Below are 116,773 nucleotides of genomic sequence, written 5' to 3' on the forward strand. Positions count from 1 at the left end.
AGGATTAAAGAGAATGGATAGAAAGTACAGTCACAAAGTAGGTGCTTAATAAATGTTAGCTACTCTTATAATGATTGAAAGAACAGGGTCCAAAGTCAGATGGCCTGGGTTTGATTCCCCCTTACGTACTTACCAGTTATGTGATCTTGGATTGTTTACTTTTACCACTTCAAGCTTCAGTTTCCCCTCTGCTAAGTGGGGATATGGGATTGTTGTAAGAAATAAACGAATTCATACATGTATCAGAGGAAGAAATGTTCACTAACTATCTGCTAGGTGCCTGACATATACTGATGGCTCGAGAATACTAATTTTATTACTAATTAACATCACCTTATTATTATTATCACTGCGATTCATCACGCATCTGATTTATGGATTCAAGATCACCTCACTGCCTCTCCTAGATGATCGTATTTCTACTCACCATCTTTTTAAGTCATCAATTCACAACCTCAGAATCGTTTTTAATTTTTCTTTCCCCATCTACAATCATCCTGTCCTGTCTGGAATGTTTCTTCCATTAAAATCATCTTGTCGGGACGCCTGGGTGGCTCAGTTGGTTAAGCAGCTGCCTTCGGCTCAGGTCATGATCCCAGCGTCCTGGGATCGAGTCCCACATCGGGCTCCTTGCTCCGCAGGGAGCCTGCTTCTCCCTCTGACTCTGCCTGCCACTCTGTCTGCCTGTGCTCGCTCTCGCTCGCTCTCTCTCTGACAAATAAATAAATAAAATCTTTACAAAAAAAAAAAATCATCTTGTCCATCCCCACTGATGTGGTACCTTCTTAGTCTCTCATACCTGATGTGAATGAGTGCAGCAGCTTCTTTCCCATAGAGATCTCATCCCTTTCTGCCTTACAAAGCAATGATTATTTTTGTTACCATCATCGGAGAATGGGTTATCATTTGTACTGAACTCCACATCATCATGATGTCTCACTTATGTAATGTCACACACTTAAGTGATGTTTCCCTTATCACCACTCTCCCTTTAGGTATCCAGACACCACCTCTGATTCAGGGAACATAAGTGTTCTCGGTTGTTGTGAAGAAGTTTGTCAACACATTGGGATATATTCACCAACGATCTCATCTTCTTTGCGGTTGCACGAGAAAACTCCACTTCCTGGATGTCTTGCATTTAAGGGCTGCCATGTGACCATATCTTGCCAGTAGGATGCGGGTGTGATGATGGATGTCACTTCCAAGCCCGGCTCCTAAAACAGCCCGTGCAATTCTCCCTGTTCTCTCTAGGCTTGCTCTCTGGCTGAATGCAGAGCTCCGCTCCAGGGGAGACTCTGAGGAGGGCTTAGGACATAACAAATCCACCAGATGGAAGAAACTTGCATCCCTAGTTTGGATGAGATCTGCTCAAAAAAAAAAAAAAAAATCTGTATTGAACTTTATATTAAAAAAGAAATAAAGCTCTATTGTGTTAAGCCACTAAAATGTTAAGGGTTTTGTTTTGTTTTGTTTTTGTTTTGATTTTGCTGTTTAGCCATCTCTGCCTAAGATGGGTGGTGAAGAGAGGGCTCGGCAAAATCTCTGGGCCTAGGTAGAAGGCAGTATTACCAAGATGACCCGTAAATCACAAGAAAGAGACCTTTACCTGATGGCCAGGAGAAAGACACTGAGTAGAAGCTCTCACCACTCGGAAGGTTCAGTGTGCCGTCGACTGGCAAGGGGCCGTTTTCCCAGTTTCCTGATGTTGACTGCAGATGGTCCTCACTAGGCAGAGCTTAGGCAGCAGTCTGGAAGCTGACTCTGCTCCTCTTAGGGTCCTATTATACTCTGATCTTCCTGCAGGCCTCATGGACCTCCACCCTGACCTTCCATTGCGGTGGGTAATTCCAAACCACCATCCACAAAAAATAAACCCACTGAAAGTCCCACCGACTGTTTATAGGGTGTGGGTAAGTGCCTATTTCTCGATGTACTATCCAGCATTGTGTATTACCAAACTTTAATGTAAGAAATGCTTTATTGTGGTAAAAAAAAAAAATACACAACATAAAATTTTCCATCTCAACCATTTCTAAGTGTTCAGGCCAGTGCATTAAGTACATACACATTGTGGTATGGCCAATCTCTAGAACTTTCCTATCTTGTAAAACTTAAACTCTTCACCCACTGAATAATTCCTCATCCCCCCGCACCCCCGGCAACCATTACTTTTCTTCTGTTTCTATGAATTTGACTACTCCCTAGAGACCTCACAGGAGTGGAATCATACAGTATTTATCTTCCCGTGACTGGTTTATTTTGCTTCGCATGATGTCCCCCAGGTTCGTCCATGTTTTAGCCTGGGTCAACTTTCCTTTCTTTTAAGGCTGAATAATGCCCATTGTATGTATATTCCACATCTGGCATATTCATTTATTTGTCAATGAACATTTGCGTTGCTTCCACTTTTCAGCTCATGCTGCTATGAACATGGGTGTGCAAATATTTCTTCGAGATTCTGCTTTCACTTCTTGTGTCTATATACTTACAAGGAAAATGGCTAGAGCAGATGGTAATCCTATTTTGAATTTTTTAAGGAACCACCATACTGTTTTACATAATGGCCTCACCATTTTACCTTCCCACCAGTGGTGTCACAAGGGTTGCGGGAGTCCTCACAGCCTTGCCAGCAATTGTGATGGTAGCCATCCTAACAGCTGTGAGGTGACATTTCCCTGTAGCTTGAATTTGCATTTCCCTAACGATGAGTGAGTGGTACTGAACATCTTCTCAGGCTTGTTGGTTTAATCTCCTTAGGTTTGTATTTACATCGTTTCATTCTGTTTGGAGGTCAAAGAGGAGCTCTTAAGGCAGTGGTGAGATGTTTCCACTCTCTAGTCTTGTAAGGACTTCCCCAGCTTGGCAAACAACTAGTCAGTTCTGGAAGGAGTCACATCTCAAGGATGGCAGGAAAGGCTCACTTTCTGATGGTCATGCTCGTGGCAGGCCAGGTTTACCAGCGCTCTGTCGTCATGCACACTATCTCATCCAACATAGCAGCCTTGCCCCGTGCAGAAGGTAGAGGAGGTAGAAGTTCAGAGCTGAGAACCCAGAAATAGGAGACTGTGTCTTTAAAATCACAACCACTGAGGGGCGCCTGGGTGGCTCAGTGGGTTAAAGCCTTTGCCTTTGGCTCGGGTCATGATCCTGGGGTCCTGGGATCAAGCCCCACATCAGGCTCTCTGCTCAGTGGGGAGTCTGCTTCCTCCTATCTCTCTCTGCCTACCTTTCTGCCTACTTGTGATCTCTGTCAAATAAGTAAATAAATAATCTTTAAAAAATAAAATAAAAATAAATTGACAACCACTGATACAAATACCTAGTAATACGCACGAGACACGGCAGGCTGTCCACCCAATATCCATTCTCCCCTTTTCAGAGCCTTGGTTTTCTTGGAATGTCCACCCCATCTAGCTATTAGGTCAGAGACAATAATGGGGGCTCTATCCTCTTGCTTAGAGATTGGTTTGGTAATGACCAGCACAGCGTGGAGGGCATTTTCAGGAAGAGTTCCTCATTGAAAATTGTAAATCAGAGAAGGCATGGTCCCTTTACTTTTTCTGGATGAGGTAATTCGCAGAGGGGATGCCTGGAATGGCAGCACCTACCTTAGGATCCCAAGCAGGACCAGTGTTAGGATGAGGTCAACGGGAACTTGACAGAGCAGAAAAAGAGAAAGACCCTGAGTTCATGATCACTGAGTAATAGCGGTAATACCACCCTCTTGTCGTGTGAAATAATCAATCTCTAGTGCTTGAGCCTGTTTGAACAGGGAAATTTGGTTTTTGTTTGAGGATTCCTGTTGTTGTTGTGATTACTGATGTAATCTGACTGAGTAACAGATGGAATCACAAACGGACAGAAAACCAATGTGAAAACATGAGGCAAGAGCCGCGATGCCAGAGCTGCACCCCTAATCTTGGGGGTGCCAACTGTGGGCCCACACAGGCCCCCCGGGGCGGGGATTGTTCTGGGCGGGGGTTGTGTGTGGCCATGGGGAGGGTCAAGAGAGCAGGAGCGAGAGAGTGGGTCCAGCCATAGCTGCGAGACAGCAGTACAGGTCCAAACAGGGAGAATGAACCTGTTGTCACCACGCCCAGCAGGTCAGTATGGGATCAGATAGGGCGTCCAACCTGTTGTTCCCTGCCCTGACGGTCCCATGCCGAGGCGCCGGAGCTAAAACACTCTTGGCCTCTCTGAGCATCCTTTGTGTCCTCCTTTCAGACAGTGAGTTTGGAGAAAGACAGAAACGTTTGCCATGCGGCTCCTTCCCAGCTCCTCCTTCCCCTCTCTTCCGGAAGTGCCCACCCGCTGCGGCGTCCCCTCCAGGCTCCCATGCACTCCCCAGCAGGTGGGGAAAGGAAGCCTGAGGGTATTTGGGTGGGGGTGGGGGTGGGGGGAGAGCTGCAAGTTCATTCCCTGGGCAGTGTTGGAAAGTCCCTGTGGCTGCGAGGTGAAACCTTATTCTTTTCTTCCACTGCTCTTTTGAATAAAGCTGGTCCCTTCACTTCCATCTACCTGACTCCCGAGTATATCTCCAGTTTGGTTCTGAACTCAGGAAGAAAGGCGAAGGCACTCTTCATCGGACCCAAACCACACAATTAGTTAAGTAGTTAATTTTTTAAAAAGATCTGAATTAATTATTTGAGTGGGGGGGGGGCAGAGGGAAAAGGAAAGAGAGAGAGAATCTCCAGCAAATTCCCCACTGAGCACAGAACCCGATGTGGGGCTCAATCTCATGACCCATGGGATCATGACCTGCACTGAAACCAAGAGTCAGACACTTAACTGACTGAGCCACGCAGGTGCCCCAGTATGTACTTAATTTGATACAGAAGCTCACATTACATTCACTAGTCTCCTGTTCCATCTAATTATATGTCCAGCAAGATAGGGAAGGGGGTGTTTTAATATAGCTTTGGTCAGCTGGGGCCAGGGTCCCACAAAGGCCTTGAAAGAGATCAAGCAAAGACAGGTTTGAACAAGTCTCAGACTCAGGATGGACACATTTGTGACGGGAGCAAGTGGCACAGTGAGAGTTATCGGTGAAGCAAGAAGATCTAAAGTAATTTGACCTGCTCAATTATTGCAAACCAGGTTGAGTTTGCCTCTAGAAAACCTTTTCACTTTCAGCCCCATGGTCTTAAGTCAGCTTAGTCTAAAGGAACAGAAAAATAGTGTGAATACAAGGATAGTCACAGCAGCCATGGGGTACTTCCTTGTAATAGCCAAAATATATGGAATGCATGGTATTTTATTTAAGTCAGCCCTCCCTACAACCATATAGATTAGGGACTATGCTTGCCTTATTTTACATCTGAGAAAACTGAGGCAGAGAGATAGTTTGTCCAACATTACTCAGCTAGCAAGGACCAAACCTGGGTTTTTAACCCTATGGGGAAGCCTCTCTTAATACTAACTCCATATTGCAATCAAATCGTTCCAACCATTTTCATTCCTGATAACTTTTTAAAGAAATAATTCAATGGAAGCAAAAAGTTACACGCTTAAAAATGCCCATCAGAATGTTCTATATAATTGTGACCAGAGGAAGCAATTTAAACATACACTAGCAAAGAAATATATTTTTTAAAGATATTATTTATTTGACAGAGAGAGACACAGCGAGAGAGGGAACACAAGCAGAGGGAGTATGAGAGGGAGAAGCAGGCTTCCTGCTAAGCAGGGAGCTCAATGCGGGGCTCGATCCCAGGACCCTGGGATTTGACCTGAGCCGAAGGCAGACGTTCAATGACTGAGCCACTCACGCACCCAGCAAAGAAATATTTTAACACACTAAGCTGTATCCGATCAATGAAATGCTGGACATAATTTTGAAATCACAATTTTGGAGGTGCCTGGGTGGCACAGTCGGTTAAGTGTCTGACTCTTGGCTTGGGCTCAGGTTGTGAAATCCAGCCACAGTGGGGCCCAATGCTCTGTGTGGAGTCTGCTTGAGACTCTCTCTCTCTCCCTCTGCCTCTACCCCCCAACCAAATAAATAAATAAATCTTTAAAAAATAATAAAATGGTAATTCTGGAATGTGTGTTGAAAAATGGACACTACAGAATAAATGCTAGGGTAACAAAGCAGGAAGGAGAATGCTGTGTACACCACAATGGCAATAGGTAGGAAAAAACCTTAATGTGCCCATATGTGATCCAAAAACTGAAAAGAAAATACACAAGAGCAAAATAACTTTTAATAACAAGTGGAATCTGGGTGACTTTTTTTCTTCCAAAAGTATTTTCAACATTGCAGAGGCACTACCTTGTCAATAAAAGCAGAACAGATCTGCATGGGACACTGAAGTAGAATCACACTGGAGGGGAGAGGGGTCACTGGGCAAATCTCGGGGAGTTTAATGCAGCTCAGCCTCCATCCAGCCTGCACTTATTAGCCTGCCCTTGAGAAGGTCAGTTGCGTAGGATTCTCCTCTCCTGCCCCCAGTCTCCTTTACCTTGAAGCAGACCCCGAAGTCACCCGTGCAGGTTGCTGTAAGCATCCCACAAGGACAGGAAACTTTGGCCCTGACTCCAGACAGCTTGAATCCTGAAGCTCCACAAAGTAGAGAGGTTCTCTGGAATTGGCCCATGGGGCTGGTGACATCACAGAGACGTGGGCAGAGAAGCGGGTAGGGCAGGACAGGGGAGGAGGCAAAGACATAGACACCATAAACTTTTCTAGAGGAAATGAGATGCAAATCAGTAAAGGGCAGGAAAGAGAAAAACAAATGCTCAGGTGCTGGATGATGGTGAGAGACTTTCTCAGATGGTTCAGAGGGGAAAAAGCAGTCCGTCAGCAGGCTTCTACAGTCTGCGGCAGCCCTTAGTGTAGTAGACAAAACAAGGGCTTGACATGAGGCCACGTTTTTGTGCTAGCTCCACTGCTGAATGACTATGAGCAAGTCACTTAACCTCTCTGATTCTCAGATTTTCTAACTTTCCCTGACAACAGCCATTCCTACAGCATGGAGTTCAGAGAGATGCCCTGAAGAAACCCTTCTCCTGATAACTGGTACTTTCCTTGTTCTCACATCTCTCCTGTGGGGAGGGGGCTCTGTAATCACTGAGTCACCAATGCATTCCCCGTGCCCTCCATGCCCACCCCACGTGATAACTTCCTGCCATTCTGGCTTTCTCTCTAACAAAGGACTAGAGAAGCCTGTCACTGCTTCTTAGCGGAAGAGAGAGGTGTGAAGCGGAGCCGTCCTTTTGCTCTGAAGGTGAGTTTCCAGATTGCGTGTGATGAGAATGGAAACACGAGAGAAGTCTAAGCCAGGCCGCCAGGCACTAACACTCCGTGGGTGGGGAAGAGAGAAGGGACAAACCCTGGTTGAGGAGGTGGCAGGTGGGCTGATCAAGGTGAGGGGAGAGAGATCGAAGTTTTAAGGAAGAGAATGTATATGGCCGGTGGGGGGCGAAGCCAGTCAAGAGACAGGAATGAAGGGAGGCAGGGGAGAGAGGTCGAGCAGCAGGAAAAGGGAAGTTAAAAGGAGATGGAGAGAATGGGGGCTGAAAAACACGAAAAAAGGCATCGAGAAGCTGATAGGATTCCCAACAACCCCCTCTGCATTCTGCTCACATCCCCACCCCACGCACCATGCCCAGCGCTGGTGATTATGAACGCAGCTCTAAGAGGAGCGGGCATCGGCCGCTGGACATGGGGCTCTTTCCCCACGAGATGAGGCAGCGGAAGTGCCATTGCTGGTGGGTTTATCTGTGGAGATACAGGCCCCCTGTCCTGGGAGTCCCCCAGCCCCACGAGCCTGGGCCAGAATAAATAAATTTTTCCATCCTCGAACAAGTGTAAGCCAAGGCTTGAAAAGTGCCAACCGTCCTTGGCATTGCCCCCCTCTGGACTGGGAAAGGGGACAATGGTTGCTTCTGAGGCCAGATCAGGTACAATGAGCACCAAAGCCAAATACATCTTCGGTCCATCCTCTCTCTGGGGTTTCCTTCTGGCTTTTCCTGAATGCTCAGAGTTCCCGTGCTCCTGCCCACGCCGACTACCACTGGGCCAAACTCGCTCGTGAGGAATGGTCTTCAAAATGTATTGATGCAGAGGCTAAAGTGACCGAGAAGGCTGTAGAAGGGCAGATGGTAGACACTGGAGCATCAGCTGGCTGGCGGAAGAAAGACTGATAAAAACTTGTCTGAACAATGTCATATTGTGGCCCTGCCTCCAACTGCCCAGATTTGGTCACCCTCCCCCATGTCACTTGTCAGAGGCCACCTGACAGCACTTGTAAGAAGGGACCACATCCCCCTCACCCCCATTTCCCATAGGACTGGGGTCCGTGAGGATGGGCAGAACTCCCTTCCCGGCTCTACTGCCAGCAGAACGGGTCCACCCAGTGTGTGGTGGAGACTGCCCTCAGGACTAAGGTGTTTCCTTGGAGATGATGTCACAGCTACTCCGGGTGTGCATGTGTGTGACTGCGCATGTGCGTGTGCACACACGCCCATGCACCTCAATACGTCAGTTACGTAGATTGCATCTTAATGTATTTTTCAAACATTACATATAAAAACTTCTGGAGAAAATTTGAAATCACCAATGACATAATAGTATTTTACTTACTTTACATCAAAGAGCCCTTATCTTTTAGAGATACATATTGAAATATTTACATATAAATAAGATATGGTGTCTGGGATTTGTTTCAAAATAATCACGTAGTGGGGAAGGAAGTAGGAGGTGCAGATAGATAAAATGGGCCCTGAGTTGGTCATTGTTGAAACTGGGTGATGGGTGTATGGGAATTTATTATACGCTTTACTTTAAAAAAAAAAAAAGTGTCTGTGGTCAAATAATTTTGGGAAAAGCTGAATAACATGGCCCCCTCTTGGAGAACTATAGTGTGTATTAGTGTTAGGTTTTATGTTGCTAGAGGATAGGGATTACATGGGCGTGTTGACCATGGATCCGCAGTGCCTAGCACGGTGCCCAATGCTAGCAAGTGCTCAAAAAATGGGTGATGCAGGAATAAACAAGGAAAAACACTTACAGTGAGGAGACCTAGTCCCCTGTTTCAACCTAGTGTTTCCCAAACGTATTTGCTTATGAAAAGCCTTTTATTGAGGAGCACCCTTGAAATTAATATTTTGGGAAATGGTCTCAGAGCAGTTTATGAATAGTATTAAAACTAGTCTCACAATGTCCCAACGAGTTGGCAGAGGAAGCACAGGTTTATAGCCCAGGACTACATGCACCATTTGCTGCCTATAAACTGTGCTCAAGGTCCCAGATAGCTGGGTTTGGAATCAAGACAACCCATGTGGGCAGCCCATTCTCTTTCTTTTTGCCCCAAACCTTCTCCTGATGTCTGCAGTTGGACTTACCCAATGTTCGAGTGGAAGACGAGAAGAAAAGTGTGCAGGGCTCTTGGAAGATGGTGGCGTGTCCAGTGAGTGAGGTCAGCATGGTGTCTTCTTTCTCATGGCCGTGGCCTCGTGGGTGAAGTAAGCCTTGCGAAAAAGTGAAGAAGCAGATACAAACCTAGGCATCTACTTGAGGGCATCTACATCAGGAGAAGGAATGCAGGAAAGAGCTCACAGGAAGAGCCAGGGCAGAATTCAACTCCACTTTCTCCCCCTTCCCTGGACCCACAGGGGGACTCCATTTCCCAGCTTCCCTTGCGATTAGGCGTGGCTAGAACCCAGTTCAGTGAGTCCTGAATGAAAGTGATGGTCCCACACCCGGCCTGGCTCATAAAACCCCCACAAATAGTGCTCCTCCATTCTCTTTTTCCTTCCACTGAGTGAATGAGGAATGCCCCAGCAGATCTGGAACTCGTGTGTTGAGAATTACAGAGCCTCCATCACCCTGAATCCTCCATCCTCCCCACTATCCTATCTATCCAGAAACCCCTATCTTATGAGTATTAGATGATTCAAAAATAAGTTTCTGTGTATTTGAGCCATGATGTATTTCTGAGTTGATTTGTCAGTAGCTAAAATTAGACTACAAGGTACAAAAAGAGAAATCTGTCTGAAACATAGAACGAAAAATGGGCTAGGGCAGTATCTATAAAGCCAAGAAGGGATAGAATTTAAAGGAAGGGAGGGTGAAAATAATTGTTAACTACATCTGGGTTTGAAAACCCAGAACCTGAGACATGGAGAGGTTGGCTGGGGGATGATGAGATTTTGAGGATAATTTTTCTCTTTGAATAAAAGAGAAAACCTGTGATGAAAGATCTTTTTCTTCTTGCCTACCTTTTTTCTTCAGCCTTGGACATTGTCAAGTGAGGATATAATGCCTGGATCTGCAGCAACTATTTTGTGACATGAGGCAAAAAATCATTGAGAGAGGGAGCTGGTATGTTGAGAGTGGTACAGAAAAATGAACAGATTTTGTGTCTATAATACTATTATGCTATGACTGCGCTACTGAACAAACCCTTGAACTACTTTTTTTTCTGTGTTTTTTGTTAATAAAAATTAAAGGCTTTCTTTTTAAAAATAATAGTAACTACAATTTTTTGGACCCTGCCCTATTCCAAACCCTAAGTTAAGATAAACAAATACATCATTACATTATATACTTCAATTCTCACAATAATTATATAAGGCATTAAATGAGTAATGAACTCTAGGAACCTGAGTGAATTGTCCAAGGTTACATAGCAAATGAATAACACTCTTTAGCATCCTACGTTATTGCATCCAAAGTGATAAGTTTAAAGAGTCAGATAAGTGCAAAGACTCTCTTGTAGACTAGCGGATGGGGTTGGACCAAGAAAAGGGTGGGATCTAATGGGTTTCGAGCGGGTAAGATGGAGCCGGAGGGTGACCTTCTAACAAGACTATATATTTAGTTGAAAGATTCTCTATAGAAACTTTTGGAACAAGACCTGGTCACTCTCACTACTTTGTAAACTTTTTTATTGACGGTTCCTGAACCAGTTCGTGTCAAACTGCATCGGAGGGTTACTGGACTTTCTTTAAAGTTGACTTACGTGCTAGATTTTTACTCCTTGCTTATGCTCGGTTCTTCTGCACCTTTGGGCTCCTGGGTGAATTACCCTCCCTCAGCTCCCTTGCAGTTAGGTGGGGTCATGTCACTGGTTTTAGCCAATGGCATGTGAGCAGAAATGGCACGTATTATTTCTGTGCCAAAGTGTTTAATTGCTGGCGTCAGATCCTCTACTGTTCTCTTTCCCTGATGCAGCGATTCTGTTAATGTGGAGATGCCGTAAAATCAAACCACTCAGAATCACTGAGTTACTGCCTGGAAGACAGCTGCCTTGAAGAAGCGCCTGGACCCACAGGAGATTTCGCATGGCAAGAAGTCACTTGGAGGATTGCCTTGATTCACGGAGATTTTAGTGATGTTGTTCCTGCAGCATAACCTGGGACTAGCCTGACCGATACAACTTAATATTCCATCCGGATCCGAGATGGGGAATGTTGATCATTCAACCATTGAATGCCTCATCTCAAACATGTGACATATATTCTTAACCCATCACTGAACTCTTACCCACTGAGTTGTCAAACCTCAGAATCCTCGTCATCACAGTGACCTAAGCAGTCCCGGCTAGTTAATGAGAGCTGGAAAGTGAATCATACCACTGAAATCAGCACAGAATCTGACTTCTCCCTGTGGCTTGCAAAGCCACGCAAGAGCGACAGCTCAGCTTCCTTTACAGTCTTCTTTCTGACCCGTTGACTGGCTGGCTCGCTCTCTCACTCCAGCCCTACTGGTCCTCTCTCTCCTTCAAACACACCAAGAGTATTCTCATCTCAAACCTTTACATTTGCTGTGCCTTTTTCTTTGAAAGCATTTCTCTAATATTTTTATGTGGCTCAAATGTCCCACCCTCGGACAGACTATCCTGTCTACCATATTAAATGTACCCTTCCCCAGCTGCTCCCTCCCCCAGCTGCCTCAGTGACAATAAAACACTGGACTTTTTTTTTTTTTTTTTTTTCCTGTTGGATTCCTACCACTTAGAGTAGTATTTGGTGCAAAGAAGTGACTGGCCAGTCCCTATCTAGACCTTAATCATTCTGAGAAGAGAGGTCAAGTCCTGTTCCTCTTTGCTTTTTCCTTGGTTCTAGTCCATGTAATGTATACAGTAGAGGTCCATTAAATTCCTGGTGGATGGTTAGAAGACTTTTATTTCCCTTCATTTTTTTTTTGAATGTTTGTCATAACTTTATTATTATGCCCAAATTATAATTGCCCCAAAGCAGAAGTGACACAACAGTCCAGTAACAGATGAATGTATAAACAAACATGACACCCTCGAAATCCTACCCAGAAATAAAAATGTCATGAGATATTGATGCAGGTAGGAATATGGATGAATTTATTTTCTTTTAAGATTCTATTCATTTATTTGACAGAGAGAGAGAGAGCACAAGCAGGGGGAGCGGCAGAGGGAGAGGGAGATGCAGGCTTATTTCCCTTCATGTCATGGTGGGTTTATGTCTGTATCTTTTGTCCTTCCTCTACCACTCACAGACTCAAGATGTCTCTCCTTTCTCTTTTCCCTTCCCTTGCTGGTTCCTCCCCCAATTAAGTTCAAGTTTCTTTCTCACCCACGCCATGCCTTGCAAAGCCGCGGTCGACTGTGGCTGAGCAACAGTATCCACCAATCAAACGGGTTTTGGCCTGGCCTCACATCCAAGTTCAGTACCTATATCCTTTCCTGCAGGAGTTAACACTGAGCCCCATCCAGACTTGGCCAGCATGTTATGCCCTGACATCGGAGCCCAGAAGTTTTACCCTTTGGGTGTTTTGAAGAGAAGCAGCTGTTACCGTTTGCCAGCAGAAAGGTTTTGCTTTTGAAATCGTCTATGAGGCAAGTTCAGGCAGAAAGGGGCTTTTTGGAGAAAGCCTGAGGAGACCCACCACTCGTTGGAATTGCCATGCAACTGTGGGTAGATCATGAGGGATGCCTAGTTTCTGTAACAGTGAAGGAGAAACAGTGGCATTCTTTGGATATAAGTGGATGATAAAGGGGAGGGTTCGTAGGTGAGGTCAGGTACAGAAAAGAGCATGGAACTTAGAATCAGAAGACCTGAGATTTAGAGGCGGAGTCCTGAGTTCAAGACCCAGTGGTAGGCACAGTCCCCAGCCCTCTGAGCCTCTGCTTACTCTCTTGTAAAACAGAGTGATGCCCTCCTACATTCCTCAAGTCTCTTTGGTTGCAACAGAAACCAGCTTAAGTGAACACAAGGAAACAAAAGGGGCATATTATGAGGACATCAGAGTAGGTCAGAGAAGTTGCAGGCAAGAATGCAGTCAAGTGTTAAGAATGGACAAGGCTCTGGGGCGCCTGGGTGGCTCAGTGGGTTAAAGCCTCTGCCTTTGGCTCAGGTCATGGTCTCAGGGTCCTGGGATCGAGCCCTGCATCAAGCTCTCTGCTAAGCAGGGAACTTGCTTCCTCCTCTCTCTCTGCCTGCCTCTCTGACTACTTGTGATCTCTGTCTATCAAATACATTAATAAAATTAAAAAAAAAAAAGAATGGACGAGGCACCTATATAAAGTCTCACACTACTGGGCGCCTGGGTGGCTCAGTGGGTTAAGCCACTGCCTTCGGCTCAGGTCATGATCTCAGGGTCCTGGGATCGAGTCCCGCATCGGGCTCTCTGTTCGGCAGGGAGCCTGCTTCCCTCTCTCTCTCTCTCTCTGCCTGCCTCTCCGTCTACTTGTGATCTCTCTCTATCAAATAAATAAATAAATAAAATCTTTAAAAAAAAAAAAAAGTCTCACACTACTAATTCAAATTTCATCTTTAAAAATTCATGTTAGCTACCACCAAACTGTGGGACTTGACCTATTAGCATACTATCTTAGCTTCGAAAGTTCTGTAGAAGACCATTTTGTACCTGACATGGACCTTTCTAGAATCCAGAGGCACCTTGGCCTCCTTGGCGATTCTAGGGTACACCAGCCACATGGGCTCCCTTATTTGCCATAATTTGAAAGCCTTAGTTATGCAAAAGGCTCGGCTCTGTAATCACACCTGGTTAGCTCTAGACTAATGAGTCGTTCAATGTCATTTATGTGTCATGAAGATGGTTTCCCAAATTACCAGTTTATTTCGACTTCACTAATAATTATTTCACAGGAGCTTTTTAAACCACTGTTCATTTGCATGTGTAGAACTCACATGTTGAGAGTAAACTAAGAAGGGATTTTTTTTTTTCTTAAGTTAAAGTCAAACTGGAATGGCACTTCACTGTACCTTGGCGGCTCGCCCCTCCTGCAGTAAGCAGCCCCATGCAAGAATTGACTGTTGTCCCTTTAAAAGCGTCTGGTGGCCGGCTGTGTTTATAATCCTGGAATCCCATGATTTGGTCCCACCTCCCGGCCTTGCTCACACACTCCTGCTCACATTTGGTCTAGATTTGACTTTTCCTTGCTTAAGAAGAACAAGATTTATTGCCAGTCAGAAGCCAGCAGGCCCCCACATTTAGGAAAAATAAATAAATGAATCCTAGTCTGCCAGAGCGAACCACGCTCCGGTTCCCCTGGGTCTTCCGAAAACAGTCACGCAGATCAGATCCTGCTGCGTGTCTGCGTCTAGAAAGTGTCAAGTCGTCCCAATGCTTCTCTCTTTTGGCTCATGGGATTCCTGAAGTTACCCTCTGAGGTGTTTGGGGAGAAAAAGGAACAGGTCGTTCATACATTATTCAATGCTTTTTTATTGAGAAACGTGTACCTGCCAGAGACGGGGTATCCCCAGGAACTGAGGCGGTGCACACGGTGTCTAAGACAGGGAAGTCCCCGTCCTCAGGTAGCTTAGTGGTTGAGGGGTTGCTGAGCCCTCCCATGAGTCTCGATGCCTTCTTTCACTTACTAGTCATAGCAGGCTATGAGACAAGCCTTATTAACCTCACTTTGTAGATGAGATAAGTAAAACTCCCAGAGGTCAAGTGACCTGAGTAAGGTCACCCGGCTGATGAGAGGGTGAGCCACAGCTCAAATGTGGGCTTCCTCAACCCACGGGCTATGGATTGGGTCCTGGATTCTTACCTAATTGTGTGACCTCAGGTCAACTCAGATCAACTCAAGCTCTCTTTTCCAGTCTCCCACAGCCCTGGGTTGGGCTTAGAAAGGTAACCCATGCAACACACAACAGATACTGGGCATCTCAACTTAGTAACTTCAGGGATTTAACGTTTATAGAGGCTCCAAGGGGAGGAGGGAATGTCTTTGTGAGACTGGGGGCTTAGGGGTGGGGTGTCAGAGACGTCTGGGCTGCATAGAGGATGACAGGATTCTCTCAGAGAGGTGGTCCAGGAATCCCCAAAGGTTGGCCTTGACTCAGGCAATCGCTCTGTCAGTCTGAAATGAGTCACTTGTGGCATGGGGGCGAGCAACCTCAGTCCCTCGCTAAACTACCGGGAAGACGGCCCGAAATGTATTTCCTTCTGGGAGAGAAGAGTAAGTGAGAGAAGAGTCCTAATTACAACCCCTAGAATTTGCATGGCCCTCCAGAGTTTGTAAAGCACGTTCACACCAGTGACCTCATCGGCTGATTGTTAACAGTCCAGAGAGGCCGAGGGGACCAGGGTTCGAGAAGACTGAGTCAAGCGGTCTTCATATATTTTTTCCAAAATCAACTACTTTGTCAGAATGAAATATCACTCAGAAGTCTAGGGTCTACAGTTGATGAGACTGGATGTCACCATTGGGATGGGGATAGGATTGGAGGGGGGGCGGGGCACAGCCTATGCTGAAACCTTTGCTTGGGCCCCTAAGTCTATTCCTGAAGGGTCTCCCCAGAATCTGCAACTTCCGTGAAACCCAACGAGAAACATTATTGCAGTGAACACCCATTCCATTTTGTTTGCCTCTCCTGAGAAAAGAGAGCTGAAGGCCGGGGAGCTAACCAGAGAAGTCCAAGGTCACTCTTGAGCCAGTGCCCGCTCCTTGCAACTCACCAGGGCTGCTTCCTCAGGTGGTTAGAGTCTGAAGATCTTCCTGGGGGGTCACTGGGCACCCAGGTGTCTCAGAAAGGTGTCCTCTTGGTGACAGACATCTCTGCTATGACTGGGAACATGGTTCAAAGTGCCTGCTTTGCAGGTGGGGCTCAGAAGCATCGTCTTCTTTTCAGGAATCATGGGGCCGGCGGGATAGTGGTTGAAAGTAGGTCCAGTAATTTTTCAGTCCCCAACACTCTCCCTGGGAATGCAAGAGGCGCAGCCTGCTGTCAAGCAGCCTTTCCCCAGCTCTAAACCTTACGCAGAACTAGAGAGTGGTCGTTATTGGCTGAATGTTTTTCCCAAAATTATATTTTAGACTCTTAACCCCGAATGGAATGATACTTGGAGGTAGGGACTTTGAGAGATTATTAGGTCAGGAGGGTGGAGCCCTTATGAATGGGATTAGTGCCTTTTTGAGAAGGACCTGGGAGCAGGCTTGCCCCCTCCCCTGCCCCTGCTCAATCTCGGTCTCTGTCTCTTCCTCCCTCTCACCCTCTCCCTTCCTGTCTCTCACTCTATCCCCTCTGGGTCTCCCACCCTCTCGGTCTCTCCCCATCATCATGTGAGGATAGAAGACAGACATCTGCAATCCAGGAAGAGTGTTGTCAGCAGAATCCAGCCCCGCTGGCCCCCTGATCTGGGACTTCCCAGCTTCCCAAACCATGAGAAATAACTATCTGTTGTTTAAGCACCCCGTCTGTGGCATTCAACTGTAGCAGCCAGAACTGGTCAAGAATGTCCTGGAATGGTTGAAATGGGTACATTAGGTGTGTCTTAGCATAATAATAATAATAACAACAACAGCAGCAGCAGCAGCAGCAGCAACCACAATAATTAAACTTATATTGGCTCCCTATTTCCTAAGGGTCAAGTTCAAAGTCCCTGAAACAGTCTGTGACCTGAGCCGGGGCCTCCTGTTTGCTATCCTCTTCTCAACATCTTCATCTCACTGAATCTTCAAGGCACACTAAACTGCTCTCCATTGCCCGAACAAGTCATGTGCTTTCACTTTTCCGCACTCACTCACAAGTTTGCTTTTAGTCATAATAACAAACACTTCTACGGCGCTTACTGCATGCATATTTATGCATATATCTAGTGCTTAATATGTACAGGACATCTGAGTCATTTAATCTTCCCCAAGTCTATGAAGTAGATACCGTTATTAACCCCATGTTAGACGTGAGAAAATTGAGGCACAGAGAGGCTAATGTGCTTGCTTGCACTATGACCTTGTGGTCACCAAGGCAAGTAGGAAGCTAGGCATTCCGACTCCTGAATCCTTGCTTTTAGTCACTATGGAGTACTGCCGGTGGGTGGATGCCTTGTCCTGAAGAATTCCTCCTCCTTTAAGACCTGGCTCATATACCACCTCCACCAAGAAGTCCCCCTGGGGTTCCCCCAGGAAAAGGTGGGACTCTCTTCTCTAGGATGGATAGCACTCTGCCCACAGGGATTCTGCACTATAGTTCCTATTGTATGCTAATAGCCAGCTTGTAAGTCTGATTCTCTACCAAATTGTGGGGCCCCTGAAGGTAGGGCAGATCTTACTTATCTTGATATCCCTGAGCACTCACTACAGGTTTGGTGAATCAGGGACAGCTGCATATGCATTTTCCCAACTTTTCAATTTCTTCCCAAAAATAACAAAATCAAAGAGGAATTGCGTTGGTCAGAAATTCTGGCACGGCACCTTCAGGATCATGTCAAGGTCACGGACAGCATTATCTTTTTCTGTGTACCCCACTAGGCAAGAAGGCCATTCAGTTACACTTCTGGTGGTCCGCATCAACAATAAATACTGCTCTTGATTTTCAAATACAAAACCACTGTCATGTTATAGGTAGATATGAAATTATAATGCGAAGGGTGATTTTTTTTTTTTTTAACTCAAAATGCCTCTTTTGAAGAACAGGACAATCTTCCTTCTCTTCCTGAAATGTACAGGGTAGGACGGAGGAGGGAAAGTAGATGAATGTTTGCATTATTGAAGCCTAAACAGGAGCAAGAGAGGATGGGTGGATGTATGGATGTTTGTGTGGTGGCTGGATTTGTGGACGATGGGTGGATGGCAATGGATAGATACACTGATGAACAGATGTGGCTGGCTGGAGAAGAGGATAGTATACAGATGGATGGATGGAGGTTTATGAAGACACTTGGAAAAGGATGTATGGGAAGGTGGAGAAGCTGTATAAGAGGGTGATGGGAAGAATAAGTGGATGGATGGTTGGATGGATGGAAGGAAGAATGTGTGGTTGGATAAGTAGATGGAAGGGATGGATAATTGGGTAGACAGGTGGGTCGAAGGACGTTTGGGAAGATGAATGAGTATGGGTGACTGGATGGATGAGTGGCTGGATGGATCCACGTGCCAGTCTGAGGCTGGAAGATGACATGTGGGTTGGAAGAGGGAAGTAGCAGTCCCAAAACTGGTCCTCTTTTGTTTTCTCTGAGCAGCCCTGATAAAAAGCAAAACTCCACCTGAGCCAGGAGAACTTGGCTTCTCTTTCACTGGGAAGAAGAAGGAGCTCATCCTCTTCCCCTGGGAAGAATCACAAGCTCCCGACCCCTCCTGCCCAACATAAGCACCGGAACTCAGCTCTCCAAGCAGGACCTCCTTGCCATGAGGCCATCCCCCCTCCCAGAATATCCAGCTGGCTGCGAAATCCAGAGACACCACTACCCAGCCCGATTCCCAGAGAAACTCAGCGGAGAGGAGGGGTCGGAGGCTGAACCCAAGGCGGCTGGGTTTGGGGATCCAGTCAATCCCTTGCGGGTCCTGAGGCCGCCCTCCCGGCGGGCCCGGAGAAGACCCCGGTGCGTCCCGGGGCGCACAGGCACCCCGGCCCTCCCGGCGCCCGCCCAGGCCGCCCGGATTTACGGTCTCCCCAGAGCACGGGGCGGGGGCGGAAGGGCCAGCGCAGGGGAGGGCTGCTACGTCTTTAAACCTCTGTCGGCTGCTTAGTCACAGCCCCCTCGCTTGGGTGTGTCCTGCGCTCGCTCCCTCCTCCCTCTTAGGTCACTCTTTCAGCCCTTGAATAAAAACTGCACCCAACTTCCCAGGCGCCCTCATTGCCCAGCCGGACCCCAGCCCCTGATAGGTTCCGTCCGGCCCGCTCGCCCCGTGTTCCGCCGGCCCCTGCCCAGTGCCCCCGACCCTCCGGCGCCCCGCGCTCGCTCTCTCGGTTCGCTCACACCATGGACAAGTTTTGGGGGCGCTTTGCCTGGGGACTGTGCCTCCTGCAGCTGAGCCTGGCGCAGATCGGTGAGTGCCGCGGGGGGGCAGCGGTAGGGAGTGGCCTGGGCGGCCCGGAGGGACCCGGTAGCCACCTGGCTTAATTGGTCCGGGGGACAAGAGGCAAGTGGGAGGCGGGCCGCGTGGATTTGGTTCCGGAGAGTGGGGCTAGGATTTGCGCTAAGCCGTTGGAGAGTGTGCTGGAGGGAAGCACCGTTGGATTGAAAGGAAAAGAGAAAGAGCGAGGAAAGTTGGCCGGGCAGGCTGCCGGCGCGCGGTTTTGGGTGAGGTCGCTGGTGCCGGAGCACAAGGCAGAAAGTAACTGTACTCCTGGGTGCGCGCAACCGGTGTCTGGACCAACAGGCTCGTGTGCCCACGGGCGCTGGAAGCCTGGCTGGGCTGCGGCCGGGCAGGGCAGAGCTAGGCGGGGCCGGGGCTGTTGGCCAGGTGGCCATAGAGATGGTGGTGTGAGGACTGATGGCCAGGAGCTTTCCAGAAAGGGGTGCGGGCGCCCTGGAGCTCCCCACTGGGCCTGGGTTCCAACGCTCTTGGAGATGGCTCCAGTCACTGCCTATCTAGCGCTTGTGGGAACTTGAACCAGCTCTGTGAGGTTCTGGGTTTCCAGGAGGTGCCAGCCTGGGGCAGGGAGCGTGAGGAGGAAGGGCAGTGACTGAGCCAGCTACTGGATCCTTGCGAGCCTCCTGCTTCTGCCAATCAGTTAGGGAAAATCCAGACAGTACTGTGGCTCACATTCCCTGCCTGGCAGCCTCAGAGCAGGGAGGGGAGCCTGGGCATCGGGGTCGTGTTAGGGACCCTGGAGCTGGGGCTGCCGTGCCCCATCCAAACAGGGTCTGTATCTTCAGTGGCTTTGGAGTGCAAGATGGCTCATGGGCTATTCTGGTGAGACCGAACTCCAGGCGTTCTTTCCTTTTGTCTGTATATGTACAGATAATTACATGGCTGATTTGCTTATTGCTAGCAAAATTAATTTTTCTTTTAAGAAGTGCCAGCTGGGTCATTAAGACAGCTCAGCCTATGGTTCATTCTACTCAGCAAGTCTTTATTAAACCCAGCTCTGGCGGGGAACAAGAAAGTAAAGACACAGTCTTACCTGGGTATTTTGGGCTGGGGATGAGTGAGGATTGAAGAGTTAGATTGGTGAAACAGAAGTAGGAATAGCGATGATAATCATACTAATAGAAGAAATGCCAGCTCCGGCCGCTGTTTGCTACATGCTTTCAGGGGGCCAGATGCCGTGCTAAATCTTCATAAGCGTTAACTTTCTTTATGCTCACGGTGGCCCAGGGAGAAGTGTCCTGTTACTAGCCCTGTTTACAGGACGGAAATAAACCGAGGCTCAGAGAGGTTAAGTAACTTGTCAGTTTTCACACAGCCAGGAGGATTGGTGCACGTGTGAACCCAGGTTCACGAGCCTGTGCTTAGTGGGAACATGTTCAACTGTATGGATAGTCCAAACATCCTCGGAAGGAGTTTGGGGACAGAGGGCTCAGGTGGATCAGAGGCCATTGAGGAGGACTTTAAGGCGAACTGAGCTCCAGCAAGCCCTTGAAAGGCAAAAACGCTCCAGGTGCCAGAGAAGAGAAAAACTGGAGTGCAGGGAGAACCCCGGCCCGGCCTTCTCTGCGACCTCCCGGGACATCTCTCTGTGTATTACCTTCCAGCGTTTCTAATGCTTTTTTTCTGAAGATCCTGATTACTGACTCCTTCCAGCTGCTCTCCCTGATTCTTCTGAAGGGCCCTGACCCCAAATATTTGGGGCTGTCCTAACCCTTGAGGTTCTCCCAGAGACCAGAAGCCTCGCTCCCTGCCCCGCATTTTCATGGTCCTTATGGGCGGCATCATTTGGAGGAAGCACGAAAAAGTGCCCGTAGCAATAACTGTCAGAGCTTTGGCTTTCATGAGCTTGTAACGTTGTTTGGAAGGAACTGAGACCTGGAAGGGAGACGTGACTTAACAGCAGCTCGGCTGGGCAGGCAGAGAGGGGAAAGAGGAAGAGGAGCTGGGGTGGGGGTGTGGGCAGTACCTTTGCCCCAGTCCCCCCCCCCCCCCCCAGTGTGGGTGGATTAGTAAGGAGGGATGCCTCCAAAAGACAACGAGGAAACTTTGGAAAGGAACAAAGCTTTGGGGAGGAAGAAGGTCTCCATCCTCCGTGTCAGAAAGCAAAAAGTATAGAAACGGCCAACACGGGACCCAAAAATTAAGTTGGAGAATAGACACTTTGAACTCGGTGTCATAAGCAGGGGAAAGAAAGTGGCCCCAGGTAGAGGGCAAGGGGATCGAGCCCTCCCCTATCTCCTCTCCTCATGGCTTGGGAATTGCGCCCCTAGTGTTGAGAAGGAGGGGTGCATCTGAGGGCTCTGGAGCTTGGGGGCCCTTCTGCTCCCTTTGGACGTTAGAGACCCCTCTTCCTGGGAGTTAAGGCTTTGGCTGAGTTTTCCCAGGTGCAGAAGCAAGAAATCCATCGTTGCTGAGATTAGCATCAATCAGTTCGGTTGCTCCCCAGATACGCATTGGACATCTTATTTCTTGCAAAGGCGCAGGGCCAAGTAGGTGTGTCTGAGGCTGGCAGCCAGTAAGAAAAGGTTCCATTTTCTTCCAAATCACCCCACGCAGAAGCAGCACAGGCAGCATGAAATTCTTAACTTATGACAGATCCTCTTCCATTCATTCAAGAAGTATTTCTTGACTCATTGTCATAGACTCAGCAATGGGGACTCCAAGGACCATTTAGAAAAATCCTCTTTTTTCCCATGGAGGAAACAGATCCTGAAAAGGAGGGAGGAGTGACTTTTTCTCTTGCAGATGGACTGAGGGCTGGGCATTTTCCATCCACGGGTCTCTGAAACACCTGTACCATCCAGGACAGTGATGAGCCCCAGCCTCTTGTCCCTGCTGTGGGCACAACACTTGTTTTACACCTTAAATTCTATATTAAACATCCACTACATTTAAAAAATTTTACTCTACAATATATCCACTTTGAGCTTAATAGAAGAATAGTGATATATATTTCTTACCACAAAGCAGAGTTTCTTCTCGAAGCCTCATGCTGCTACTGCAAAGAAGAATGCTAAGTCCCAAGGAAGTGCCATTTACTGAGCACCAGCTCTGCACTAGGCACTCAGCGGGGGGATTTGAATAGGTTATTCCGTATAAGCCTCATGACAGTCCTGTATATGTTTAGCACTTTCTTAACCCCTTTTTGTAGATCAAGAAACTGAGGCTCAGGGAGGAGGCATGGCTTGCCCAAGGACACACAGCTGGTAAACGGTGGGGATGGGGTTTCACATTGTCTAACATTAGAGTGTTAGACTCCAATGCTTACGCTCCTTTGATTCATTACTTGGGAAATTGTGTGTGTATGTGATTCTCCTCCCTTCCCTGTCCCATGTGACCAACTAACGTGAAGCCTGGTGTGAATGGCTTCTACCCCTGGCAGGCTCTGTGGACTCTTGGCTGCCCTACCCTGGCCCTACCCTGGACTGTTTCTCCCCAGGGTTGGCCACAGCTGTCAAGAGATGCCAACCTAGTTATTTGTTACTAAAATAAGTCAATTGCCTTATCAGAGTTCAGCTGCCCTTCTAGACATGCTCTCATTTGCAGGCTTGGAAAAAAGGGAGAGGCTCTGCTTCTCGTCTAAGAGACAAGTTAGGGCAATTCCCTCCTGCCTAAAAATTAAAGAAGAGCCCCTGCAGAGTCCCTCACCCTAACCCTGTAAGCATTTTAGATGCATTAACCTAGCAAGGCCCTCATCACATGCCCCCGGTGTTTAGCAGGTTGTATGTGGCCCAGCGAGGGCAAGCCTTAAGGACTCAGGTGGTGGGCTGACATGGTCTTCTACGAAAGTCAAGGATCTTGAACTGAAAGCCGTATGGAACTCGAGGTAACAGGCAGCCACCCAAGTGAGATTTCAGATCTGTCTACGGCTTCTGGGCTGATGGTTCTAAGCTGGGGTTCCCTGACAGAGTACAGATGGTGGGAGGCAAGCTGGGCTTCCCCAGCAGGGGTCTTGCCTAGGGCTGGGGCAGGGCTGGGGCAGGGCTGGGTTGGGCTGGGCTGGGGGCTGTCCTGGGATTGGGGCTAGGTTGTGTTGGGCTGGGGCTGGGCCAGGGCTGGGGCTTAGTCTTGGTCTTGGCTAGGACTGAGACAGAGGCTGGCGAGTTATGTCTTTCTAGCACCTCGATTCAGCCAGCTCCACCCAGAGCCTGAAAAGGAAGTGGCTCTTGTGCAAGGGTGAGCAGAAGCAGGTGGCACATGCTGTTGGACAAAGCATGGTTCTCGGAGGGGATCTTTTCTGCTTCAGAAAGAAATTCTGGGGGATTGCACAGCAAGAGGCTGATGACTCAATTTCCTTTGTGTCTCTGCTTGACTAGGAAGTACATGAGTGTTCTTTAGAATGATCTGGGTAGCCTGATGCCTCCTACTTTAAATTCGAACCCCACTCTCCACTCACTTGGCAAGTTGAAATTTTTCTTAAAATATGTCCTCCCTCCTGGGCGCCTGGGTGGCTCAGTGGGTTAAGCCTCTGCCTTCAGCTCAGGTCATGATCTCAGGGTCCTGGGGTCGAGTCCCACATCAGGCTCTCTGCTCAGCGGAGAGCCTGCTTCCCCCTCTCTCTCTGCCTGCCTCTCTGCCTACTTGCGATTTCTCTCTCAGTGTGTCAAATAAATAAATAAAATCTTTAAAAAAAAAAAACAAAAAACAAAAAATCCATGTCCTCCCCCAAAGCTGGTCATCCAGGGTATAGGAAGCCAGACCAACCTGACAGAGTTAGGAAGGAGTGTTTTCTAGTCTGTGGTTGTGGAATCTGGCTTGGTATGGATAAAGTGATTGTGTATGCCAAATTTCCCAGGAGAGTCAGGATTTCAAATGTGCAAACACTCTACCACTTCACACATAGTATATATTTTGTCTAAGGGTCTCTATTTTTCTACCAATAAATGTATGGCTTCGTGTGATTAGGAGTCAAAACCTTTGCAAAGCGTTTTGCATAAATGAATTCACAGCTTGACAATGCCTTCTTCAGTTTAGGGTCTGATTAAATTGATATTTGGTTCTGAAAACATGGAGAAGTATAGGGGAGAAACATTTCATATGCCTCTGCTCTCCACGTCATGATCACCCCATATGTGAACTACCAAGACAAGCTACATATTTGATTCTTTCTGGCTGTGTGTGGGCACACATGTGGGTGTCGGTATGTGTCTGAGCCCATGCCTTTACCCCTCATGTGGGTATCGCTCGCCCCTCCTTAAGCATGTATCCGGTGTCTTCTATGGGCCCCACACTGTGCTGGGTACCACGGGGGAATTAGGTGTATGAGATCGGCACCTCTGGCCAAAAACCTTGTGGTTCTGTGTGTAGAATATGGTGCACCCAACTGACAGGCTAATGGCATTGTTGAGCTGACACACGATAAGCAGGCCTGGAGAGATCCACGGAGAGGAGGTGGCAGTAGGGACCAGATAGGATTTGAATCTACGAAAGAGCGGGACTGAAAGCAGGGCGTGTCTCTCTGTCACCCTGCTACTTATCTACCCACTGTCGAATACGTTAGTGAACCAGCCCACAGTGTCAACAAACATTTATCCCATCCCTGCTGGCTGTTGCTGCCAGTTAGGCACTGGGGGGGGGGGGGTCGTGGTCAGAAGATCACCGTCCTCACCCCTGAGTCGCCAGCGCGTGGTGTGGTACGGGGTTTCCTGGGTAATGGCTGGCTGTGTGTTTCTGGCTTCCACATACTAGATTCAGGTCTTGCACGGTCCCCCTCAAGTCATGAAAACCCATAATGCCTCCAGACATTGTCAAATTGGTGGTGGTGGTGATGGGTAAAGTCACCTCGCGTTGAGAAGCTGGGGTCGTAGGATGGCAGCCATTCCAGGAAGCTCACTTCTGACAAGGCAGGATCTGCTTCTCATAGGGCCCCACTGGGCTAAAATTAATTAGCCTTGAAGCTGCACAGTAAAATCATGCAGAGGGAGGCCTTTTTCCCTTTGTGGGCCAAGGGATGCTAATGACTTTCTCACTTCTCCGGCGGGGGGGAGACCCCAAACCGGACATGCTCTGTCTTATCTATCTTCTGCAGAATGGTGGGAGCCCCTTGACGTCAGGGATCATGTCACATTCATTGTATGCATGTGTGGCCCCAGATCCAGGCATTGGCCCTGGTTACCGGTAACTGTTGAACTCAAGTGAATATCCAGAATCCAGAGTTAACCTGGCCCTCTACACGGATGCACGCTGCTGGACAGCATACGTAACACAGCAGATACGTCTGTGCGTGTATATAACAGTCGATGATGGCTGTTTTGCTGAGGGCAGGGGTGAGAAGGGCGCTGGGCTGGTCAGCTGCCCAGCACAGGGCTCATGTTTGGTCTGCCCAAACAGGGAGGTCACCCGTCTATTTGTGGTTTTGGTGGCTGCTTGCTGTGGCTGGGGACGTCTGTCTCAGGACAGGGTTACTACCTTCTTGGGCCAAGAAGGGGGTGGGAGCCACGCAGGATGGTGACACCAACCCCCAAATTTAAGCCTCAAAATAAAACCCTCCCCAGCAGCAGCCCGCTTGGAGGTCTGGTTATTTGGGAGATGCTGATCTGAGGTTGGACTCCTTGAGCACCCTTCTGATTCTCCTCCTCCCACCATGCCTGCTTCTGGAAGGTGGTGGCAGCTGGGAGAGAAGCAGAAGAGCTTCACAGAAGCGTCTCACCTTCTCTACGGGTCTCCTGCAGCTCAGGAAAGAATAAGTCTCCAGGGAAGCCTGCTGTCTGCTGGAGAACCCCACGGGCAACAGCAAACTCTGTCTCCTCTCCCTAGAAGCTTGCCGAGTCTGGAGTTGCCCGTAACTGAGGCAGGTCCTGCCTCCCTAGCCCAGGGATCATCTGCCCGGTGACGCTTGGACACAGGGAGTCAAATGGGGAATGAAGGGACAGGTGTCACAGGGGAAAAGACCATCCCGAAGCCAGATCTTCCTGAGCGTGGTGTGCTCCGGCTGCCTGGGTGTGTCCACCTGAGGCAAGTGGCTCTTGTGAGTGCAAGTGTGGACCGACTGGCCTGGGGGTGGGAGAGGGCTGACTCACTGGGAAGGCGATTTGCAAAACTGAGGCCCCAGAAATCTTCCTCGAGGAAGAGTTTGGAATTTTGGAGTTGCGGAACTCCAGTGGGGAGATATTATCCACATTTGCTCTGGTGTCTCGGCCGGTGTCCTCTGGAGGTGCCTGTCGGTTCACTTTCCTTCCTCACAACCTTCCTTGACAGTTAGAGCGCCTGTACCTTGTGCACTTGTTTCTTTGCAGTTGGCTGGATATTTTTGAGGTGACAATCGCCACAGTCAGTAACAATAGTGAATACTTACACTAACTCTACACCAGCCTTCTAACGTACACCAGCCTTCTGAGTAGTGTGATTATTTGTCCTGTTTTACATATGAGAACGCTGAGCCATGGGGAATTTGAGTAACTTGTCCAAGGCCACAGAGCTGGTACATGATGGAGCTGGGATTCCAACCTAGGTGATCCGGCTACTGGGTCCAAGCTCTTAGGCACTGCCTTACTGTGCTTCTCCTAGTGTATCAAGCGGTCAGGGCCCCCAGAAACCCCAGTGGTGATGCCTGGTGGTACTCTGGTTGTTTCCATAAACTCCATCCGGGAATCAGGTGTGGGTTAGGTCATAAGGTCCACAGAGCTGGTCTTGCCCTCCCTTTCTCCATATGATGCCAAAGGAAGGGGATGGAATTGCAAATATGAAGGAGAAAGAAGTTGTCATGGAAACTTCTCCCCATTCAGACTCTGAGTGTCTTGTTCATTCCAATTCCTGGAGAGAAGTTCTGCTCTCTTCTATATGGTGGGAAGTTGGGGGCAGGGAGTAGAATTGAAAAGGATGGTGCATTGAGTTGTTTGTTCATCATCACTTCATTACTTGTCCCCTGGAGGAGAGGTGGAGGTTGCTGATGGGGGATTCTCCACCATCTAGGGCTTTGGCTGGTGAACGGACAAAGCTGGGAAAGGGGTCAGTCAAATAGCAAGAATGTGCTTGCCCTCAGTGCAAGGGTCCTTGGCTCCAGGGCCTTCTCTCTACCAGCTAGAATTGATGAGGGAAGAGGGAACTGAGAGATGAGGCCATGAGGAGTCAGGCTACACTCTCTGGCATAAGGACCTGAGCAAATACTACAAGTGGGCCCTTCTTCCTGAGCCTAGCCTACACCTAAAAGTGGCCTGGCTTCTGTGTGGCCCAGCAGGTGACTTGTGCAAGGGGAGGTGGGGGAGATGGGCAGTGTTTCCTCTGGGTGCTTTGCTTGAGAAACAAGCCACCAAGGAAGTGTAGAAACAGAGCCCCCTGGGGACATCTGCCTTGTCTGTGTGTGTTTGGCCTGGGCTCAGAGACTCATCACAGATTCCTTACCCATTTGAATTTCACTTGAGCAGGTCTGCAGGGCCTTCTAGGACCCACACATTAGTCATGGATCTAGGCAGCATCTTTTACTACTCCTCTCTCAAAGACAACCTGCCAGAGGTATTAAGGTGATGACAATAAAGCCTTGTAGGTGTTCGTCATTATGCAAATTGAGATGCCAAGGAGAAATTCACAATGCCTGGCAACCCATACCTGGTCTCCTGCCTCGGGTCTAGAGGGTGGTTTCTGTGCAAGTCCCTGGCCCCAGCCTTCACACAGTCCAGAAGTAATAAATGAGGATCTCTTATCTGCCCATCACAAAATGTGACGGAAGGAAGCAGAGTCTAGCAGAGCTGTGCACTGTCTTACAGCAGGTGGGACACCAGGTGAGGTCACTGAGCCAGCCTCCCGAGACCCCCCCAGCTGGTTGCACGGTCACGTTTTCCTGCAAGGAGAAGACAAGTATTCAGGTACTGACCAGAGCACTGGTCACACAGAGGTAGACCAGGGAAGTGATGCTGGCATAGAAATCTCTTACCTGAAGTTCATCTTCTCTGTGGATCTTCTGTGGTTGGACAAGTTGTCTTCCCAATGTCAGCCTTAGAGGTCAAGTACATCCCTCCAGTCTTGCCTGAGTGACTTTTATTCGCCTCTATTGTCTTGTTTCTCCCTGATAATTCGTAACCCCCCCCCAGGAGCATATCTCCATCTAAAAAAAATTTTAGATGAAGTTTAAGGGATGCTTCTGAGCTGTGTGTGGCCATCTGTTCTCTTTCATTGGCGAGCAGAGGAGCTCCTTAAGGAAAAGTTCATGCTTTATGTGCATTGTGTACATTTTTGTATTGCGGTAGCCCCCAATTTTCAGTTCCCCAATTATAGTAGATGCTCAATAAATTTTGGATGACTGAATGGGTGAAATTTCTAGATTTGGCAAAGCAATCTTTATCACTTACCTTTGGTGATTTTTTTTATAGATTCTGGCTAATTCTTTTTTATCCTTTTTTTTTTTTTACTCGTCTATAGAAACATTTTACTTTTATTTATTCTAGTGTCGCTTTTAGTGATCCTCAAACCTCCTTGAAATTGCTTTTCTCTGCATTCTCCCTAATGTGAGTATCTTTCTTGAAGTTTGACGTGTCAGGCAAGGCAGGGGAAGTTCAGAGCTCATTAGGTTTTGTCCAATAGAACAGGGATCTTGATTTCCTATAAATCTGTCTGCCTCTATGCCCTAGCACTTCCTTCCAAATCTGGTCTCCTGCACAAAAAACCCCAAGCCTCAAAATCATATTCCCGATGACACTTAGAGAAAAGATGTTGTCTTTTGGTCACTCTGTTAAAAGAAAAAAAGAGGAAGTTGTTTTTTTCAATGGTTTAAAAACCTCCTATTCCAAAGATCACTTGTGGGAAATCAGAGGTTTCTTGTGGTTCCCTGGGAACGAGGAGGTTTGGCTTTGGAGGAGGGCTGTGTAGAAGGAGCAGGGGCTGTGAAAAGAGCCAGACCTGAGGCTGATTTCCCTCTTTTCCACTTCGGAGATGCGTGAGCTCAGACAGTGCATACGTTAAATGTCTTGAACAATGTTTAGCATGTGGTATCTTGTGCTAAGTGTCTAGCACATAGAGGTGCCTCAAGAATAAAAATGTCTATTACTTATTATATTTTAGTTTGCTGAACAAATCATTTCACCCCTATTTACCTCCAATTTTCCATGTATAAAATGAGAGGATTGGATTCTAGTTGATCTGTAAAATCTCTTCCAGACCTCACGTTCTATAAATCTACCACTCTGTAGGCCACGAACACCTAAGCCTCATTAAACTTAATGGAAAGAATAACATGACTATAATGCAGGGCCAAAAAAAAAGTGATGCCTGGTTTGTATTAAATGTCAGAGGTGAATTATTAATCCATGTCAGAAACAAGTCTGTTGACTCAGTTGTACTCTAAATCCCAATGGCAGGGAAGCATGACTCTTAGGAACAAGGTGCTTTGTTCAGAGAACTCAACTGAATCCTCTCAACCACCTTGGAATGGGCAGATGCAGAAGCTGGGGCCAGAGAAGTTAGGAACATGTCTGAGTCACACGGCTAAAACTGCAGGAAACCAGTCCTGAGATTACTTATAGGATCTGAATGCAATACCCTTTTCCTTAAATTGTACATTGGAAGAGACATTGCTTTAAGTGATCAAAACAGCCAAGCTGTTAAGAAAAGATTATGTCCTTTACTCTCAAAGCTCCATGAGTAACTTGGATTGCTCCACTTCCCTTAAGGGAATGCTGCAGTATGTTGGTACAAAATGAACCACACTACTCAGCCAAAGCAGTGTGTAGAGGGTGAGCTGTAGCATCCTATGGAAAACAACTAGGGTGACCATGAGGGGGGAAAAAGCAAATAAGACAAACAAATATATTATTTTATTATTTATGTATTATATACATTACATAATTAATATATAAACTATATAATCGACCCATATTAAATATATTATATAATTAACATATGAAAACATCACATAATTAATATTATATAATTATATAATAAATATTAATATATCATATGATTAGTAATAAATACATAAATATGCATGTATTTATTATAGCTATTATAAACACACACACACACACACACACACACACACACACACACACCCCTACCAAGGCATTGGACACGACAGACCTTTAAGATGGCAAGTTGCTTCTTCTACTGAGAACCTTCTAGATTCCTGCTAAGATACTTCTTTTTCATAAACCCAGAGAAGCTCTTTTTGTTGAGGAAAAGAAAAAAGGAAGGATGGGAGGGAGAGGGAGAGAGAGAAAAAATAGGAAAAAGGAAGTCCTAAAGATGGCACTACTTAAGAGTTTGCCCAAGTGGGTCAAGGACTAAATGCCCCGTCAGGGTCCTGACCTTCCACCAGTCTCTCAAAATCCTTACTGAGATCACATCCACCCTGGGTGTGCCCCTCTCATATCCGTCTGGGATCCACCAACCAGAAACCGAAATAAAATACCAGATGCATTCTGTTCCCTTGTCACACGCAATACCCTCCATTATGGCTTGGTCACTGTGCCTCCAGCCCACCACGCAGACATGGCATTCTAGGACAAAGGACAACCGCGTGCAGCCCACGGATGTCAGCCCTTCTCCCCTTGGTCACAGGACTGTGGGCCAGATTCGCCCCTTACAGTTTGCCCGCTTCCCCAGTTGTAACACGGTGATCAACTCCCTAATTCAGTTCACTAAAGAGTGTAGTGTGGCTGGCACGGTGAGAAGTAGTGAGGGAAGAGGAAGATCTAGATTCTGTCCTCGGGGAGTTTATGGTTTGGGGGGAGAACAAGCAGGTGACAGGGCTCCAGGAGATGACGTATCACCAAGCACCGGAAGGTGAGGAAAGGCGGACAGCTCTGTGAGCCGCAACCCTGCGGGCTTCCTGCAAGGGGCGGGATTTGAGGACAAGGGGGACGAGCACATGGAAGAGAAGATGGACAGAGAGGGAGAGAGTAGGGGGCAACCTACGCAAGTGCAGAGCTTGGGCTGGAAGTTTCCAAGGGGCTCAAGGAAGTGTGGCCTGACAGGCTCAGGAGAGGGCACAGGCTGTCTGAGGAGGAGGCCGAGCTGCGGACGGGTGAGGGATGACATCGGGCAGATTCCAGGCGATCAAGTGTCAGTGGCATAGGCGGCAAGATCCAGTTCTTCTGCCCCAGGGAAGTTCCCACGACACCCTCTTCGGAGGCTGCTGGACAGAGTTCAGAAGTGGGGCAGCTGCTCCCGCCCTTCTTGGGATAGATCTTGAGCAGCTCTGGCTGGGTTGGAGAGTGGCAATGGAAAAGAACCCCAGGCAAGCCCTGCGGCCCCGGTAGCAAATAGATTTCGGCTCACGTACCATTTGCCATTGATTGCTAGAGGCTGCCTGGAGGGCTGTGCTAAGAAGCCAAACCTTGGCTCAGCCACAGAGGGTGCTGTGATCCATTAGTGATGTCTGCCACAGCATGGTCTGGAAGACTCAGCTCCTGTCTCACTACAGCAGAGCAGCAGGCTTTTCTGGTTTTCCATTCTGGTGGCTGCCTGTCACTAGGATGTTAGCCACTCCAATCAAGTGAGCAAGTCATTCTGTAGACTCCACCTCCTTCCAGAAGAGTATAAATTCAGTCTCCCACCCAGAGGAGTTTGGTGGCTTGAGCCTCTAGGATTCCTTTGCACTGTTTTCCTGTCACCCCAAGTGAGGTTAGATGCTGGAAGCCAGGAATCTCCTCTGTTTGAACCAGAGCCAGGCTCCTTGGCAAAGGGCCCCTTCTGCACATCAGCTTCTCCGTCTGCGAACCGAGAAGACACAAATGACGCCTCACCCATGGGGGTGATAGGAGGAATAACTAGCTAATGGGAGTAAGGCCTTTGAAGATGAAAGGGTTGTATGTGCACGTTAATTACAACTTTTATCAGCCCTGGAGCCTCTGCGTTCTCAGCTGCCACTCGGGGCTCTTCGGTGCCTCCCAAGTGCAAACGGCAACAGCATTCCACAGACTGGCCCCTCTGGGTCCAGCTTGTAGCCTGCAAGTCACGTAGGCTGGATTCTGAGCTCAGGCCGGCAAGCCCATCCTGGGACACTCAAGTTTCCCACTAGTCACGCCCAAGAGAGAAAGCCAACTCACTACCTGCACAGGTAAGATAAGATAGAACCAAGGTATAAACAAAAGGCTCCACCAGGAGTCTACTAGAAATAGCCCCCAGGTGAGATTAGGACACTGTGCTCTAATTCCCACCCTGTCAAAGCCTAATTGTGTGACCTTGGGCTACTGGCTTTATCTGTCTAATGCTTCAATACACTGTGTGAACCACCTGGGGATAATAATCCCTCTGCCTCCCCGGGACCTCTCCACCTTGGCCTGCTGGTGTGAAAGTGTTTTGTGCTGGTTGGTAGAAGCACGTGGTGTGGAACTACAAGGTCCTATTATTACCGGAGGTGACTTTTGCCTTTATCTCTGTCTCCCGTTGCTGGTTGACCCCAATCGTTGAAATTGTATTCTTCGGAATGTTTACCCATCTCTTCCGAGCTGCCATCCCCTCCTGGGCAGTGCTTATCTAAGAAGACCTGGTATGTGCTCAGGCTTCTTGGTCGTGCCATTGCCTGAGGTGTGCAGATACAGTTGGGTTGGCAGGGGACTGGGGTGCCCTGTCAAGGTGAATCACAGTACCCTCACTAGGGTAACTCAGTAAAAGCACTGGAGGCAGGGGTAGGAGAGTTTTCAGAGGCTTTGTGGGGGCTTAGAAAGTGCCAGCTGGCCTGGGCCCTTACAGCAGCACCAAAATGTGGATCCAAGGAGGAAGAAGAGGAGAAAGGGAGAGAGGACCCTCAATGAGAACTTGCCATGGGCTGGTGACTCAAAGCCAAAGACAATGGCATGTCAGAATGGGAAAGGATGCTAGAAACTCTGTAAAGCACATGTTTATTGGACAGGTGAGGGAATGGCAGCTCAAAGACTGCAAGTGATTTGCCCCAGGTCACGGAACTAGTTAAGATCAAAACCCTGGTCTTCTAATGTTCAGTCCAGTACCCTTTCCATTTCATGCTTTGAGATGATAGAGGGAAGGCATTAAACAAGATGAGGCTGGCAAGAAGACTTGGGGGGACAAAGAGAGGAGACTAAAAGGGTACTGAGTTTTGTGGCACAATGGGAAATAGTGTAGGTGTTTACACGCTCTTACTGTACTTGGACCCGGTTTCCTGTGACATACCATGTGTAGCCGTATTTGGAGTTCATCTCGATCTTTTTTGACTTAATGAGCGTTTGGAAACCAGAAAGCCCAATGCAACCCAGCCTGGCTTTTGCCCAACCTCCCCGAGCAGTTCTGTGAGCTGAGTCAATAATTGGTGGTTTTCAAATGATTCATTTGTTCATACAACACATGTGTATTGACATATAACATGTGCCTTGTGTTCTCCCAGGCACTGGGGACACAGTTTCTACTCATGGAGCAACATGTCTTCCCAGTCTATCTGGGAGGATGGAGAGTAAATAAGTAGCAATGACCTTAGTGAATGACAGTGAAGAATGCTGTGATAGGAAAGCAAAGGGTCTTTGAGGCCACATCACGGGGAGATCTCTTCTGATCTGGAGCATCAGGGGCGCCCAGGGGGATGAAGAGCAGGAACTGTGTTTACAGGATGTCCCCAGTTCCTTGGTGGCCCTCGTTGTTGAACTTCTCAACCCCACCAGTGCTCAGGACCAAGAAGCATTCTTTTTTTTTTTTTTTTTTTTAAAGATTCTATTTATTTATTTGACAGAGAAAGATCACAAGTAGGCAGAGAGAGAGAGAGAGGGAAACAGGCTCCCCGCTGAGCAGAGAGCCTGATGCGGGACTCAATCCCAGGACCCTGAGATCATGACCTGAGCCGAAGGCAGCGGCTTAACTCACTGAGCCACCCAGGCGCCCCCAAGAAGCATTCTGATGAGTGGGCTCAAAGCCCCTCAGCAACTCCAGCCAAAGCAGCCCCTCTTTTGCTGCCTCACACTTGGTTCACTGAGGAAGAGAGCAAGAAAACAAAGTTCTACTCCTCACAATTCTGAAAGCAGCTGGTTTATCATGTCTTCCCAGAAATAGTGGTGAAAAGGGAGCCACGGGATTCTCTAAGCTGGTTGAGACATTTTAGTTAATTAATTAATTAATTAATTAATTAATTTTACTGGATGAGATCTTTGGAAGTATGTGTTGGGAGAGCAAAGGAACCCAAATTCTGGGAAACAAGTAGTGTCATTTGATGTCAGAGTTATTTTAAGCCATGAGAAAAAATTCATAATTAGGAATCTCGGTTGTTAAGCCTGGTTGAGGGTCAGATCTCATTGATTTTATTAGAGGTTTCTTGGTCTTTTGGGGAGAGCACTTTGTTGATTGGAGCTTAGCCTCCAGGTACATATATAGGGAAGATTTGCAGGATGACCTCCAGCAGTCATGCCAGTGTGTCTCTTGGGTCTGGGCAGCAGGAACAGGCAAGAACCCTGGGAAACAGATGTCCAACCATGTGGCTACAAGGACCTCACTCCTTTATCTCCTTTGTTGCTGGGAACTACTTGGAGATGACCTGATGAAGTGTCCCCCATGTAATTACTATCTGTCACATATTTCTTGGTGTACTCATATCAGTGCACCTGAATATCTGAGAATCTCTAAATAGCTGAATATCTCTGAAAGGAATAGAACAGTGAAACAGAAACCCTCATAAAATGCTATCTCCCCAACAAGAAGTATGGAGGTAGGATGATTTTAGGAGCTCACTGATGTTGTCAAAAACCCAGGTTTTTTTCTAATTTTCCAGTCCACCATGTCCATCACCTTCTTATAGGTTAGCCCTCTTCATTGTCTGACACTAACTCCCAGAGTTCCAAGCATCCTTTGAAAAAAATAATAGTATCCAGCAGCAGAAGGAGGAATGCTTATTTACAAGTGTCTCTTCTAGAAAATTGGAGGAATGGCTTTTCCAGAAGTCCTTAATTGACTTCCCTTTACTTCTCATTGGAAGGATGGGGTCACATTGCATGAAATGCTCATGCAGAGCCAATCATTGGCTAGGAGACCTTTGACCACAGTCCTTGATTTAGACCAGTCGTGACTCACCCACTGGAGGTGGGAGTTAGGACCTCACACCCCCTGAAGCACAAGTTAGGGATTTTGAACAAAATCAAGATTCAATTAGGAGAACTTTGTTGCACTAATAACAATGTCTGTTACAATGAGTAAGGCCTGGAAGGGTGTCCACCCACCTGGTAGAGTTATGGTCTGAGACCATACATTGAGTAAAGAAAAAAAGCAAAGCTAAGTTCTTGTGTTCCTAAGCCACACCCTCAGCCTTTTCTTGGGAAGACACACCTAATGGTTAGAGTTCATGTGGGGGACACACTGCATTTAGAGACTTAGATGGACTGCAGCTTACACTCAATCATAATAGCTATAACCTTATCCTTTTCTCTCTCCCCCCAAAATCATATCGGGGAGTAATTATAACACTGTTATAATTTACAAGAGGTAATCAATTGTGTGCGTCCTTGAGCACTTTATTATTAGAAACTCGTGACTGCAAGATATCCCAGGACTGCTAGAGCCACACCATGCATGAGGACCACTAGTCTGTAGTGATCCATTTTAAAAGAATGACTATGACCTTGAATGAGTATCTCTTCCTGTAAATTATGAGATGATCACCCCCAAGGGAGATGGTTAGCTTTCCTTTTCTATAACTACACTCCTCAAGTGTTTTAATGTGTGTGAAGTGTTTTCAGCTCCATTATATAACCTGGCCCTCACATTAACTTCATGGTTAGTATTATTATCCTCCTGTAGAGGAGACAAGTTTAATGACTTTCTGAAGGTCAAATAACTAATTAATGCAGGTTTGGGATTTGAACCCTAATTTCCTACTCCTGGAGCTGATGTCCATGCACCACATGGTGTTGGCTTCCGATGGACCTGAGTTCCTTTCAAGGAGTCTGAAATTGACTCTTGCATTTTACATTAATAATGCTCTTTCATAAGCAGGAATGAAATTGCTATTTCATTCCTAATATAGCTTCTTTGAGTCTGAAGTTCAAGGTCTAACATCTTAACATTTTAATAAGCCCAACGATGAACAGGAGGGCTTTCTGGGACAGTACTTTGCCTCCATGCAGCTGGCTCATGAATATAGTGGTATGTATGGGAGGGAAACTTTGGGAATTTGTTTGTTTGTTTTCCATTCTTTTTTTTTTTCCACGTAAATATCATTAAAGAATTTATGATGACTGCATCCAGGGAAGAGGAGCTCAAGGGATGTCTAATGTGGACCTCAAGGATATGGTCCTTTCTTACACAGGAAGGGGACCACTTGTTTTTGTTATCTAATGATGAAGGAGCTAGAGGAAATGGATTCTATTAAACCAAATGATTTATGGCTTATTCTGAGGGTGAATTTCCTGACCCTGAGGTTTGCTGACCATGAGACTGGCTGGCTAGTTCCAATCCACCTTTAGTTCTCAGCTGAAATGGCATTTCCTTAGAGAGACATCCCTTGGGGACAGCAAAGACCTTGGAGAAGAGGAGCTTCCCTTTGGACTAATCACTCAGCACCTTATACTTGTGTTACAACATTTATTGTGTCATGTTGTTGACTTGTTTAATGTCTGTCTTCTTCTCTGGGCCATAACCTCCACTGGAACAGTGACCTTGCCTACCTTGCTCAGTGCCCTGGTTCCTGTGCCTAGCACATGGGGGCTGAATGATACTTTGTTGAATGAATGAAGTTGGGGCTGGAATTCTCTTTTCTGAAGGCCTGTATCCACTTCCCTATTGGGTGGTTTTGTGGGATTGTGGTTTACCGTCATGGATTCAGCTGTAATCTCTAAATTCAACTTAAACAACAACACTCTTATCTGTCTATCATCCATACACCTACCTATCTGTGTATCTATCTGTCTACTTACCTACCTATCTGTGCATCAATTTATGTATCTGTCACTTATCTATTTATATCTCTATCATCTATCTATCATCTATTGAAATAACTTTCTATTAGAATAAGAGACAAGCGCTTAAAAGCAAAGGAGGGTCATCAAGTAGGTCACATTTCTCATTCTCTCCTACATACTCATTCATGGTACACACCACCCCAATTACCACCCTCCCTCCTTGGCTGGCATCATCCAGTCTTGACCATGATTTCCTGCAAGGGCACCAAAGGGAAGCCGAGTGTGTGGGTTGTCTGGCCACTCAAGGTAGATGTGAAAGACGAAGGAGAAACATTTTCCATTTAGACAGGAAAAATGAAGCAAGGCTTGGGGGAAGCAAGGCTTGGGTCCTCTAGATTCTTCTCTCTGCACTCCCTCTGGGACATATCTGGGGAGGCTCTCTCAAACAAGTGGTACCAGATAAAGCCCAGCCTTCCTAAAGGATTGTTTCTCGGGAATCAGGAAATGTACCCTATTATCTGTTTGAGCTTCCTGTTCTTTATATTGTTTGGGAGGCAAAAGTCAACAACCACGTTTATATTCTGCATTGTTTGCATTGTTAAAAACTGGAAAATTAATTTGGTTTCTTCTCCAAATGAGCTTCCCATACCTTCTGGAAGACATTCAGAAACAGACCTCACTTCAGACAGGCCAGCAGGAAACATTGTGTCTTAAAGCCAGGTTTCTGACCTGCTTCTAAAGGCTGCCTTTGAGGATGTTTGCTCCAGTTCCCAAGGTTCAGGGCCCGGGGCAAGGGCCAGCTGTCAGGGATGCCCAGGGAGAAGCTGAGTCTGGTGTCCTGCGGCTCAGAAAGCAGTATGGATGCTAGAGGTAGGCCTCTGTTGGAGTCCTACTGCTCATTAATTATGTGGCCTTAAGCAATTTACATAATGTGTCTAAGCCTCAGTCTTCTCATCTTTACAACGGAATAACAATACCTACTTGTCCAGTGGTGTCAGGACTAAGACGATCATTTGCACAAAGCCCTTGACAGAACCACTGGCATGGAGGGGAGCGCTCAGCAGTAATCCTTGTGATCATTGTTAGGATTAGACCTGGAACCCCTCCACCATGCTGCCCTCACTTCGTTCCTGCTGCTACATTTGGGAAATATATCCAGCTGCCTTTGGAAGGTTTTCATTCCTTTTCTGGGCAAAACATCAGCCAGGGGACTCACATTGACTTTGGTGAGGAGGGCACCCCAGAGAGCTGGCCCCCATGTGCACTGACTGCAACAGCCATGACTGAGTCGATCCAGCCCCATGGGATGTTCTGGGAACCTTGGCTAGTACGGTAGCTGGTGAAAGTGAATGGGGAAATGCACTGCAGGTCTGGTCTTGCCTCTCGAAATGACAGCCAGTCTCCCAGGCTGCGTGTCTCAGCAGGATCGGCCTCTTCCTGCCTTAGGTCCTGGGAGCTGGTGGTGGAACCGGAGGAGGAGGGAGTATTTTCCTCCTTCTCAGGTCCAAGCATCTTGCAGGGCTGTTCTCCAGCCTCACAGTAGAGAAGGGCCCTTTGGGGCGGTTTAATGCAGGAGCTTCCTTCTCGTTCTGGAAATTTTGGAGTTTCCCAGAGCCCGCTTCCTCCCTAGAAGCCCAAGCTTGGAATTTCCTGGTTGTGGTTCAGGGGAAAATTCAAATGCATGGAGGGAAAATTCTAGGTGCATAGAGTGTCTGGCCATCAGTCCCGGGGTGGGGGGGAGGGTGTAAGAATGGTGGGGGCTTGCTTCTCTCATCTCCAAAAAGACCTTTAATTACCTTTAACTGCTTAATTCTGCTATCCTCTAAAGAAAAGAAGATTTGGCCACTCCCAACCACACCTGAGGAGTGACTAAGGCTCTTGCACCTTTTAATAGGAGTATTTGCATTTTTGTTGGATTCTCATTTTGCTTTTAATTTCATGAGAGTATGGCCGTGGACTGTTGTTCAGGCTGAAACAGAAGATTATAAAAGCACAAATGGTTGTTCTTGGTGTTAGGACATCATAGTTTACAGCCTAGGAATGTCCACGGTACTGGGGAAAGCTGTGGCCAGTCGTCCAAGATTTATATCCCTGTGGGAAAAGTAAAAAGATTGACATTTACTAAGCACCTGTTAGGAACCAAACCCAAGGCTGCTGCTTCATGCATATTTATTATATAACTCCCACAGACTCCTTTTTGAGGTATATACATAGCAAATAGCCACTGAATAAATGATCGACTGATTTTCATCAGAGCCATTTTATAGGCTGAGAAACTGAGGCTCATCAAAGTGAAGGAACTTGCCTAAGATGGCTCAGCTCTTATGTGGTGGGGCTGGAATTCAGTCCAGAGCTCTCCTCTCCCTTTCAACCTTACACCACGAGCTTCCACTCCGCTTTATGGGGAGTTAATCCTGTTCTTCCATCCCCATAAGTGGAGGTCTTGAAAATTCAAAGCATCTCCTTTTCCTGAGAGTCTGGGTTTTTCTGGCTCCTTGAAAAGGAAGGGCCTTGAAACAATTTAGACCTACTGGGAGCTATCTTCAGGAAAGGAGGTGGTGGGAACTTCCCTCCCTTCCCTCTTGGCGGGGTAGTGGGACCTCTGAGACCACCAAAGATTGGGGAGTGCCTCGTCTCCCTTTTGCAGAGGTGGGGCTGCTGAGAGTGCCTTGCTTGAGGATTGTCTCACGACTGAAGAATGGTTTGAATTGGCCCTTTACACTGAAATTCACAGTAGGGAGCACTGGGGCTGTTTGTAGTAATTTGGGAGGAGTGTCTCTAAGGAAATCAGTAATTCTGCTGTTTCTCTTAATTGAAACCATTCTTTCCCTCCAGCTTCGATCGGGAAGGCTCTAATCTCTGAGGGCTCAGAGGCATTTATTTGGTGTAATTTGAGAGCAGGATGCTGGTGACACTCTCTTGTGTTGTCTATTGTCTCTTTCTGCCGGCCGATGTACCTTGCCTGACATATTACTGTCAGCAGCTCGGTCACACCACTGCTGCCTGGATTCCAGGATGCAGAGACATGGTCCTGCAGGCAAGATGGAGCCACTCAGGTTCTGGGGGTCGGGGAGGAGAAAGGTCAGGGGAGCAGGGGAGTGAGTTAGAAAGAAGCATAGACTTCTCCTAGAGACGGGACTGGGTCAGCTGGGGAGCTAGAGGTCACCAGATCCAAACTCTTACTTGTGTGATAAAGAAACTAAGGCCCAGGGAAATAAAGTAACTTCTCCCAGGACTGACAGTGTATCAGGAAGAAGCCTGGCTCCAGACCCCAGGTCACTGGATTCTCAGCCTAATGCTTCTCCCACTGAAACCAAAGGGACATTTGTCAGATACCACACTGTATATAAGACACTGGGGATACAGAGATGAATTGGGGGTCATCCCAGTGGAACCCACTTCAAGGCAGGCTCCTTCCTAAGATGAAGATTTATAGACAGACTCTCTGTCAGATAGCACACGATTATGTAGAGCAAGAGGCATGTCGCTGGAGAATTAGGCTCCTGGTTCCTGGTTAACTGGAGGTCCCTAGTGGTTGTCACCAAGGATGCAATGGGTGGTTGACCAGCTAATCAAGAATGAAGCCAGAGTAAGAGGGACCTTATATTGGAACTACCTTATGATTGGATAATATTGACAAGTACCAGGCACTTGCTAGGTGTCAATTCCGTTGCTAAGTGTGTTTGGTGCTTTCCCTTATTTAATTCTTAAATCACCCTGAGGTAGGCATTACCTTCACTTCACTAGCAAAGAAACTGAGGTTTAAAGATTAAGAAACTGTGGGGTGCCTGGGTGGCTCAGTCAGTTGAGCGGCTGCCTTTGGTTCAGTTCATGATCCCAGGATTCTGGGCTCATGCATCCCCTTCTTCCAGCTCTGTCCCCAGCTTAGGACCACAGTGGAACTCTCATCTCAGAAACTAAATCATTCAGTTGCCGGAGACTGGAACTTCCAAGCTTCTCTTGTCTTCCTTCGTAAGCCCAAATCCTAGGGATGTCTCGTGTGGACCCTGGAAGACAAAGATGAATTCCATATCTAATTTTATCTGTGTGTGTGTGTGTGTTGCGGGGGAGTGATTTCCTTTGGCTGGATATCTGATCACACCCAAAGCCCCATAAAAATGAGTAAAATACATCCATAAGTTTATAGATATGTCAGACCACACAGACTGCCTGACAAAGTGGCCCCACATCACTCTCTATTTTAGAACCCCCTTTTATTTTCTAAGAGGCACTATTAGTACCCCAAATTGCCTTATTATTAATCATTTACCCATATACTGTCTGCCTCCCCATATTAAAAGCTAAAGTCTTATGATGGCATGGACCTTGTATGTCTCCCTAGCTCCCAGAGTTCATATCGGGTACGTAACACTTGTACCTTCTAGAAGGTGTTTTGAATTCATGCCTTGCACCATGCCCTGGGGATACTAATGGTGATTTGGAAGGCCAAGATCTCATAGGAAGAGGCTCAGTTATCCTCCCTCTGATGTTTCTAGAGCACTTCTCGAGCTTTCGCTTTCACCAGGTATGGTCTCTTGCCATGTCCGATGGTCATTTATTTTGAGGAAAATCAAGTCCTATTTCTTTTAGCAACTTCACAGAAGAGTCATTTGTTACTTCCTCTACTTTCAAGGCTCCTGGTTCTGTGCGTGGGCCCTGTTCCTTAAAAGCAGGAAGTTGTCTTTGGCCCACCAGAGTTGAACATGAAGTGGTAAGATTTTGGTCCAAACCCCGTGGCTTGAGTCAGATTTAAAAGCTTGTCAGCAATAAGTTCTCTGGAGCCTGGCATTCAAGACTGGCATCTGTGGTTACAGATGAGATTTCACAGACGGAAAACCCAGGAAGAGGTGTGAATTACAAGCTATTAGCTCACGGGGCAATTGCAACTATACCGATCCTGGAAATCTGTTTGGCCCAGATTTTTAAAAATATCCTACCATCCAGCCTCTCCCTCCATAGGGCTTCTGCTCTGTGACATTTGTGTTACTCTTAAAAGCATGTGAAGAATTAACAGGAGTGGGGTTCTTGGACTGGGAAGGAGAGCCTGCGTCTTGTGCGTGCATCCCAACAATGCCCACAGCTTCTCACTTTAGCACCTGAGAGGGAGACAGAGCCAGTGGGAATGAGAGGAGAGAGAGAGAGAGTTAATAAAATGGTTAGGTTAAAGCTTAGCAGTCGAAGGGGTGTGTGAACTGTCATGGGAAGAGCGGCGGTAATGACCTACCCTCACAGCCAGGTGGAAAGCCAGGCCGCTCATCAAGCCTATCTTGGTTCTGCGGTGGTAAGCTCTGTTTAGGACACGGGCTCCCTAAGTCCCAGGGCAGGGCCAATTTTTCTGTGAAATCCTCCCCAGCTCATTTGGTCCGTGAGTTACCCCTTTTGGAGGAGCCAGTAGTAGGAGCCTCCATCCACCTGCTCTATCTTCCTGGTACTAACAAATATGAGCCCAGTGGCCTGCAAACTCTCCGGCGAGGGGTTTTAACTGGAAACTGGCCTGAAAGCTCCTCGAGTCAAGCAGTGCGGTGGCAAAGAGACGAGAGGCCAGGCTGCTGAATCTGCTGCCCATACAAACGTTTCCCAACCACACCCTACAGCACACTTGTGTTTCAGGCCCCCAGTGTGGCCCAAGAAGACTGACTCAGGTCAAAGACCAGGTGTCATCCCCAGGCTTGACTCCTGCCCCTGCCACTCAGGTGGGTCAGTTGTGCTCTGAATCTCACTTATTCCGTCTGCAAAATGGGGATGATAATTTGACTTCTTGAAGATGCTCTGGGGGGTCACAGGTGTAAAGTCTCTTATGGCTCCTGGACTAAAGTGTGACTCAGACTAGCAGCTCTGTAAACTCCAGAACCTGTCCTTTAACGCTTGTGAAGATGCTCAAAGAGGTAGGCCAGAGGAAATAAAATCCAAGTTGGAGAGGCACCGGGCTGTGTGGTGAGGTTGGGTTCCCGAGGGACTGGTGGCCATCTTGTTCCCCTCTATCTGAATGGCGCTCTCTTGAAGGACAACAGTTCACCTTCATGTGTGACTCTAGAAATCTTATGGAGTACACTGTAGACCAATCCCATTCTTGTAAAATAGCATTGGAAAATCAGACTGTACTGTCTCCTCGCTATGGGGAGAGGGGATGAGGGTGGCTTGGGACAATCTTTGCCGAACTTTAAAAAGCAAGGTAATTTTATTCTTGAGACTGAGGGGGAAAAATACAAAAATAGTCATACTAAGCCTCTATCACTTGTAAAGCATTTTGACACAATTGCGTTTCACTTGGGCTGCAGCCTTTGAGCTGTGAGCCTGTGCTAATTACTTAGCGCTCCGACTCTGTGTTTCCATAGCTATCACGAGGAGTGACTAACCCTCTTAGGGCTCCAAATGCTTTGGAGCCGCTGGCACATTGCTGGCCTTACCGATTGGTTATCATTGCTATGAGTGGTTTCCAGAGAATTCCAGAGTGAGCCTCCCAGAGCGTTGTGGAGGGCGTCAGGGCCACTGGTAGGGTGGCAGGGGGGCTGGGCAAGAATAAACAGATGGTGGGTCAAGGATCTGGGGTCTGCCCCTCCGCCTTCACTCCCGCTGCCCCTGGAATAGGTCTGCTTTCACCTGTCCTAAATACTGTGGCTCTGCCTAAGACATCATGGTAAGGGACAGTCTGAAAACAATTGTTTCTCTCTAGCACTCACCTTTCCCCTTTGCTTGTTGACAATCCAAGATGGAAAGGTGAGCCCTGCCAAGAATGGGGGGAAACCGGAAGAAGTTGACAATCTGACTCAAGGTCTGGGTGTTACTCAAGCTCTGTAAGACTTGGAGTCTCTGAATCTCTTGTTCCTTAGTTTCTTCATCTGGAAAATGGATCCGTGGCATTTACCTGCTGGGCCTCACAGAACTGCTTTGGGAAGTGGAATTGGAGAACGAAGCCACCCACATGGCAAGATCACTAAGGCTGGCTTACACTTCCATCTGTCTGTTCCCCAGGGCTTGGAGCCCAAATGCGCCCGAAACTAATATTGGATTTTTGAGAAGCTATCTGAGATTTCAGTACTGTCCCTGGAGTGCATATCAGCGCCCCCCCCCCCTCACACCTTTTATCCCACAGGTGCCAAGTGTTCCCTAAGTCCTTATTTGGTCCTGGGAGGGAGGAAGGTGAGGTGTGAACCTGGAAGCTAGCGTGAGTTACTCAAGGTCATGCAGCTTATAACTAACAGGATTTAAGCTAAAACCAGTTCCTCCTCCCAGGTGGGGGCCCTGGGGCTCAGAAGCGCATCAGCGGCCCTCGAACCCCCTGAATGCAGCTCCCACCTGTGTGTGACAGCCTTGGTCTGCCTCGGCATTCATGAAGGGCCTCCCTTGAACTAAGTACAGTCAACCAGTTCCTCAAAGTACGGGCAGCAGACCGAGCAAAAGCTGAACCAGAACGAGGTGATATAGCCAGAATCATAACTACGCCAGGACAAGCAAATGTAGTTACCAGGGTGGGACCCCTGTTTCCCCTCCTTGCATCAGGAAAAACCCCGTGTGGGTCCCAGAGAGGCTTTCTCGTTTCATTTTACCACATCCTGGCTTTGTGTTAGTCAATCTGCTAAAACTGATATGATCAAAAAAAGAAGAAAACAGAGGTTTCAAGGCCAGACCTGAGTGTTTCCTGATCGCCATGGCAACATGCAGGTGTACACACTGTGGTTTCTCTCCCTCTCTCTTCCTGGAGACTCACTCACTCACTCACTGAAGACTGCTTGACCTTCAGAGTTGTGTACTGAAATGACAGTGTTGGGACACACACTCTCCTTTGCCGGAAAGATTCTTTTGGATCCAGGATCCAGGCTTTCTCCACCCTGTCCCCTTCCCTTTTTTCCATCACTCTACAAGGAGGCAGGGGTGGGGTCTTTCTTCAGACTGCAAAACAACTCCAGAGCTCCGCTGGGTCAGACCTGTGGAGGCCTCCATGGAAAGGCCAGGATAGTGACTGAGAAATCCCTTTGGACTCTCATCTGAGAGGGCAGAGGTAATGGGCCCCTGCTGGTTTGGTGTTGGCGGCCATGACAGGCTCTATGGTCCATGGACAAGAGGCTGAAAGGTCAGGGGGTATAACCAGGCGCCAAGAAGTTGGGGTACATTTCCTTTCTAAGTGCCAAGAGATGAATAGCTCAGTTGAAAGCAACCCAGGACACATTTCTGGAGGAAATTCTCTGGGTATGATAGTGTATGACTATTTTCTCTGCTCATTAAACCCTCACCCACCTCCGGGGGCAATTCCGGGAGAGACTGAGTCACCCAAGACTCATGGTCTGCACTGGGCAGCCAAAGGCGATTCGGCCACTGAGTGTGATTTTGGCCTCATTCAGAAGTGGATCCTGAACAATAGATCCTTTCACCAGGCTCTCATCACATGGGCGTCAGGGGATGGGGGCGAGTGACGTGGGGGCAGCAGGAAGGCTGCCAGCCTTCTGGCCTGGCGGGCCTGGGTGGCAGCAGGAGCCCTAAGAGCTAGGAAGGCTCCTGGATAGAAACTGGGGGTCTTTAAAGACAATGACGGAAACAAAGAATAGAATGGTTTCTTCGTGTCCTGTTAAGACAGTAGATTGTGGCTTTATTGGGAACAGCTTGCTCAGGCCTTTTATAAGAGCAGTTCAAGAGTGAGAGCACTGGACAAGGAGTCAGGATTCTAGCAGTTATGCACCTCGAAGGCCCTGCTTTTCTCACAACGGGCTGGGGAACGATGCTCAGTTATTCTGGATTTTCTCTTAGAAACTGCCATTGCCCCACCTGACTTTAAACATAGTTGATCCAATTAACCATTATGCTTGGGGGAAAAAAACTGGCCTTTTTCTTCCCTGCTTCTAATCAGAATCAGTTCGGTTAGGTTTGTGAGTTGTGTAATCTTTTTTTAGACATGAGCTCAGCAAATCAGAAGACAGAAACAGAATCCTGGCTACTTCAAGATAAACACTATGAAAATGAAAAATGTGGGGGAATCCACCAGCGCTTCCGGCTGCCACTACCCGACAAGCTTGCCTGCCACCTCCTCCCAGGAGCTCATGGTGTTAGACACAGTTAGCCTGAAGGGCCATCCCTGGCTTGATTGGCTTGGCATTTTAGCTTGATCTGTTGAGATTTCTGGGCTGGGCAGAAAACATCTCAAAATGTCACAGGGACAGCCTGTGGTCTGGTGTCCCAGCCCTGGGCCAACCCTAAGTCCCAAGATCCTCTCTTCATTTGCCCTGCCTGATGGGCCAGAGACTGTAAAGGGCAGGGGAAGCCTGAGGCTGTAGCTCAGGTTGAATTCTCAGCCCCCAAGGGGATCACAAGACCAGCACAGGTAGAATCAGTAAGAGGTAGGCAGCCCAGAGTTGGGGCAAGCCAGTGAACAGGGAGACCTCCGAATCTCCTCCTGATGGAGAGGGTGGACGTTCCTTAGGGAGGGCCTCCACTGAAGCCTTACCTGTTCTTGAGCAAACAGGTTCTTGAAGAACCTGTTTTTGAGCAAAGGCCCTGACCTCTTGAGTCTCATGGCCCAGAATCAAGGGACCTCTGATCTTACAGTAATATTCAGGAAGCTCAAATTCCTCTTTCCAGAGCTCTCTTATAGAGCTCACCTCTCTGCACTTGAGAAACCTCATGGAGGATAAGTGACTTCCTATAGTTCTAGCATCTTCTTCACACACAGGGTGCTGTTCTCACCTCAGTGTGACTGGCTGGACTGCCCAGTCTGAAACATAGCCCCTGCTTACAAGCTCCAGTTCCTCCTGTCTTCTCTGTGAATCACTTACCTCCTGCCTAAAAGGGGAAAATGAAGGTGCCGACCACATGGAATGGTGGCAAGAATGAAATGAATTCTGAGGTGCAGAAGCTGAAAAGCTCACACGGCTCTGTGTTGGCAATGGGGGAGTCATGACGCTTGTCTTTGTGGCCGTGGGAACTATACCAGGCACCAGGTCCCAGGAGCTGGCCCTATTGCCAACTTCAGGAAAAATCCACTTCCCCCAGACACATAGCCGATTCTGAGACCAAATTAGTAGGAAAAAAAAATCCTATTTTGCCTTATCCCTCTTGGGGAGATGTCAAATAGGGACGAGGCACATCTGGGGGACTCATGATGGAGAAGCAATGAATTCATTTGGGACTATCTGGCAAAGTCTGTTTCAGAGGACCAGGAGGCTCTGGGCATAGGATGACTGTGTGTCATCTTCTGCTGGCCTCCACCTGCCACGAAGCATGACTGTCATCCTCTCCCAGACCTGACTGCAGGAATGGTCCTATGACAGGATGCCCATTGCAGAGATGACAGCCAGAATTCAGACCGATAAAGCCACTTCCAACACTGAAAGTGGCTCTCTGAGACCCTTCCAGGGAAAACAGGAGAGATTCTCAGAAGCAGGTGCTTCAGGGGAAAGATGTTTTAAACATCTGACAGGGAATTCTCAACAAGGCCCAGCTGGTGATTTTCTAGATGTCACTTGGGGACTGGGCCTGAGATGTGTTCTTTGCACCTCCCAAGTCTGCCTGTCCTGTGTTTTGGGGAGCAGACTAGAGTATCTCCATATTCATTTATTCATTCACTCATTTAGTCATTCGTTTGTTCAACCTGTCCCTACTCTAGGCAGTACTGTGCTGAGTACTGGGGACACAGTGTGGAGGGAGACATACAGCCTGGGCTGTCACAAGGCCACGAGGAAGTTCTGAAATTCCAGAATCCTGGAATCTCTCATTACTGAAGAAACCTGGGGTGATCCTAATTCCTTGTAATTCTTTACCTGTTCATTTCACAGACCTCTTTGAGAAACCAGTGAAACCTAGGGAGTCTGTCCCACCCAAACCCCTCTACATGTACACAAGTGCACACCAAGATGTACATACACACATAGGCTTGCACACAACATCGCAGGCTTATGGACACCCCCTTAAGACCAACTGGTGGATTCAAGGTGGAAAACCTCTTGTCACCTAGCACCATTGCTAGTCAACTGTGAGACCACCCCTGCTCCACTCACCTCTCAGGAAGGTTTGCAGGCACATGGATAATGGCATGTTAGGGAAAAATTACACAGTGCTCTATTCTCAACAGATGGTGTGATTTTCTCCCACTTGGGGGGAGTGACTTGGGTAAACCATTCTTCTCCGGTCTTGCAATCTCGATTGGCAAGGTTTTGAAATGTGCTGGGCCGATTTTACTAGAGAGACCTATTTTCCTTGATCTGTGGCTTAGTGGAAAATATAGGTAAGATTAATGGTATTATATGGGTCAGCTAGGATTTATCCAAGTAAGAATGAGTTTACCCCAGAACCCTGCATAGTTAATTGGCAGCCCAGCACTGAAGTTAGATCCCTGCCTCTCCCACCTGGATGACTGGAGTCAAGTTATTGAATCTATTTGTGCCTCTGTTCCCTTGTCTCTAAAAGGGTTTGGCCGAAGTGCCTCCTTCATAGCACTTTTTGTGGGAATTAAATTAGCTGGAGTATATAAGCTGCCTAATAGGTATGCAACCATTGACTTTAATTAATTGCCAATCACCTATCAAACCGGAATCGGGGGGTGCCTCGATGGCTCAGTGGTTAAGCCTTGCCTTCAGTTCAGGTCATGATCTCAGGGTCCTGGGATGGAGCCCCGCCTTGGGCGCTCTGCTCAGTGGGGAGTCTGCTTCCCCCCTGTCTCTCTGCCTACTTGTGATTACTCTCTTTCTCGGTGTCAGATAAAAATAATTTTTTTAAAAACCAGGATCAGTTGGTATCATCATCCATTGAGAAAATTGAGTGTCAGAGAGGGGAAGGAACTAACTAGCTGTGTAGCCTAGAGCAAGGGGCTGTGTCAAGATTCGAACCCACCTGTGGGAGGTCCTCAGTATGCCAAAGTCTGGTGCCAGGGATTAGGTTAGACTCTTGGAGAGCACCTTTTTCTAGACTTCCTGACAGGTCCCTGGCAAACCTCTTCTTGAGAAACCCTGGACACTGGGCCCCATGACCCCTCTGTCCCTCCTATAGTCATAAGTACTCCAATGGCTTGGGTGGCCCTTCTCCCCGCAGAGAGACTCCTCCCTGAATGCAAAAGTGGCTTTGAACAGTTAATGTTGCCTGTTGGGTCTCTCAGAGGGAGGGACTTGGGACCGTTTCTTTGTTACATGACGCAGGAGATTTATGGGAGACCAGAGGGCTCAACGGAAAACATTCTTGACTTACTTTCAGCTGGAAATGCTTGTGTGAGACATGCAATTGGCCATGCTGTATTAGCCCTCTTGAGTCACTACAGATCCCGACTCACAGAAGCCTCTGTTTCTCAGGAGAAAGACACACACGTGTTAAGCCCTGCTTCTCTGGAAGGGGTTCGTGGTGTGGCCCTGGCCGGAGATGCTGGTGTCTGTCCAGTCATCTGTGGTCCACAGCTACTCACACCTCGATCTTGTTCTAACTTTCCCTGAACCTTGGGAATATTTTGGAAAGACTGCACCGGGGGAGGCTGGGAGGTCATCAAAAGTTACTTCAGTTGGAGTTGGCCGTTATTAGCCCAGTGGGTAAGTGTGTTGCATGCATGGCGGCAGACTGACTGGATTTGAATCCTGGCTTCATCATCACTAGTTCTGTGAACCTGGGCATGTTTCTTCCCTTCTCTGTACCTCGGTTTCTGTATCTGTAAAGTGGGGATAATAATATCACCTACCTCATAGGGTTGTTTTAAGGATAAAATGAGTGAGTACTTGTGAAGTGTGTAGAGGGGTGTCTGCCTGGTCTGTATTTGCTATTATTATTGCTGCTGGTATAATTAGTATCCTTTGGAGTCATAATTGGGGTTTGCATCAGTGTGAAGGAAGCGTGTTGGAAAGTCTTCATAAATTATGAAAGGCTACACAGCCTTGAAGGCTTGGTCCCCTCTCAAAGGCAAGAAGGAGGCAGAGGGAGGAACTCAGAAGGCTCGTGAGGAGAGCTGACTGGAAGCAAGTTTCGGGCGCCATCTTTGCATATGCCCTGGTTGGGAACTTCCATCTGGCCTCGTTCTCTGAATGAAGCTTAACGTGAAGCGTGGGGCTTCCCCTCTGCCCAGAACTGCGCATTCCCTGGGCAGCCCCTGCCAGCTACCTGCCATGTCGCAGGCCCTGGGTAAGCCGCCCCACGGAGGGTGGCCGCAGGTTGAGGTCCCCTGGTCCTGGCTGTCCCGGCTGACTGCAGGCACGCGCAGCCACGCACGCGCAGCCACGCACGCACGCACGCACGCGCTCCCGCCGCTCACGCGGGCTGGCGTGCTCACACGGCACATGCGCGTCGGGTCTCTGCAGTCACGCAGGCGGCTGCCTATGGAACTCAAGGCATTTTATTCAAACGTCTCGGTTCCTTCTACATTTGCATGTTCTGGGTGCCAGCTGGTAAACGAGCATGAATTTTAATACGACAGAAACTGCCGTTCGGCTCCAAACCACCGTCTGGGCCTCAGACTTTATTTTTAACCCGGGAGTGACAGCGGCCACCTGGCCACACAGTGACAGGCCGATCACCCCGCTCCCGCGGCCTCCCCTGAGCAGCCTCGCCTCCGAGAAGCTGACTGTGAGGCTGTGTTTTCCTTTTGTATGCTGGCGGAGGAAAGCCGCCGGAAGGGCCGTCACCCGGCCTGACAGTTTTCCCACCGCGTGAAGACTGGCTGACAAAGGCCAAAACTGAAAATGTCAGTGAGAACAAACAGTATTTCAAAAGAGCCTTGTGCAGTTCCCTCCTTGCTGTCCTCCTCCCTCATCAGCCAGGCATTGTGTGAGCTGCTGAAGGACACCCCCAAAAGGAATGAATCAGGCAAAAACACGCGCTCTCCAGGCCCCTCAGGACTGCTGCTTTTAATGCACCTACGCGCTAATGACACAAAAAGAGAAGCAACTGATGGAGGCTTCTGTCTTATCGAAGCTCCCTTTCTTGCTTCTTTTAGTATTTTCCGAGGCGAGGAAGATCATACAGAAGTTTCACAGTTCTCTCATCATCTTATTTTGTAAATCATCAGACACCGCTTCCTGGTGGTTAGAACCTGCTTCCTGCTCGGAAAGGAGAAAGCGGTTGTTGTCGATTCAGCTCAGCAGCACCAGCCGAGTGTTTGTCCTTCTATGGCCCTTGTTTTGGAGCGCTTCTCCCCTTTAGAGCCGATGCTTGCTCTAATGACCTGGAAGGATCCCAGGTCCACAGCAAAGTGGTTTGGAGTGGTTTGGGTTTCAGTGCTATGCAGACCGGAGATGGGATTCCAGCTCTGCCATTGGCTGACTTGGGGAAATTAATTTTTCTGAGCTTCTGTTTCTTTGCCTATAAATAACACATACACACATTCATACATTCACTGCTTGGCATTCGTGGAAGATGGGGTTCCACAGGACCACAGAGGTCCTGGGGACTCAAGGACATTGCAGTAACAGGCCTCCCCTCCCCTGGCTATCAGCTCAGAACTGAGGAACAAAGCAGCTGAGATTCAGGAAATCAACTACAGGTTCTAGATACAAGTGCTCACTTCCTGGGGCAACTCATTTTTCTGAGCTTCAGTTTTCTCACTGATTCATAAGCAAGATCTTCTGACTTTCTTTGGACCTGCCCCATTGAGGGATAGAGTCAGTGAAAGCCAGTTCTGTCTGAATCCAGAGCTGGCTTCTAACTACCAACATGGTGCCCGGCCTGGCCCGTGGTCCGCCATATGGTAGGCCCAGCAGAAACGTCAGTGAGCTTCTTTGTCAGCCAAGGACTGCACATGAGGCTCGAGGACATGGTCAGGAGAAATCACACTCCTCCAGGACAGTTTCAATGACATCACCTTTCCATGTTGGAGTTCACTGGAGTGCCAACTAGGGATGATAACATAGCCCCAGAAAAAGAAGGAATTTTCTAGTAATGGTTTAGAAGGCTTGTGAGATGGTTTCACAGAATCAGGTAGAAGCAGATAATTCTTCAGCTCCTTATTGAGATTTTAGATTCATGTCTGCAAAATTCACAAGAGCCCTTGGATTAAATCATGCTTTAGCCAGTTGGTAGCCATTAGGCTTCGTTTTAAATGCCATTAACTCTTGGGAGCCAACCACTGATCTTGGCTCTATCTGTCAATATGTGGAAGGTGTGTTTTGTAGGAAATTTTAAGGAGCCATTTATTCATTCAGTAAATGTTTATTGAACATCTACTGTCCATCACACTATTTTAAGAATTAGAGAAACCAAATAAACAGGTAAAGGGTCCTTGCTTTTCTTGGAGCTTCTATGACAGGAAGGGCAGATGGATAATAACTGAATGCACAAATAAATAAACAAGTTGTTGTGGGGACACCAAAGAAGGGTGAGTGAGAGAGATGCGTGGGTTGGGTAACAATGTTCAGGGAAGACCTCTAAGAGGGAGTGATGTGGAGCCAAAACACAAAACGTGATGATCTGAGAATAGAACATTCTAGACAGAGGGCATGGTAGATAATGTGTTCTAAGGTGGCAAAGTGCTCAGAATGTCCGAAGGAACTGAAGGCAAGTTTATGCCTGGAGCACAGTGAGCTGCTGAGGGTTCAAGAGGGAGATAGGAGCCAGCTCCTGTAGGTCTTGTCAGCCATGAAGAGGACATTTATTCTGGGTGCAACCAGAAGCATTAGAGGTTACAAGTAAGGGAGGGATAGCACATGATTGTGGGAAAATGCTCATGGTATAAGATAAAGTAGAAAAAAGGATGCCCAAATCTAAAACTGTACATTTAGTACTGTTTTAACTATATAAGTACAGAAGTATACACACACACACACACATTCAGAAAACTGAAAGAAGTAAAACAAAATGTTTCAAGTATTGGCAGTAGTAATAACCTCGTTTTCCTTCATTATTTCCCTGAATTTTGTCAGTTTTCTACAAGTTGTATTACTTTAGGAATCAGAAAAAAGTCATATGCTTTTAAAAAACTTGTTTATAGGGATGCCTGGGTGGCTCAGTCAGTTAAATGTCTGCCTTTAACTCAGGTCATGATCCCAGTGTCCTAGGATCAAGCCCCACATGGGGGCTCTCTGCTCTGTAGAAGTCTCCTTCTCCCTCTCCCTCTGTCTGCCAATCCCCCTGCTTGTGCGGTCACTCTCTTTCTCTCTCTCTCTGTTAAAGAAATAAACAAAATCTTAAAAATTGTTTGTAGAGCACCCAATGGAGACAATGCCAGAGTGATGCTCCTTTACTGTGTCTTAGCTCAGAGTTGAGCTTAGTGTGTAGTGCTTTGGAATGCTGGAGTGAATGTTGAAGGCTCTGGCCAATGGAGATGTTCTGTTTTGTTCTTTTCTTTTCTTTTTTTAAAGATTTATTTATTTATACCTTTTAAAAAATTAACATACACTGTATTATTAGCCCCAGGGGCTGTTTTTGTTTTTAATGAATTTACCATCAGACAGACTTCTTAATCCTTCCCAAATAAGTTATGCAAAAGCATGTACCATTTCTGTTTCATCCCACAGATTTGAATATAACCTGCCGATATGCGGGTGTGTTCCACGTGGAGAAGAACGGTCGTTACAGCATCTCCAGGACGGAGGCTCCTGACCTCTGCAAGGCTTTCAACAGCAGCCTGCCCACCATGGACCAGATGGAGAAAGCCCTGAAAGTCGGGTTTGAGACCTGCAGGTAGGAGGAGAAAAGCCATGGGTGGGGCATTGGGGGCGGGGCCTAGGCCTCGGAGGCTCCTCCCTGACAGCTGATGGATGGTTGCCTGAAGGGTGGGCCCCACCTATCAATTTGGCCAAGTCAACCTGGAACCTGTAGGACAACAGGAATTTAAAGCCAGCTAAAGACACGTTTGTGAATCATAGTGGGGTTGCCCAGAGGAGGCCATTAAGGGTCAGCAGCTGGAATCCTCTTGCCTAAAGTGCTTCCACAGCGCTCTCCCAGCTTTGAAGCAGCGTGCAATATCATTGTCGGAACCACAAGAAAACATAAACCAAATAACAGTGTTTAAAATAAATATGTGCCTGGTGGAGTCTTGGCTGAGCAGACTTGGCTCAAAGCAGCGTTTTCGAACAACTCCCTCTCTCTGTCTCTCTGTCTGTGTTTGTTTCTCTTCTGTGTTTCTCTGGCTTGACCAGAAATAAAAGGACATGAAAATTATTAAGATGTGTTATTCTAAGTGAGAGGGAAGTGGTCAGAGGGACCCAGGAGACCTCCTAAGAGACCTTGCATGGGACATCACAGAGCTCCCTGGACCCCAGTTCATGCCATGCTGCTCAGGGCACTCACAGCAGGCAGCGGCCCTGTGTGTTTGAATTTCCTCTGACCCTGTGGTGAGCGGGAGACACCAAGAGCTAGTAGTGGTGACAGCCACGGCAAAGTGGTTTGGTTGGTTTGTTTTCACTAGAAGAGCTCTGGGTAATCCGAGCAACTGCTCTGAAGTTTCCAGCCTGCTGGCAGCTCCCCCCTGTTTTTGCAATGTAATGTCATTAGATAAAGTGGTTCCCCTTCCTCTTAAACATACACACACACATGCAAACACAGGCTGCTCTTTCTTTCTTTCTTTCTTTCTTTTTTTTTTTAAAGATTTTATTTATTTATTTGACAGACAGAGATTACAAGTAGGCAGAGAGGCAGAGAGAGGGAGGAGGAAGCAGGCTCCCTGCTGAGCAGAGAGCCCGATGTGGGGCTCGATCCCAGGACTCTGAGATCATGACCTGAGCCTAAGGCAGAGGCTTAACCCACTGAGCCACCCAGGCGCCCCACAGGCTGCTCTTTCAAAGTCAAGTCGGGGAAGGCTTTATTCAGACCATGAAATGTAATGTCAACATGCCTACCCTGGCCCTTGCTTGCAGAGGACGCACACACGTCAGGAGTGGCAGCGGGGTCTCTCTGCCTGAAAACGGAAAGAAAAATCTTTACTCCCACACGGCACTGAGAAGGTAGCCACTAGCCCCATGTGGCAATTTGCACTAAATGACAAAATTCAGCATTGGTTCACTGTTGACATTTGGTTGCTCCGCAAGCCCCAGGTGATGAGCGGCTGCCAGATTGGAGGGCGTAGATTCTAGACAGAACATTTCCATTCCTGTAGAACGTTCTACTCAGCGGTACTGCTCTGAAAAAAAGGGCCGACGTGCATGCACATCCGCGTGCGTTCAGAGCTAGGTCTGGGAGAACCCGAGAGCAGCAGAGGGAGAAGCTCTGTCCGCCGCTCCCAACGCGGGCCAGGGAGCAGATCCGTGCATCCCCTTCCCAAGGCTAATTGCTTAAATATGGCCCTGACTCGGCCAGTAGTCTAAGAAAGTAGACTTACTAGACTGAATTTGGGTTGTGAAATACAGACAAGACGTACTTAGGAAACACAGAAATGTTCCCATCTGCTGAAAGCAAGGGGAGTTCTTCAGACTCCCACGGGCTAAGCTCCGTGCACTTAGAGGTGGGACACGCCCTGCTGTCCACTTGTCCACGTCCCCTCTATCCTTGGACTGCACCTGGCATTGATCTGATTTCTGCACTTCATGGATGAAGCAACTGAAGCTTGCAGACATGCCAGAGCTCCCGCAGGGCATGTCGCTTGCACCAGGAGGGGTCCAGAGGCTAATCCCGCTTCATCTGAGCCCAGGGCAAGAATTTCATGATCCTCCCGAGGGACTGAGGGCGAGGAGGAGACAGAAGCATGATGCATGGATTTGCTCAGCGTTTCCTTCCTCCCTGTGAACAGCAACTTGCTGGGGCAGTATATACACATATATAAATTTTAATATCCCAACTCACGTGTGGTGGGACATCGACAAGCGGCAGTTGGCTCGTGGTGGCAACAACTCGGGCATAACTTAAAAAGGGAATGTAGATTCTAGAATGTCAGTGTGACACAGATCTCCCAGTGTGATGCAGGCGGGGTAGGGAGTAGGCTCACCAAAGACTGTTGCCATAAAAAAAGAAAGAAAGGAAGGAAGGAAGGAAGGAAGGAAGGAAAGAAAGAAAGAAAGAAAGAAAGAAAGAAAGAAAGAAAGAAAGAAAGAAAGAAAGAAAGAAAGAAAGGAAAAGAAAAACGGTGCCAAAGAAATCTATCGTTCCACCCATAGCGGGCATTAAGTGTTGCAAAACACATTTCCATAATTTCACTCAGGGGGCTGTGAATCAGATCTCTGCCAGAAGACCGGTGGCTGAGGCTTGTAGGCCTGGGGAAAACCCTAGCAGCCACTCTCTTCTGTCTGCCCCACCCTGATTAGTAGCATTTCCCAGATAGATGGAAACTTATTAACATTTAATTGCTCTCTCTCTCTCCCCACCAATCTAAGGAGTCTTTGGAGAAACCAGTCTGTCCTTTCAGAGGAGGAATTAGTCATGGGAGCTACAGTTGCGACACGGACCTGATGAGTTCCCTGTGCTTAGAAATTTCAAACTCACAGCCATTTCCGTGGGTCTTGCAGGATGATGAATTGTGAACTGTTACCTCTGGTAGCAAAGATTAAAAAGGCTCTCTGCCATGCATTTTAGCCAGCATTGCATTTTCAGAAACTTGCTGGTCCTCTAAACAAACTTTAGCTTGCTCCTCTCTACCGTACCCCTGCCACCAACCCCTTCACCGCACATATCTTATTTTTGGAGGCATTTTACATTCAGGAGACATGGTGCAGTGAGTGAGTACTTAGCTTCCGAGATGCGGACTGAAGAGGTTGGGCGCTCTCTGTTGTATCCCACAGGGCCTCAGGCTCCATCATGCTCCCAGAAACATCTTGGTGAGGGCAGAGGGGGCTTACACACTTCGCCGACTGAGCTGCCTCTGGAAAATTCCTGAGCTAAATGAGGCACCGCTATCTACTTACTTAATCACTATTACTCCCATTTTAATGACAGTCAATTTACTTCCACTGGTAATGAAATTATGCCTGCGATGCTCATGAAGAAAATATACTGTGTTTCTAGCGTATAAACAAGGCTTCGTGTTTATAGTAATGGAGTCAGGAGGGAGGGAATCACAGGGAAAGGTGACACAAAAAAGGAAGAGTAGAGGATGGGAAATAGGCAGGTCGGACCTGTGTGGACTGAAAGGAAGAGCCACCTAGCCCTAGCTTCTGGGAACTGGTCGTCTGATGTATTTTCTGGAAAATGTGAGGGCGATAGAGAGCCAGAGTGGATCTCACCTCAGTGACTCAGGCTTCCCTCCGCATGTTCAAACTGACTTGACACTGCTGCCCACATCATTTATTTGAAACCAGTTTTCTTCTCCTGGAGCACCTGGCTGCCTCGGTCAGTAGAGTGTGCGACTCTTGATCTCGGGGTTGTAAGTTTGAGCCTCACGTTGGGTATAGAGATTATTTAAATAAAACTTTTTTATTTTTAAAAAGCCAGTTTTTTCTTCCATGAATTTTTTTTTTCTTTTAAAGCTCTTTACAGAGCTCTAAATAAAATCACCTTTCCTCCCTCAGTGTTGATCCCTTTCCTTCTCTCTCTCAGCTCTTGTTTCTGGATTTCATGTAACCAGTTGTTCAAACCTGTATGATCCCCAGAGGTGAACCTAATGACCCCGGGTGCTGTGTGAGATGTCATCTGATGGCATGTCACACAGTCCCCACCACAGCCTCACAGGGGGGATAACCTCTCGCTTTCATTTTGCAGGTACGGGTTCATAGAAGGGCATGTGGTGATCCCCCGTATCCACCCTAACTCCATCTGTGCGGCCAACAACACAGGGGTGTACATCCTCACATCCAACACCTCCCAGTATGACACGTACTGCTTCAATGCTTCAGGTTGGTTCCAAGGGGATGGTCTTTGCATCTGGGGTGGCCTTGGACACGCATCAGTCTTGGCTTAAGTAGGGAATCATGCAGCTTCCATTCACATAACAGATGCTCACTGAATATCTCCACAGCTGCAGCAGAGACAGGCTTCCTCTCTCTGGAGTGCTTACTTGCAAGGCAGGGAGGCCAACAGGAAAGAGAGAAAGAGTCAATACCTCATACGAAGTCAGAAAGTGATGAGTGCTATAAAAAAGAAAGCCAAAGAAGAAGCTTCTGAGCGCTAGGGAAGCTTTTCTCTGAGAAGGTGGCCGGCGAGGCAGCCTGTGAGGAGGTCCATTTGAGAGAGAGCCCCAACCGGTGTCAGGGAGAACAGCCATGGGCAGAGAGGACAGCAGTGCCAAGCCAGGCATGGAGGAGCACTGCGACTTATTCTGAGGACACCGAGGAGGCCAGGGTGGATAAAGCCCAGTGATCAGAAGCGGGAATGCCGAGGAATGACGACGTCAGAGACGTGAGCAGGACCCGGGTCCCATAGGGCCTTGTAGGCCATGGTAGAGAGTGTGGATTTTATTCTCAGTGGGATGGGAAGTCACTGCAAGGTTTTGAATCAGGAAGTGACATGAACCTAATGATGGTATTGGGGTACAAGCCAAGTGGCTTGGCTTAGAAGTATTTATTCTATGTTGGGCCTGGAGAGAAAGCTGGGAGGATATACAGTAGGCCTTTGACCTTCTTGAGTTTCCTTTCCCAACAATTGAGAGCCTTGACAACCAGAGAACAAGAAAACCAAGTTAAGATGTGTGTGCTTGGCTATAGGCCAGGCCCCTGCAGAGGACTTGTTTCCAACCACTGCCCTAGAAACTCATGTTTATTAGTCTAATTCAGGCTCTAGCAGAATTCAAGAATTCTCCACGTTGTGTATCTTCAGGGTCTCTTGAGAAGGGTCAGACACACAAATGTCAAGCTTTTGAATGCCAACAATCAAATGTTGTTTGACTACTTCCTTCTCAAACTGGGGCTTCTGTTCCTCAGGAAGGTCTGAGATTGTGTGAAGGGAAGATGGAACCACGAGGTAAATTGGACACATCTTCCTGGCATATCTATTTTCCTTAGAGATGGGAAGGAGGGTATTAAATTAGCTGAAAAGTGGTTAAAGAATGTTGTATGAGACAAACACAGATGTTATTCGGTGATGACTTAAGGCATTATTTGCATGAGAAAAACACAGATATCACATGTGGGAGAGTATGAAATCTGCACGGGGTTTTCAGTGCAAGTGGAGGCATCAAAGTAATTGCGAGATTACGTCAGTAGCTTTCGGCTATGCCGGCCACCCACTGTGGCATGAGAAGTAGGGATGGAAGTGGGAAGTAGGAAGAGAAATCTAGAGATGAAGAGAAAGAGAAAGTTTCAGGGTTGATAGTTGAAATGGTGTGTTTTGAAGCCAATACATTATGTCAAATATAGGCAAGTCCCTAAACCTCTGGGGGGAAGCTCACAACAAAGAGAAGAAAACTGTAGATTATTTCTTAGTCCCTGGTATATGAGCAAGGAATGCAAATGGAATTTAGCCAAAAAGAGGAGAGTCCCCATGAGGCAAAATGGTACATGGCCCCCATCCGTTTCCCATACCCATATACCCAGAATGTCTGTTCTAAGGACACGATATTGAGGAAGACCACATGCAAATAAAGGAGAAGTAGACATAGAGCAGCATGTGGTTTCAATAGCTTATCTTAGTGCCAGAGGTCAGAGGGGGTATTTGGGAAGTCTTTGTGTTTTATAGGAAGGGGCTGGTCTCATGAGACTGGGCTAGTGTGGGACGCACACTTGAGAGTGTCTGGGTACTACCCCTTTCTTCCCCCACTGAATCTTGCTGAGGGCATGGATACAATAAATTATGTTGTTGTGAATCCACATTGTCTCCCCTCTTTTAAAAGTTAGTATCGCTTCCTGGAAAGAACTTTAACTCCAAAAACTAGAAGCTCCCACCGTTTTACCGGGAATGGCAACCATGTGGACAAGTTACTACTGAGACTTGTCTCCCTACCTCTTAGTTTTCCCTGCAGGGTTGGGTCTAGCCTCAGAGAAGGAAGTGAATCCTCCTGATTAACTGTCCTCTTCTTTGCAGGGAGGTGTTAAAGCAGCTGAAAAGCTTGATAATTTCTGCGGGGGGTGTGTTCATACCCAAATGGCTGTCTTAAAGTAGTTTAAGGAGAAGATTTTTACCTTTTCTTTTATCCAAGTTTACTTAATGGAGATAAACTGCTTTTATAAGTTTTTCTTTAAGTCTTAAAAAGAGTACTTTTGGATCAATTATATGCAGTCAGGGCTCTGCTGGGGAAGTAGGGTGAGAAAGAACCAGTGGCCATATTTCTTGTCTTGGGAGGTAATCATTTCTTTTGAAATGATGAAACAAAAGAATAAAGAAGCTGGAGAAGAGTGTTTATCTAAGGATAAATAAATTCTGAATGTCTTGGTGATGAGAGAGGTGCTAAGCGAACTATGGATCTGGATAACCTTCTGTTCCAGGCAGAGCATCCCATCCGAAAGGTCCAACTGAGAGTTGCAGGCAGGTGGTCAAGACCCAATGATGTGACCCCCTCCAAATCCTTTTGGTCTACAAGGACCAAAGCCAGCACAATCTTAGCAGATAGGTTCCATATGCTTACAGTTTCAGCAGTAACAGGTGGTTTATAGATGAAAATAAGGCAGACCCTGGAAAGGCCCCATGATTTTTATTTTGATTGCCTCATGTCTCAGGCCCAGCACGAGCCTGGTGACTTCTGTGTTAAGAGCCCAGAGAACTGGCTTGAACTAGTTCATTTTTGGAGTTTGCCTCCAGTAAAATGCCTCATTCTTTTTTGAAGGTGGAATTTAGGAGAAGATGTTACATTCATTTGTCTACTCATTTGCTCATTTACTCGACAAATATTTATTGGATACCTAGAATACACAGGCATTGAGGAAGATGTCTTTCTATCTGGCACTGAGTCACTGGCTAGACTGAGTAATTAACATTGCTTCCGGCTATTTTGGGGCAATGGAGTTACAATTTAGAGGTGCAGCCCACCAGGAAGCCCACCCCAGAGTCTTTCTAACAATTCCTTAGGCTCAGGAAAAGCTCACCAGGCCCTATGCTCCCAGCAGTGCTGTGTTCATTAAACATTAAATCATTAAAATAAAAGATTGTCAGTGAGGCCCTGCTGTCTGACATGGGAGCCTGAATATATTAATTGCACAATTGGGTCACCATTCATCATATTGTTCTTGCCAGGTTTGGTGTTCTTTTTAAAAGTTAAGGGGAACTGGAGCATGAAGAAGTTCCATTTGAACAAAGGCTCTAATGATTTCCAAAACTGTCTTAGTGTTTTTTACATTGTATCCCATTCTATTACAACCTAACCCTTAGAAATTTCTTCTCAGGGCACTACTGTTGCCTGAATTCAGGGAAAGTGGTTCCACCCCTGCCACGAATAAGTCATAATCCAAGGCCTGTTTTGGGGCCTGTGCAACATAAAGTATCAGAAGCTTCTCATGGATCAGGCAGGTTTCTGGTGGTGTTACCAAGCAGACAGTGTAGATACTCTTCACGATCTCCCAGGGAGGCAGGCTATCTGCCCTGCTTTTCAAATGAGGAAATTATTGGGAACAGTTTTTGAAAACTGTAAAAATCTAAAGAAATATTAATTGTTATTGTCGTCCATGACCTTGTGAATTCCTTAAAAGTAGAAACAGGAACATGTTCATCTTTTTTGCTCCTTTTTAAAAAATCCGTCTCATGAGTAATGCTTAAAATGAATAAGTGAACTGATATATCTTAAACTTTTTAAAACAGAATTTCTTATGGCATTTCCATTCATGGTTCATCTAAACATTTCTTGACCTGTTCATCACTGTAGACCATTTTGGGGAGGTGGTTAACATCATAGGTATGTTTCCTGGAAGCATGGGCCTGTGGGAATCATATCGGAACTTCCTCTTTCATTCATTCGACAAATATTTGTCGAGTGTCTTTCTGACCCCATCACACATAAATGTTCTGGCCAAGATGAATAAGGTCACTATTCATCCCTACTCAACTTCTATAGCTCTTTGGAGGTGAGGGGGTTGGGTAGCAGGGGTTAGGGGTTGAGAGATGCCATGAACAGCCATCATGTAAAATGAACAAGATAGTGTGAGGTAGCAGTAAGTCAGAAGGAGAACTGTAAGAAAAGATGTGATGGTGATATGTGTGGGGGATTGGTAAGGGGCTGGTTGAGATTGGTTGGTGAGGAGAGGGCTTACTGAGGAGGTGACTTTCTCTGAGACTCTCTTCTGGGATGTCTTTTACTTAGCCTTTGCAAGAATGGCTTTTCTTAAGACCTGGTTTTCTCCAGGTGAATAAATAAAGCTGCCGGTTGTTTTCACAATGAGTCAAAGAAATAGGCAGGTCAAGGGACATGCCCTTTACCTGTAGGAAAGATGCTTCTGGGACCTGGGAAGCAACAAAGCCCTGTTTTGTTGAACTTATGTTTCTGTCCAATGTTATGAGGACCTCGTGATTTATGGCAGAACACCTAAAATGCTTGTGGTAACAGCCTTCCTTGTGATAGCCGTCTGCCGACCTGCCTCCATCCATCCATCCATCCATCCATCCATCCATTCATTCATCCATTCATTCATCCATCCCTTTCTCCCTTCCTCTTTGACAAGAAGCAACAATAAGAGAAATCAGTCTAAGAAATAAGTTGCCATCTTGCGCACAGACACAGGAGTGCATGCACATACACGCACACACACGGTACAAAAGTTATCCACAAATGGATCCATTCTCCCTGCAACAGCAAAGCCAGTTGAAAGCTCTCTGAGTGTTTAGATCTCAATACAAGGTCTAGTTACCAAATAGAGCTTTAATAAAACCCCATGCTGACTAATACAAGTGGACATCAGTTTTGCTCCTATGTTTTTAAAGTTCTCATGGTTTTTCTCTTTGCTGCTCCACAGCTCCACCTGAAGAAGATTGTACATCGGTCACACACATGCCCAATGCCTTTGAAGGACCAATTACCATAAGTATGTATCTCTTCTGACTTCAGTGGGGTGTTCCCATTCTTGGGAAGGGAATCAGGTGTACTTTCTGTGTTTCATACTTGAGTAGAAGAGCAGTCATTTCCCCAAGGCGAGGGACATTGGGTGTGATTCACTGTCCCTTCCCCTTTTCCTGCAGTGGCTTGAAACTGCTATTCCGTTGACCCCAACACATTGTTCCTCAAACTGCAGTCATTTGAAAACCTCTTTCATCTTTTTTGGGCACCTCTGTGTACACAGCACAATCATTTACTTGATATTTTTCACTTAATTGGCCTATTCTTTTCCGCTTTAAATAAGTTTATTTAAAAAAAAAAAAAAAAGCCTGCAGCGGTGCCTGGGTGGCACAGTTGGTTGAGTGTCTGACTCTTGATTTCAGCTCAGGTCATGATCTCAGGGTTGTGGGATCGAGCCCTATGTCAGGCTCCATGATCACCGGGGAGTCTGCTTGGGATTCTTTCTCCTTCTCTGCCCCTATTGCTCATGCTCTCTCTCTCTCTCTCTCTCTCTCTCTCAAATAAATAAATCTTCAAAAAACAGAACAAAATAAAATAAACCAACAATCCCCTACAAATGGAGAACAAAACCCCCAGTCATAAGCAGAGGGTATCCTTAAAAATACACTTACATGTAGGAAAAATTAAACAGTCTTCTTAAACTCTAGCTGCTTGAAGTTTCTGAGTCTGAGCCATGTTCTCCCTCATGGAGAGGGATTAATAAGGGCGAGGGGGAGATGCATTCCAGCCCCCTAAATTTTCTGTTTGATTATTTGTGTACTGGAAGAGAATTCTATTTTAATTCTAATTCTAATTTAATTCTAATTCTAATTCTGATTTCAACATTACTTATACTGCATCCACCTGATGATCCCATCCATCTTGATGATCCCAAGATGTAGGCGTCTGGCACTATATGAGAATAAAAATCTCAACCAAAATTTTCAAAGAGGTCAACTTATTAACCCTGATCTTATGGCCTCTGCACCTCACCTTTTTTGAGAAGTATCATAGTGTTGAGGAGGCTTGACTTCTGCCTCCTAAGAGACAGACCCCTTACTATGCAAGGGAACAGAGGTGGCAGGCAACAGAAGGATGAGAATCATCCTGGCCACGCAAATCCAGCCCCATACTGTTAGGCCAAAAATTGTCCCCGACCCGTGCCTCATGGAAAGGGAGGCTCAAAGTTCAGATGTGCTGTCTCAGTCAGGCTTGGTTTGAGTCCTAGTCCCTTGCCACCTGGGTGATCTCAAAGGAATGACTTTGTCTCTCTGAGCCTCAGTTTTCTCATCTGGATAATGGAAAACCTGTGAGATTTGAAATGAAAATGAAGAAAAATAGTATGTCCAATGCATGTCAGGACCATAGTCATGTTCAATAACTTCCCATTTCCTTGGTCCCCACCAATACCTTTCAAAGTATAGATCTGTACAAATTTGGTCATATATTTTTTTATTTTTTATTTTTTTTAAATTTATTTATTTTCAGCATAACAGTATCATTATTTTTTCACCACACCCAGTGCTCCATGCAATCCGTGCCTTCTATAATACCCAGCACCTGGTACCCCGACCTCCCACACCCCCAGCCACTTCAAACCCCTCAGATTGTTTTTCAGAGTCCATAGTCTCTCATGATTCACCTCCCATTCCAATTTACCCCAACCCCCTTCTCTCTTTAATTCAGATCTACATCTGAAGAGATTATCAGGATGTTTTGAGACTTTGCAATTTTTTTTTAAGATTTATTTATTTATTTGAGAGAGAGAAAGAGAGTAAGCAATGGGAGGGACAGAGGGAAAGAGTCTCAAGCAGAACCCTCTAACCCCCGCCACTGAGCACAGAGCCCACGTGGGGCTCGATCTCATGACCCTGAGATCATGATCTGAGCCAAAACTGACTGAGCCACATAGGCACTCTTGCAATATTTTCTAATGTATGTATTACTAATAGTTCCACTTGGGCAAGCCAGATAGGTAAACAAAAGGAACATTTAGTCCAGTGCAATATAGCAGAGGATAATTTTAGCTAAATGCACACTTGTACAGTGAGTGGCCCAGACTTGAAGGCAGCACATCCTCTCAGGGAGGAGCAAAGAATGAATTTGCTTTGCTTTTCCTTCACCTGTCCATTCTAGACATTTCCTTGTTTAAATCAAAGATTCTGATCTTTATATACCTCCGTGCCTCTTAATTTCAAGACCGAATCTCACGGAAGATGGGCGGAGGCTCAGTCATCATTTAGGCATGCTGATTTCTTAGCCAGAGTAGGGGTTCACGTAGACTGACAAAATTTGCTCCTTAGAAGAAAAGCCTCTTTCTTCATGGATGTGCAAATATATATTTCTTGTTGAGACTGCTAACCTCTTCATGTCCTACTTCCAATCCTTTCTGGAAGTAGATGGAATTAACAGCAACAGATTTTATATGTACTTGGAAGGGAGAAAAGGAACCAGTGGGAGAACTATAGTTTATTGAGACCAACTCGATATAGGATCCTGTGCTAAGCACTTCACATACCACGTATCATATAGGGCTCTGAGCAAAAGGGATTAGCATCCTCATTTTACCAATGACAAAACCGAAGCTCAGTACCAGCTTTGTCTAAGGGCACACATAGCTGGGATTCAAATATGGGGACTTCCAAACACACCCTCATGCCCCCTCCCCATTTCTAGCGGGTGCAGGTGGGCAGGGGAGGACTTTCTTAGAGCATCCCCTGCTCCCTGCCCCCCTGCCACTAGATACGTAGTTAGGTGTTGTTTTGCTTGATAATGAAGAAAAATAGCTTTGAAGTCGCTGTCTTATGTGATAACCCACGGTCTTTCCTATACTCAGCAAACGTCAGCTGCCAAGTTCTGAAAGTGCCTTCTCTTTCCCCCAGCCATTGTCAACCGCGATGGCACCCGCTACAGCCAGACGGGGGAATACAGAACGAACCCTGAAGACATCAACCCCAGCACCCCCGCTGACGATGACGTGAGCAGTGGCTCCTCCAGCGAGAGGAGCACTTCGGGAGGCTACATCTTCCACACCCTCCTTCCAACTGTGTACCCGACCCAGGACCAAGACAGTACCGGGGTGTCTGACAACCCAGAGAATACCCCCATTACCAGTAAGGAGAATGAATCACTGTACTTTCCCGTGGTGATTTGTTTACAAAACCGTCTCTGAGCTTCCTGGGTGATCAGCATTCCCTTGTGTGTTGATTGTCTCCTGTCTCTAGAAGTTGGGGACACTATTTGGGGAAGAGGGATATTATGGTAACCAGTGCCCTGTAGTCCTTGCCTGCTACTGTTTACAGTGGTTTTTTTTTTTTGTTTTGTTTTGCTTTGTTTTGTTTTGTTTCCATCTACTCCTCTGGTTTGCTTACCTCAGGGTAAGAAGCACCATACTGGAAGATTTTTTAGAAGACTTTCTTGTTCTTTTGTCCCAGGGATGTGGTGACAATTCAAGCACGCTACAGAAGCTGTTTTTACTTTTACATGTTTCCTTCTTGTTCTTTTCCACCTTTGGATAAGATTGTTCTCATAAAGTTGGGATCCTAACAGATGCATACCCTCCCATTTGCTTTTTTCATCTTAACTCTACATTTTTATGTTTTAACTTGATTTATGCAGTATTATTGACGGTGCGATATTCTGTCCTATTCATCCATGATTTACTAAACAATTCCTTTGGTTTCAGTCTAAGGAAGCGTATCTAAAGGAGTTACCTGATCACACTCAACCCACTTAAAAGTTGTCTCCTTGCAGCCTCTAGGGGAAAGCTGTTAATACTTGCTTGGTAACATGGATAATTCATTACTTGGGGACTGCGGGAGTGGAAATATGGCAACATTGCATTCGATTTCTTTGGGGTTTTGCCCTTTGTGCTCCACTGTCCTTGGAAAGTGTTTGCATCTCCCTCTGGCCTCCTTCTTTGCTTTTCACTTGGCTTTTTCCCTGTGGTTTAAAACGGGTTTCCAGATTGGCTGCATTCCTTCTGTGGAGGATTATTCGAACTGAAGTAGGGCATCCGCGTGTTGGGCAGCTTTCCTCTTACGGTGTGGATTTTCTTTTGTCCAGGCTCTTGCTCTTTTGGGGCAGGTCTCTACTCTCCCAAGGGTGTGGCCGACATTCACTGGTTTGGGAATGCGCCGCGTAGGGCCTTTTTCTGTGCCTTGTCACCCAGAACTCAGGGCGACCTTCAGAGCACTATAATTTAGCCAAAGGCTACTTGCTCTACAGTGTTTTAAATTTCTATGAGCAGCTTGCTAAGGGTGGGGGAGCAGTACCAATGGGCCCAAAGTCTGGTCATTCTCTGCAGATCCTTTGAAACATTTTCAGGAAGCAGACGTTCTCAAATGGCTGATGCCTTCCCAGACTACTGGTGCTCTGGAGATTGGGTCCCCTCGTTGCCTATGGTCCCACAGACAACCTTTCTGGAGAGGAGCTTCTGCAAACCCAGTAGGCCCTGTTGCTGAGGGCTGGCTGCCCCTGAGTTCCCTGTCCTGTGAAAGTAACCATGCAGAAGGCTCCTATCATCAAAGCATGCAATTTTGTCAGATGTTGGCAAACATAACAATTAGTGGTCTCAGCGAGAGGCAGATCGAGTCTATTCCAAAGTACTAGTTCCTACCAAAGAAGAAAATCGTGGCAAAATATACCTTTGAGGAACTAGGTGAAATTCACATTGAAGTCATTATTAGTCTATATCAAACAGTGAGTATTACACATGTACTTTAGAAAGGCAACAAGGACATTTAATGAATAGTCCACACATCTTTTAGGGATTGCACATTTCCTGCCCAAGTTAGGTAGTCAGCATACTTATTTTGAGGACCTACTATGTACCAAGCCTGTTCTAATGCTGGGGTATCCAGTGGTAAGTACCATTAGAAAGTAATATGGAAGGGAAATAAGGATCAGTAAGCTAGTAACCAATATTTGCCAAATGTTAACCAATATTTGAGGTCTTCTCTGTGCCTTTGCCCTAGTTACTGGGGGCTCAGAGTTGGACTGACGTTCGTGGAGCCCATCCACTGTTCAGAAACCAAGGAGATGGAGTGCTTTGAGATTTCACGAAAGCATAGTTCGGGATTTGGGTTGAGAAAAGAATCTTACTTTCCTCTTTTCAAAGCACTTAGCTAAGTTTCTCTTAGTAGTTTGGAAACAGAGAGACTCACTGGTCCAAAAGAGTGAGTCCAGGGCCAACCTGAGAGTCACCAAAGTGCTAAAACATCCAAATGGCCAGTGGCAGCTCCAGATAAATCCATTCATGCAAAGAAGAGTGTCCAAGGGAAAAAAAATCAGGTGGAAACTTGAAAGCAACCCATGGCATACTAGAAAAGATTACCATTGGTAAATTCCTGAATAGACCCCAGTTTCTGAGCCCAGTGTGGAGATTCCCAAAGCTTCATGACTGTTGGACTGAAAGGTGGGACTTGGTGGGGAGGAGTGATTGCAAATCCTCCCTAATGCATGCAGAAGGACAGATGTCAAGAGGAGGTCTGGCTGAGGACAGAGAAGTGCATCTTTAGATTGGCAGCTCATTCCTTCCGTAAGGGTCCTTGGTGGGTGGCAATAGGGAAAGCCAGTAAGAACAACCATCTGGGTAGGTTTTGACTTCCAGCAGGCTTTTTATTATAAATGTTATTTTTGGAAGAGACTTTCTGGGGGCATGTCATCAGCCTCTTTTTTATTGGTGATCTGGAATTCTCTAGAATCCAGAAACCTACACTAATTCAGGAAGCAGAGACTCCTACCTTGGAACGCTCCATTTCCTTGTCTTCTGGGTGTCAAAGAAATATATACATATATATTTTTGGTCTGGCATCGCCTACGTGGGTGGGGAAAATTGGAAACTCTGCTGGCTAGACAGTAGATCCTTCCATTTTCCCCAAATCTTATATGACTCCTTTTGGGAAAGTAGAAATAACTCCTATTTCTTTCTTGCTCTTGTATGTTTACTTCCTGTTGGTCTTTTCTTGGCCTTCTATAGGGTGAAGGTGGCAGGAACTCTATAATAAAGTTTCTGAGGGTAGAATGGGTGCCTGAGAATTTTTCAGGGAGGATGCTCAGGTAGATCTGGGGACATTGTTGGTGAAATTGGCTCCTGTGTCTTGTCTCTATTCTTAGCCAGTTCTTGGCTAGCACAGAACATACTGCAGAGGTTATTGACATTTGGTGAATATAGGGTCAAAGTTTTTAACCTGGTGTTCATGGACCTCCAGTAGCTCAATGATGAGCCCTAAGGCATTCAAGAACCTGAAATAATATACAAAATTTTAAGAATGTGTATGTGTCACATCAGTCTTTTGAGGACAGAAGTCATAACTTAGATCAGATTTTCAAAGGGAGGTAGAGCTCAACATGGCTTTTAAAAACCTCAGCTTGTTTAGGTTTAATCCTGATGACCTTTGCTATTCTTCCGCAGGCAAACATTCTGGACCCAAGTCCTACTTGAGAGGCAAATGGGAGATTTCAAATTGCAAAATATCACTGATTGTCCTTTCTCAAATTTGAGTAGTGTCCATAATTTCTCTAGCTTGGGCAGTTTTGTTTATTTGCTGGAAACACATTCCCAATTAAGAATTACAAGTGACAGAAGGTGATAGAGGGAGACTTGACAAAGCCTTATCTGATTTTGACATTTTGTACACACACCCTTTGCAAAGTTCCTGCTCAAGCATTAAGCTTGACCTGAAGTTAATGAGTGTGTGTGTATCTTTGAAATGCCAGTTGTTATCAAATGCTACTGGCGTGAAGGGATAGGCCCAGAAGACCCAAGCAAGCATCTCTGAAGACACTCCAAACACAGATGAATGAAAGCAACTTTATGAAATGTTGCATCAAAGACTCTCAGTCCATGGCTGAGTCACCTCATCAAGTAAACATAAAATCTCTTTTCCTTCACAGGTTGTTAAGTTCCTACTTTATTTTGCTCTGAGCCTATGTTCAGAGGGTTCTGTCTGAAGTTTGAGTAGCTCTGAATTGACACCCATCCAGAATTTGCATCGCTCATATTGTTCTAAGATTCCAAGACACTTTAGGAGATTGGAAAGATAAAGCCAGGCCTCAATCTTTCTTTTTCTAATCTTTGCTCTACAATAGAGACAGAAGTCACACATACATAGAGTGGAGAATAAAGGTTTGTAGAAAGATCTCACTAAATGATATTTTCATAATTGATCCAGTTACCTCAGCTATGCACTCAAACAGCCAAGCAGCAGTTCAGGAGCAAATGCATTGGATGTGGTCCTGGTTTGGTAACTCACAGCCTAAGACTCAGGATCACACAGCAGCAGCAACAACAGGTAAACTGCTCTGTCTTCTGCTTATCCATTGTCCTGAATGCCAAGTTTTTCAGCATCAAGGAGAAGAGTATCCATGATCATGTCCAAGTTTGGGACTGATGTCCTGTCTCCATCCTTAAGGAATTGGTATCTGATACCATTTTGTTTATCAGAGGGGCCTATGGATCTGGTGATAACGGTTAGATACTCCTCTGTGTTCCATTTGATTTTCTTTTGGCAGCATGCATGTAGAATCAGAATTAGCTTTCCTTCAGGAGCTTCAACCAGGAGATTCATTCAGAACAGATCCTCTTGAAAGAAGCCTATTAGAAAATGCATTCTCCTACTTTCTGCTGGTCTACTTATCACAGTCAGTAATAATAGAGGGAAATACTGACTTATGGATGGGAAGTGTAGGTTCTGTGTACTTGTTTGGACACTCAGTCCTCAGCTCTAAAGTGGAGGGGTGACCTGTTGTTTTCCATGAGAATCTAGACTGCCTGAATGTTTGACCATTAACTCTAAATCCCTGCAAAGTATTCTGGACTGAGAGCTTATGTGGAAAAAGAATCCAGGTCCAGAACAACGGGAGATTACAAGCATATCTTCATTTATTAGCTTTTGTTGATTGAGGATATGGTCATATTTTAAAATAATTGGGCATTCTTTCTGCAGAAGAATAATAAAAATGGTCCTTAATACTTGCTTAGTCAAATAAAGTATATTTTATTTTAACAAATATTCAGCTTAGTTGAATAAAGTATATTTTATTTTAACAAATATTCCCATAAGGGAAATATTGCTGATGTTATGTTGTGATTTCATATCATGGCAATTTCATATCATGGCATATCTGTGATTTCATATCATGGTCATGGTGGAGGGGGGACGCAGAATAAAGAAGATGCTACTTTTAAATGTTAAATGTTTACAATGTTTATCTTCATAGAACAAACATTGGGAAGAAAAAGTCTTCTTGTCAATGCTGTATCTTGGGCCATTTCTGGGCTTTCTTGATAGCTGAAAAAAAGAAATCTAATCACCTTACTTTTGTTTTGGGGGATTTAACGATGGTTTCAGCCTCTCTGCTTCAACGTTTTTTTGGTTTTTTGTTTTTTTTGTTTTTTATCCACTCTTTAATATTCTTCTGGTGCACATTATGGTGGCAGAAAGGGTGGTTTGGGGAAGTTTTCCAACCAGGACTCTTTACTTCTGATCTTATTCGTGAGATCCTTGGGTCACTTCATTTCTGTCCATCTTTCCTAGCTGATTACCTCTTTTCAAAAATTGACTCAAAATGTCCTGTTCTGCTTTGCAAAATATAATGTTGATATAAAAAAGTGACCATGGGCAAAATTGCTGGAGGATCTGGACACTAACTGGAAAAAGGTGGAAAGCCATCTTTTTCCAGCTTCCCCTTCATGTGGCATTCTTTTGTGGGTTGGGGATTGCTGGGATTAAGTGTCTGGGACTGCTGGCAGAAATATCATACCCTAAATTCTTAGAGAATGATATTGGTTGGCCAAGATAGAACATGAAGGGCTAGCACCCTGGAAAGCTTGGTTTCAGAATCATAGACTCTCAGATTTGGAGAGCATCTTCAATAGTCTAGCCCAGTCAACACTTCCAGTGATTTGATCTACATAATTTTCCTGCTAAGTGATCTTTCTGATGGTGAGGAACACAACTTTTATGAAGAAGTTCTTTGTTGGATAGTCCAGATTATAACCTTTAAATTCAACATTTGGGAAAATATTTGTTCCACTTACAATGAATCATCACAGGCCTTGGTTTGGCCTTTGGGAGCACACATAAAAATTTAATCCCACTTTTACATTACAGTTTTTTAAAATTCAAAGACTATTGTCACACTCTCTGCCATTTGGTCTTTCTTTTTTATATATATATTTTGTTTATTTGACAGACAGAGATCACAAGTAGGCAGAGAGGCAGGCAGAGAGAGAGGGGGAAGTAGGCTCCCCGCTTAGCAAAGAGCCCGATGTGGGGCTTGATCCCAGGACACTGAGATCATGACCTGAGCCGAAGGCAGAGGCTTTGACCCACTGAGCCACCCAGGTGCCCCTCATTTGGCCTTTCTGACTACAGACAAGGCAAGCTCTATCCAGCAGTTTTTTCCTCTTTAAGATGAGAATCATGAACAAGATGATATTTAAGGTCTTTCCATTTCTGACATTCTATGACCTGCAGTATGGGCCTTGAAAATAAAGTGGAACTTCTGTGCTTTTTCTGTTTCTTCCCACCATCTATATGAAATATAGATGACTCTCTTGAGTAATAAAAGAGTAGAAGCATATACAGTGCTATTTCTTAAGGGCTGATAATTAACCTTTCAACTGTCAATTCCATTGTGGTTACAACAGCTTTGATGAGCACTAGTGGTACAAGTCCCAAAACAGCAACCAAGAGGCGAGAAGCCCAGGACTGGCTTTCATGGTGGTTTCAACCATCAGAGTCCAAGAATCATCTTCACACAACAACGATAATGACTGGTAATGAGTTATTATTATCTCATTTCATAAGATCTCTTGACAGTTTACAATAGTTCATTGACCTCAGGGATACTGAGTCTGAAATGCATTCCGGTTTCACACATGTTTTTGATGACTTTCAAAGGGTCATGAGCTCAGAGACCCATATGTTTGATTTGATAACACTAATAAGCAGATTTCTTCTTTTATTCTATAGAATTAATATAGGCCTGGAGAAGGCTATTAAGAGCACTATGAAAAGGGGCCAGTCTTTCTTGATGACAGAACAAAATTTTGGATCTGAAGGGTATTCCAAAGAAACAAAAGTCATTAGAAATTCCTGACTTTCCAAGAGGAAATAAAATGACATAGCTAGAACTAGAAAAATAGAGACACTCTCCATCAGTGGAACTATTCTTGGGGCAGCCACTGGTAGTAAGAAAAGACAAATGGTCACTCCAAAAGATAGGATGACTCTCAGTCAAATGATAGGAAACCCCTTTTCAGGAAAGAGACATCTACAGCAACCACTGAGAAGAGGCAGAGGGTCACCATCTTCTTTCCTCTGATGTGTCCGGAAGGGAAAACATGAGAATTTCTCAAAATCTTGGCTCTGGTCCACTTTAGTTCACCCTTTTGGTAGACTGAGAAATTCCAGGCTTGATTTCTCTGTGAATTGACTAACTTTGCTGTGACTGGATGCTGCACTGTTGTTGGGATGGTAGCTCAGCTTGTGTTCAGAGCTCCAGTGATGTGATGCTGGAGAAGGTCAGCAGATGAATTAATAAATCATGAATACATCTATGAGATTTAAAAAATGGTAGACATGTGTTTAGATTCCGAAAGTTTTCTGAAGGTGGCTGATACAACAAGTGGGCACATGTGACACCTTTCCATTCTAGTCTTGACACCTTTGCTTTAATGGCACATGCTTAATAAGTTAATAATCTGAGAGCATGGGGTGGGGGCAGTGTTTATTGGCCTGTTTTTCTTTTGTTTCTTTGGTGGGGTTATGTCTATATTTATTCTTTCGACTTCCTTAAGGAGATCGTTCTGTTGTAAAGGTCATAGCCAGTTGTTTTTAGATCTATGCCTTAGCTTCAGAGACCAGGATATAACAATCTGGGACTACACAAATAAGATGTCTCACTCTCTTCTTAAAGTGTTGGGAACTCATTATACATTCTGTACCTGATTTTCTTCCTTTGTCAAATGGGTTGCTTGGCATCCAGTTCAGCCACTAACATAAGTCACCACAACAGGTACGGATTCAAATATCATCTCAGCAGGCTGGGAACCAACTGAAGAAAATGAAGATGAAAGAGACAAACACCCCAGTTATTCTGGATCAGGCATTGATGATGATGAAGATTTTATCTCCAGCACCAGTAAGAATAATCAATTACAGTAGAACCATTTATGCAAGGCTTACTAATTAAACTGAGTGATGCCCAATAGTGTCGACCTTGGGAAATAGTTCTTGTGGAAAATTAGCATAAACCTATGAATGACCACACTTTAGTTATACCTTGCTAAGAGTATGAAGGAAGAAAAATGACTTTTTAAAAAAATGGAAGCCAAAACATATTTGGAGGAGAAATGTGGAAAATATCTTTTATAAAACTCCTAATGCCTCAGGTTTTCTGTTTTGTTTACTTACGTGGTCTGCTGCTGCAGATTCTTCTTGAATTATTGAGCTTTGACAGAGAATGGCTTAGTAAAACATTACAACAAGTATTTATTGTCTACCTACTGTGCTAGGTGCTGGCAACACAAAGATGAAAAATGTCAGAGCTTTTGCCTTCAAACTCTGGCTTACTGAAGCAATAGAATGTGAGTGGGAGGATATTAATTAAAGCTTGCAGGTGATTCTACATTAAAGACTTAGATGGCCCTAAAAAGGCTTAAAAGTTGGGTACAGAATTCAGGAATCATCCTAATCAAAACTTTGTTGAGACCAAGGGAACAAATCTAGTTTTAACAAATAGGGCACAAATACAACGGAAAGACATTGAAGGGAAGGACGAACGTCAGCTGAGCTTTAACTAAAACAGTGCCTGTTATTAAAAACGAATAGTGAAAACACTGCGTAATAGTATCCAAACTTGTGACAGTTATAAAACTTTTTGATAACAGAGATGGAAATTGAGCTGAAAAACCCCCTTTATTTTTTTAATTTTTATTTTCTTGAAAAACCTCCTTCATTTTTTTAAAAAGATTTTATTTATTATTTGACAGAGATCACAAGTAGGCAGAGAGGCAGGCAGAGAGAGAGAGAGAGAGTAGGGAGCAGGCTCCCTGTTAAGCAGAGAACCCGATTCGGGGCTCAATTCCAGGACCCTGGGATCATGACCTGAGCTGAATGCAGAGGCTTTAACCCACTGAGCCACCCATGTGCCCCCAAAATCCTTTAAAAAAATATGCAAAGGTCAGTCTAACATTTAGCCAATGACTGGGTTTCCTAGATATATCGTAATGATGTGAAATGTTGCTGAGCAGAGATGAGAATTCTGAACCTGATGCCAACATATCACCTGTTTTTAGAGAAGGTGGACCTTTGCAGTATGACTGGACCCTTTTAGGTCACTGAACTTCTCACTGTCCTACTGAAACCTGAAAGGACTGTCCCCACATAGACAACACCCAGGAATGGAGGAGTCCAAAATAATAGTTTGGGCTTTGAGGCACCTGAGTATATGGCATCGATACCACAAATACTCAAAATGAACTAGACACTTTATATCTAAGCTTTTAAATGGCACATTCTTTAGCCCAGACATCTCTGCAGAGTCTGGTCTATAAAACAAGTAAACTCTTCTTAGTAACTTCAGAAAGAAAACCAAATAACCAAAAACACTGGAGCTTTAATATCACACTGTCTTCTGGGTTCAGGATGTGGCCCCATCTTCCAGGTGGGACCATGTGGTCTTGATACTCGAGAAACATAGCTTTCTTGGGTGGCAACACAAACAGAACAACCTGAAAATTTCACCTGCGAAATCAAGCTGAGAGTATTACAGTTCTGAAAGGAATTTCGTGTTTAGTTGGGTATCAAAGTTGAGTTTGGAAGAATTAGGATGGGTTTGCACATGATAGTTTCACTAAAGCAACCGATCCTAATTTTGTCAGGATCCTTCTTTCAAGTGCATCTCCTACTCCAGCTCTATCATTTTGGGTGAATGCATCAGGCCTCTGGTGGATGTATGCCTCTTTTTTTTTTTTTTTTTTCCGGGGAGCTTCATTCATGGTGGTTGGTGACCTATGGTGCTTTTCTACTGAATGTATGAATCTTGTTTTTCCTCTCATTGGCTATGAATGGCTTGCTCATGAAATGCTTTGTATTTGATGAGAATACCATAGGTGTTTGCTACACATTCAGAAATGTACAGCTAAATCATATCACTGTTAAAGGTAGATGTTCTTTCTTAGAACCATCTATAGGAGATCCGTGGCTGCTCAAAGTACACCTTTCCCCACCAAAACTAGCGAAATAAATAAAGTGATCGTATCATCATGGTATAATCTTCAGGAATCTACCTCTTCAGCCTGAGGATCTTGCTGTAGCACACTTGCCAATGATACCAATCCCTTGGGCTTTCAAGTGCACAGGGCCGTTATGGACTGAATGGATGGGTCAAAACTCTGATGTTCTTGGTTCTCCTCGGTGGAGGGCTGGTGTTTGCAAAGCTGTTCTTCCTTCTGCTGCAACTCCTTTGGCTGCTTTCTCCAGAAAATCTCATGTTCTGACCCCAGCGTCTTCTATGACAGAAGGCAGAGGATACTGAGGTGCTTAACAATATGGCTGAACCAAGCTGAAGTCCTCTCTGCTCTCCCTCCGTTTCCACTCAACCATCTACATGAGCTGGTATAGATGATTCACTGTGTAGACCAAAGAAGGGAGAGATGTGCAGAACCAGTGGTGAAGGCTCATGAACTAACATTTTCCTAATTGCTTCAATCATCATTATAACAGTTCCAACCACACCACGGCTTTTTAGCCACCCAAAACAGAACCAGGATTGGACTTCGCGGAGCCCCGGTGAATCGAATCCAGGAGTATTACTTCAGACTACTACAAGGATGACTGGTAATGGGTTTTGCATACTTCATTAAAGATTTTTTCCCTCTCAAAGTCTATGATGCTGCAAAGGTCAGTCATCAGGACACGGTGGGAACAGTAGTTCATGTCTCATCACAAATTCTTAACTTTCATGAGGAAACTCAGTTCAACCTAGGAGTCATTCGTCAATCACACTGTCTGGGCACAAGATACTTTATGTTGCTTTATTATAAAAATAAATACATTAGCTCAGTTTATGATGCTGCCCTTGACAAAGTGATCATAGTGGAACAACAGGTAATCATTAAGAAATTTCCCACGCATTGATTTTTTTCTTGGGAGAGATGAGTGGAGTCACTCAAAAGCATTGAGCATAGACGCTCGGAGGTCCTATGTAGGCATGGCACTTTTAAATAGCATGCATTTCAATGGAAGAACACAACACCAAAGTTTGGTTGATAAAAAGTCACAGCATATATAACCATCATCACGGCAGATATGGACCAAAGTGGCACCAGCACCAATGGAGAGAACTGGCCCCAAGAACCACACTCTCCTCTCGTTCACCATGAGCATCATGATAAAGAGGAGACCCAGCATCCTGCAAGCACAAGTAAGGAGGCTGGAGGTCAGCAGTGCTGGTGTCCATGACTTAGTGAAGTCCTTCCAAAGAATAGGGAAGACTTTGTTTTAGACATTAGCCACATCTTCTGTCATTTCTTTTTATCCACAGAGCATGCAAAGCTGCCAAATCTACACACTAGTTTTAGGAAATTGGGAGAAAAACACCAACTGGTCAGGTTGCATGAAGGGCCAAAATGGTGGAAAGCTTAAAATGTTGGTTTTTTTTTTAAAGGTCTGAGATATATATTTTTGTGTGTGTTAGAGATTCTTCAAGGTTCCATTTGGGCGATTTGTGTGTGTTTATAGAAATGTGTGAGGAAGAGTGTATCTTTTGGTGCCAGGCAGTGGGGTCTGGAAAGAGCTTGACAAGTGCGATGATCTTTGGAATCCTTCTCTTCTGTGAAGATCTCTGATGAATCCAGTTTCTTTTTTTACATTCTGTTTCTTACTGCACTGTAGGAAGGCATCCCTTGTACTCTCTGCAAGAAGGTCAGTGGCTCATAGAGACTGTGTTTGAATTTCTGTGACTGTTCTTTTTCTGTTTTTAAGCCCAGAGTGGGGTTAAAGCCCCCCAGGCTTCCTTGGGGAAGGCTTTGATGCTGTTATTCCTACTTAAGTGCCAACATCTCAGGTTTCCCCAAACAATCTCAAGTCTCACTACAGGTCTTGAGGATGGGACCAAAGAAAATAAGAACTATATACACTTCTTTCATCTCTCTCTTGGCAATATGCCCATCGTATTTGGAATAAAAGAAGCTTTAATTTAGGATAACAGCTTGTAGCATCTTTAAAACTATGGTTTAACTATTATTCCCTTAGTCTTGGATACTCTTAAAGCAAGAATGTAAGAAGTATCCACTTAGAAACCAAAGGGAGACCCCAGAGTTTGAGGGAGGCCTTTCAGACAACAAAAGAAACATTTCAGACATCAACTAGGACATAGGTTTTAAGTGCTGGTCACTGTACTGAATACATCAAATAAGCCTGCATCTCACTACTTATCCCACTAGATTTTATTTTTGTGTGAGGACTATGGACTGAACAAACAAGAGTCTTCTGATAGAAGGAGGAGATGAGAAGCAGAAGTCTCTTCAGAATAGGATTCTGTACCAATCCCCCTTGGAACCTAAAAGTACATCTTAGAATTTAAGACATTTGTACTTAAAAAGAAAATAGCTACATGAGAGGCTTGGAATTAATAAGCCCATTGTCAGAAGGTTGTGGGGGGGTTGGCAGGGGCACATCATTCCTGGAGGGTGGTTGAAAAGCCAGATGTGACAGAACCTCACAGAGGAAAAGGGAAAGCAGTAACCACTACAGCAATTCTCTCATTAGTACTTGCAAACATAAACAGATTCTAGTTGGTGACCTCTGGGCTTTATCAAAGGACATTACAACTTCTAGAAGAGATTCAACCTTCATATTTTACACTGGAAATCCTATATTCTGCTAATCCATATGTTGAAAACAGCGGGTATTTAAACTGGATATTCAAAGGAGTGTTATGTTTATGAAGATAGTGTAGTGTGCGTGTGTGTGTGCGCGCGTGCACGCGCGCACACTTATATTTGTCTTTTTTCTTTCTTTTCTGAAAGATTTTGAATAGACAGTTTATGTTTGGGTTACTTTCCCCTTTTTGGTAATTAAGTTCATAGTTTTTCTAACTTCAGTATTTGTCAGGAGGTAGTGATTTAGTCAGTGGGAGGTAAAACTGAAGATTTGAGACTTCTTTTTCCTCCCTCTGGATAACCAGTTAACCCCAGGAATGTTCTGGCCAATGCAAGGGTAAAATGAGGACACAAGTTGTATTTTTTAAAGATTTTTCTTATTATCAAATCACACATATCATTTTCTAAAATTATGAAATATAACCGGTCTTACCAGTTGCAAAAAATACTTTGGCTTGGCAAGTTTATAGGCTCTCATTTTCTTGTTGAACTAAAAATTTGCTGTTAGTTGCTGTAAATGAAAATGACCCTGGCTTTCTGATTTTTCCCAAAGATACCCGGATACAATTTTATTCCATTCAATTTATTCTTTTTAAAACTGAGCAGTTAAAACACCGAGGGGTTGAAATTTTTAGCTTGTCACACGTTCCTATTGTTTATATAATCCCAAACATTGGCTAGAATAGTTTTATTCCATTGACTTCATTTCATTAAAAAGTAATTTTGGCGATTTTAGATCCCACATAGACATAACCTCATAATGTGCCCATCATTGTCAGCCTATTTCATGCTGGGTAAATCCATGGCTGGTGCATTTCCAGTGCATGTGATCATGGATTATGTGACCACCATTTGAGAAGGCCTCCCACCATGCTGATTTTGTCATCAGTTGGTATATGTAATACACCCCCCCCCCCCCGCCAATCACAGGAGCAAAAAGGTTAATTCTGTGAACACACAGTGCTCTCAGACAAGGATATATGAGGCCATAGATTATGGTAAACCAAGAATCGTACTGGAAATTCATAGACTGTGGTCCAGTCCTAACTTTGTGTGTGCCAATCTGGCTGTAAGATTTTGAGCAAAACTACTTTGGGTCCCAGTTTTCCTATCTGAAAAATTGAAGGATTGGGCCACTGATTTCTAATATTTCTTTCAGAATATCAGTGATCTCTCTCCATTCTGCTTTGCTTTTCTACCTTTTCTCCCATGTGTATATGGCCTTAAAGTATTAAGATATGTGTTGGTAAAGAAGTTGAACAATAATGGCTCCCAGCTGACATTCTTCTCACAGCTCAGGGAATCCCTAGTAGTACAATGGAAGAAAGAGCTACCCCCAAAAGAGCAGTGGATGGAGAAAGGGTGGCATGGGGAATACTCCCAATCACCTAAAGAAGACTCTCATTCAGCAGCAGGGGCAGCTGGTAATGGATTGTTTAACTAGCAGACTTGGGTGGAAGCTTCCTCTTGGGTTGAATATTGAGCATTAAGGACACTGAATAGAAAGACATTTAAGGAATTGTCACAAGATATTAAGGTTCCTTAATAAATTATAATATGGGCAATACAGAACCAACCCTTAGATGCGCAGAAAAAATCACTGAAACAGGAATGGATACAGCATACATAGGAGACTTAGAGAATATGTCTTTTGTGTATGTCACTTTCAGGTCTCGTTTTGGGCATCTCCCAGGGAGATTGTGGCAGAGACTCTGATCTGACCAAATACTCCCTCTTGTCTTGTGACAGAATCTACAACATGGCACATGTTGTACTGGGCACATTAGAACACATTTGGTCAGAATCCTAATGTTGGAAGAAATGGAGCCAGATCATTAGAAAAATACCTGTCTGATGTCATTTAGCACTTTGGTCCTATCTATTTGGAGATTTCTCTTTGAAAGAACCATGCTTTCTTCTTACATTTAGAAGCACACTTTCTCTGTTGTTGGTGGGATTGTGGAACTTGGACTCGAGTTCTGCCATCATCTCTAAGTGGTGCCAGATGACTTTGGCTTTGCAAGCTGCTGTGCATGATTCTTTTGTCTGTGTGGCAGAAACATGGAGATGCATCCTGTCTTGTAAAAGAATATGAATTCCATATTCTCACTTGGTATCAAAATAGTCCTCTGTTTCCATTTGCGACATAGAAGGTAATGCAGAATGTCCTTGTGGGGCGTGGCAGCTTCTGAATGCATCCCTGGCAGAGATGTGGATTCAGTGAGTGGCTAGTGGTTGGTACTAAGGGGCTAGAACTGGACTCTTCTCTACGTATTTATCTCTGCTGGCTCAGAATGAAGCAAAAGCATGTGCTGAATTCTTTTATGTCCCTTGAGCTGTGAATCCCATTGTTAGAAGATAATGCTTCTGATGGGGTCCATTCATGCTTTTGAGATGAATGTTACTTATTTCAGGTTTATCTGGTGGGAAGCCTGATTCCTCCTCTAAATCACTGCCAGCCTAATGTGCATTTCCCTGGGATGGGTTGTCTCAGAATGACATCATGTGCTCAGATACTTCCTCCTTTAGGCGATGGTGACCATATGGCATGTAGTTCAAGAACTACTTCTTTATCTTCACATGATGACTGTAACTCATCCTCTATTCATGCAGGGATCATTAATGCTTTCATAGCCTTTGGTTCACATGCTGAATGCTAAGTAAATGAGCATGAACAAACCCATACCTGCTAAAACAGTCTGTGTTTACACAACTTCTTGACCCTCTATACCAGGAAGATGCTTTCTATATACCAAGGAAGATGCTTTCATTGTCTTATCTAGAGAGTAAAGTCTTTTTAACACTATCAGCGTATGTATCCCTGGCCAGATGTCAACTAACACTTTGACACTTGCTTGAACTACATGTTCAAAACAGCCCCAGCCCAAGACGGCCATCTAGATCAAAGAACGACAACGCAGAGTCAAGAGGACAGCTCCTGGACGTATTTCTTTGACCCCATCTCACATCCAATGGGACGAGGTCATCAAACAGAAAGATGGATGGGTAATAGCCTCTGAGATTTTTTTATATGCTATTTTTGAAAGCCACCCAATAGCTATTTACCTAGAAATGTGCCCTTGATTTTAGACCAGTCTGCTTCCTTAAGGAACTTGAAGTTTCTTTAAAAGTTAGTTTTCTCAGTAGGGGTGATAAGGACATTCATCTGAATATGAATCCTAGACTGAGACTGAAGAATTCGGCCAGAAGGTTAAAAAAAAATTAGTTCTAAGATGGTGGGAGGGGAAGTTATTTTCTCTGAAGAAGGAGCAGTCTTAAGATTTCTTTTACATCAATTCAGTGACTATTTTCATTGTAGACCCAAAGACATAACTTGTCCTTGGTAGAGAAATATTGGAGGTCAAAAATTGGTGAGTACTCATTTCAAACAAGTAACTGAAAAACTCAGAAAACATTATTATTCACTCTTTCTACATTTAGAGAGAAATACAGCGCCCAGTGACTTAGGATTTAGACCACCCTTGGCCCTCAATAAATGTTTTCAAACGTAATGAATGGACAACTTTTATACAGGATGGAATCCCCGTTTCCTTAAATACCATTCTTATTTACCTATAAGCAGTTAAAAACAGAAATGAAAGAAAGTAAAAAAGATACTAGCTATAGTTCTGCAAGAATGGAGGATTGTGGTTATATTTGACTAATTTTTATATTCCAAAGGAATTCTTTCTTTATCAGAACAGATGACAGCTTTCCTGAGAGAATCTGTAGGCGTTGGCAGCAGGTGGTACCATCACTTTTCTCAGTCTTTACCAGACTGAAGAACTGATGCTCCTTACTATATCCAAGAATTGAGTTACTCAAGTTTTTTTTTAATTACTTGACAAGATGTCTTGATCACAGAAATGTTGCATTCCAAAAAGGGAGATAAACCAAAAGAGTCAATAGAAGGATGTGAATTTTCAGTCATAGCATTGAATATATTATCAGTCATAGCATTGAATAAATTCTCTAGATCCAAATAGCCAAGGGTATGCATAACTGAGACTGTATTGAAATGGGTTCTAAGAGCACAATGATGATGTCCCTTGACATTGAATTGAACAAAATTATCTCCAAAATGAATCCCACAGTTTCTGTGGCCTCATTTCTTTAAAACATACTATGCTATACCCCAATATTAATGATTAGATATCCCTTAAGCTACAGTTGTATTAAATATCTTCTAATGTGCAGTGCATTGTGGATATACCATGTTCCATGCCCTTAGCTAATTTAAAATAAAGCTAGGAAAAGAAAACACTTATCATCGATGATAAATCAGAATATATCTAACAATACTGGACAATAGGTAATAGATGGCAAATGAATGTTGCCAACAATAAACACAAACATTCAGAGGACCCTCCAGAGAGTGTCAGAGAAAGATGGATCTAACCTGGGTTTTTCAAAAAATGGAAAGAAATATGGATAGTCAGAGAAAGGAAGTCGGGGAATATTTCATAGGAAGGAGACTCATGTAAGGAGAGGGATAAAGGAAGGGAAACCAAGGAATGAATTTTTCAGAGTAACTGGGTCCATTTGTCATAATGGAAGATGAGTCTGAATGGCTAGGTCATAGCCATTAGGTTGCGGAGTTGAAGTACCACATGCAAACCCAACATACATGTCCATGGACGTGACTGCTCGGGGTTCTGCTATATCCATGGTGGAAAGCCAAGCCAGTAAAAAAAAGTCTTCTGGATCAATCTTAAGCCTCCATACTGATGAACAGAAAGAGCCTATTGAACTGAACATGTCAATGGGCTTCAATACAATGGGCTTTAACCATAGAACAGTGCAAAATGTGTTGTAGGAGTCTAATTTACAAAAGGGAAGATGAGCAAGAGTGTTTAGAGACTTTCAACAGACAGGACTTTTCTGGGAGAATATCCATTTGGGGTTTTGATTTGGGTTAACTAGCCTTGCCTCCTTGTTGAAACCTAGGATAATACAGTCAGCCCCGTTTTGTCCTACAAAGATCTTTTCTTGTATGTGAAGGTTTCACTGTAGATATGCGAGTGCCCAGTATTCTGGCGTTTCCCTCTGGAGTCATCTGGACCTGATTAAGTCTGTCCGGATGTAGCAATGTGGGCGAACTTTGAACTAGAGAGCCAGCAACAGTGATGGAGCTCTTGGATTGTTTGGCCACTGTTTCCCTCAGGACTTGTTATTCCAGCAACACTGATTCGTGATATTTACTAGAAACAGCACATTTAAATGTTTCAGTGACATTTGTGTATCATTCAACATGGTACATGTTAAATTCCAGAGAGACCTCATACTTGTGTTTATGGGGAGAATGATTCACTGACCTCTACTGCTTATTTCTTGCCCCTAAATGCTTCCCGTGACTTCCACATAAGTAGTTTGGATGATAATTTTATGCGTTATATGCACGTTCACTTTGGGAAGCAGAAAGGACCAAAAGAGAGAAGAGGGTTATTAAAAAAAAAAAAAAAAAGGGAAGAAGGAAAAGTTCTTTTGCCAAGTAAGGGAAGAAGGTGTGAAAAAATGGTGCTGAACCAGTACACTTTATCTTTTCTCCATGATCCAGATCACATGTGTCTGTAAGGGAGGAAGATGTATGGCATGGGACAAGTCACACACAGGCTTTGTTTCTGGTTTTTTTTGCAAGGTTTGAGAGACACATCATATGCTTATTTAGTGTCCTTCCAGACTCAACAAAAATAAACAAAAATTGCACCTTTTGTACACTTAGTATTTAAAAGAAAACCAGTTACTTCTTATGATACTTTTTAAAGAAGTCATCATTTGTTCCAGTTCTGGAGACATGAATCAGTACATACTTTTTTCCCTCTAGTCCGGGTTTGGATTTGAAAATAGTTTGTCTAGAGACCATGAACCACCCTCAGGGAGTGGCTTAGTAAATCGAGCGTTAACACTGGTTTGATTCCTTCAGATACGGACTCCAGCCATAGTACAACACATCAGCCTTCTGCAGATCCAAACACACATTTGGTGGAAGACTTGGACAGGACAGGACCTCTTTCAGTGACAGCTCGTAAGGATATAATAACCCCTTTGCTGGCTTGTAGTCCCGCTTCAGCTCTTGTTCCCACTGGCCTGGAAGCAGAGCTTGGTGGTAGATTGGTGCAATTGAGAGGTTGAACCCTGGAGTATAAAAGGGTCTTCGTTATCTACATTTTCTTGGTGGGCTCTTTAAATCTGGTTTTTGCCTACATTCTTGGTGATTTCCAGACACATGACTTTATGTTAAGAAAAAGAAAAAGATTGTGGGATTCTACCCCACTTGATTTTCCTTCCCTAAATAGTTACATGAGTGAAACCCAAAACCATGCCTAAGATAGTGGTTTCTTTATGTTTTAACCATCTCCTTTTGGTTCCCATCTTTCCTCCAATCAGACAGAAGAAGAGTAGGTTCGCTTTCTTCGTTGTGAAAAGACATTTCGGGGCCAGATAATCATATAAAATTGGGAAATTTTAGCAGCCCACAGAAGAGGGGCATGCTGTGAATATTAACAAAGGTGCCAGGGCCCGGGAACAAAAGAGGAACATTTACTAATATCTCTTCCTACTACTAAACATCTGGGAGAAGCAATGCTAAACTCTTAGTGGCCTTAATTGCCACTGTATGGACAGGGCTATCCTAGAGATCAGCCTGACAGAGTATGAAAGAAAGAGTATGAAAGCCTGACAGAGATCATACTGACAGAGTAAGAAAGAAATCCAGAATTAAGGGCTTCATTTCACTGCTTGATGCACATACTGGGCAGACTCCTTCATGTGAGCGCAAGCATGTCTTGATCACCAAGAATGTAGGTAGCACAGTGTTAAGAATCAAAGGAGATGGAGAGAAGACTAAGAAGGTCCCCTCCAGTGGAGGGCCTTGTGTTTCTACTTTATGTCCCTTCTGACTTTTATTCTGGTACTGGGATGGGGATTTGGTGACCGTCTTTCTCCTGGTTGTCATGTTTACTTGGTGGTGGACGTGGCTTATGGATGTGCTTTATGGAATGCTTGCACCTGTAACTCAGAGGTCAGTCCCTTCCTTAGAAGAACACACGAGAAATCAACTCAAAACAGTCAAAGTGATTTCAGATATGGGCAGTGGTTCAACCTCAAATTGGTATATGTCAGCGGGGGCCCTGTGTTTGCCCAGGCAAGCGTTTCCTGACGTTTCGGTGCAGTGAAGAGAATCCTCATTCATAGACAAGATCAAAAACCTAATAACAGAATAAAACACTAACTTTAATTTAATCTTCTTTAGAAGGGACTTAAGATTTCTTTGTGTAAATTTGATCTGAGTTACTTGAGCTGGTTATTCTAGATTCTAGAGCTTCTTCCCCTTTGGTCGTGAGAAGTGTGCTCTCTGCTATCCTGGTGTTCATTTCCCTGCAGTCCCACATCTGAAGCCACACCTGGGTGCCCTTGACTGTGTACAGGAACACCAGAATTCAGCCATTCCCTTTTCCCTGTCTCTGTGTTCCCTGGTTTTCCTAAGTGCTACCCTCGGGCCAGGATGATCTGGGGGGACAGAGTGTCGGCTCAGACTTCACCTTGGCACTTTACCTCTCTTGACTGTACTGAAAAAGAGGTTCTTAGGAGCCAATTAGACACAAAACAATTCTGTTGTACATTTCTAGCTATCAGAGGAGAATGGTGGACACAAACTTGGGCATTCCTAGGCACCCACCCATGGACACTAGCTCTAGCCAGTTCCTCCCTCCTGGCAGAGGCTTTATTTCATGGCTCCAAATTAACGTTGGATTCCTCCCTCCTTGAAACAGAGCAGAGTCAGACTCATAGCTTCTCTACCTCACATGGAGGCTTGGAAGAAGATAAAGACCAGCCAGTGACTTCTGCTCCAACATCTAGCAGTAAGGATGGTAAAGCCCTGCAGCCTTCATCTCTGTATAAAAATCTGTAAATTATGGATGTTTCTGCAGTGTCTTTGGTGGAGGTACATTAGGTGGCTGCTGTTGTGCTGTTACTTCTGATCAGAAGGCGCGGCTGGTGATGGTTCTTTGATTTTTCTGCTTTGTAGGCCTCTTAGAAGCTATTGTACATTCAGTGCAATGTGTATTTCTTAATCTTAAAGGTCAGGTTTCTTAAACTCTAGAGTTAGTGGCATGGTTTCAAAATCACTTATATATGACTTATAATTGGTGTGAAGGTCTGAATTCTGTCACTCTCTGTTTTCCTTTCATCAACATGTTATTTTGCCTTCATCCTCTGGACATATGCCCATGGTGCTGGTGACTAGGAAGCAGAGCCCTTATGGCAAAGGAACGAGTAATGAAAGCCTCACGGTTTTGAGCCCTGGCAATTACGGTTCCATATGCAGGCAGCAGAAGTTTACTTGTTAGTTCAATGATGTGTTTTCTTCACTTCATCAAAGCCTGGTCCAATTGAGTAAGAGCTCAAGACTATCTAGTACCTGAGTTGACTTCAAGGTCACAGTTGTGGTGGCTAACAATCCAGGCAGATGTTGTGACAAATGCCTCTTCTGGGTATTGGGATCACCAGAATCTCTTCCACTGAATCATGTCCAGGTGGTGCTTATGGCAAAATATCGCTTCTGTTCAATAGTAGGAACGAACTGCACTGTCTTTTGCTCCATACTCATGAATAACAAGTGGAAAGCTTTTGCAGCACTGGCACGTTCTGAAGACAAGCCCCCGATGGGGGTTGGCCTCACAATCATGGGTTTACCATTGGTCCCACCTCCACACAGATAGTACTGATGGCAGAGGCGGAAGAAGAGGGGGACATCTTCCTGAAGACTCAGCTACTTCAGTGGAAGGCTCTACTTCTCACTCACCTGCCACGGGGGAATACAGGACCCTCATCCCAGTGACCCCTGCCAACACGGGGTCGCCTGGAGTTACTGAAGTCATTATCGCTGGAGATCCCAATTCTAACGTTATTCATTTCTTTTCAGGTAACTTGGCCCTTTGTCATCCGGTTTGATTTCTCTACAGAGAGAAACAGCGCATACTCTCATACTACAGGGGGATGTTTTCTCTGTGGGCTGTGATTAGACTGATTTGTGATTTGGGGATGGCCTTTATCACAGGTCATCATTCTAGTGCCAATAAAGTTAGATTTATTTTAGATAAATAATGCTTTTATTTGCCAGTATAGTCTCTGTTTATTTTTGTGACTTGGTTGTTATGGTAGAATTCTTTCTTTGGTCCTAATCTTGTGATATCTTGACTTGAGCCATTTGAAATCAATACTTTTGTAGGTCAAAGTCGTTAAATATTAGCAATTTCATTTGATTCAACTCAGATATGCTACCTGTTTCTTACGGCTTTACCCAACATGTGAATAATTTACATATGCTAATATCTTTGCTCTGAAATTATTATCTTTACTGGTGATGGGTTGGTGAATTTTACTTTCGGTGAAGGGCTTGTGGCTAAACCTACTTATGATTCACACCTCAAACTTTATGATTTAATCTACTAATAATAAATAGACATGATTTCTCTTGTTGCAATGACAAAGGGGTGATTAAAGATGACTTATTCAATTAAGTTGGACACGGACCTAAAAGGAAAGTGAGACTTCTCAAATAACCAGTCTTCCTACTTCTCCCTTTCTTTGTTCCTTCATTTGCATTAAGAAACTTATATTGAAGAAAAAAGAACTAGAAATATTACTCTGACTAAGAAATGAGAATTGAAATCTCTCCTCTTCATGACAGTGATTCAGTGATTCAAGTATTTCCTGCCACTCAACCATTGAATTATATTAAAGATTTGTGATTTTAAATATATATATTTATATCTGTAGCAAGGTCTGCCTCTCTTCCCCCCACAAAATGAATAAGTCTTATAAGAACCCAGTATATAAAACAGATGACATCTGTGATGCTCTAACTGAAATGGGGACAGAAGACTCAGAATGCCAAGTGCTTGGATTCTTTCCTCTGTGGTGCTCACCCAGAGCTTCCAGAAAAGCAGTTTTTAAAAGTACTCACTTTGGTGATATTGGCAAGACAAAGCTCCTCACACCCTTTGATTAATTATTCAGCATGGTTCTGCCCTCAGTTAGGAAACATCCCAAGTAACATTGTCCGTTTTCTTCCAAAGAAATGAATCTTAGAGCACTGCTCTTTTCTCTGGGCAGAAGAAGGACTGTGCTTCAATCAAATGAATTTAAGTTTCAAATGGCAATTTTCAAAGTGATAGTATCGCGAAATGGCTACATAGCCTATTTGTTAGTAAATAAAATGCTTTCTACAAAATGGATACTCACATATGTGGATTCCTTCTGTTCCATGGTCAAACAGATTTTCTGTGGTTCTTCATGGATTAAATGATTAGTAAGTGATTCAGCTGTCATCCTTGGTTTTCTTCCAAGCCACTCAGATAAAGCTTATTTCTTCCCATACATTTTTCTCTGTTTTGATGCTTAATGTTAAGAACTAAAACATTTGCCATTGTGCTGGTGGTGGTGACAATGGTGGTGACAGTGGTGGTGGTGGTATTGGGGGTACTGGTGTTGGCATTTTAACAAATGCTATTTTTGAGTATTCTAACTAAGGAACAAAACAAGCTGTCTCCTCTATACAGTTACATGAGAGGTGACAGGATGCCTACTTCTGCCTTCTCTAATCAAGGAAATGGTGATGATCAGATTACTGTATTTTCCTTACAGGTCTTCATAAGAGGTGACTATAGCCATTTATGAAACCACTGTCCCTTTTTGTTGTTATTATTGTTTGTCTTGTTGTTGTCTTGCTTTTGTTTTGTTTTGTTTTGTTTTAAGAGTCCAGCATGTTGGAAAATATGTGGGGAAGAGGGAGAAGAGGAGGGGTTTCCATAGGCTGAATCCCAGATTTGACCTGTGGACCCTGATTTGAGTAGTTCGTAAGCTTGTCTCAATCTAAAACCTTTTGGTGATAGATGTTTGGGACGATGGGATTATATTAACTCTTGGTGTTGAAAATACAAATTTAAATTTTGAAAAATGTTATTTTTTAAAACATAGTCTAATAGCCAGGTCCACATTTTTTACATGTTAGCTCTCATCATCTTACTCCTTTTTCACTTATCTTCAGGCTCTTTTCCCCTAAATAAGCAGTTGACCTTTCCCTTTGAATTTTTACATAATTCAACACCAAGATCCTTTACTGCACACCAAAACCATTTTCTATTTCCTGCCTCTGAGAAATCTCTTTAAGTGGCTCACACTCTGAGTCAGAGAGTACACGTACTCCCAGTAATCACATTTGTGTAATTCAAAGCATATAGTCTTTATTTCAAAGACACAGTATCAAGTTCCAACCTCAGATCTGTGAAGACATCATAATATTTTTGTTAGAGTGTTATGTTCTTAGATTTCTACCAAAACCACACTTCCTGTGGTCATCCTGGATGGTTTGTGCTGTCCCAGTTTCTTTCATTTTGATTAAAATCCCTAGCCTACTCACCAGTGAATCCAGCAGTGAACAGTAATTAGTACCATAGAGCCATTCAAGGCTCCTTGCCATTGGTTTTTTGATGACCTTTAAAACACTAAACTTGGTGATAGGATGTCTGAAATTACAAAAGTGAGGAAATGCAGACTGCAGTGGGGAACACCCAGTAATGAGCCTGTTCTGATTACTCCTTACAGAAGACCAGGACTCATCGGTTCACCCCAGTGGAACATCCCATACCACTCATGGATCAGAATCAGCTGGTGAGTTTGCGCTACTGTAGTCATTTGCTATTATCATCTTTGAGCCTACGGATGATTAATAAAGCATGAGTCAGTGTCTCGAGAAGAGTGGTTCTCAGACTTCCTTAGCACGCATCACAATCATGGAGAGTGCTTATTAAATCTCACTGCTGGGCCCCATTCTTCAGGTTTCTGATGTGGTAGGTCTATTTCTGGTAAGTTCCCTGGTGCTGCTGGTGCTGCAGGGATGGGGACCGCACTTTGAGAACGACTGTGTTGGAGAGAAGTCTTCCATGTGGAAGGATCGGGAAGAATTCAGGCAGGGTCTCAATTTTACATTATACTGCTCCAGCCTGATTAAGAACGTGGGTCTTGGAGTATGAATGGCCTGGGCTTGACCCCAGCTCCTGCATATACTAAGGATGTTGCTTAAGGGATTTGAGACTCAGTTTCCTAATAATTAAAAATAAGATAATAATAGTTGTCACAGGGTATTGTTTGTATACTATATATAGTATGCACTATATATACTATATATATATACTAATATATACTATATAGTATATAATAGTATATACTATAATATAATAGGATGATTAGTCATCCTACAAACCCTGTGACCTTTGAAAGTATGGTTAGCATCCCTATATTCCAGACGAGGACACTAAGACCCCAAGAGGGCAAGTACCTTGGCTGGGTTGACATGACTGGTGAGTTGAGTGGTGGAACTGGGTTTCAAGCCCTGGGGTCTCATATTGCCTCTATAAGTATGTTCTGGAGAACACACTCCATAATGACCATAATTACTGCCAGGCACATATTATTAAATGGATACATGTTTGCTGTGACTCAGATCACAGCCCTGGAAACATTACTGCAGGCATCAAAGTCTCACATGAGGCAGGTTTACTTGTGACTGGTAATGCTGGGACCACTGAAAGGTTCTTCCAATACCGGTGACCCTGATATCATTAGTCCAGGTGACCCCATGAAAACCAGGGAATCCATCTGGACCATGGTCTTCCCCTCATGCCCAAGTCAGGGCTGCAGTTGCCTCTGGGCCTAAAGATTCACACACTTAAAGCAAATATGTAGACGGTTATTTACAAGGTGGCTTGGTAATAAGCTTTCATACAAGAGCACGGGATAGAAGGGTTCATTAGAAATGCTTCTAAAGTAAAGACAAAAGTCCCAAGCTCTTTACGTTCCTTGGATGGGCCATTTAGCCTTTCCCCAACTCAGTTTTCCTTTTTAGTAAAAAAGAGGATCAGGACACCTGCCCCTGTTACCTCCCAGAGTTTTTTTTGAAGAATGCCAACTATCAGGAAAATGAAAAATTTTGAGAAATGACAGGGAGTTATTATTACAACCATGCTCTCTGAAATCAAGAGAGAGCTAATCCAATTGTGGTCCTTGGACCAGCACTGGGACATCTCCTCGGAGCTGGCTGAAATGCAGAATCCTCAGCCATCCCAGACCTACTGAATCAATGTCTGCATTTTATTAATTAGGCCTCCCCCAACACTGGGTGTTTTGTATGTGCCCTGAAGTTTGAGAAACTCTGTCCTAGACTGTTTTTCTCACAGTCAAGGCCAGTTGAATTATCTCTGTGCACACGTCTCAGGTTGTATCTCATCTCCAAATTACAGTGTCAAGTGTCCGTCTTGGCAGAGTTTGCTTTCCCAGCCAGCCCTGCTCTGGCTGGATTTGCAGACCTCTAGGGTGCAAGGTGAGGCCTGCTCTATCTCGTTCATCTTCTCTTGCTTTCGCTTGAAGTGAGAATCAGGTGGGCGGGAGCGGTCTCTTTTGTTTGACTCCTGTGCAGGTGTGTATTGTTCAAGTGGGAGGTTTCATCTTGTTGTATACACACCCAGATCTTTCCTTGCTGGGAGCACTTTTTTTGAAAACCAAAATAAAGAGATTATGATCCATTAGTGGCCTCCTTTTCAAATATCAAAGGCTGCTATGAGTCAGAGGAAGACCAGGGAGAGAGACTATACTGCTTAGTGGGCTTTCAAGCCCAAAGATCTCCAGTGTAGATGGCCAACATCCCATGACCCGTGCAGGTTAAGACGTGCCAATGACCAAGAGCCCTGGGGGCTGGGGGCAGCTAGGAAAAGCACTTTGGATTCCTGAGGTTTGCAAAGTTTAAGGCTACTGTCCTAGTGGCATGAGGTGTGTTGAATGGCCAGAGGTCTGTTAAGAATTTGTTTTGTTCCATTTTGAGTTTAACAAAAACATCAGATGGCATAAACGGGAGTCATCCTCTCCAGAACAACCACCATCATCAAAATTTCACTGTCCACTGTCTAAAGTTTGACTTTTCGCAGACATCATCCTTTCTTCCACCGCTGGGCATCTTCATCCCTTGCTTAGCCAGACGGACTGCTCTGATTTGCTTCTCCTTCCCTTGGTAGACTTGAGAATATTGCAGTGGGTTCCCCATGGGTAGGAGGGAGCAAGTTCACTTTTGTGGGATATTTTCAAATTATGTTTTGAAGCAGTGGAGGGAGCATAAAACACAAAAGACAAAGCTTTAACTTAGGTGAGTCTCTTCACGAGAGGGTTAGAAGTTTCTTTTAAAACACGACGCCTCCCTCATTTTGATGAGCCAGGCTCCCAGGAAGACTGTGGATTTTTTTTTTTTGAATGTTCGGTTAGCCAACACATAGCACATCATTAGTTTACGATGTCATGTTCAGTGATTAGAGTTGTGGGTTCTTTGTCTTGAGACGTTTCCTTCCAGTTTGAGATGCTTTGTTTCTTTATTTTGTTTTGTAGTGGTAGAAAATATTCATTCCTCTGAAAACAAGGCATGTTTCAATAACATATTAGCAGGACCTCTAATAGGGTGATTTTTCCCAGACAGAAAGGGCCAGTGCCCCCTAAACCCTTATTTTTTAATGTTTATTTTCGTGTCTGTGAAGATACTGGATGCGATTATTAGATTTGCTTTGGACTTCCTAGAGCATTTGAGTCCTCTAGGGATCTTGTTAAAATGAAGATCCTGACTCAGTAGGTTTGGGGTGAGGCCTGAGATTCTGTCTTCCCAGCAGGCTCCCGACTGAGGCCAGTGCTGCTGGTCCAGGGACCACACTTTGAGTAGCAAGGTCCTAAATCAGAAATAGGATGGAGCAACTACACACAATTCCCATTCTTTTTTTTTTTTTTTTCCTCCACAATTCCCATTCTTGTGTACTTCTTTAAACTTCTGTGAAATTGTGATGAAGTAGATTTTTATTCTTCACTTGATCTTAGCCAAAAGGCCAAGAAGCGATGGATTTTTATTCTTATCCCCATTTTCTGAGTGAGAAAAGACCTGGAGAGGGTAGCTTGACTCAGCAGACATCACTAGCAAGAGGCAGAAGCGGACATGAATCTAGGGCTGCCCAGGCTCTGGGAACCCGAGGTCTTATACACTGCACAGCACTGCTGGTGAGATTTCTCATATTCTTGATGAACAGTGACATTTCCAGATGCTGGATTTAATCAAACCAATTCTTCTGGCGAGAAATCTTTCATGTAACACTTTATAAATGTCTGTGGCTTGAATCTATAAATAGCTTCACAGTGATGCAGGAGGTAGAGAGGTTCGCTGTGTGTGCTGTTCTGTAAGGAGCTCGTCATTAGGCATTCCAAACTTTGGTTGAGAGATATTGTTTTTTTCCCCCTTAGGACACTCAAGTGGGAGTCAAGAAGGTGGGGCAAACACGACCTCGGGTCCTATGCGGAAACCTCAAATTCCAGGTAAGTTTCCAGCTGTATGGCAAAAAATAAAAAATACTAAAAAATTCATTCTTTGCAAGCTAAAAGGTGAATGAGAGCACTTGGTAGGGAAAAAAAATGGAACTTTCTTTTTTCCGGGTCCCATAAATAGAATGAGCTAATATTCAGACCTGTCCCTGGCCTGTCCCAAAGAAGGGACACGTTAGCTACTAAAGCTTCCTTCCCACATAAGTGATCCATCACCCAGGGTCATACCTGTCCCATACCCAGATCCTTCCTATCCTGGCCCAATTTCCGCTTTATGTCTGGGGTTGGAAGGCAGCTTAGAAGTTTCACACTGCAGACACTGGGGAGACATGAGCGCCATGTGTGTAGGGGGAGTAAAAACATTCTTCCGGTCCCTAAATGACTGTTTCTCGAGGGACAGTCTTTCCTGATCCAGACAGAAGTGTCTAAATGAGTCATATCATGTGATAAGAGGGCCGGGACCCCTGTCTCTCCTGAGCATCGAGGTTTAAGGCACTCAAGGCACATTCTTTATTTGACTTGGGGTCAAAATGGAGCATTTCTAAGGGGCAGTAGGGTTACAAAGAAGAAAGCTTTTTCCTAGGGTTGTAAATTCTCTTTTTAACTTTCGCCTCCTCGGAGCTGAGCCTCCCTCGAGGAAAGGGAAGAATGCAGGGTGCACCTTGCCCCCTTGCCTCAGCTTGCCTGAGCACAGCTGGGACAGGAGCAAGTTGAGAGAGGGAGTGGGCTCCCTGGGAAGAGGGGCGGTGGAGATGGCGATTTGCAGTACTTTTCCAGGCTCTAGTGAGTATGAACAGGAGAGACCAGAGAAAAGAACAGAAGTGAGGCCACCTGTTGGCGTGCCCACCTCCTGACTCCATCTCCCGCCCCACCCTCACCTAACCAGGTGGAGGCCAGGCAGGGGCGTCCTGAGCCGGAAGTGGGAGGAAAACCAAGACTCCCAAGGGGGAGTGGCCAGTCCGTGACTTCCCATCCTTCTCCGGTCCTGAGCTTCTATCTCACTGCACAGATATACAACCCATGTGGCAAGAGAACGTATTTAAGTTGTCAAGTCACATTTTTATCCCGTTAAAATTTGATTGTAAAACCCATATATAACATCTTAACGGTCCACAAGTGATACGTGGAGACATTTGAAAAAACAGAAACCAAAGGACAAAAATGTAAATCATTTGTTAGCTCCCCCACCGTCTGGAAATGCCACGGTCCCATTTTCATAGATGTCCTTCCCATCATTTTAAAATGTAATTTATCTACAATAATGTAATTACAGCATGCATACTGTTTAGTGAACCACCGCCACTCCCAACGGGTTGCCTGCAGCTTTCCAATGTCAGTAAATATTCTTCTCCTGTTCTCACTGTGTAGAATAGAGTGGGTATGACCGAATTCCGGTCACTGACCCCTTACTCTTACATTAGTTGTTTCCAAATTTTATTATTAGAAATAGCACGCAATGAACATCTTTCAGAATGAATTTTGAGGTCCTATCAATTCCCAGAAGCAGGAATCAAAAGCTGAATCAAAGGCATGCACATGTTGAAGGATAAGATTTACCAAATGACCCCACACACACTCACCGCTGACCTGTTGAATGTGCAGAAATTCAGCCTTCCACAGGGGTGTCCTCTTCCCACCCACTAGGGCATGGCCCCCATTTGTGTTTCTTAATAAAACACAAGGTGGATGCTCTTATATAGAAGAGGAAAGTTCCTTCTGAAGGAAACATAAATTTCCTTTAGTCTCCTTAATCTCACTGCGCCAAAGGCATTTACAGGTTTCTACAGGTCAGTCTATGCTTTTTTTGGAGACATGCTTCTCCTGGAGGAACTTGAAAATTCTGACTGGTGGTCAGAGTTCAGAATAAGAGGCCTGTTGGGCAGACACCTATAGCAGAGTTGGTCTGGTGTTATCTGCCAGCTGGCAGGGCCCTTTGGCCGAACTCACCTGTGGTGCTGAGTATAGCTCTTGTTTGGACCAGATCAATTTATAAAGTGCATTTTTGTTTTTACCAAATATATTTCCCAAGCTCATGGTTGTCTGTTGGTTCACTCTCACCAGAATGGCTCATCATCTTGGCCTCCCTCCTGGCCTTGGCTTTGATTCTTGCCGTTTGCATCGCTGTCAATAGTCGAAGAAGGTAAGGGGATGCACCTTGGGGCCTTTGCTTTGAAAGGACATCACTTATGGGGCACCTGGGAGGCTCAGTTGGTTGAGCAGCTGCCTTTGGCTAGGGTCATGATCCTGGAGACCCTGGATCGAGTCCCACATCAGGCTCCCTGCTCGGCGGGGAGTCTGCTTCTCCCTCTGACCCCTTCCCTCTCATTTTCTCTCTCTCTCTAAAATATATAAATAAAATCTTTAAAAAAAAAAAAAAGAAAAGAAAAGAAAAAACGAAAGGACGTCACTTATGTGTGGGCTCCATGAACTTCCAGAGTGTAGCCCCTGGAACCAGCAGGCTCAACACCCTGGGAACTTGTTAAAAATGCAGAATCTCGGGCCCTATCCAGATCTCTTAAATCAGAATCTGTGTTTTTTGACAAGATCTCAGGGACTCATGTGCATGGTACAGTTTAAGAAGCCCTGCTCTGGAACATTCTTTAGATAAAAGAAACCCTGTGTTTATTTGGACCATCACTTTTAGGTAATGTTTAATCTTTCAAGGTTCTTAAATACTTCAGGGTTAAACCCATGGAGACACTATCTAATGAAATTTATAAAATATCTCACCTGGAAGGCATAAAAGTATGTACCTATTCATTGACTAATTAAATAGTATTTAGTCAGTGCACTCACCATGCACAAAAACACTGTAAAAAGATCTAGGAATTGGGCATTCCCTTTAGCCTGCTTATGGCCCATGGAACCTTCTAGAACCTTTACCTAAAATAAGCATTGGGTTTCTGTGGCTTTCTTGCTGTTTGGGTTTGTTTCGTTTTGTTTTGTTTTGTTTGTAATGATACTATTTTGTATTTTCTGGAAACTGTAGTTGAAAGGATTCAGGTTATTGCTTAGGAAGAACTCTCTGACAAGAGGTCTATGAAATGATGAAGAATTTTCCTTCGAAAAGTCTGAATAAAGACGATCAAACAGCATGTGGGCTGTTGTCATATTCTCAGAGGTCCCTCTCTCTCTTCACCCCAAAGAAGACCTGTCATGTCAGAAGTTATTTAAATAGTGCCTGTACCTGACTGAGCTGTGTTAGTCTCAGACATAATACCACCTTATTGAAATGAAGAAAAAACTTCATTCTAGCAACATGAATTTTGACAGGGCCCTCCAAATCTCAATTTCCAGGGCTCTAAATGTGCCCTGTCTTCCTCTGAGCATATGCAGAGGAATATTCCACCTTTTATAAATGTTCCTGGAGCTTGCTTCTGACGAGATAAAAGAATTGTATTTCCAAGGAGGGCTCCCTTTATTGTATCACCAGATCATCTAACAGGCCAGAAGGGGTTCTTGACTGAGGAGAGGACCCGGAGAACATGCTAGAATCTTTCTTGTTGGCTTTTGGAAAGCAACAACTAATTGTGTGGCCATGTGCAGTGCATGTGCAGTATCTCTGAGGTTACTGGTTATCTGAGGAAACTAGATGATGTCACTTCCTGCTGGTATAAGTTAATAAAAGTCCTATCTTAAAGTCAAATAGCTGTTGTTATCTGTACCTTTGAGAGAATGACAAAAAGAAGTAATTTTTTTATCATTGATAAATTGATTAAGAACTGATCATTGATAAAAAATGATAAAAAAATTACTCATGATAGCCAACTGTAAAAGGAACAAAAACTAGAAAAGGAAATCTGAAAGACCTCTTAGGAGGCTCTTATGACTAAATGGAAAGAGAATTTGTTTGCTGAATTTAAATAACATGACTTGAGGGAGCCCTTACAAAGCGTCTTTATACTTTCCCTCAGCCTTCTTGTTTTCTCTTAGATTACTTTTGCCCAATTAAAGATGAATTTCCTATTGTTGGAAATGAGTCCTTTTGTTCCAGGGCCTAGACTGTACCCCCTCTGCTCACATACACCGTCCATAAGGTTTGCACACGTCGCCATAGAAACATTGGCCCCAGACGCTGTCCAAGTGGGAGACTCCTCCGAGAAGCATCTCAGCTGTCCCTGAGAGCAGCTGGAGTCTGCCCAGTGGGGCTGGTTAGCTCCCACGGCGCTCCCCAGCCTGTCAGTCGCAGAAAGGGGCCCCACGGCTGCCTTCCCCCCCACCCCCGCCCCATCCCAACACCAGCCGTCACCCTAGCAACAGGCAAACAGGGACACGCGGACCGGCACAGCGAGTATCTCACAGGGAAAGCAGTTGCTTGGATGCCATAAATCACCATGTCCCAATTTGATAATCGGAAACAGATTTGCCACACAGCGACTGGGTGGTTAACGGCTCCCTGGGCCCCTTCATGTGCGCTGCATTTCTAAAGCCGAAAGCCCATTTCTAATCCTCTTAAAAGGCTGGGGCCTTTTTGCTTTGAACATTACATTTTAGAGAGATCCAGAATCTTATTTCCATCAAAGAAAGTTTGGTGGAAAATAAGGACCCAAGGCTGGCTTCCGTTTGTCCAGCAAACTTTTGAGCGGCTCCTACGATCTGCACTGGTGAGGGAGAAAAGATGAAACACGGAAAAGATGCCATCCCAGCCCAGAAGAACCTTGAGGTTTAACAGCAGCATTGACTTACTGGATCTGACTCAGCTGATCTTTCTGAGAACATACTCTGTGCTGGGCTCTGGTGTATGAACTTTGGTTAAAAGACGAAAGGGAAAAGCAGTTACTGAAGTTGATGGGCAAGGCTTGCCCACAGGCTTCAGGACAAAGTGACCCGTGAGTCATGCATCGTAAAGATGCGGATGGAGGGACCCTGTTGTTTCTTTAGCTTTTCCCATCCCCGCCACGCCCCACATCATCTTCCCTTGCTGTTCGTAACCAGAGTCCTTGATTTTCCACTTTCCAGTGAAAATCCTACTTCATTCCATTTCCTTAAGAGCAGACAATTATCTTAGGAGTCGGTTGGGTTGGTAGGTATCAGATGAGGCCCAAGAGGGGTTAAGTGCCTCTGCCGTAAGGATGTGATCTGATTTGTATGAAGATGGAGGGAGGGAATGTGAGGACCTTACAAGAGGAGACTTCACAAAGCTGGAATGATTCAAGGGTGTCACTATATGGCTATGCAGAAAAGGCCTTCACCAGCTGTCAGTCTAATGGGGAATAGTCATCTTTTCTGTGCTGCCACTTCCCAGAGGGCAGTCGTCCCCCCTCTGCTTGGTAAGCCCCTTCTGTAAAGCTCCATGGTTTAGCCACCTTCCTTCTCTCTTCAGCTACAGTCAAGCTCACTGCCTTGTTCACCCAACCTTGTTCTGTCCTCCAGAACAAAGTTGTCTTATAGAACTTTCATCGATGATGCAAATGTTCCACATCTGCACTAACGCACAACCACCTGTGGATCCTAGGCACTTGAAATGTGGCTAGTTTGACTGAGGAGGTGACTTTTTAGCTTTCTTCCATTCTAATTGGTTTAAATTTGAATAGTGGCCCGTGGCTAGTGGCTGCCATGTTGGGTGGCACAACTCGGACACAATGCAAAATAAATCTCTAAGTATCTTTAAGGAGTGTTGGGGTGGCGGAAGACAGAAGAGCCCTTGTTAAGTTTCTCCCCTAAACCTTCAGGATAAATTCCTCCATGCCCTAAATGTGTGCCACCTGGTTTCTCGCCCCACCCAGGCTGCCCACTCTGGAGACCTGTTGAGACCCCCGCATGGCTCCTTCCACTGCTCAGCTGACTGATGCCTAAGATTTGAGGAGAAAGGAGCCTAAGAAGGGGTACAGTTTGCTAGAGATCTCTGTCTGCCCTTTGGAGTCTGAAAGTCTAAGTTGCAGATACTCTGTTTATTGCCGTAACTTGTGTAGCCTCAGATTGATACCCTTGGCTTCTTGGACTCCGTCTCTGGTTTTACGTAATGAAGAGGTTGGCTGGGCGACCTCTGAAGTCCCCTCAGCTCTTGTGTTCTCTCTGAAAGTTCTGTAACTAAAAAGAATGAAAAAAAATTATAACTTGTCTTTTCAAAGGTACTTATTAACACTTCTGACCTGGTGACCATGGGGAGCTTCGGGGAGGCCGGTGCCCTCACAGGGACGGGGCCACTCCGCACCCTTTCCTCGGCCCTCGCCCTGTGCATCTCTTCCATCGGGCTGTTCCTGGGTTATTACCTTTTCTAATAAGACAGTGATATAGTAAGAAAAAAAAAAAAAAAAAGGAAGAACGGGCAGACAGACGGACGGACTTACTAGTGCCTGGAGCAAAAATATTGAACTAGTTATTTATGGGACTCATCCTGTCCTCCTGAAGAAACTCAGAGCACAGACACAGAAATCCAAAAGGAAATGGGGGCAGGATAAACCCAAGCACAGTATTTCGGTGCCCCATGGGTTCAACGTTATCCACTTTTAAAATCAGCTTTGCTTATGGGGTACCTGGGTGGCTCAGTCGTTAAGCCTTTGGCTCAGGTCATGACCCCAAGGTCCTAGGATCAAGCCCCGCATGGGGCTCTGTGCTCAGCAGGAAGCCTGCTTCTCCCTCTCCCTTTTCCTTTCCCTTTCCGCCTGCTTGTGTTCTCTATCTATCCCTCTGTCAAATAAGTAAATAAAATATTAAAAAATAATTAAATAAAATCAGCTTTATTAGACAAAATAGCAAGAGTCCCTATCCCCCACCCATGCACCAACATTTTTTGTGATTATGAATCACTTTCCTACAATGTGCCATTCAACTTCTAAACTATCCCATTAGGTCAGCAAACGGGAATTGCTTTAGTAAGGCACCTTCCCTCCAAAGAACACCTGAGATACCCACTGGAGAAAAAATACAAGCAGACTTCCGCCTTCAGCCTTCTGGGCCATCTTCATAGGAAATATAATGACTGGTTGGGAGCAGCCAGAACACAAGCAAATCCCAACTCATATGGCTCTGGTTCTGTGAACTACAGCCAGCGTTTCTCGAACCTTCACTGTGTTCCAGATCCTGTCCTAAGTGCTTCTCCAAGGCCTTGGCTGCCCCATCCCCCTGAGAAAGAGCAACACGTGGTAATTGCGGTTACATTCATGTGTCAGTGCTGGGCTGTGTTTCAAGGGCTTTCCACAATCCCATGAGACTGGTACTCTTGCCCGCCTGATATTATGGATAAGAAACCTGAGAATCCGAGAGGTTGAATGAGTTGCTCCAGGCCACACAGCAAGAAGTTCTCAAAACCCAAACCTTCCCAGCCCCTACCCCTAACTGTGCGGACTGCACCCATAGTCCCAGCTCCACAGACATGCTCCAAAGTTCAAGCGACGCCCCCCTCCACCCCCCCCTCAAGCATCATGCCAGCGGGGACAGGATCTACCTCCCATTGAGGAGGTATAATTTCTGCTTCCCCAAATAAGAGATTAAAGTTTATGGCCTTGGCAATTCTAAAGGGAATGGCCCATAATCATGAATAATAGAGGCTTTGTCTCTACAACTCCAAATATCCAGCGGCAAAGTGAACAATTCCGACTTCACACTGTTTCCAAATCTCCAGATGGCTGGCAGCATGAATAGAGCTGGGCAGAGCCCAGGCTTCTGGTCATAAAGCCGTAGATTTGAATATTGACTCTGTCTTACTAGCTGTGTGACCTCAAGCTAGTTATCAAACATCCCCAGACCTCAGTTTCCACTGCTGTGTAACTAGAATAACAGCTGCGTTGCATGATTATTCTGCGGATTTCATGAAATTATATGTCAAGTGCCTTGCAGTCAGGAGGTGTCCAATAAATGCTAGCCCATTTCCCCCTTCCCCACCTCCTTGTTGCCATGAGGCTCTGCAGCTTTGCTTCTGTTAAGCAATCTGACTTCTAGATGTGCAGCCGTAGGCCTGGGATGGGACAGAGGAAGCATTGCATCAGGCTGAGTGGGGCAAGACAGTGCCACAGCTATGACCCGGAGATACCATCAAGGTCATGCTCTCCCATAGAAGACCTCCTGAGCTCGAATTTTGAGCAATGTTACTGAGAACCCTTGCAGTAACAGTGAAGAGCTTTCCTTACATAGTTAATTAAGCCTCCTATGTGCAGAGTTATATGGAAGTTACCCAGTGTTAGCTGATGAAAATCAATATGGCCTTACATGTCCAGAATAATGTTTCATTTTTCTCAGGCCATGCAGTCAGAACCCTGATAAAGCCAACAAAATGTCCACTGGGAGAGGAAGTCAGGGCACTTGGTTGAATACACAAATCAGAATGATTTATAGTCCTCATGTTCATGGTTTATCTAAGTCTGCAGGAACTGCTGAAGTGCCTAAAAAAGGCAAACATTGCCATCGCCTAGGATGAGGAAGGAGAATTAGAACTTAGGAGTCAGACACCAAAAGGCTTGAATTCCAATTCTTTTATTACTTGCCAAATAAACGGGGGCAACTTACTGAATTTTTGGAGTACAATACTAGCCCTGGCGTCCCTGAGTTGGGACTACAGTTTCTCAAACTTAGCTGTGCATCGGAACCCCCTTGCAGGCTTGTAAAAGCAGAGATTAAACCCACTCCGAGACTTCTCCTACTCGGTACCTCTGGGGTCAGGCTGAGAATGTGCGTTTCTAACAAGTTCACAGGTGATGCTTTTGCTGCTGGTTCAGGGACTCACTTTGGAGGGTTAACCGTCGGTCGGATGAAAAATGCTGTCGGACCATCCAAACCTGTCGTGATGACCTTGACGGTGGTGGTGACAATGATGATCTGTGTCATCAGAGCGCCTTCTCATGTGCTTTTTTCTCAATCATTAGGTGTGGGCAGAAGAAGAAGCTGGTGATTAATAATGGCAATGGAGCGGTGGGGGACAGGAAGCCAAGCGGAATCAACGGAGAGGCCAGCAAGTCTCAGGAGATGGTGCACTTGGTGAACAAGGAGCCCTCGGAGACCCCCGATCAGTTTATGACAGCCGACGAGACGCGGAACCTGCAGAACGTGGACATGAAGATTGGGGTGTAACACCCATGCCGTGGTGACCTTGGAGAGAAATAGCACTTGGAGACATCACCTTAAGAAGGAGCTGGGACACTTCACAGATGTGACGTGCTACTGATTGTTTCATTTGGGGATTTTTTTTTTAGTATAAAATTTTCTACTCCTTTTTGGTTTTTTGCATTTTGTTTTTTAAAGTCAGGTCCAGTTTATAAAAACAGCATTGCTTTCTGAAATGAGGACCCAACTGATAACCTGCAAGAATTTGACTGTTTCAGGTCCCACCTAGAAGCCTCTACCCCGTAGGGCGTGCTCTGGATGGCTTCTAACAAAAGCCACAAATACGTCTTCCTGATCCCGGCCATCCTTCCGCTCCTCCTCCCAGGCAGCAACCACCTGCTATACATGTCCCCCAGACCTAAGAGGGGTTGGTCCCTGGGAGGATATTTGAATCAGTCCACATCCCCGCCCCCCCTCCCTGCAGCCCATACCTGGGCATTTCTTTCCAGTGGGCTAGGGGTCAGAATGTACTGGTTACAAAGCCCCTTCTACAGAACCCCTGGAAATTTTTCATGTGCTTCTGGGAAATACCCAAAAGGTGAAGCTATTTATCTGTAGGAAGCTATTTATCTGTGTTTTTGAAATATTAAACCCTGGAGGTCCTTTGATTAGTATGATTTTTTTTTTTTTTTTGTTACTTTGTCAGAGGCATAAAGGGTTCAAGCTGATTCATAATAAACATCTGTACTTCTTCCACCTTAACCCTTGGTGCTGTGATCCTTCACTTTTTTTCACCAGCCAAGTCTGGTTCCCAAAAACTCATCAGGAAGATGTGAGAAGGCCCTCCTCGAAAGTCTTCATCTCAGAGCCACTAAGCCCCCATTCAGGCTCACTCAACCAAATCCCAAAGAGAATCAAGGGAAGACAGCACTATTTTATCTCTGAGTCTCCAAAGACTTTGTCCGGTCCTACCACCTGAACTGCGAGGGGGAGGAGCCTCAGCCGCTTTTACATGAGAATGGCCACCAGTTCTCTGCCCTGTAAGGCTCTGAAAAGCCACATTACATCGCATGAGCTACCATTTGTGGCGTCCCATTTCATAGACGCTGACCCTGCTCAGTCATGTCCAAAAACATTATGGGAGAATCTTTTGACCTCTTGTAATAAAAAGAGAAGCCAATGGAAATGAAAGAGAGCATAGACCGTAGCCAACCGGTTGCCACAGATTGGGGAGGAGGGGGGCAGCTGTGTAGATCCTGTTTGAGTGTTTTTATGACCGTATTTGTTTATACTTTAACAAGCCAGCTGTCCCCGATGCAGTTGCTTCTCAGGGTAAGTTAAGTACCTGGGAAGTCCCTCAGAAGGTTACAGGGCTGCCCGCCATCGGAGTCTCGGCAGCAGATAGGGAGGTTTATGACCAAATGAGAGAATAATGGCTTTATGCCTTGCTTGGCAAGTCCTCGGTCTTTATTCCTTAGTTCAGAAGTCCCATTGGTCCTGGAACTTCCAAAGATGATTTGTAATAGAAGAAATAGAATCTATAAAGTAAGGACTCTTATAAAACGAGACCTTTTCCTTATGTCCCCACAAAAAGTCATCTGTGCCTAAACTGATAGGTTTGCTAAGACTGAAGAGGAAGAGAGTTGGAGGAGGAGGAAAAGAAGAAGGAGGAGGAGGAGAAGAAAATGAGTCCCACATTAGTCAGGGCTGGTCTTACACATGGGGTGATTAGGAAGGAACTATTTTTAAAAGAGGGGCCTGCTTTCTGCAGTCCTTTCCAATTTCTGTTCTCCCCATCCATCCTCATGACCACCTCTCAATCATCATCTTTGAAAACTTCCTTCTGTGAACTTCCTCAGCCAGTTCTATATCCAGCTGTCCGGGTTTCTCTTTATTTTCAAGTGGATAGAAAAGAAAAGGACATCTAGCCACTCCCCTTCACAGCTGCTATGTCCAAGTGCTCCCTGCTTTCCAAGAGCTTTCCTGGTCTGCTGCAGACACCCTCACTCTGGCTCTTGAGCCACTCTAGGATTTCAGGAGGGCTATGCCAGGTTTGATCTGTCCCCAGATTCCTTTCAGGGTCGTGGATAGTTTTACAAGTCTCACAGTTAGGGATGATTTTCTTTTTCTAGAGATTTCCAATAAACAGTCTGAGATAGGTGATTGTTTTCTATTTTATTTTAGAATTTCATACGATCTTTCCTTTTATTACTGTTGTAGTCCACACTTGGATATACCTCTGTGTTCTCAGACAGGAATGGGAGAGGTCCAGTGCATCCAGCCTTTGAATGTAATATCCCTCCAATATTGCCCTGAGTTCATGGAATAGGAGGTATTCTCTTCCATTTGAAATAATGATGTAATTCCAGTAAGCTGAGAGTTTAAGATGCAATTTTTCCTACAACTGTAAATCTTTTGTGTCTCCTGAGGTTTGTCTTTAAATTAGCACTGCGTGGAAAAAAAAAAAAATAAGGCAAGAGACTCTTTCATATCGATATTTTGTAGATTCTGGCCTAGCAGAATGGAATTCTCCAGCAGAACCTCTCAAAGTTTTATATTGAGACCGTGATGCCAAGAACTGATTCCATAGCCAGTGTTCATTCAATACTAGTACAGCCGAGGAGTGGGAGAAATGAACTTCTGACTTCTCTAGAAATGTTACGTGTTGTACTTAAGAATAAAAATAACGTGGCCCGTTTACCTTTATGTAATAGGTATGCCTTTCTATAAATCACTTTTGTTGAGTTTTCAAAGAATAGCGCATTGTTCATGCATGTACAGCGACCATTGTTACTTTGATTTGTCACAGCACACCCTTCTCCTGATTTTTGTATACTTACTGATGGACCAGTAGTAATGAGGAAAGCATGATATGTATATTGCCCTGTTGAAAGTACTTATTGGAAAAATACCAAAAGGCTACTATTAAAAGGCTAAAGGAAATGGACTCGAGAGTCTCTGATTTAAAGAGAATGGAAACCTTGGAGGGGCAGAGCTGTGGTGATCTGGCTGTCTCAGTAATTTAGAACCACAAGGTTAAAAGTCTGTGAAGTGTCTGAAACCTTACTCTCATTTTCTCTTAAAAAAAAAAAAGATCACATGGACTTCTACCAGGGTCAGTCTTCTTTGGGAGAAAGTTTAATTCTCTCTAGCAAATCTATGGTCTACATAGCTCAGACTAAATAAGACATCTTGAAGCATTAGTTCTTTAAAAACCAAGTACTACTGGACTCCCACGCAGAGAGAGAAGAGTAAACATACTCACCTCCATTCTCTCATGCAAACCTCTGAAAAGACAATAAAGAGATATCCCAAAAAGGTGTAAACCAGGGGGATCAAAGAGAATGGAAGAAGAGACAATAGGAACAAAAATTTGAAGCTGGAGAGGGACAGTTCATTGGTAACAGCAAATCCTGAGAAGCTGAATCCTAAGCCAGCAGTGGGGAAGTGAAGACGGGTTAATTTCATGTGTGATGCAGAACCCCCATGAAAGGCTCAGAAATTGGCAGCATTAGCTACCTCTGGGATGTGCTGAAGAAGATGGGGTTAAAAATAGGAGGATGGCTTTGAGGTCTATTTAAGATGCAGTTAGAACCCCAGATCTCCTTCTTCACTCCAAGTAGCTAAAAGTCTGTTCTTTCTGAATCTCGACCAATGACCAGAAATCCATTCTCTGAAGAGGGCAAAGCAGAAGGTTTATGAGGGGCAACAAGGTATATCCCATTGACATTAGAAATACCATCCCCAGAAGTGAAAACATACATAAGGAATGTTGAGACTCCCTTGCCTTCTCCCCCTAGCCTGGCTTCCAGAGTGCCAGCAGCCAAGCATGTATCCATCAGGCAGAAGTTCAGTCTTTCTGGGGAGTCTGATAAGACTGAGAGAAAACTCTGAAGATACTAACATGAGAGTTCTGCCAAGGAAATGGCCCAGCAAACCAAGCTGTCATGAAGATCACATATCAACCCCCACCAGGGACACAGAGCTCTTAGCTTCCTTTGGCTCCCTCTTACACATCAGAAGTGGAGATGATTCACAGAGAGGAAAACTTTAAAAAAACATCATAAATAACCACCTTAAGAGGAGATCATATATCAATGAAACAAGAACACAACGCTAATATGAAAAGGAACATTGAATGAACACCTACAAAAAAGGAGCTCTTTAAAATTTAAACTCTAGGGGTGCCAGGCTAGTTCAGTCGGTTAAGTGTCTGTCTTCAGGGTCCTGGGATGGAGCCCCTGCATCAGGTCCCCTGCTAAGCAGGGAGTCTGCTTCTTCCTCTATCTCCCTCCCTCCCAGCTCATGCTCTCTCTCTGTCTCTCAGAAATAAATACAATCTTTTAAAAATAAATAAAATAAAATTTAAACTCCAAACCGAAAATTGAAAAATAAACTCAACAGAAGATTTGGAAAAATAATATTAAAGAAATATCCCAGAAAAGAGAGAAAAAAACAAAGCAAAGGAAGCAGAGGAGAAAAGATAAAAGTAGGGAACCATTCTAGGAAATCTACCTTGTGAATAATAGGAGTTGCAGGAAGAGCAAATGAAGAGGAAGGATTCATTCAAGAATAAATCAAGAAGGTTTCCCAGAACTGAAGAACACAAATACCTAGACTAAAACAACCAGGTGAGTGCTTGGCACAACAGGTGAAAATGGACCCACATTAAAGCACATCATCTTAAAAATTCATCACAATTGAGGCAAAGAGATCATTCAATATAACTCTGGAGAGGGAAGATTGATAATACAGAGGATTAAGAATCAGAATAGAATGAGATTTCTCAAGAGCCACATAGAAGGCCATGAAACAGTGCCCTCAAATATGTGAGAGAAATAGTTCCCAGTTGGAACTTGAATTTAGCTAAACCACAAATTAAGAGAAAGGGTAGCATGAAGGCATTTCAAATATGCATTGTCTCCAAACCTATCCACCCGTTTTCAGGCAACTCCCACAGGATGCACTCCATCAAAACAAGGGAGTTAACTGAGAAAGAGGAGGGCATGGGACTCAGAGAGCAAAGTAAAGGGAATTCCTACAATGATGACAAGGGGAGATCCCAAGATGGCAGCTGCACAGGGACCAATCCGTCCAAACTGAAGTACTGACAGTAAATGAATAGAGCTCTAATTAAGAAGAAAATTAAATTTTTGGTTCTAGCAGTTCGCTACCGATGCATTAAAAACCACTCCAAAAATGCAGTAACTTAAAACAACAAACATTTATTATTTCTCAGGAGTGTCCCCATTGACTGGGGGTGCTCCTGCTGACCCAGGAAGAGCTCAGCTGGCTGTGATTATACTCACACATGTGTCTGTGGTTAACAACAGGTCAACTAGAATCTCTGATGGCTTCATTTGGCATGGCTGGGAAGATAGGAGGGTGGTCTCTGCCTGTGTGTCCCTCACATGCCCCCAGCTGCCTGATCAAGCTTTGGCGGCAATCCAAGTGACAAGAGATGTCCATAAGGCTTCTTGAGGTCTAGACCAGGAACTGGATCTCCATCAATCCACCATGTTCTACTGACCAGACAGAGCACAAGGGCAGCCCAGACTTGAAAGGTGGGAAAGAGGTTTCACCTCTGAATGGGAGGAGCTGCAAAGTGACATTGCAAAAAGTGTGGTTACAAGGAGCCAATGATCGGGTCATTAGTGTAATAGGTCCTTGAGTGATATGTTGAAAATTGCTTTGGTGCTTGGAGGCACCTCTCATGTTTACGCGTAAGTACACACACTCTCTCGGCCATGTTGGCTAGAGCATTAATTTAGAAAACTGTAAACAACTTCATAAATGCCGTGTTTACTGGAAAAGGAAGAAGCAGCGTCCTGTGTGAATCTACATTCATGAGATTATCCAATACAGTAGAAGGAGCATGGGCTTCGAAATCAGACAAACCTGGGTTTTAAGACTGACTCTGTCAGCTAACTTCAACCCTGTCCACACATCCTAAATACTTGGAGCCTTCATTTTCTTATCTGTAAAAGAAGGACCATGAAAATTCCACAGGGCCACTCTGAGGATTAAATGAGGTCATAACACCTGGCAGGGTCTGGCCTCCATCAGGTCCTCGAAAATACTGATTCCTAAGTGAATATCAATTCATGTCCCTTATGCACACAGTAGGCACTTACCCTCTCTCTTCACCATCCTCTCTGGTTTCCAGAGCTCTAATCAGCTTTTAAGCTCTTAACTTAGGATGCTTGGAACCAGAATATTTTGGGCTCCAAGGCTCTTCTATTTTCACAGCAAGGTCTTCTGCTTCCAAAGCCAGGCTAAAGAGCAAGGAGTCCAGCAAGCAAGAGTAGCAGGCATCCCTTGATGAAATCTTGGCCATTCAAGCTGTGGCTGTGGATTAACCAAATTGGTGGTTCCACCCACAGCTTGGATCAAGATTTCCAGAAAGTTGCCTCACCACATCCCTCCCCAGGCCAAGTCCTTTCCTCTCCCAGTGCCACCCCTTTACCTTGTCTGGGTGTCATCAACACACGTCTTACTGTGCCACCTAATTAATTGGCTCCTGGGTCTGTCTTTTCCACAAGGGAGCAAGCTTGAGGGCAGGGTCCGGCTCTGGATCTCAAGTGCACATCAGAAGGCCGAGATCAATAATGGCCCCAACAGCCCTCTACGGAGTGCTTACATATTCCTGGAGTCACACTCCTCTGAGTCGTTCCTATTAACCCATGAAGGAGAATTCATGTCCTATTTTTAACAGGTGAGGCACCTGGGGGTGAAGAGGAGTTAATTATTGTCCCTAAGATACACACGTAGAAAGGGGTAGAGCCTGGAATGGAGCTCAGCTCTGTCCAGAGCCTCTGACCTCCCGTGCTTTGCTGCCCGTAGTCTAAAGTTTGGTAAATTGAACTTGTCCAAGTTAAGAGGTCAGCTCTGAAGGCTGCAAACCAGGTCAGCGTGCCCTCATTCTCTGGGTCTGGTGGGACTGAAGGAGGCTTCCAGAAACCACAGGAAGGGCTTGGGAATGAGTAGGTGAAGGTACACTCACCATTTAGGCCACATTGGTGATAGAATTAACTTTGGAAACTGTAAACAACCTCATAGATGCTGTGTTTGTTGGAAGGGAGAGAAGCAGGTCCTATGTCAATATGATTTCTGCCATGCTGCCTGGCAAAGGGTCAGGGGAGCAGGAAGTCTGGCTGAGCCGTCCTTCTTTCTCAATAACCAGCTCTACAGCCTCCAGCCCCATTTCTTGCCTGTGTTGACATCTGGGCTTCAACACCGGTAGCTTGCCCGTCAGGGCTCCCCATAACCCGCCCCCTCAACCTACGCCCTTAGGCTTCCAGACTGTTTGCCTCATCATGTGATGACCACTGTTTTCCAGAAGTCTAGTCCAAACCACTTCCTCTTTCCTCACTCCCTACAGAAGAATGGCAAGAACCTCAGGAAAGGCAGCTCAAGTTGAATTAGAAAATGGCTGTCTTTAAAAGAAAATTCTGAGTACAAATCTAACCCTACCCCTTACTCCCTATGTGCCCTTACATGAGTTTTTGAATGGCTCTGAGCCTCGGTTTCCTCATCTGTAAAATGGGAACCGCCATTACTACCAGAAAGACAGATGATCGATTAAATGAGATCATATATGTAAAAATGCGTGGGGTACAGCTGATGTACACGTGTTTTTTCCCCCTTTTTCCTCCCATCTTCAACGTTTTTTCTCATGGGAACATGTAGTAGGGACCCACATAGAATCTGAACCATGGTGTGGGGGATGTCATAGGTATTCTAAGAATTTCTGAGCCCCTCCCACCCGCAAGAAGTGGAGTCCTAAAAACCATCCCACTCTGAGATTCCCAAATACCCTTTAGGAAGGAAAAGAGGTTCTCCCTCCTGTTTTCCGAGGAAGGGTGGAGCATTCATGCTTATTATTGCCAACATCTTACTACACGAAGACCCCACCAAAATGGGGCCTTTTTTTTTTTTTTTTTTTTTTTTCAGCTTTTGGGTGAGGAGAGAGAGGAGATGGGGTTGGAATTCTAGGGGCCTCACTCCCAAGACCTAGCCCACACTGGGAACCCTCCTATGGAGAAGTGGAGAGACAGGTTTTCAGCTGTAAAGGCTTACAGGCAATTCAAACTTCAAGCAAGGTTACTAGAGTTCAAAAAGAACGGTACCTTTTATTTTCTCCTCCTCCAAGGATTCTTTAAATCTCATTAAGGAATGAAGAAAGAAAAGGCAGGAAAAGCTATCGGAAGGACAAGAATAGAAGTAAGAGGAATACGAAGAAGTTCAAGACCTGAACAAAGGTAGTAAAAGCAAGTTAGTGCTCATTTAATAAGGCCTTTCTGTATTCGGCAGAGAGAGAATCCCCCATGAGTCCCAATACGGCCAGCGTCTCTCCTCTAATTCCCAGTGAGGCTGGCTGGCTGCTGAGTCCAGTGCAGGCTGGGTTGGCCACACTTGGTCTGCCTGCTGTTCCACCCCCTTAAGCCAGTCTCCCTGGGTGCTGGGACCCAGCATCTGCATCACCCACATGGTCTAGCCTAGGGGGCAGAGTCACTGGACTCTGTCTCAGGGCAGCACCGAGCTGGGACATCTCTCAAGAGGACATCTCTCAACTCCCTGACCCTCTGTTGTAGATCACTTTCTCCTCCGGCACAATTTCGAGCGTTATGTAAAACCCAATCAAGAAAAGTTCTGCATGTTCACCTGGCAAGCCAAGGATGGGATCAATGGGAATTTTCCCATCGAGGTTCATGTCCTTTGAGAAATTGTTCTTTCCCTGTTATTTAACCAGCTTGTTGGCCTTCTCTGGCCCGTTGATAATGTGCCCCCTAGTGGACATTCCAGAACATTCCTCTGGTCCATGAAGAAGTTGGATCCTGCCACCTGACTTTGGTCCTTGGCTCCTCCAAGTAAAACCCGAAAGAAGAGGCTGAAGGATGTGCACTAAAATCTTAGTGTAGAGTGGGAGTGGACTGGGTTGCGTTTATGGTGGGACAAAGGATCAGGGTACACGGGTGGTCCATATTTTCTCTTTTTAATCAATACCTTGTGGTTTTTGTTTTTCTTTTTTAAGACTTTATTTATTTGAGAGGGACAGTGAGAGAGAGCATGAGAGGGGAGAAAGTCAGAGGGAGGAGCAGACTCCCCGTGGAGCTGGGAGCCTGGTGCAGGTCTCCATCCCAGGACTCCAGGATCATGACCTGATCGCTCAACCAACTGAGCCACCCAGGTGCCCAATACCTTGTGTTTTGAAAAGGATTCAAAAGATCATAAAGAGAAGGAAATATTAATTACCAGCCCTTTAATCATAATACCAAATACCTTCTACGTGCTGAAAACCATGATGTGTACTGGGCTATACACCTTCGCCTGAGAGACACAAACAAGTGTTGTAGTACCTTCCACGATGGGGCGGGGGGGGGGGGCATGGGGATGGAGAGGAGGGTGGCCATCTGCGATAGTGGACATTGACTAAACACTTGCTACCTTCCAGAGACTGTTTAAAACCTGCTGAGCTCAGTAACCCGATTAATTGATTTAACCTCTCTGTGGTTAAAGAGATGATAGAACACAGTCCATAGAGTTATCAAACTAAACTAATCAACATCTTGGGCTTTAGAGCAAAGCCTGACCCACAGTGCTCCATAAGCATGTGCTACAATTGGAAAACTAAAACAAGACTCAGGAGATCCACATGGAATAAAGTACTTTATTATCTTTATTTGACAGATGGGGAAGCTAAGACACAGAGAGTATAGTCACTCAGGAAGTTGGCAGGATGCCAACATGAACAGCACAGAGCCGGGGCTGCCTCTGCGCCCCTACACCGTACTGCTTCTGCTCCAACACACCGATCCTTTTAACAGGAATGATTTTCGTGACAGCTCCTAGAGAGGGCTGGCTTCAGTGTTGATGAGTTTCAAATGAGTTTAAAAATCATCTGGGACTTCAAAACGGTTTATGTCCATTAGTTGGTTCTAAACGCAGCACATATTAAGCTGTTTGGTGTTTGGGGATGAGTTCAACTCTATACCAGATTTTGTCTCTATTTGATTTGGAATTATCCCTTTGGCTAAATGGATTCACTAGAGGAATCCAGGGCTACTCAAAGAAGAGATTGGAGTATTTGGAGCCTTTTATTTTTCCTTAAAAAGAATTTAACATAAAAAAATACAAAGTTAGGGGCACCTGGGTGGCTCAGTCAGTTGAGCACCAGCTCTTGACTTCGGCTCAGGTCATGATCTCAGAGTCGTGGGATCAAGCCCTGAGTCAGGCTGCAAGCTGGACTAGGAGTCTGCTTGAAGATTCTCTCTCTCCCTCTCCCCTAGTTCAAGCTTGCTCTCTCTCTTCCTCTCTCGTCTCTCTGAAATAAATAAATAAATCTTTTAAAAAATACAAAATGAGGGATGCCTGGGTGACTCAGTTGTTTAAGTATCTGCCTTTGGCTCAGGTCATGATCTCAGGGTCCTGGGACCAAGTTCTGAGTTGGGCTCCTGCTAAGCCAGGAGTCTGCTTCTCCCTCTCCCTCTGTCTGCTGCTCCCCCAGCTTGTGTGCATTCTCTCTCTATCTCTGGCAAATAAATAAATAAATAAAATCTTTTAAAAAGTACAAAATGAATGATCTACTCCATTTCTATAAAAAGGTAAATAGACAGCCAAACATCTATTTTCTGTAAAATTCTTTATTCCCTGAAATTTTAAGCTAGAAATATTTTCTCTCCCAAAAAGTATCCTCTAAGTTTGGTAACCAGCTACACAAATGAGTTGAATTTCAAGACATATCAGTACAATTGGATAAACTGATTTCTTCCTGCTCCTAGAATTTAGGGAAACATGATTTGAATAAGATGTTCTTTGTTGTCCAGTAAGAGTAAGGTGTCTGGTAAATTACACTAGTGGTAAGGCAGGTGCAAATATTCCTCAGGCATATTAAGTCCAGGGTATTCATTCTGCTAAGAGAACTGTCAAGATGAATGGAGAAACTGGTATTTGTTATTTAGGTCAGGACAGGGGTTTCTGAAGGAAATCAAGCCCGGAAGTGATGAGATATGTTTGATTTTGGGTAATCGAGGGGAAATCCAGTCACCACCCAGGATGGCAATTTCTCACCAAGTTTTTCCTTCCATTCCTCCAGATTTCAGAGACAAAGGCTCATTTCTGGAGAATGCAGAGGACATGGAGACAGAGCCCATCATTCCCTGTGGCGCAATTATAGCTTGCAGGAGAAAATCAATTGACATCCAACAGGGAAGGTTGGGAATGCTGAGAGAATTAGACCTGAAAGGGGCAGAGATTTGATTTTTTCTGTGGGCAGAGCTGTCAGGTACCAGAAGAAAGGATTGTGGGGATATCAGAAATAGATGGGGTTCATGGCGGAGAGATAAGGAACAGGAATGAAGAGAGATAAAGAGAAAATCTTAGAAAGTTGCATTTCATATTGCCCACCCCAGAATGAAATTCTATCTGTCTCTCTCTCTCTCTCTCTCTCTCTCTCTCACACACACACACACACACACCGGCTTATATGGTTTGGGAATAAGGATGGTAGATCAGTTCTCCTGAAATCAATATTACACTATATATAAACTAACTAGAATTTAAACTAAAATATGAAACAAGAAAACAGGAAGGTAGATCAAGTCCACAATATTTCATCTCCCTCTCCCCACTCCATTCTTATAATTGTGTAAGACTTTCAGATAATCGGGAGCTGGTTGTATAACCTTCTTAGTAAGCCTCGTGTTTCCAGCAGTGGCCTCTGCACCTAGAGGAGTGCTCTGGCATACAGTAGGTGCATAATGATATATGCCGATTAAAGACCCACAAGAATCATAGAAAGAGGCACATCTTATATGAGAGAAAAAGAGGAACTAGATTCACTGGTTATATTTTGGAAGCTTTTCCAGAATATCTGCCTAAGAAAATGATATCTGATTACTTCCAAACCAAGTCACAACCTAGCATTAAGCTGGGATTAGCAACCAGGCAGGCTGCTAAAGGGTTAGCATGATGTCACCAAGATGTCAAAGGGAAGCTGGCCAGCTAGTGGGCGACGGTGCACCTTAGAGTTTCTTCCACAATGCCCTATCTAAACAAGGGATCTATTCGAGTCAGTGTAGTGGGGCTTGGCCCCGCCCGCTGGGAGGGGGTGCAGCATGCACAATGACTCCATTCGAGAATGGATCTTCCATCTCAGACTTTCGGGTTGAGTCAACGTTTATGTGTATTCCTTCCTAAGACTCATTTATGTCTCTTTTTCATTTATGTATATTCCTTCCTAAGACTCATTCAAATGATAGCCAATGTATTGGAAGAGTATAGATCTACAAACACAAAAAGCATGGAAAGAAAGCACATTAATAGAAAAAGAGAGTTCAGCAGATTTGGGAAGATGGCTCATAAATGGTGGCAGGATTCCTGGTCTCGCCAGTGTGGAAAGCTGGAAGCCAGTGGGGGTGCCAAGGGAGTGTCTCTGAGAGGAGTTTCCGCAGAACCCATGTCCCATAGGAGACGCCTGGGTCCTGACTAAGCAAGTGGACAGAGTGGCACTGAGGAGCACAAAAGCATGATTTGAACTTGAGCTAGACGAGCTTGGTGAAAAGGACCCCCAGGACTTGTAATCTTGAGTACACAGCACACAGGTAAGTGAGAAGTGGAGACAGGTTCACAGCTGTGGGAACGTGGCAGCTGTGTCCGGTGGTGGAGCTGGGCAAGGGAAGCCTTGATGGCAGTGTCCTTATAAACTTAATCTGCCTCCTAGCCTCTAAATACCAAGAGAAAAATAGAGGTGAGATATCTTTCCCTTCCCGATACCCAACAACTGAATAGATACTATGCCTGAGGGCCCCTTACTTAACATATCTGGGCCTCAGTTTCTTCATCTGTGAAATGCAGTCAGTGGGTCCCCCACTAGGCAGCGTGAGCTTTTCCCCACAGCAAGACTCCGGCTGGACCAAGGAAAAAGTCCATCTTCCTGACTCATCTCTTCAGATAACAGCTGGACACCCATTCCGTGGGGGCAGAAATAAAGATAATGTATCAGTTTGGGTTATTTTTTTTTTCATCATTTAGCTTTCAGTAACACAGCTGTTTAGAAAAAAAAAAAAAAAAACCCTCACCCCTAATTTGAAATTGGTGCAGAAAAGAGACTTTCTTTCTTTCTTTCTTTCTTTCTTTCGTTCTTTCTTTCTTTCTTTCTTTCTTTCTTTTTCTTTTCTTTTTTTTTTTTTGGAAAAGAGTAATTTCTAAACTCTCCACACCTTGATCTTAGAAAAATGACACTCTTAGATTGTGTCAGCCGAGACGACTTTGATGTGTGTTGTCTTTTCCTCCAGCCTGCCTTCAGAAGCCTCTCTGGTGACTGAGTTCCCTTTCCTCAGGACGGACAAACATATATCCTTTCCATTGGCATCATCAGGTAGTAACTGGCTCATAAGGAGGGTTTAATTTTGCCTCCAAATGAGGCTGCCACAAAGAGAAAACATCTAAGCCGAAACCCCAGAGTAGGAGATACGTTTCTGTAATATATCAGGTGATTGCAGTACAGACAACTGCAAATTTTCTGTGGCCACAGATGATAAAGTTGAACTCTCCCTCCTGCTATGTGGCCATCACAGGTCCTGACACTCAGAGACCCCAAATGGGTCAGTGTGCTGTCACAACCTCAAATATTTTCATTACTTAGAGATTCTAGAAATGTGAACATTTGTAGAGCCGAAAAAGACAACTACTTCTGAAATCCAAAAATTAAAGATAAAATAGACATGTTATGCCCTAACTCAGTCTTCAG

General features: G+C 45.1%; 1 protein-coding gene and 3 long non-coding RNA genes across 21 annotated transcripts; 1 reads left to right on the forward strand and 3 right to left on the reverse strand.

The window, feature by feature from the left end:
• Nucleotides 1-7,731: 7,731 nt before the first annotated feature.
• On the reverse strand, nucleotides 7,732-17,216 carry LOC116600271. Its single transcript, XR_004289569.1, has 3 exons — nucleotides 15,911-17,216; nucleotides 9,349-9,474; nucleotides 7,732-8,129 (listed from the first exon to the last, which is right to left on the reverse strand). It is a non-coding gene; the product is annotated as an uncharacterized LOC116600271 (long non-coding RNA).
• Nucleotides 17,217-18,955: 1,739 nt separating this feature from the next.
• Nucleotides 18,956-103,785, forward strand: CD44 (CD44 molecule (Indian blood group)). Of its 17 annotated transcripts, XM_032360232.1 has the most exons (17): nucleotides 18,960-19,220; nucleotides 53,440-53,605; nucleotides 57,551-57,684; nucleotides 62,662-62,730; nucleotides 65,624-65,854; nucleotides 69,917-70,036; nucleotides 72,397-72,525; nucleotides 73,767-73,892; nucleotides 76,478-76,591; nucleotides 81,514-81,642; nucleotides 84,560-84,661; nucleotides 86,409-86,507; nucleotides 87,356-87,562; nucleotides 90,247-90,312; nucleotides 93,967-94,038; nucleotides 96,106-96,184; nucleotides 102,846-103,785. In XM_032360232.1, the coding sequence occupies exons 1-17, from the start codon at nucleotides 19,154-19,156 to the stop codon at nucleotides 103,048-103,050; spliced, it is 2,115 nt and encodes a 704-aa protein (XP_032216123.1). In that variant the 5' UTR covers nucleotides 18,960-19,153; the 3' UTR covers nucleotides 103,051-103,785. The 17 variants fall into 17 exon arrangements, with proteins under 17 accessions (XP_032216113.1, XP_032216112.1, XP_032216123.1 ...); XM_032360222.1 differs by lacking the exons at nucleotides 69,917-70,036; nucleotides 102,846-103,785 and adding an exon at nucleotides 99,771-100,312 and having other exon boundaries at nucleotides 18,956-19,220; XM_032360221.1 differs by lacking the exons at nucleotides 69,917-70,036; nucleotides 102,846-103,785 and adding an exon at nucleotides 97,478-97,690 and having other exon boundaries at nucleotides 18,956-19,220.
• On the reverse strand, nucleotides 39,193-50,193 carry LOC116600126. 2 transcript variants are annotated; one of them, XR_004289511.1, is made up of 5 exons: nucleotides 50,093-50,193; nucleotides 49,199-49,288; nucleotides 43,711-43,754; nucleotides 41,968-42,126; nucleotides 39,193-41,037 (listed from the first exon to the last, which is right to left on the reverse strand). It is a non-coding gene; the product is annotated as an uncharacterized LOC116600126 (long non-coding RNA). The 2 variants fall into 2 exon arrangements; XR_004289510.1 differs by lacking the exon at nucleotides 39,193-41,037 and having other exon boundaries at nucleotides 41,443-42,126.
• LOC116600125 lies at nucleotides 54,638-55,767 on the reverse strand. The gene is made up of 3 exons (XR_004289509.1): nucleotides 55,703-55,767; nucleotides 55,420-55,579; nucleotides 54,638-54,821 (listed from the first exon to the last, which is right to left on the reverse strand). It is a non-coding gene; the product is annotated as an uncharacterized LOC116600125 (long non-coding RNA).
• Nucleotides 103,786-116,773: the final 12,988 nt, after the last annotated feature.

This window comes from Mustela erminea, chromosome 9 (assembly GCF_009829155.1).
Source record: "Mustela erminea isolate mMusErm1 chromosome 9, mMusErm1.Pri, whole genome shotgun sequence".
Classification (NCBI taxonomy): Eukaryota; Metazoa; Chordata; class Mammalia; order Carnivora; family Mustelidae; genus Mustela; species Mustela erminea.

Coding starts and splice junctions, on each gene's coding strand:
- CD44 (XM_032360232.1), top strand. CDS start 19,154: ATGGACAAGTTTTGGGGGCGCTTTGCCTGGGGACTGTGCCTCCTGCAG. Junction 62,731..65,623: donor TGAAGGACCAATTACCATAA/GTATGTATCTCT, acceptor TCTTTCCCCCAG/CCATTGTCAACCGCGATGGC. Junction 81,643..84,559: donor TCAAACAGAAAGATGGATGG/GTAATAGCCTCT, acceptor TGATTCCTTCAG/ATACGGACTCCAGCCATAGT.